General features: G+C 44.9%; 5 protein-coding genes across 13 annotated transcripts; 3 read left to right on the top strand and 2 right to left on the bottom strand.

The window, feature by feature from the left end:
• The first annotated feature begins 16,823 nt into the window (after positions 1-16,823).
• LOC120786240 (glyceraldehyde-3-phosphate dehydrogenase-like) lies at positions 16,824-26,968 on the top strand. 2 transcript variants are annotated; one of them, XM_040121546.1, is made up of 12 exons: positions 16,824-16,941; positions 17,338-17,385; positions 22,314-22,413; positions 22,787-22,896; positions 23,005-23,095; positions 23,315-23,430; positions 23,826-23,907; positions 24,605-24,756; positions 25,026-25,104; positions 25,497-25,580; positions 25,990-26,087; positions 26,542-26,968. In XM_040121546.1, exons 2-12 carry the CDS (start codon positions 17,363-17,365, stop codon positions 26,609-26,611), a joined length of 1,005 nt encoding a protein of 334 aa, XP_039977480.1. In that variant the 5' UTR covers positions 16,824-16,941; positions 17,338-17,362; the 3' UTR covers positions 26,612-26,968. The 2 variants fall into 2 exon arrangements, with proteins under 2 accessions (XP_039977480.1, XP_039977481.1); XM_040121547.1 differs by having other exon boundaries at positions 16,878-16,964.
• A 1,597-nt stretch (positions 26,969-28,565) lies between these two features.
• On the top strand, positions 28,566-51,019 carry iffo1a (intermediate filament family orphan 1a). 4 transcript variants are annotated; one of them, XM_040121873.1, is made up of 11 exons: positions 28,567-28,954; positions 29,079-30,211; positions 40,273-40,333; positions 40,963-41,058; positions 41,319-41,459; positions 41,537-41,724; positions 41,831-41,948; positions 44,392-44,487; positions 44,697-44,827; positions 47,716-47,881; positions 50,697-51,019. In XM_040121873.1, exons 2-10 carry the CDS (start codon positions 29,229-29,231, stop codon positions 47,867-47,869), a joined length of 1,968 nt encoding a protein of 655 aa, XP_039977807.1. In that variant the 5' UTR covers positions 28,567-28,954; positions 29,079-29,228; the 3' UTR covers positions 47,870-47,881; positions 50,697-51,019. The 4 variants fall into 4 exon arrangements, with proteins under 4 accessions (XP_039977809.1, XP_039977810.1, XP_039977807.1 ...); XM_040121875.1 differs by lacking the exon at positions 50,697-51,019 and having other exon boundaries at positions 28,566-28,954; positions 44,395-44,487; positions 47,716-50,355; XM_040121876.1 differs by lacking the exon at positions 50,697-51,019 and having other exon boundaries at positions 28,566-28,954; positions 41,540-41,724; positions 44,395-44,487; positions 47,716-50,355.
• A 1,964-nt stretch (positions 51,020-52,983) lies between these two features.
• Positions 52,984-66,167, top strand: LOC120786432 (vesicle-associated membrane protein 2-like). Its single transcript, XM_040121878.1, has 5 exons — positions 52,984-53,195; positions 58,458-58,587; positions 59,316-59,474; positions 64,087-64,138; positions 64,975-66,167. Exons 1-5 carry the CDS (start codon positions 53,002-53,004, stop codon positions 64,989-64,991), a joined length of 552 nt encoding a protein of 183 aa, XP_039977812.1. The 5' UTR covers positions 52,984-53,001; the 3' UTR covers positions 64,992-66,167.
• Positions 66,168-68,026: 1,859 nt separating this feature from the next.
• LOC120786246 (chromodomain-helicase-DNA-binding protein 4-like) lies at positions 68,027-70,000 on the bottom strand. Its single transcript, XM_040121561.1, has 4 exons — positions 69,874-70,000; positions 69,278-69,473; positions 68,363-68,538; positions 68,027-68,253 (listed from the first exon to the last, which is right to left on the bottom strand). Exons 1-4 carry the CDS (start codon positions 69,928-69,930, stop codon positions 68,239-68,241), a joined length of 444 nt encoding a protein of 147 aa, XP_039977495.1. The 5' UTR covers positions 69,931-70,000; the 3' UTR covers positions 68,027-68,238.
• Positions 70,001-70,069: 69 nt separating this feature from the next.
• On the bottom strand, positions 70,070-99,673 carry LOC120786244 (chromodomain-helicase-DNA-binding protein 4-like). Of its 5 annotated transcripts, none has more exons than XM_040121559.1 (35): positions 99,428-99,673; positions 98,773-98,935; positions 95,818-95,927; positions 94,700-94,942; positions 90,086-90,204; positions 89,417-89,682; positions 89,037-89,167; positions 88,767-88,905; positions 87,248-87,414; positions 85,940-86,173; positions 84,454-84,657; positions 84,097-84,305; positions 83,199-83,330; positions 82,991-83,090; positions 82,122-82,313; positions 80,411-80,611; positions 80,125-80,262; positions 79,305-79,426; positions 78,362-78,535; positions 78,074-78,215; positions 77,570-77,701; positions 76,967-77,084; positions 76,572-76,696; positions 76,335-76,427; positions 75,940-76,078; positions 75,687-75,856; positions 75,405-75,582; positions 73,513-73,602; positions 72,848-72,939; positions 72,552-72,685; positions 72,298-72,442; positions 71,455-71,608; positions 71,160-71,269; positions 70,793-71,048; positions 70,070-70,192 (listed from the first exon to the last, which is right to left on the bottom strand). In XM_040121559.1, the coding sequence occupies exons 2-35, from the start codon at positions 98,831-98,833 to the stop codon at positions 70,107-70,109; spliced, it is 5,106 nt and encodes a 1,701-aa protein (XP_039977493.1). In that variant the 5' UTR covers positions 98,834-98,935; positions 99,428-99,673; the 3' UTR covers positions 70,070-70,106. The 5 variants fall into 5 exon arrangements, with proteins under 5 accessions (XP_039977493.1, XP_039977490.1, XP_039977492.1 ...); XM_040121556.1 differs by having other exon boundaries at positions 87,248-87,417; XM_040121558.1 differs by having other exon boundaries at positions 87,248-87,417; positions 99,424-99,673.
• Between the last annotated feature and the right edge of the window lie 16,187 nt (positions 99,674-115,860).

Raw genomic sequence — 115,860 nt, forward strand, 5'->3', positions numbered from 1 at the left:
TGTTGACAGCGGCGCGCAGTAATGAATGCCAGCATCTCGGCCTCTGCGCGGGCTCTGTTTTTAGTATTGTTTCTCTCATCTGTTACAGCCAGATTTCCCGGGCGGATGCTCTGCGACGATGAGCACAGCAGTGACGCGGTTGTTCAACATCTCGGCCTTTTTTTTTTTTTTTTTTTTCTCCACAGGAAGTGGCAGACGTGTCACTGTACCGCCCACACGGTTTGACTGATAGGTGATGTCTGGGAAGTGCAGCGCGGAAACACCAGCCAAGCGCCGCCTGGCAACAAGGAAGAAGCCGGAGTCAACAGGAGGCGTGTGAGGTGCACAGTTTTGCTCTGTCTCAAAATTAAGATATTGAATTAAATATTTATGTCCACATACTTGTCTTCATATGGCACAAATGCTGTGAACTTATAAACTGTAATAGCGTAAAGCTTTTTCCGCTACCCATATGCAGTAAATCACAATATGGCAAATTTAGAACAGAATAGAACTTTATTGTTCCGCTATGGCAGGAAATCTGTCTTTTGTGTCAACGTTAGAAAACAACAACACAATAAAAAACAATGAAGATACACACACACATGCACACAAGGTCAAACGTCAGCAGTACAGCAACACGTGTGCAACAGTTAAACCAGTTATCCACTGCGATTTAAGGGGCTATTGATTGCATTTGGTACAAAGGATCCCTGACAGAGATCATATCACACCCATCGAGCAAATGCATACAATGATTAATGAATTAATAATTAATTAACAATAATCAAACAGAAGTTCACTGCAGTGAACCGGGTTCCAGTGTTATGCATTCAATCACAATAAACTTCTAATTTGTGTCATACAAAAAAACAGAAATGACAAATATCGTCAGTTTTTGATTAGAATTTGTTGTCGTTTTTTTTTTTTTTGGACGATAAAACTTTGTGAAATTATGACTTCATACGTTGGGGTGCAACTACAGTGGTTATTGATAATTCTGCCCAAGTCCGGCCCAAATACATTAGAACTGTCGGCCCTTCTACATCCGGACCGATGCTGGCGCACACACGCAGAAAAGTCTTCCTGGCCGGACGTGACGTGGACGTATGTCGGCCAGACTCCGGCCGGGGACCCGGGCATACGTGTGGGCCAGAGGCTTCATTTCTCCGCCTGGGGGGTTTATCAAGAACGGCAGACCCTAAAATGTTGCACGGGAGCTATAACAATACAGTATCCAGGTAAAAAGTCTGCAAACACACTTCAAATTCACACTCTGAGACAGACGTGACTGTGACCACAGAATGTCCTGCATACATGCACATGTACCGGGGCGCAGAGAACAGAGATCTTCCAGATTTCCTCTCCAAAACTAGTGCAAAGGCTGCAAAACGTTGACTCACGTTGACTGCAAAGAAAACAAAAATAAAGATGGAGGGGGATAAAGAAGAAAGAGGGATGGGAATTAGAGAGGAAGGAAGGAGGAGCGAGAGGGAGGTAAAAGGCGAGCAGCCGCGGATGATTTCTAAATAAAACTTGCCCGAGAGAGTGAAGAGATGAAGGGATGAAGAGGAGGAGAGGAGGGAGGGAGGGAGGGTGGAGGAGGGTAAAATCTATGAGTCATGCTGAGAGATGAGGACAAAGAATCCAAGCAGAGAGAATTTATGGGAAATATGAGCCTCGGTAGGAATAAAAAACTTGGGATGGAGAGGACAGAGGGATGAGGAGGAGAGAGGATTATTAGTAGAGAGAGGAGAAGGGAAGACGAGAGAGAGAAGGGGAGCTGGAGGAGGAGAGCTGAAGTGAGAGGAGGAGAGAGGAGAGATGGGTGAGGTAAGGTGAGAAATGGAGACAGAGGAAGGAGCTGTAAATTAGAGGGAGCTGCTTTTTCCGTGTGTGTGTGTGTTGTTAAATTGCCTTTCAGTTGCAAAACAAAAAGAAGAAAAACCACATGAAGAACGAGGATTTAGCCCCCGTGTTGAATCCGTGTCCCATCTTTGTCCTTTTGTCCCGCTGGAGGTCAGATGTCCTCACCAGGAGAGAAATATGAGGAAGATCGCCCATCATTCAGCCTGACGGGACCGAGGTAAGGCTGGTGGGTCCTGCATTTTTCTCATTTAGCAACAAATCCCGAGAGAAAGAGCCCCAAGCCAGCAGTGTGTTAGTCCATCTCTCAGTTCTCCCCATTGGTTCCCACTGAGGATATAAATCTTTAAAACACCTGACAGATATGGTTTCATTTTCAAACAGGGCAAAGTCATTTGTCGTTTCTAACAGAAGGAATCAGTGCATTTGTTGAGGGCAGCATTCAGACGGTCCCACGGGGAAGTCTCTTTTTTCTTTTTCATTGGTATTTACATTAAAAATAATAAAAAGTAACCTTTAACTCACCATGAATCCAAAAAACATCCACAGCTTGGGAGGAAAAAAAGTAAAGAGACTAAGAATAAATTTAAAAATGACTGTACGCACACGTGTGAGAGAGCAACTATTCAAAATAACCTGCTGATTCCATATAGTTTACATACATTCTTTTTTTTTAAAGGGTCAAGTTTGATTTGCACCACATGAAAATACCTAAACTTACAAAAATTAAAATACTTTACCTCCAAGGTTCCCCACTGTTAGATTTTTTTTCTCCCCCCTTTTTTTTTTTTCCTTTGGTCCCTTTGCTATAAATCTCCACCGACTGACACACTGACATCGGGATTCAAACAGGCGCCTCTCTCTGCCGTCTGGAGGCTTTGAGGTTAGCTTTAGGAGCAGCTCCGGGCTGGGCGTGGTTGGAGGAGAGCCGGCCGGGGGGGGGGGGGTCGGGACCAGGGGAAGGCAGCAGCGCGGTCGTCTGCTGGGTAATCCGGTCCTTGGCTGCTCACCCCGACTGCATGAAGATGCGTCCACACACACACACTCACAGGGTTTCCTCCGCAGGACGGGAGGGGCGGGGCAGGGAGAGAAAAGAGGGACGTGACATTATGCAATCCATATACTGTTACCTGCATCACAGGTACGTCTGATGATGGGAGTGATAACGTAGGATATAAATGAATAATGTTCACATTAAACGCTGTGAGTCATGTCTGCTGTGAACTGAATTTAGAGATACTGTAAACACAGAAGTGAGAGGATTTAGTCACTTAGCGCTGACTCCTAGCAGTTTTTTTGGGGGGGGGGCAGAGGCTGCCGCGTGCTGTACAGAATGTAAAGCCCCCGCAGGCGAGCTCCTGATTGGTGATATTGGGCTGTGTGAATACAGTTGACTCGTCTGGATTCAGGGAAATGTTTAATTCAGTTCTGACATTATTTTACATTAGTGCGTGGGTTTCCCCGGATCTGAACAAAAAAAAACGAGGCGCTCGGATTTAAAGAGAAAGAATCCGCCTCCGTCAATGGCAGACAGGAACTCAGCGTCAAACCAGCTGAATATCATAATTACGTTGGGAAAAAAAACTATTTACAGTACTTAGTATGAGTTAAAAGGTACTACATTCAATATAAAAGTAGTAAATGTCAAAAGTGTACTTTAATATTATCCAAAATAACATAGCCGAGGAGAGGAACCCCGTAAGAGGACGAGTAAACGCATCCCTGACACCTAACAAGCTTGTTGAATCCATTTCCTCTCTTATAAAACACTTGCAGATCTGGTTTTTGGAAGAGCTGGAAACCTCCACTGTCCATATCCAGACACCTCTTTGCCCCCCCCTCGTCTCCACTGACACATTTCCCGGCGCACGACCACCACAACTGCTGATCTGTGAAAACAGCATAAAAACACAAAGAGGACTGTGCACTGCTTCACCTACACAGGCATCCTTGTGTGTGTGTGTGTGTGTGTGTGTGTGTGTGTGTATACGTGATACAAGCAAAATGGAGACTCACTCTTAAAAGTCACAGACTACCACAGACTGACGTTAAGTAAAACTGCTAAAGAAGTGAGAGGGATTAAACCTAAAACAACGCAGGATCCGTTTCAGGCGGATCTGACGGAACAGACACTGTATCAGAGTCGACTCATGCTATAATAAAGTGACCGTACATGTAATTTCCTAACCTAGAAACAGGGATTTAGTGTTGAGTTACTCTGCAGTATTGTGAGCTGCAGACTTCTCTGTAATTAAACTTGTTGTGTTGCCTTAGTTCAACCTTCGCACGAACATGTGACACATCAGAACTGTGTTTTCTCACCACCAGTGACTGCAGCAGCGTCATGACAGGAATAACACAGTCACATACTAACACCCACACACGGAGGGAGAAAAACAACCAAAACGCACACACGCAGTTACGCAAACATGGAGACAGGAAGTCCAGCAGCAGCAGCTTATGTGGGATTCACAGAGCTCCCAGTAAATGCCATAACGATTGATCCCAGACTCGAGTCCGGCCCAATCGATACTCTTTGTCTTCCGCTCACGGCGTCGTCCTGCAGATCGGCTCCCCGCTGCTGCGAAAAAGCCTCCGCAGCCGCCCTTCAGGCCGCACGTCAGGCCTCCGAAAGCAAAACGATCGGCCCCTGAGGTTCGAGTTCACTGCCTCTGTGTAATGGAACCTCCGAGAGCGCCCGCCCGGTTTGAAAAACGGAGACGCGAGACCCCCTGTCCTCGGTTTCGATTGTTTCTCTCGCATTTTTCTCTCCGTCTCTCGCCACTCCGAATGAACGAGAACATCGCTCTGTAACAGCCGGAGGTGTAAATAATCGGCCGTTTGCTATCAAGTTCACCCACATGACATGACAGTGCTGTGTTCACAGCTTGTTCCTGCGAAAAAAAAAAAAAGATAAATACAGGCTGGAGAGCTCTTTGGATTGTTACGAGAGTGAAAAGACCAAGGTGACACGATGAGATGTTGACTCGGGACGTCGTGAAAGAGACGAGTTTTCAGTTTATGGAAGAAGGGAGTGACTCAGCTGTCCCGACAGGAAGTAGTCCGGGTTATAAACTTTTATGTCACCGACACTGGAAACCGTGTCTCCTGATGGCTGGCAGGCGTCCACTAAAATCACATATCATGGCGCCTCAAACAAGATCGCACGGTTTATTTAAGCGCAGGTGTCCCAGCAGCATGTGTATTTCATGCTGCACTGCGAACTGACAAGTCCATCCGAAACTGACCTGGTCATTAGTTATAAATACAATCTTTTAATTTGAAGACAGTCTAGGTTGTCTAACTTCTTTAGGGGGCCACGGCCCTCACATGAAAAAAACAACTTGTGTTTGCATCCCAGCTTCGCCTCTTCAACAATTTTTGTATAGGACCCGGACACTTTCGAAATTAATTTTGCCCCTGAAGTAATTGCAGATTTGGACGGGAGCATTGGCCAAAGGTCTAAAACGTAACCAATGTCTGGCGAACGTCTGGTTCCTGCTGGGTCTTGGCTTTTGCAACGTTGCCGAAGATGTCCGTGAATTCCCTTCTCTGATTGAAGTGCTTCCATCAGGATACGGCCCACTGCCACTTTCTCCCAGGGTTTATTTGTAAAAGCCTTGGCAGCACAGTGGGCCAATATTTAGAAAGGACATTTCTCAAAAAAGAATGGCGCAGATTCAATCTGACGACTGTCCATCACGCATCCTGGCACAGGGACTTCGGAGACGAGGCCGAATCCCTACCTGAGCCCCTGTTGACGCGTCGCCCTCGCCGGTCAGACTGATGCCTTAACGTCCGAGCCGAAGGCAGCTCAGGGCAGACATCGGGATTACGTTGGCCCTCGTGCCTCTGCACACTCCCTTCCTCACTTTCTTCCACACTTGGAGCTGCAGAAGCAGGAGAAAAGGTGAGGCAGCAGGAGCTGTCGGACTGTATGTGAAAGTCGGGGAGGATGTGGTTCACATTTTTTCAGCTCTGTCTCTAAACAGTACTCGGCTCATATTCAGCCTCATATTCACTTCGAATTCCCAGTACGAGGACTGCGGATTTCGTCCCCCCTCACTTAAAATGTCCAGGTCGGTAGGAGTAAAAACCACGTTCGTCTTTTCATAAACGGATGTGGAGAAGTCGAGTGTTAAGTAAGCGTCAGGGAGGGAATAAAATAATCCCAGCTCAAGGTCTACTCACTAGCTCTTTGACAGAGCTCGTATCACATGGCCTGTGTTGGTGCTGCGGATCACTTTTCCTCCACAAGTCATTACAGCATTGCTGTTGATGAAATGATTTTTTTAAGCATTCCTTTCTTTTTCTTGTTATCAGGTCATTTTGGTCTGTAATTTCACTAAAGTCCCTTTTTTACCTGTTAAACGTTAAGAAGCCTGCCAGTGCAGGGACCACGTTTTTAACCTGCTTTGAACGTGTTTACGCGGCTGCTACAGAGAAAGGACAACGCAGGCTGTGTTCCCGGCGTCATCCGCTCGGAGGCTGAAGGGGCGTGCTGAGCGACAGCGGCAGACCTCAGACCGGCCCTGGGTCTCAGACGCCGCAGGGAACAGCAGGAGGTGACGAGCTTGTCGGCGCCTCGGCATAAAACCCGGACAGAGCCGGAGAGACTGCACAAAGCCCAGGTGACACATGCAGAGTGGCAGCGTGTGTGTGTGCGTGTGTGGGCTTCAGCAGTGTGTGTAGTGTATTGTGTCTGACGGAGGTGAAGTGAGCGAGAGGCTCTGACTCCCTACATGTGGTGTGGAAGCCCATCTGTCATCCTGTCTGTCTGCAGCTGTCCGTCTGTCTGGAGGTCACGACGCCTCAGTCAGGTCTGCAGGAGCCACAAGTAGGAGGAAACGTTTCTGTGAATGCTTGAAGGGATGGATACAGTTGGGCCCTCAAGTATTTCCACGGTTCTCGTAACTCCGCCTCTGTGCGAAACGAAGCCATCACGATGATTGAAGTTTAGACTTTCAGCTTTAATTCAACGGGTTTCTGAAAAAATCACATCTTGGTGGCTTCGTTTCAAATCCATCACGGAGGAGTGCCGAGGCCAAGTTATGAAAAAAATTGAAAATTGTCACTGTCCAAATACTTATGGACATATCTGTATGTGAGGGTTTGTGGCTGGTGCAAAATCTTTATCTTATGAAGTAATTTCTGCCTATAACGGAGTCCTAAATCAAGTTACGTCCACTTCTTTTCACCAAGCTCCGATTTAAAAATGGGTCAACGCATTGTTGTGTTGACCACAGAGCTTTACAGAGACATTTTAGAAACATTCAAGATAAAATTAAAGCATTAACATCGAATTAAATATGTAAATAACTGTAACTGACAAAATTAAAGGAATCATAAAGTCATATTGATAATAATCTGTATTCAGATGCAGTTTTAAAAAGGGTCTCGATGACCTCTGTCCTACTCTTACTTTTGCTCATTCAGCATTGGACATCCTCGAGACAATTTAAAAGAGTTTGCTTTTTGGGGACAAATGACGACGCACCTTTGTTTTATTTCCCCAAAACAAAAATTTCTGCAGTGCCACTGCAGTGAAAACATTTCAACCTTTGTTCAGTGCGAATCAGCTGGTTTCACGGACTCGATGGAAATGAATTTCTGGTGAGGTTAATGCTCCAGAACTAAGAAAAACAAAACAGGGTTGAAATGTTCTCACCTGGTTAAAGACAGTTAGATTTTATAGATGAAATCACTGACTGAACTGACAAGATAAGAAGATAATAAGAGAATGATAAAAAAAAAATGTGAAAAAGTTACTCGAGTGCAGGGATGATTTACCAAGCGAGTGAAAGTAGTTAAGGCCTTCCAATGTAGAGAAATAAACCCTGACTCAGTCTGCTTATGGAGACCGTGTCACACGGTTTAAATCTCCGGAAAAAGCTAATAAGTGGACCTTGAGTTGGGATTATCTCGTCCCCTCTTTCACTCTTCCCCCAAACCCACGAGTTCTTCACATCTCTTCATTCCAGGGCCACTGACACTCCGGTCCAGTTTCGGTTGCACGTCCCCTCCGCTCCTCTCTCTTTTCCCCTGCAGCGGTCCCCCAGACCCGCAGCCTCACCACAGCTAACGCTGTCGCCTCCGCCCCCGGGGGCTATGCGTCTGTTGATTCGTCCACAGGATGACGCGGAAAGTACTGAGCCGATTCGCACCAAACGTGGTGGAGGGAAGAACCCCTTTAAATTCTGGGGGTGCACCCAGCTCATTTACTATGGATCAGAATTTCTTTCCTGGTGTACGTCGTTTGACATTGGCCCTGGCGGAGGTCTGCGCTCTACTGAGTGCCCCTCTAGTTCTAAAAGTCCTTACTTTGATTGGCCGATTCGGACATCTAGATTCCCGACAACATCAGACACATTTAAAATGCAATATGCGAGGTTCTCAAAGTGCAGCTGTTTATCTGTTTTTTTTCATGGGTCACACAAATAACCCTCTTCCTGCCTGCGGTTTAATGCCAGAGCATTCATTTAGAACTGCGACAAGCACCTGCGTCGTAGGCGTCCGTGTTTACTGTCCAGTCACTAACGTTTAATCCGGTGCTTCCAGGCAATCGGGGGTTGCGACATTTCAGTGGCCATCGTAAAAGAATTTTTAAAAAACCACACTTCGTGGATTCCGGGAGCTTTCGTTGCATTGATTCTCGAACAAAAGAACAGTATCAAATTGTTTGATGTACCCTCATGTGCCGTAACATAACCTTAAAAAGTGTCAGCCACCTACGTGTAGAAGCACAGCATTCGTGAATAAAAAGACGGATGTGTCGCTGAAAGAAGAAAGGAAGGTGAGTGAGTTCATGCAAAACTGCCCTAACAAAACAGGGAAGGAAATTATTAAAAACTCAAATGTATGTGAGGAAATGTTCAAAACAAGGACATCATTTGCCAGTGTAGTAGGATTTTCCTCTACCATAAGATTGCTTAACATATGCAAAATCACTTGTTTATCTGAGTAAAGCCTTATCTAAATGTCATTCTGTGTTTTTTTATCTATTTTTTTTTTTTTAAATGCCACATGATTCAGATTCGTTTTTGCAGTTTGAACAAACAACCGGGTGACTGAATGTGGAATTGAAACTCCCACACAGTCCACCTCAGCCCACCTCAGCAGCATCCATCCCATCTCATTTACCTCGCCTCACCTGGTTCCCTGCCAGTTATCCCCGCATCCTCTCTGCAGAGCTGATTAGAGGCCCCTTCCCGTAGCAGAGGACAAGACAAGGACGACACGCTCCCCATCTGCCAGGAGAACGCTCGGATCCAGCCGCCCTGGCCGAGGCAAAGGCTGCAGCTCAATGAAGACGGATGGTCTTACCCTGCGGGGGGAAAGGTGCGTTAGAATGGCCGCCCTGCGAGGTGGCAGCCACACAGGACTTCATGCGATGAGATAATCACAACCTGCTCTAGTTTCTAGTTATCATCTGCAAGTCAGCTGTTGTTTTCTTTCCCTCTGTGTTCACTCTAGAGTGCGACAGTGAGATTCAGGCTCCGTCGGCACCAAATAATGGCGGTGAAACCTGAACAGGAAGTCATTAGACTGATGTCCCCGAGTGAGCAAGTGTGCAATTTATTTGGAGTGAAAACAAGATCTAAATTTAGTCTGATTTTTTTTACCTGCAGGTAAATAAAAGTTTAAAATCCATCCATTCACAGGGGCCTATCTGTCTGTAAAGGTTTTAAATCTTTTTTTGAACAATATTTTTTATATTAACCTTTTATCACGTGGCTACTCCTGTGTGAAATGAGTTTCTATCACCAAAATCTCCAGCACCGCTCAGCTCCGTGGAGCTTTACAGCATCTTTCAGCTCATAGTTTTGGTACTTTACTGCTCTGGTTCACTTTCACCGCTCTCGTGGCGTCGTTTTTTGGCTGCAGCAGGCGGCTGTTTTCAGCAGACGAGATCTAATAATCCGCTGTACGCGGCAGCAGACAGCAGACAGACGCAGCCAGGGACCAGCTGCTGAACACGGCGGGGCATTTAGCAGCTAAAGAGCCAGATGTTTCCCTCAGGAGCAGGTGGAGACCAAAACCAGAGCTAAAGGAGAGGGAGTACTGGACTTAGAGTCATCAGGTGGTCAGAGGCACGACTCAAAAAGGTTGATAATGCTGCTCCCTATTTGCTGTATGTATAAATATGCAACTCGTTGCAAGCAAGTTCATTATTTCAACTAAAAAGTTGACATTACAGTATGTTGATGTTTTCGATTTCCCCAAGTGGTCAATAAACCAGTTAATGCGAGTTTAAATAATATGAACACAGGAGAGGGAAAAATTACGACAAAGCGCCTGAGACATTGTGTTAAAAAATATACAATGTCAAGTGATATCAAGTTACCAAAACTCAGGTGGTTGAAAGCTCCAGAAGAAAAGCTAGTAAGGGAACCTTGATTTTTTTTTTTGCCAAACTTCTCATTCCACAGTCGAGAATGAACTTTTCACTTAGTTAATGAAGTTTATTTTTGTCATTTTGTTGATGTGCAACAAAACAATTTTAAGCTTCACTGTCCACTTACTAACTTTTCTGTGATTTCAAACCTTATTTCATGGTTTTCATCAGTGAATGGCGCTGCCTCAGGTGTCATGATGTGACTGAAGTCCCACACTTTGGTCAGGTGATAACAGGTGGTTGAGTATGGGAGTAGATGTTCACTGTTGTCTCTGTTCAAAGACTGTCTTTGCTGTCAGATGTGACTGTCCTTGATCTGTCTCCAGCGGTCCACTGTCTCCCAGCTGCTGCGACTGGTTTTAGTCAAGCGTTTGATCTTATTCTCGATTCGTTATTCTTTCTTCGGATCCCTATTAGCTCCCACAGAGTGGTTTCCACACAGCAAAAATAACAATAATAACAAACATAGATTTGATGTCACACTGTATCGACAAAACAAGAAAGTACAAAACAAGCCGAATATAAGGATCAGAACGTAAGTGTGGCTCCACACGATAAATGAGAACGAAAACAAAAACAATAAAGAAAACTGTCACAAATAAGTAGCAACAAGGTTCGATTATGTTGTTGCACATCGTCTTCCCACAGGTCAAGAACTTAAAATGCTCAGGTTTTGTAGGTGGTTTGTCTCCTGGTGCCTCAGCAGGTTGTTAATATTTTCACTAGAGGGCACCACATAGCAGCGAAATGACTGTGTACCTGTGTTCATGTGGGGCTGTCGGAGAGCCGTCCTCTCCCTCCTCTCCTCCTCCTGTCTCGTCTCCGGAACTGCACACCTCCTCCGTCTTTTGCATCCGTCCCTGAACCGCCTCTGCCCTCTTTGTCTCTCCTTCTCCATGAGGTTGCGGGGCCAGATCAGTCCACGGCTTCTTTATCCGTTCGGTCCAGTTTGTCTGACAGACATTTAGCTAACGAAGAGGAAGTCCGGAACGGAGCCCTTAAATTATAAAACTTTATATTTCTTTTCACGCTCCGTTGTTATCATTGACCCAACTTTATCGACACATTCAGTCATATATTTTCTCATCAGCCCGGTTGATTAAAAAGAAGCCGCCCGGTGTCATAGTTCCTCAGTATCCTGTTGAGGTTCATGGTTCTCTCGGTGGCGCTGTTTTCTTTCTGTGTTCAAATTTGCTCATGGTAGCTACCCAGCTCTTCTTCTTACCGTTCCAGGAATGCACAGACACAGAGTAGTGAGGGTCATGACAGTCGCAGAATAAGGCATTTTTTTGAATACAAAATGTCACAGATCATTATATTCAACTAAAACATGGCTTATCACACGTAGGATAAAGCTTCTGAATCGCCTTTAAATTTAAACTGCAGATGCCAGAGGCCACGGAGGCTGTGCGTCCGCCGTCCCGGTGGCTCAGCAGGTTCCATCGCCCGCTCCCGCCGTCCAGACTCGGGTCTGCGTCGTGACCTTTGCGCCGCGTCTTTCTCTCTCTTTCTCCTGCACCCACTGTCACATTCACTCAGAGGAAACGCTACAAATGTCATCAGCTTGAAATGAAATTAGAAAAGGTCATCTCCATAAACAGTTTGAGCCTCCTGGGGCTGCTCGGATTTGATCATTTCATGAGGAAAAGAAGTAATATTAAGCAAAAACAGCACGGTTGTAAGTTGATTTCCTGCTTTCTTCTTCTTAGTGAACTGTTCTTACATTGGTATTTTCCACATTGCTTTTCAGGGAAACCTCCAGCCTCTGTGTGTCCTGTCGGCCGCCTCCGACCTGTCTGGATTTCCCGCCGCTGACGTCCTGCGTGTCCTGACGATTTTTGGAATGTGTTTGCCTGCTGTGATTGGCTACGAGCTGTCAGCCGTAAGCCTGTTTATTTGACCCCTGGTTCAGTGAACTGCCTTTTATACACCGGCTTCCTGATTTCTGCTTTCAAGTTACCAGTCCTGTTACCGCTGACCTGGACAGTTCGTTCTTGACCTTAAGAAACAGTAGTTTAGCAAAAGAAAACCAAAATCAGGACTAGAGGCCTTGAGTTTCAGTAGCTGTTCTGCATCTTCAGACCGCATGACTCGATCTTCCTCAGCAGATGGATTTTGCGTCGTCGTCTTGTCGACGCCAAGAACGAACTCTCCGTCTCAACTTTTAGGCTCTTAAAGTTCTCGGAGAGAAAAAACGAGAATCTGACCATCTACGATTCTGCGAGAAGAAGATCGGTCGATATGACGGAAAGCTCAAGAACAGCCGCTAAATGGATCTCCTGGCGAGGCTGTTCTGTCAACTACTGTTTGCGAGGCCAAGGATGAACCTTCAATCTCCATTTGACGGAGGTTTTCCCGCCAGAGAAGCCGGTCAGGGTTAGTGCGGGAGATTTCTGCGAGGGTAACCAGCCGAGAAACAGCTACGGCAACCGTAAGGTTATTTTTGTGCACCGAAAGTTCTAAATCCAAACCATATCATCTGGTCTTTAGTGTTGCTGAATGAAGACTAGAACGAAATTGTGGATATGTGCAATCCAAAAAATAAATGGCTGATATGGTGAATTGAGGCGCAATGGATATTACACAAAAATACAAAAGAACACAGTCATGATGTTTGCCTTTTGGACTTTCCTCAGAAACATTCGTAGACGTACAGTCTGCAGTGTAAATTCCAGCCTGAGACACAGAAGCTCTTGTTTACAGTGTGTACTTTAAGCAGACATGAGCACCGCCACAGTGACCACTGAGCTTCCCGAGGTCTGGACCCTTTTAGCCCAGACTGGAACTTTATCCAGACATCAGACCGTGTTTTTAGTGTGTGTGTGTGTGTGTTGTTGTTGTTGTGTTGTTTTTTCTCCAGTCAGCTGTGTTTGAAACAAAATAACGAGAAACTAATCAGATGGCTCAAGCACCTCAGTGATAACATCAAGCTCCCTGATTCTTATTAGTGTCATAACTTCAATACGTAAGATCACAGAGAGCATGGAATTCAAATTTAAAGGGGTTTGACCCCAAAAACACGACGTGACCCCTCCCAATACTGCAACTCTACTTATATCGTTATTAGAGATAGAAAGTATCATTGAAGTAGGTTAAAAATGTTTGAATCCAATGTAATAAATGTTAAACTGAACATATCTGTTAGAACTCATCGTTTGTTTTCGAAGCGTATGAGGGATTAGAACCAAAATAAAATCCCCTTCTCTTTCCCCGAAGAGCGTCAGTGTCGCAGAGTCATCTTAGACTGAGGGAAGCAGGAGGGGACGCGGTGACAGAAGATGAAGATACAGACGGCCGATCGGCGAACAGATTCCATTTGCATTTACGACCCAACCGAAGCACCTGCCGCGGACTGCAGGAAATAAAGATTAGCTCCAAAAGCCCCTTGGCTGCTGCTGAACCTCGGCAAAGAGTCCTCCCCCGTACGGGAGAAACAAACACATTTCAAGTTTGGGTTCTCAAGTGTCACAATAATTCAAAATGAACTGCAGGTACTTACATGTGTTTGCATCACACCTCAGTATCTAGTGTGGCTTATTAGTGCGGACAGGTTTGGACTTTGGTGGCCCTTTATCGGGTCATTTCATATCAGTATATGGCCGCCACAGCAATGCTGACAGTGAAGGGGGTCGTCGCTCCGAAGATGGACACGAAAATCCGAATGACGGAAGGCTGCGCATCGGAGCATTTTCACACTAACTGCGGAGTTCTCTGAGAATGAAGTGGTGTCTTTTTAGGCGGGGAAGTTGTCTGAGCAGCAGAATATATACATACATATATATAGAGAGAGAGAAACATGTTCGGGTGAAGTTGTTCAGCTCAGCTGCAGCAGACGTCCAGCTGGAAGGCAACAGCAACAAAAGGACTGAGAGAGAAAGAGAGTCACAAAACAGTCGCTGAATCTTGAACCAGGATCCGACACGTTTATCCAGTCTGAGAGGCGGAAAGACAAATATCGGGCGGGAGGGAGAGAGACTTGAATTATTAACCGGCTGTCTGACCACGAGTGTTGTCATGGCAACCCCCGGGTTTTTTTTTTTTTTGATAAGGCATGGTCTTGGCAGATCAGGGGAATTATCAGTGCAGCTGGAACGCACCACTGACCGGTGACAATGCCCGTCGGAAACCAGCTCTCGTGTAATCTGCGGGTAGGTACACTGTTACACCACAACCTGCGTGCGCACACACAAAAGAACCACCTCTCCCTTATCTCCCCTTTGTTTTATTTCACTCTCTCTGGGGGCTGTTAAGGTTCTCTTCAAACATCCAACCCAGCCCTTCAGTCCCTTTCTCTCTCGCCCCCGGCGGAGTCTGCGACCCCGTCCGGCGCTGCCCGGCTCAACGCGTCGCCCCCCCCCACCAAATGTCACAGCCTCTGACATATTGAGACTATATGAAGGCAGCTCGGGCTCGGAGCAGGAGAAGGTTGGATGTCATATTTATAGGCCGACCTTTACCGCACCCGGCGCTCACCGACTTAAAGAGCTGTATGTCCATCGGCCTGCGGGGTTAGAGGGATCCGGCGAAAGATGACACAGGTCTGGGTCCCGTGCAAGACTCCTACTGCCTTCTCACACACGGGAGGGCCTGATACGTAACTCTGGGATTCAAGTCTCATTTAAAACCTGGGTCTGACAGTCTCCTTGTCAGAAAAACAAAAACAAACAATGCGTGTGTCCCGCTAACAAGTGCTGTGTGTGTGTGTGTGTATCCAAAGCCTGATGAATCTCATCCCTCTGGGCCTCAGAGCTCCTTTGTTTCCGAAAACTATTAAAAACACGTCAGTGAGTCACACTGTCACACTGGGCGACATGTTCCTTCATCACCAAGACCGCGCACACACACACTGTGGTTTATTTAGTCCCACACACACACACACACACCGTCCTGCTGCCTGAAATATTCGCTGGATTAATCCGCTGCTGAAAATAGTTCCCATAAAATGCACTATTTCTTCCTATTTGAGAAAAGCTTCCTAAAACCCACAGTGCCCCGCTGTTTTACGGAATAGCTGAGCTTTTATTTTGAAGAAAAAGAAATTAAACCGTATATTTGTGAGCAGATTCGCGTCTTCTTCATCGGCCAGTTCACCTGGGGATGCGTTCCACGGACGGGACAGGGAATTCAGGAAGTATTTAGAGACCGACCGACGCGCTGTTTTGGCCTTTTCATGGGATCTGATGACGAATAATTCCAGCCTTATGTTTTAAGTCCCCAAAAATCAAAACTCCGTCCTTTAAATCAGCGTCTCGAGTTTTGACCTAAAATAAAATCTCAGTACAATAATAAAAAAATGGTCTTTCATAGCCACACAGCTTCAAAATGTGATTATTAGATCACAGCTATATAAATATAAACATTTATAACAGGAGAGGAAAACGTTCAGATGTTGCTTGACTCTTACAGTCTCCATTCAGAGAGCTGAAAAACTTGACAGACACAGGTGAGAGCACCGCAGCGATGTGAGGATATGATGGTGAAACGATGACATGACAGAGGAAATTAATAAGTTAAGTTAATAAGGATGGAGAGACAGATGGACAGACAGATGGATGGATGGACGGACAGACGGACAGGTTGTTCAGGCAGACACGACGTTACTGTGGTTACGTGAATCCCAGTAGAGACATTTTCACCAAAGCATAACTTTTTCCACCAGAGAGCACTGACAGGTTTGTTTTTTTAAATGTAAAAAAACAAAACAAAAACCGTCATATGGGCCCATTTTTGGCGTCTTCACCTCCCGGATCCGGCATTTGTCGGGTCCGTGATCGGTACATCTACCCCCGAGCGGTGTGCGGGCGACCTAGGGTCGGCTAATGTTGGCTACCAACCGGCCACCGTGACCCCACCGGTTGCGTCATCCACGGTGAGGCGGTCACTTCATACGAGGGAGAACTCTGAAGGCACCGCCCGCGGCAGGGGTCAGCGATCGGGGTCGGGTGTCCTTCCAACACCAACGCAGTTGTACAGTCGGGGTGATTTGAGGTTTTATTTCTTTTAAGAATGAACCGGATCTATAAAACTGGTTGTAACTGTCATGCCCCCCCCCTCCTTAAAGACAGCAGCTTGTGTTAATACTCACTGGGCGAAAAATGACACATGGAGGCGAAAGTGTGTTTTGTGTTGAAACCGTGAGACTGGTTGTTGCTGCTTCAGCCTCATTTTCTTCATTCCTTTGTTTTTAGACTGACTCCTCTTTGTTTGAGACGCAAATCCTTGATAATAATTAGATGTCACGGGGTCATGTCTCTTGGGACCCTTGTATTTGCATTACAGGGGTCGGGGGGGGGGGGCAGATTTTTTTTGGCCCACCATCGGCGGTGTCACGTTGCGACCAGTGTTCATCCTCTGCCCGGGGACTACTTTGCATGGCGGAGGAACGGGATTTAATAGAAACACGGACATTTGCGAATCGCGCGCTGTCGACATAAATCAAACGAGGCGATCAGAGCGAGGCTACCGGACGTCCAGGTGAGTCTAAGGCTTCTGTATTACCCCCCCCCCCCGCAGGTGCAAAGTCCCACGTAGACCCCGTCGGCTGGTGGTTTGCATAAGCTCCGGCGGACGGCGACCTTGACATTCTGGCGGGGGCGTGTCCGGCGGCGCGCCGCGGGGATAAATGGCGGTGGCACGGCTGCTCGTTCCCCCGCTCGCGCTTCTTCCCCGGAGGACCGGCTGACCGAGGTGCCTTCTCAACGGTACAGTTGAACCTCCTCTCGTCGTGAGTGAGACCGAAATGGTCCGGAGCAGCGCAGTGGGAGGATTTCGAGAGTTTGGTTCTGGTTTTTACGCGCTGCCCCGAGCAACAGGTGGAAGTGGGGGGTGGGGGGGTCACCTGGTTTTTGTGGTGCTGTGGTCGTTGCTCAGTCAGCTCTCTCTTGATTTCCCCTCATCTGTGCTTCAGCTGTTCTCAGAACTTAAAAGTTGTGCAGAACGCTGATTCGCTCTCTCCTCTTGGTTTAATCTCAGTATTTCTGCAGCTCCCATTTTGTTTTGTTTTAGTCATGAACTCATGGGAACTTTGCTGCAGCTTCCCAGCTTTGCTTGTCTTGTGTTGGGTGATCAATTTGGTGTCCATGCTTTTTCTCTTCCAGTGAGGACCAGACCACATCAGACAACATGGTGAAGATTGGAATCAACGGGTGAGTTGATGCTCTGTTCTTCTTTTCAAAGTCTGCTCCGTGTCTCTGGTTCTGTCCCTCGGTGCGGCTCGGGGGCCCGTATCCGATTAATCACGTCAGAAAGTTAGTGAAAGACTCGCGTCGCCACTTACCTGAGCCCAGAGTGGCGCCTTCAAAATTGCTTGTTTTGTCTGACAAACCGTCCAGAGCCCAAAGATTTTTCATTCACTTTCATACTGTGTTTTTAAAAGAGGAAAAAATCAGCAAATCCAAACATTTGAGAGGCTGGAATAGGAAAACCTCTGGCATTTTTGCATTAAAAAGTGACTTAAATGATTAATTGATTGATCAGAATAGTTGTTCATTCATTTTTGTTTGTTTGTTTTGACTAATCAATTAATCAACCTAATTGTTGCAGCTCAACTAGTCATCAGGTATTCGGACTCCTAATCCTTATAAATTATTTAAGGGCAAAGGCAAAAACCCTGCAGGCTGCTGAAATATCATCTTTCAATCGTTGGTCGTCTGGTTACTGCTCTCGTGAGAATCGAGGTACAGGTCACGCAGAATGGGGGGGGAAGCCGCACAGGCAGATTTCCAAATCCCCCGACAGACTCAAACGTCGTCTTCACGTGTTGGCCAAAGACGGGCTGTGATTTCGTCCCCCGGTTGCCATTCGCAACCTCGGACATTTCCCAGCTTGACTAACATTTACTTAGAAATGGATTGGGTGGTGACAGTGATTACGAGAGGCGCAAGCTGAACGAACCGAAAGGGCCAGCGTCCAAAAATCCTTAAGTCCTTAAATCCTCCTCTGGTTTCGTGTCTGAAACGTGACACGTTGGCATCCTGCATTTCGGGCATCTTGCGACCGGAGTGTGGAAGGGCCGCAGCAGATGCACAAGGTCTCTGGTTTACTGGACCTCTTTTAAATATTCGGGGGTTTTCAGCTGCTGCTCTGATCCAGGTCGACACGACGCGAGGGCAACAGTAGAAAAGCCTTTAATTTCCTAAGTCACTGATGTTACAAGCACCTAACGGTCGAGAGTGCAGAGGTCCTCTAACCACGGGACCCCAACGATGTTCCCGTCACCTCCCCAGTGTTTATCTGCGAGAGGATTTCGATCATTTAACCTCAAGACAAGAGCGAGATGGAGTCGGTTGAAGGAAAGGAAATTTTAAGAGGAGGATGTGACTCAGTGTGGAGACAGTATTTATTTATTTTTTTCTCTGAAGCAGATAAAGTGATGCTGTAGGTTTCTTGTAGAACCGAACAAGCCAAAGAATCAAAAAGCAGAGGAGTTTCTCCATATCTTGGATTAAATGCTCCGTGTCTCTGTCTGAACTTCAGAGATCAGTTAACTTTACAGCAGAGCTGAAACAGTTAATCGATTTTTAATTGACAACCACTTTGATAATTGATTAAATTGTTAAAGTAACTTTTCATGCAATAATCTCAAACATGACCTGGTTCCAGCTTCTCACTTGTGAGGATTTGCTGCTTTTCTTCGTCTAATGTGACGGTAAACTGAATTATAAATTATTTTTTGACTGTTAGTTGGACAACAGGATCATTCTGAAGACGTCACCATGGGATCTAGAAAATTATGGGCAGTTTCTAGTGTCTTCCATCATTTCGTGGACTAAGGAAGAAGAGAAGCTCACTAAAATAAGTTTTTAGTAAAATACAAACATTAGAAATGTTAATAAATAAAGGTGTGTGTGTGTGTGTGTGTGTGTGTGTGTGTGTGTGTGTGTGTAGAATGTAATTCAACAGTCTGTCTAAATACCCGAGTTTCCTTGAGCAAGACACTGAACCGCATTAAGAGGTCACTTTGGAAGTGAAAGTGACAAATGAATATAAAAGTTATTTTGCAAACTTATCCTCAACATTCCTTTTTAAATGAAGGTGTCTTGTTTTGTAATTCAACACTAAAATAAATCTGAGCTACTCAGTGACAGTTTTACAGAAGAAATGACTTTGAAAACTAGAACACTACATTAGTGCAGGACATAGAACCAAATATTAAAGATCTTTAGCTGAGCCTGTATTTGCATACTGGGCATGAAACGCTACACATGTAAAGGAATCACACAGATTCCCATTTTCCTGCTGAAGGAAAAACTGCAGCTCTACCTGAGCAACTGTGTGAGACTCTCTGTCCAAATGCTGGACAGTGACAGTGACAGGGCTCTGGACCGGACCCGTCTGTTCTTGGGTTATTTATAGTCCGGCGGTGTCACGGTTGGCGTGACACCGCCGGAAGAAGACTTCCACACCCTTCAGGACCCCTCCGATCCCCTCTCCGTCGCTATCGCTGCTCTCCTCAGCTGTCACATTCCTTTTATTCTCCCCTCGTCTATTTTTAACCCTCTAACCTTTCCGCTGAAGTTCAGAGACCATCCGGTCCGAGGTTTATGGACGCTGCTCGGGCACGGAGATCACCAGCGAAACCTTTTTTTTTCCTCTCCTCCTCCTCCTCCGTGAAGCAGCTGCTGTCGTGCTGCAGAGACGATTTAGCTCCTCGATCCTGGCGCCGTCCCAACGGCAACACTGAGCCTCAGAAACAGGAGACGGGCACTCGTCCATTTTGGCCTTCTGGCTGCTTGGTGGCTTCCCAAAACTAACCCGAGGAAAACTGCATGTCCACTAAACTGGCTCTCAGTTTTGGCTCTGGACCTTTTCTACGAGGAGCTGAATGTTCTCCCGGTGACTGCGCGGGTTTTCCTCCCAACCCAAAAACGTGAAAGTTGATTAGAAATGCTCCTGCTCCTGAGGCCTGGCACTGCAATGTGGCTGCCCACTGCTCCCTTAATAAATATTATTATTATTATTATTATTATTATTATTATTATTTAGTAGTAGTTTGGTTCAAATACAGAGGGAATGAATTAAAGTAAAAAGCCCTGCAGCCGTAAATAACCTCTTATTGACACTGACTTTTTGCCAGATTATTGTTTTTTTTCCTTTGTGACACCCGTCAGTCTTGACACTAGTGTAGAAACTGCTGCGAAAACCGTTCCCCAGACAATTTTCCATATACACACACACACACCATTCTCGGGCCGTCACTTCGGTTTAAGTTAGATGCTTTTTAATCTGAAACCATCTGTTTCCCTTTGCACTCAAATCTGCCTCAGCTAGTTTGATTAGACAGTTGTGTAAATCATTCTCGGCCTGAGGTTGATCCAGCACATTTGATCAAAGGGTTCTCACATACTGTGGGACTCTAGACAAGGGAAAAACGTCCTTATGTGCAGTCACGTAAACTGTGTGTGTGTGTGTGTGTGTGTGTGTGTGTGTGTGTCACGTGACTCCTCAATGCTGGAGACATCCAACGTTACATGACAGGACTCAGTCAGTGCTGAACATGTGAAGTATAAATAGTGTGGTTACAGTAACAGGATAACGGTGTGAAGTCTTCTCCTTTTTTATTCTCCCCCCTCATCCAAAACAAACTTTTTTTTTTTTTAAACGTGTCAGATTTTTTTTTTTCCCTCGCAGTTCAACGTCCTTTACATAACACGCTGTAAAATTTTATTTCCTCACTTTTTTTATTTTTTATTTTTATAAAGCTCTAACTTTACTTTAGAAAGTCGTCATGCACCAGAATCGTCAGCGACCAAGACTGACGTAGTGACGGTTTGTGCCTCCGCATTTCTAGTACTAATAGTTAACAACTGACACAGGGCCAGCGAGATGGTGATTGAACTCTGTCGTACGGATTGCATTACTTAGTGAGATGTTTACCATACATCACATGTAGATGGGGGTGAACAAAATATTAGAAACGCCGTTCAGAACAACGCCATTTTAAATGCAAACTCAGAACAAACCAACACGTGGTCCATACAGAAACGACTGACGCAGAAGTGGCCACTCACTTTAGCTCCTTTTTTTTTTTTGTAGCGCCATCAACATCTGGATGGTCACGTCATCCACAGGTGTGCGTCCTCCTTTTCTCACGCTGTCATCTAAAGCTAAATTGAGCGAGAAGAGCTCCTCTCCTCCATCCCTCCTTTTTACCTCCATTGCTGTTTCTCACACGTCTCCCAGATGATGACACACCATTAAAGCCCTACAGCTCTGACTGCTCTTTATTATATTTTATTTTTTTCCTTTGTGGTTGAAGCTGTCATGTAAATGGTTAATAGGTAAAATGAAAAAGCCGATTCGCCCCTGACTGAACATCTCTGCCCTCCGCTTGCTCCCCTCTCCAGTTTCAGGCCCCTCGCTGTGTGACCTGCTGTGATGGCAGCCATATTGGGCATAAACCGGCTGCCGGTGCCAACTATTGTTATCTTCAGTCAAGGTTGGCAGGCCTTGTATGGCCCATCTGTCCTCTGCAGTGACTCCCGTTGTCGTTTTGAGTTTCAGTGTCGCCTGCCGGTCAGGGGGGGGGGGAATGCGGGAGGTGCGTGCGGCGCCACGCGCGGTTTTTGCAGACAAGGCTGCTCAGGAGGAAAATGAAAACGGGTTTTTGGGTCAAAACTGATCAGTCTGGACAACTTGAGGGCTTCGAGCCAGAGTTGCTTTTGCCCAACTCTATTGAACAGACAAAAGTAAAAGACGATTATACTAAAAACAGACACTTTGACTATTAAATCTTTTGTCCCAAGACGCACACATTTCTTTCAAAGCTCAAACTGATACATATTTCTTCTCGCTACCCTTCAGTCCGTCAGACTTTTGTTCATGCTTTCTGAGGCTGGCATAAGAATTAGTTTCCTGAAAGTATCCAGAGTGGTCGAGATGATCTCATTTAGCCCCAGTTAAACTTTCAAAACGTCATCTTTTAAAGCTCTTATCCGTGTTCATGCCTGGTTTCCCTCTGAATTTTCTGACCTGTCGGGGGGAAATTGCGTCTTCACAGCGTTATCGGTGTCCAATGCGTAATGTTGCTGGGTTTTCCTCGTCCATGCTAACCGTGTCCTCCTGTGATTTTCAGATTCGGACGCATCGGCCGTCTGGTGACCCGTGCCGCCGCCAAGGGCGGCAAGGTCGAGGTGGCGGCCATCAACGACCCCTTCATCGACCTGGACTACATGGTGAGAGGACTGGCTGATGTTCGTTCTGGATCAAATGTTTTTAGCCGTTGTTCGGCTGTCTGTGTGGAGCCCCTGTAGTGATTTTATATGGACGTGCATGATCCTGTAAGCTGATAGCGAAGTGTAAAACGAGGAGAAGTTTAGTACCGGTGAAAATAATTTGACATTAAGGTGAAGAAGATAACTGGAGGCAGAGAGCTAATAAGAAGCTACCAGCGGAGATTTTGATGCTACATGGTGCAGCTGCACCGTGATCAGACCTCATTTTTTGATCAATTTATTCAATCGGGTCTTTTCCCTTAAGAGTCAGGGATTAATGCTTGTTTTTGAAAGCTGTTTTAAATGTGGTCCTCAACCCCCCCCCCTGCTGCAGGTCTACATGTTCAAGTACGACTCCACTCACGGTGTGTGGAAGCACGGAGAGGTGAAGGCCGAGGGCGGCAAGCTGGTCATCGGCAACATGCACATCACGGTCTTCCACGAGTACGTACCGCGTAATTTCTGCGCTGTTCTTTAGCAGCGTTTGCCCTGCGAGTCCGTTTCCAGCGCGGTCCGCGCATCTTAACCCCTCCCGTCTGTGATTAAATGCAGGAGGGACCCCGCCAACATCAAGTGGAGCGATGCTGGCGTCGACTACGTCGTGGAGTCCACCGGTGTGTTCACCACCATCGAGAAGGCCTCCGTAAGTTCAGCAGCTGCTGCCAGGCTGATTTCACTGGAAGACGATAAGTGTGGCTGGTGCCAACAGAGAACTTATCTGATTGATTGATTGATTGATTGATTGATTGATTGGCTGTAAGAGGATTATTCAGAAGGGAGCTCCTTGCTCATTTGCTGAGCACAATTTCTCAACACACGTGTCCTCACCTGACCTTGATCCTCTTGTTTCTTCCTTCCTTAGGCTCACCTGAAGGGCGGAGCTAAGAGGGTGGTGATCTCTGCTCCCAGTGCTGACGCTCCCATGTTTGTCATGGGCGTCAACCACGACAAGTACGACAACTCCATGAAGGTCGTCAGGTGAGTCTCTGAACCTGGACCTGCAGGACTCAGGCTTGGACTCTTCACCGTTACAGATGTTCAGATCAAGTATTGTTTGTTTTTTTTGCAGCAGACGGTTTAATACGAATGTAGATAGTTTTATTCTGTCTTTTTACAAATAGCTGTTGATTTTTAGCTCAGGACAAGGAGTTTAAAATCCCCTCTAGTTTTCATCTTAGTTGTTGTTGTTGATAATGACCCCTAGATTGGACAGATGGTCAGTTTTTTTCCAGACCTGCTGAGAACAGATGTGAACATCTGGATGCTTTGACATGTCAAAAATGCCAAAAAAAAAAAAACCAAATGTTAAACCAAGATCACCTCTTAAAATATACTCTAGTGTTTGACTCGTATTCCCTTTCTTGTCTCCATAGCAACGCCTCCTGCACAACCAACTGCCTGGCTCCCCTCGCCAAGGTCATCAACGATAACTTTGGCATCGTTGAGGGTCTCATGGTAAAGACCCCAGACACTTCACTGATACCGCTGCCGCTTCGATTTCATTTTACGTCCTGTGAATTCACACCAACGGCTGTTTAACGCAGGGGACACAAAGAAGGCAGAGTTGGCCTTTACTTGCTAGTCCGCTGCTCTCAGTTCAGCGGCCTGGTCTCAACTAGTGCCGTTTTATTCACTATCAAATTTCGATTTGATTTGATTTCACATTTTATAGGCCACATTAACAAATGCTAATTACAAGTAATCGTACAAAGTTATTAAGTGCCGGTATCAGATCCCACAGTGATGCCCACATGTTGTTTACTTCGTTTGACCAGCAGCCAAAAAAACGTGTTTATCAAACTAACCAGCACATGTTTGGTATATTCATTTGAAGTAACAGAGTTAAAGTTATAAAAGAATTAGCGTCACTGCTGTTTGTTTCACTCATTTGTCAGATGAATAATGTTTTTAGCGTTTTTAAGAAGAAACAAATTTGCCATCTACATACCTCCTGTAGCCAAAGTTCCCCGACAACGTGATGGTTTGACGGCTGATCACCCAGCAGCAGCAGACTGTTCGTTGTATTTAGAGTAGCTGTGCAGAACACTCAAACTAACGCAATGGTTTATTGCTAATTAGATTTAAATGTGATGGGCAACCAAAAAACGCCAGGTCACGGATGTGTCTCCACCTTACTGTCTGCTCCCTCCAGAGCACAGTCCACGCTGTCACCGCCACACAGAAGACCGTTGATGGCCCCTCTGGCAAGCTGTGGAGGGATGGACGTGGTGCCTCCCAGAACATCATCCCCGCCTCCACCGGAGCCGCCAAGGCCGTGGGCAAGGTCGTCCCCGAGCTGAACGGGTACGCAGTTCCTTACTTTGGTGGCGTGGGCGCCGTCGCCAGAGCAGTTACTAGAAATATGTCTCCCCTAGTAGGCACGTAGACGTGGAGACTGCGCCGTTGGACGCACCCAAAGTTTAGTGGAGCTGTTGTGTAGCTACTAAGCCTGACCTCTGCAGCTAGTTTCAGTCTTGGGACCCTTCTTTTCTAAAGGGAACAAAAGCATTAGTAAGTGCGACGTGTCCTGAGCTCTTACTCTGGATCTGACTCTGACTGTCTTGTTGTGACAGCAAACTGACCGGCATGGCTTTCCGTGTCCCCACCCCTAACGTGTCTGTGGTTGACCTGACCGTCCGCCTGGAGAAGCCCGTAAGTATCTCTAACCTTTATATGACCTCACAATGGGGGAGGCTGCTTTACTTGGGACCAATGTACAGCCGATGGTTACCTTCTCTCCCTTTTTGTCTAGAGTTCTTGTGTTTGACTTTAAATATGGGGTCCAGTGCGGAAGAGAATCGGAGCCTGGCCTTCCTTATTCCGATAGATATAGACATTGTTTGTATTAGTAGAGTCTCCATTGTTCTGAGACATTACTCTCTTTTAGACTTTGACATGTGTTTTTAAGAAACACCTGAAATCAAGTTTGTTATGAAAATGGCTTCTCTGATGCTGCCGTTTTTTGAAACCCAGACCTCAGATTCGTGTGTCTGATGTATTTCCTCCCCTTTTTTGCTTTTAATTAAAAATGTCCCCTCCTTCAGGCCAAGTATGATGACATCAAGAAGGTCGTCAAGGCCGCCGCCGAGGGACCCATGAAGGGAATTCTGGGATACACAGAGGACCAGGTACACAAAGAGTCACATTGCTACAAGATACCCATTTGTTGTTGTTGTTGTTGTTGTTGTTTTTATTTTTTTTAGACTTAAATAAAAAGACCAGAAGAAGTAATAGACATTTGATGTTAATGATAGCGTGTAGTGTCATACAGAAGCCACTAGATGGCAGCACGCTTCTAAATAACTTGGTAGTTAAAGATTTCTTAATCCTACTGTTCAGCTGGATTCATTTACCGTGGGATGTGCCGATTTAATGTATTCAGGGCCGGACAAGAAGTAAAGCAGGGTTGCTCTAAACCCATCAGTGTCCTTTTTATACGGTTTCACACCGACAATCTACACACACACTGTAGACGTTTTTTTAATATGCAGCTCTCTCAGCGAGCACAAACACCGGCGTTCATCTCTTTCCGCTCAGGTGGTGTCCTCAGACTTCAACAGCGACCCTCACTCCTCCATCTTTGATGCCGGCGCTGGAATCGCACTCAACGAGAACTTTGTCAAGCTGGTTTCATGGTGAGTGAACGGCGTGCGGTGTCGCGAGGTCCTTCGGGTCTCTGAATCGGTGTAAACGTCGCCAACCACGGCCGACACCGACGTCCGCTGAGCAAAGCGTACATATCGTTAAGGAGGATGAGGTACCTTATCCTCACCTGAAGGGAAATTCGCCTTAAGCTCTGTGTCCCTACAAAAGAATCTTAAAAACTCTGAAAAACCCCATCTATCATACCAAAACAACAATTTAATCTTTTTACATTTCTGGACTTTTTTTTTTTTAAACTGTTAACTTTGACAAGTACGATACAAAAACCACGGCATATGACTGAAATGGATGATCGGAAATAGGGGATTGAATAGAATTTCTAATGAGCTTGTTTTTTGGTATCTCCCCAACCCAAAACAAGGGCTACAAGCCGAACTGCACTGACTTGAATCTTGAACCTTTTTTTTTTTTTTTTCCCCACTGCAGGTACGACAACGAGTTCGGCTACAGCAACCGCGTGTGCGACCTGGTCCAGCACATGTTCTCCAAGGAGTAAAGTCTCCTGTCGGGACTCATGGTTCCCTCCCACGATTCCCTCTTCCTACACCTGTAACGGGATGCCGTGCCATGCCACCCGTCCCGGGAGCCAACTCTTCTGTGACAAACGTCCAGCTGATGATGATGATGATGATGATGATAATGATAATACCTTTTTATATCATAGTCACGTCTGTTCAGTAGTGAGGACCCCACCACGCAGTGTTTGTACGGATTATTTTTTTTCATTTTTTTCCCCCCCCATCACTGAAACTGTATTGACCTGAATGGTCTTGTTTCACTGAACATGCATAGTGGCTCCTTTTCTAAGCACCTAACGTGATAATAAAGTCCTCAGTTTGTGGAAAGGCTTGAAGTTGTATATTGTCTTTGCTGTACAAAAATTAGTGTGAATGCCTCTCTCTAGGCAGTAGGTCTCTCTATCTCACACACACAGCTCCCTTAAGCCTTGAAATATGTGACAAGTGTAAGAAAACAAACTAACATTATATATTAATACTCCTTGTCAAAAATCCTGCAAGTTGGTGGCCCCCTACCAAGAGGATGAAGACAACTTTCAAAAGCTCTCATTGGGTGCTTGACGAGGGTGGAGAGCGCTAATTATTCAGGTTTTTTTTTATTTCCTTTTTATCACGTGTCTATTTAAGTTTAAACAAACAGACTGTTGGAGTCCTAAAACTGGTCTATTAGTCCTGCCCAGACAAGTGACTTGAGTTTGGTGCAGAATATTTAATTTATTTCTGGGATAAAGGCCAAAATGTAATTAGGCGACATCAGACTGAAGCCCAGAGAGGAGGCGGCAGGATGTTAGTTTGTTTTGTTTTGTTTTTTTTCTCTGGGGAGGCATGTGGCTCCTGACGATTTCTTCCAAATCGTTTGTCTCACTCATTGGCCTTCAACGGCTGACCATGAAAGTCCGCTTCTCCTAGTATCGGGGGGTTCCCATGTCACTTCATTCAGAGACCACTAGGCTCATAAGGGGGTCTGGGGGGGACTTTCGCACCCTCGTCCTGTCACCTGAGCTGCTGAAACATTCAGCAGCTACTGGCTCTATGTCCACATCATCCAGGACCCACGTAAACTCCGTTCACCTTGATCCGTCGTGCAGCAAACAACAACCTAAGGGAGCAAGCTAGAACTTTTAATGGGCAACTCAGTGGGTAAGATGTTCACCGGTGTAGCACAGACGCTTCAAATTGCGTGTTTGTGAGGACAAACGGGCCTTTTTCACTGCAGACGTTTTCAGAATACATGGTTTAAACAGGGGCCCTGCTGCATTTTACAGCCAGAGTCCTGAAGCTGTTTCATTTGTCCTGGGGGGGGGCAGAATATAATCCAGGCAGGACTGGATTATATTCTGGGTCGACGGGGGAGACTTCAACAACCAAAAACCCTGACCCCTCTCAAACAAAAAAACCCAAGTCACTTGAAACTAAAAACGTTAAGTTCAGCTTTATGGTTAACAGCAGTCAGCGGGGCTCTCTGATGGAGGAGGCGGGTAGAGGAGGCCCCGGTGCTCCGGCCCATAGGAGGAGGAGGAGGAGGCGGGCGGGGGTCCGCCACGCTGCCGACAGGTGTGTTTGTATAGACTTGAGGGGGGGGGATTTGTTTTCACTGTCAGATATCTGCGGTTCAAACCTTTTCACAGACGTGGCGCCGTTTGAGTCCGACTCGCTGAAACCGTCTCTCGTCAGTTAAACTGGGTCGAGTAAGAGCAGCTAAAGTTAGCTAACGTTAACCTAGTTAACGTTAGCTAAGTCACTGCAGCGAACGTCAGTTTCGGGCTGCTAACTAACTAACTAACCAACTAACTAACTAAACTAGAGTTAATTGTAACGGGCCTCTTGTAGTTTACAGCAGAACAACGAGGAACTGTGTGTGTGTGTGTGTGTGTGCGCGCATCTTTTCAAAACGACGGTTTAATCCCCCCCCATTCGGACAGGGGCGCCTCTACTACGGTCATTACGGTAGCGAAAGCCGCCCGGTGCTCGTCTCTCAGAATCAGTACGGTAACCTGCAGCCGCAGTCGTTCACTGGCGTTTATCCCCGAGCCCCTGCTGCACCTCCGCTCGGCACTCGGCTCGGGCTGACTTCACCTCATCATCATCATCATCATCATCATCATCTGGTGCCCAAACTGCGCGTTCCTCCTCCGCTGACGGCCGGGCGCGTCGCTCACACTTCACTGAAGCTGCAGATCTTCACCGTGGGCCGCTTTATTCCGAGGCTTAGGATACGCAGTCTTATGGCCGTCGCCGCGCGGTCGCCCAGAAACCGGTCCTGCGTAAAAGTAAACTCAGGAATCTAATTTTGCTTCAGGGACCGGCGGCGTAGCTGCGAGGTAAGAGGCGCCCCGACACTCTGCTGTTATTATTCCGTTTGCCGCAATATTGTCTTGCTGTGGTGCCATTTTTAGGCCCATTAGTCATCCCTTGTAACCGCATCATCTGACTGTTGGCCCACAGCTGCTCTGCGTAAAGGTGAAATCAGGAGAAGGACCCCCCCACCCTAAAAACAAAAAATCAAAAAAAAAAAGGGCTGCTGGGCCTGATTCTGGTTTGGGACAGTACTCAGATTTCATACCTGCAGGGGTAAATCTATAGAAGTCTGGGTTCATGCCGGATTTCGAGCACTTCAGATTTTCCTACTCAAGAATGAATCCGGTCCTGGGGGAGAGCGGCTTTCTGGCACCACAGCAGCACCACAACCAGATGACAGGCCAGACCGACTCTGCCGTCCTGGAGCCTGGTTATTTCCTCGGGGACCACGCCGGGTTCGGTTCTGATGGGATTCCTGGGCTGGACCTGGGCGCCCTGCCACCATCGGGCCTCGCCTACCTGCACCTGAGCAGCCCCCTGCACCGCGTGCCCCCGGCGGCCACTGCACTGCGCAACGACCTGGGATCCAACATCAGCGTGCTGAAGACCCTGAACCTGCGCTTCCGCTGCTTTCTGGCCAAAGTGCATGAGCTGGAGCGCAGGAACAAGGTGCTGGAGAAGCAGCTGCAGCAGGCTCTGGAGGATAACAGTGGAGCGGATGGACACCAGAAGCCACTGACCAAAGACATGGGGGTCCAGACTGGATTTATCGGGTCCATTCCAGCCAGACCGGGCCTGATCCCGCTCCACAATGCCAACAACGCAGCCTACCTGCCGGGCGGTCTCCTCTCTCCAACCCTGAACCCTCCTCCTCTCTTTGACAACAAACACATGCTGGAGACCAACCTCAACCCAATCCCATTCTCCACGGATTCAAACTCCAACCTCACCACTTACGGGTTCTCCATCAGCCCAGCTCTGAGTCCCAGCGACCCGTCCGAAACCATCACCAACATCAACGAGAAATACGCTGCTCACAACGAGACAAACACCTACGACGTCCCCCCTCCTCCGCCACGTTTCCTCCCCGGGACGATCTGGTCCTTCAACCACACCCGCCGTTTTGGCCACGGGAGAGAGCCGTGCGTTACGGGGCCCGGGGTCTCCTGGACGCACCCGGACGGTGTCGGCGTCCAGATCGACACCATCACACCGGAGATCAGGGCCCTGTACAATGTGCTGGCCAAGGTGAAGAGAGAGAGAGACGAGTACAAGAGAAGGTAAGGACTGCTAAAACACATTTTTATCAGCAGGTTATAGGTTGTTTTTAGTTATCTTTCATGGCTCGAGTCCTGGATGATGTACGGTTCTGTGAATACTTAAGCAGACATTTTGGCACTCAAGTTGCTGATGGCTGATGTTTTGTGACATTAGAGAGCGGTAATTTGGTGATTTCTGCAGAGAGTTTACTCAGAATGGTGCCAAAAACAGGATGAAAAATACAGTGAGCAGGAGTTCTGCAGACGGAAACGCCCAGTTGACGAGAGACTGGGGCAACCTTTTGAGACAACGAATAGCAACCTATGGCTTTCCTTTGAGATTCTGGTCCATGTTGACATGATGGCATCGCATCATTTCTGCAGATTTGTCCGTTGCACATTCATGCTGCCAATCTCCTGTTCCACCACATCCCAAAAGGTGTTCTACTGGATTCAGATCTGGAGACTGAAGACGTCACTGAAGTCCAGCGAACTCACTGTCATGTTCATGAAACCAGTTTGAGACGACTTTTGCTTTGTGACATGGAGCATTATCCTGCTGGAAGTAGCCATTAGGGGGATGGTAAACTGTGGCCATAAAGGGATGCACATGGTCAGCAGCTATACTCTGATAGGCTGTGGTGTTCAAATGATCATTGATTGATTGATATTAAGAGGCCCAAAGTGTGGCAAGAAAACATTCCCCACACCATTACACCACCACCACCACCAGTCTGGACTGTTGACACAAAGCAGTTGGGTCCATGGATTCATGCTGTTGACACCAAATTCTGACCCTACCATCCGCTGCCTCAGCAGAAATCCAGATTCATCAGACGCGGCTACGTTTTTCCAGTCTTCAGCTGTCCAACTCTCGCGAGCCTCTGCCCACTGCAGCCTCAGATTCCTGTCCTTGGCTGAAAGGGAGTGGAATTTGACGTGGTCTCCTGCTGTTGTAGCTGATCCGCCTCAAGGTTGGACGTGTTGTTCGTCCTGAGATGCTTTTGTGCTCACCGCAGTTGTAAAGAGCGGTTATCGTGAGTTATCGTGGCCTTTCTGCCAGCTGAATACAGTCTGGCCATTCTCCTCTGACCTCTGACAAACTGGGCGTTTCCGTCTGCAGAACTGCTGCTCACTGGATGTTTTTTCTTGTTTTTGGCACCATTCTGAGTAAAAGACTCTAGAGACTGTTGTGTGAGGAAAATCCCAGGAGATCAGCAGTTTCACAAATAATCAAACCAACCCGTCTGGCACCACCAATCATGCCGCAGTCAGAATCACTGAGATCACACTAACTTTCATTATTGATTAATCTGCGATTATTTCCTCGAATAATTTAAAGGTCTATTGATTAAAACATTAGAAAACAGGGGAAAATGCCAGTCACGATTCCCTATAGCAAAAGGTGACTTACTAAATGTCTTGTTTTGTCCAAATAATAGCCTCAAACCCCAAAATATTCAATTTAAGAAGAGGAAAATCAGCAAATTCTAACACTTGGGAACCCGGAACAATCAAATTTCTGTCTTTTTTGCATAGTTGGTGGTTAACTTTTAATTAGTCAGTTAATTGTTCTAGCTCCACATGCAGCCACTGACATTTAATAAGGTCAGTACTTAAAAGGCAGCTGGTATCTTGGTCACCTACTTTTTGTTGGTGCTGTGCCAAAGAGGTGTGAGGACTGAGTTTTCCACAGGGAAAAACAACGAACCAAAGTGTCAGACTGCATTATGATGGCCATTGTTTGAAGGTCACCATATTAATCTGGATGATCTGTTGTACCGAGGAAAGAAGACTGGAGATGGGCAGCGTTAAGGGAGGGGGTTGTAAAAGATAAAAGCATCACGCAGCATATGTTCAGGCCGACTCAGCTCCTTTACTGGGAATGATAAACCACCAGTCAGTCCAAGAAGTATTGACTGGTGGATGGCGGCATCAGGCAGGGAGTGTACTGTCACTCTCAGGGCACAGCTACTGTACGTTCCCTTCCAGACTAACAACACACCAGTTCTGCTGATGTCCTCATTATAAAGTAAAGGCTGCATCATTCGGATAAGTTATGCACTTCACGTTCTTTATTGATGAGCTAAATACATAATAATAATTTATGGTGAATGCAATGATAGTCTGTAAGATTAAATGAAATTTTTGATCCCAGGCCAGAAATATAAATGGTAGAGCAGCAAAAGAAAGTACAAAAAACTGGTGCGTAATATAAATAAGTACCAAAAAACCTAGAATACTATACATTAATTGTTGCTATGAACACGTGTTATTCAGTGAGCAAATGTCCCTTCCCAGGACTAAGCTAGCTTCTCTACCACCGCGTATTTTGGCACAGACAGTTGTATTCGTTGATCCCTCTAAAAAGCTCGAACATGATACCGAGTGGGGTCGGCTGACGTGGTGATAGGAATTTGTCACACATGTCGTACATTTTATGCCAAAGGAAGCTCTCCCTTAGTCTCCAGTGTCTCAGTCCCTGCTTATGGCCCCTTTTGGGTCATTGAGGGCATGGTTGCAAATCAATGAGCGGGACTGCTTTACGGCAGTCCAAAGGGACTCGCAATAAGCGCGTTCAAATGCCATAGGAACGAGCGCATCTGGTTTTCACCATTATTATTATTATTTTTTTGTATCAGTGTGATGAAGTACTTTGATATGTTAGGTGGTTTAACCATAACAGACATTCTCCCCATGTTATTTTATCTGTCAACATTTTCTCAATTTAATTACGGGGTACACAGTAAGTATTGACACGGCGATATAAACTTACATAGACAGCGATATTTTATCCAAATATCTGTTAATTCTGCTCATAATTTGAGCTAAACGGTTATCTTACTGTACTTGCTAAAATACTGGAACTTGTTTATTTCCACAAATGACGTGACAATTATGAAAATCAAGCCTTGCACTGTTACAGCTTTCGCGGATAAATACGACCCGCTAAAAATAAATTGCAGTTGTTTAGATCCGCAGTGATTAGTCCATTAATTGATTAGCCGACTGACAGAAAATTAATCAGCGAATATTTTGATAATTGAATAATCGTTTTAGTCAAATATTTGCTGGCTCCGGCTTCTTAAATGCGAGTATTTCAGGCTTTTCTTTGTCATATATGATAGTAAACTGAATATTTTTGGTTGGACAAAACACAACATTTAAAGATGTCACCTGATGGAAATTATAGAGAGCATTTTACACTATTTTCTGAAATTTTATAGACTATAGAAATGATAAATAGAATTTATCAAGAAAATAGGCCACAGATTAATTGATAATGAAAATACCTGTCAGTAGAAGAGCCCTAAACCTGTAGTCACTGGATTCATTTTAGGACCTCGGCCACTTGTCACCTTCTAATTTTACTGTTGTTTTAAAGCAGGATCTTACATGATAGGTTAAAAGGAACAAAGGCATTTGGATTCAGGACATATAATTATTTGCACAGGGGAGGTGGCTTCAAATGAAAACTACAAACAAAAAGGTTTCTGTTCATTCGCAGCAATTATGATGCTTTTATGCAGTGAAATTACTCCAGTGCTGTGTAATGCTGAAAAGCACTGAGCTCACTACTTTGTGCTTCAGCCTGCTGAGGCAGGATGCCACAGCAAGACAAAGCTTCAGTCACATCGATTTAAAAACCAGCAGGATGTTTTACTGAACAGCAACAACTGAAACTCTGACCGGTATGTTGTTTGCAAACTGCTTATCGGTTAAATTCTACTGCTGCGCTAAACTACGCCCAGGTTTTACATATCTGAGAGCTACCAAAGTGAGCTTGAAATTGATAGACATGGTTGAAATATTTTCTCCAATTGAACAGTAGTTAGAGAGCATCCTGCTTCCTCAACGTGACTTCATCACAGGGCAGAAAGATTCACAAGTGTAAAACAAAGGAAGAGACAGACCGTTTGATTTGATTTGAAGTGAGGAGGGATCACACTTCAAAAACCTGTGACCATGATTTTAATGGTTGTAGTTTTTATTTTGCTTTTCTGAGACTCGCAGCACCGTAGATTGTTCCCTTTGGAAATTGTCCGTTTCATTTCCTATAACCCTGCACCTGATGAGGAGCCAATCTGGACTCGAAACATCCTTTTTCTAAATGCGACAAAGCAATCAAAATTTAAAGGGAGCTTTCTGTGAAATCACTGCAATTGTTGGACTCAGCACCTGGTAAGGAAGGACGTGTGTGTGTTGTGCACGCTGGTTGCTGTAGTTTTCATTTCACAACATGAGGTCGCCATAGAGTTGTGAAGTGGGAGGTTAATTTGGGGCGTCCAGGTTTGCATAACTAAAAGTCCCGCTCATTTTTCCTCAGTCGGTGTTAAGCAACTGATGACATACAGCTCTCCCGACTGAATCATCAGTACAGAAAATGAACGACTGTGTTAGAGAACATGAGGTTTCTTGGATAAAAAGGTACAAGCTTTTTGGAAATAAAAACGTATGCAGAGAACTCAGCTACAGATCCCAAGGTGCCGTCCGGTGAGAAACGTCCGGTCACACAGCTCTGTTGCATGCTCTGCTAGCGGCCTGCTGAAGTTAAAGTTTACATTTATAGAAACCTGATGAAAAGTTAAACAGCAGTATAAATCAGTTCACTTTGAGGTCCGGGTCCATGTTGGAAGACGTGGACGACTGTGTTGAACTGTTTAGCTCCCAGTTGCAACGGTGCGGCGTTTTGAATCAGCACCAGCTCTGATTTATGCCTCTGACCGACTTTTTCTCCAGAGCAATGGTAGCTAAGACGCGTTGTAGTATTTAGAGATGTCCACTGCACGACACTGATGGGGAAAAAAACTGGATTTCTCATGAACAAAGATGGAATATTTAAGACTGATGGCAGTAAAATAAACGTGGTATCCTACGCAAAGCAATAGCCAGAATTTTAGTAATACTAAGGACATGAGTTCACCAACACGCCCAAGCACCACCACCATTTTGACCAGAAAAGAAAAGAAAACCAAAAGCTTATTTTATTTTTTTTATTTTTATTTTTTAAATGCTTTACTTCCCAACATGAAAGTCTAAAAGCTGCTTCAAAGCCTTCGCTAAATTCAGTTTAAGTAGAGAAATGCCGAAGTCTTCTGTTTATTTTTCACTAACAAAAAGTTGTCAAATTTAACTTATCATACCTAAAGATGCTGGAATCAGCTTTTATGTATAACCACCAGTTTTTATTTGTAATGTTTAAAGCCTCCAAAACCTAGAGAGTATCACCCCAGCGTCCTCAGTGGTAGCTTGGGGCCCTGTGTCCACGTCGAGGCATATTGGGGACATCATTAAAAGAAGACGTGAATTTACAGAACAAACGACTTCTCCCGCGTCGCAGCTCTACTGTAGCGACATGTTTTCCGGTAAGGTGAAGGGAGTAACGCTCTTAATTTTTGCTGCGACTGCCGGTGCTTGTCTGCAGGGAGGAGGAACTGTCTGGGGACAGCTTCAGCATGAGCTGTTGTTTTTCTCTCACACCGTCTCCCTCACACTGTGTCCCCCATCCTCCCCTCCTCTCTGTCTTTCCTCCCTTCTCTCGTTCTTCCCGGTCCTCTTCTTTCCGTCCGTCCCTCCTCCCCCTCTTTTCTTCCTCCTCCGCGCTGGGTTTTGTCCTGGTACCTGCAATGCAGCACTGGCCTGTGACCGCCAACAGTGATGTCACCCAGTCTGCCATCTCTCCCTCAGTCTCCTCTCCATTTTATCTTTTACCCTCTGCCTCCCTCAGTGATTCTCTTGTGTTCTCTCCTTATTATCTGTCTCTCTAGACATTTCTCCCTCTGCATTTACGGTCTCTCTCCTTCTCCTCTTGTCTTGTTCTCTAAATTACTTTCTCTACTTCTCTCTCCGTCTTTCTCTCTTTTCCGTTAAATCGTTTGCTGCTGCCTCCTCAACCATTTCGGCCATTCTGCCTGTACATACCTTGTTCTACCCCCCCACCCCCCCACTCCGTCCCGTGTGGCCCTCTGCGTCAGACAGGCGCTGACATCGTCAATAACATCATCACTATCACCTTCATCCCCAAACCGCACAACCACAGCAACAGTCAGCATTTCTTTTTTCCTCTCCTGCTCTCTCGGCTCAGTTCGTTTCAGTTCAATGCCGCTTTGTCGTCCAGATATTTTGTCGTCCAGAAAACGCGTTGCCACACCATGTGGCTGAAAGTATGTGGACAACCAAACGTTATTCCTCTACATGTGGTGGTTGATCATATGATTGTAAAACCACAGGCATCAATCTGCTGCTACAATAACATCCACTCTGCTGTGAAGGTTTCCCATCAGATGTTGGCTGGCTGCAGAGATTTGCTCTAATTCAGCCTCTGGCTGGCAGTCAGCGTTCCAGTTCATTGCTGAGATGTTGAATGGGGTTGCAGGCCAGTCGAGAGCTTCCACACCAAACTGGGGAAAAACCATTTCTTTATGGAGCTGGCTTTGTGCACGGGGGCACTGTCATGTTAAAACAGGCAACCGTTACCAAGCTGGAAGCGTATTATTGTCTAAAATAAAATTGGATGGTCGTAGCATTAAAATTTCACTTCATCGGATGTAAAGGGTCCAGCTCTAACTATGGAGCCCCAGGCCAAAGGTGTGTCGAAATAGTTCTGGCCACATAGTGTACATAAACACACACACACACACACACACACACACACACACACACACACACCTTTGTGTTGTCTCCAAAGGCTTTGAACGCTGACTCCACCACTAACAGAGAACAGGCAAATGTCAGCTCTCTCATCTTTCCATTATCATCTCCTATGATAGATGTCCTGTGAGGGTGAAAAGAGTGTGTGTGTGTGTGTGTGTGTGTGTGTGTGTGTGTGTGTGTGTGTGTGTGTGTGTGTGTGTGTGTGAGTGAGAGAGATAAAACTAGAAAGCAACAGTATCACCTTGTATATAGATACAAAGAGGCCACCTATGCCGCTTGTTAGCAGTGCTGTTAGCTAGTTGATGCTCCTCACCTCCCAGTTACTTTTGTCTTAAAGGGAACAGTTATAATGATGGATTTCCAGGTTTCAGCCAGTTAATTGAATTTTCATTACACTGTTTTTCGTAACATACCAGAATTTTGACATGGATTTTCTTAATTGGTTTCAGTTCATTTCTGTACACTACAAAAATCGATTTGTGAAGTTTTTGTCATGCCCCTGCAGGACAATCCAAGCCATTTTTATTTTAAGGTCAGAGTTGTTATTTGTGTGATGCTGCACGTGCCAGCAGGGTTGTATTTTTGGGAGTTATTCTATTATTTTTGGTGCATTCATATTCAAAAGTCTGCTACTTAACAGCAACCTTTTTAATGCATGAATTCCTAAATTCACCCAAAAAGTCCTCATACCAAAATAAAATGAAAAAGAAACATACCAACAATACACAGTATGCATTTTTCTGATACACCGGCCTTATGATTAAAGGAATAGTTTGACATTTTTGGACATGTTTATGTTTATTTGCATTCTTGCTAAGAGTGCGATGAAAAGATCGGTACCACTCGTGTTTGCCAGGAGGTGATTAGCTTAGCTTAGCATAAAGAGTGAAAGCATGGGTGAACAGCTAGCCTGGCTCTCTCCTAAGTTTAAAAATACACCTACCAACACCTCTAAATTAACACCTTTTAAGCTCCTTCCTAAAGAAAATGACATGTCATAGTTTTAACTGTGCTGTAACTACAGCCCATAACTCCAGTCACTCATACAACAATAAGCACATATTAAGAATAACTAAATTCACTCAACTGATCCTCACCTAAATGACAACTGTTCATTTGGAAGTGGTCTCCCAGATGACACACAAACCGTATCATTTTCTGATCAACTGCACTTCGTGATTAAGGTCTGGTCAAGGTTAAGCAACTCAAACCTCTTGGTTTAGATTTAGCTCACGAGTGCAGTGCAGCAGCCTGGTCTCGCACTAGAGGCGGCGCTATTCTCGAATAAAACGGGCAGTGTAACGATGTGAGTGACACTTTTCACATTTTAACAAGCGTTTGCATCATCCAGCAGTCACGACATCTTGACCTCTACGGATAAACCAGCCGCTGTGTATCCACTCAAACATAATGACAGCCAGCAGCCTCACTGCAGAGCCACATGTTGAGACTGACAAACCGATAAGAGCTACAAGGACATCAGCTCTCTCCCACTGTGACACCCTCTCTCTCTGGCTGTCACATCTGTGTCCGAGTGTGTCTTTCTCTCTGGCTCTGGTCACACAGCGGCTGGTGTTACACCACTTCCAGTTAAACACTCCTAATTACGACACGTCCACTGCTTTTTTTTCTAATCTCTATAACCAGCAAAAATCTGTCGCGTTTGACTGAATGCGTGTAACCCACAAATGACTTGCACTTTCAAATTAGAAAATTGTCTCTGTCGACGTGAAGATAATTTGATCTGAGGTCCTCCAGCAGAGACATGATGTCATAATTCGGTGCTAGGGCAAGGGGAGCTGGGTAGTGTCAGTGTGAAGGACAAAAAAAAGACGCAGAAATGGGAAGAAGCCAGAACAGCTGAGAGGATTGATGATGGTATTTAAAGGGGAACTCCAGCTATTTTTACATATCCAAGTCTGTTAGCAGGGATTGGGAAAGTACGATTGCCTATGTGGGGTGGGGGCAAATAAAGCCTCTTGTGGCCCCAAAGGAAGCGGAATGAAGTCTGACAAACGTCCTCATGTCACTTGAGTCATTGTCGGCTGGGTTTAAAGACTACAAGTTTGTAAATGAACGAAAATCTGACGGCGTAGAGTTATTGGAAGTGAGCTCCCCAGAACCCTGTAGCCGGCTCCTCAGCGATGCTGCAGGCTACAGGCCCCTCGCTACATTAGCTGCTACTAGCATAACGCAGCCCAGTCTCTGGCTGAACTGTCGGCAGTCAAGTTGCATTGTGGGCAACGTAGTAGCCAGGTGTTGACAAGGAAGAAAGTTTTTGATCTTTTATCAGTTTTTATCACTATCAGTCTGACAGTGTCATAGGAGTGCAGTGCTGAATCGGCGGAGCACTGTTTTGATCAAATGCATCCATTCGGACTAAAGCCACATGCAGCAGCTGCTCAAAAACATTCGAAACGTGTAGGTGAAGCAGCAGGAAACTGAACAGCTGGATCGGTCAAACACAGTGTCGTTCTTAGATCCTCAGCACTAGCGCGGCATAAGCCTGGCCTGAGGGTGTTGTTACTGTGGTCAAGGGGGATTTGCTTGTACACTGGCCGTTTCTTAATTTTGCTGTGAGTTCGTATCTGTATTAGATTAGATTAGACATTAGATTTATCACAACACAATGAAGAGAAAATCCCCAAAAATCAGATGCAGTTCCATGTTACTGTTGTAGTCCTCAAGTGCAACTGCAGCCTCTCTGCCTCTCCGCTCCTTTTTGTTTATTTATGTCTTCTCCATAGTGACGGACTGAGTGGTGCTGCGTGCTCTCCGTGCTCTTCGTGCTGTGCATGCTCTGCCCTCATGTAACACAAGCTGAGTGATACCGGTGGTGGTAGGAGGGGCCTTCATGCGCCACGGCGTAGGTCGGTCGGTGGGATTTGACTCAAAGTTGCAGAGGGGAAGATTGTGAAGCTGGGACCAATCACAGGCTGCCAGTGTTCACCCCTTTCATCCCATCTGAAGATCGAGTCGTGTTCACATGATTGTAATTGTCTCACAGCCAAATTATAGTCGCAGCTCCAACCAGAGTCACGTCAGATGAAAAATAAAAAAAATACTCTTGCTAAAACAAATGGGGGGAAAAAAAAAAAAAACGCATGGACCAGCCCATAAAGAAACATCAGTCAAGAGTCATATGTGATGATAAATAATACAAAGTTGAGGGGAATAGAAGGTTTATGCCAAAGAGTTCAAAATCTTGACTTTAAAGTGACAGGAGACACTTGACTGGCCTAGTGTAAACTACGAGTGCTCACCTGTAGGAGACTGAGGTGGTAGTTGAAACATGGATGACTGTGGCAAACCTCTCCTTGATTGATAAATGTAAAACATATGGATGCAAGTCTTTGTGAAGCTCTGCACGACTCTGCTCCGAACTTGGGGAAAAGGTCATGAATTCTTATACTTGTGTGTGTTTCTAGATGGGAGGAAGAGTACACGGCCAGAATGGACCTGCAGGAGAAGGTGGCGGAACTGGAGGAGGTAAAGGGATATTACTACAACATACATAAACACTACACACGTGATCTTATCTTGGTTTAACTGTTCAGTGAACAGACTAAAACAGTACCAGTCAGTTCCAGATGATTTTAATCAGCTTTTCCCACCTACATCTAGTTCCTCTTCCTCGCTCCTTCCCCTTTAACACAACAAATAATGTGGGGAATGAAGCACCGGGAGCCACATCCTGTGTCTCCCACAGTGTTTATAGCACATGTGGTCTTTTTGGCATCTCACTGCCACTTTAATAGAAAATTATTTCCAGGTTTTACTTTGCTATACACAAGAATATAATAAGATTTATTACCATTTATCAACAAATGTTAAGTGTCTACTCAGTGTACTTCCATGTGAATCCAGCCTTAGTGTGAAGTCCTAAACATCCGTACCAAACTCCATCGGCATTACCTTTGAATTTTATAGGTGAAGCAGAACATGATATTGTCTGGAGGCCGAGATTAATTTATGAACCTTCTGGTGGTAAAACTGGCTGGACAGTTACATTAATTTGTAGACAGCTGTAGTATTTGTTGTCAGAAACACCAGTCTTAACGGTTTAAGGCATAGCTTCCTACTGTGTGTGTGTGTGTGTGTGTGTGTGTGTTCTGCAGGACCTGCAGGAGAGTGAGGTGTGTCAGGATGAGTTGGCTCTTCGGGTCAAACAGCTGAAGGCCGAGCTCGTTCTCTTCAAAGGACTCGTCAGCAACGTAAGTCTTTTTTTTTTTTAATATAACCAAGTATTTAAAAGGTTGGAAACTGGCAGAAAAAAATTTCCCCACCTGAACACAAGCTAATCAATGGTAATGATTTTACTGGTTATTTATGGTTTCCCGTCATCGCTCGACCAGCAAACTGTAACAACAGAGAATAGTTATGATAAATCTAGTGCACGGCGACCCCCTCAAAAAAGGTTCAGATTGTTTTAATGAAGGGAAAAGAGGAACAATCTTTTCTCCCTCTACGCCAGAACCTGTCAGATCTGGACAGTAAGATCCAGGAAAAGGCCATGAAGGTGGACATGGATATCTGCCGGCGCATTGACATCACCGCCCGCCTCTGTGACGTCGCCCAGCAGAGGAACTGCGAGGACATGATTCACGTCATCCCGGTACGTCTGTGACGATGAATGTCTTCAAAGAAATCACCCGCCCTCGCTTCAAATAAACCTGCAACCCCTCCCCCCAGCAGGTGGCCACGCCCCCCTCCACTCTGAACCGCCGGGCCAGGAAACAGAACGGGCAGTCGGCGAAGGGCGGGGACGGAGACGAACCGAACACGTCCGAGAGCGAGGGGGGCGGCGGCAGGGACGAGGAGTTGTGCAGCACCTCGGCCAATCAGATCAACGAGCAGATGCAGAAGATGCTGAATCAGCTGTAGGTGATTTTTAGCCAAAGATGTTTAAACACACTGACACTAAAACATCCTGACGTGTGTGTGTGTGTGTGTGTGTGTCTGTTTGCGCGTGTGTGTGTTATCCAGTAGGGAGTGTGAGTTCGATGATGACTGTGACAGTCTGGCCTGGGAGGAAACAGAAGAAACTCTTTTGCTGTGGGAAGATTTTTCTGGATACACACTGGGAGTTGAAACACAGGGAGAGGTACACACACACACACACACACACACACACACACATTCTCACACATAGGTTCGTTCATATAGATATTAGACGTGTATGCAGGCGTCTAGTAGTAGACGCCTGCTCATTTTAATCTTCTCATGAGGAGCAAAAACTAAGATTTAAGAAGTACGTGTTGAGCTGCCACTAGTAATTATTTTCATCAGCAGGTCATCTATAGATTTTTCAATAGTTTAATCAGCACAATGTCAAAGAATAATGAAAAATGTCCATCAAATGGTCTGTGAGTCCAAAGGGTCATCTTTAAATCGTTTCTTTTCTGACAGAGATTTTCAAGTCGCAATAATATAACACGGTTTTTCTCTTTAAACATCTGAGCACAGATTTAAAGTTTCACAGTTTTCTGCTTTGAATCTGCGCTTCGGTGTTCGTGAAAGCCCTTCCTCTTTTCTCAGTCTTTGCATAACGTCGCCTCACCAAATTTGTGTAGTCGTTCTCAGAATTTCTCCACATCTGAAGATCTTTTCCACACATTCACAAACGTCACTAAGCTTTTTTTAAAAACAAATCAAATCAAAGGTTGACTTACAACCACAGGCTTTAAGATTATTTCTAAACATCGTTTCACAAGCCCACAATCTTACCGTTCCTTATTTGAGCGCATACAACTTCACTATACAACATTCAGTTGTACTCAGACTGACTCGTTGGTTCATGTGCACTGCACAGCTGCATACAGTAGCTTTCTGGCTGCCTCCTGTTGCAGTGTGAGTTACAGCACTCTAATGTTTGATCAAACTGCGATAGAACGTTTTAAAACAGACAGTTAAAAATAGGAAACTGTAAGTTGTTACTCCAAAGATCTGAACTTGCATCAGTGTTCCTCATCCAGCTCCGTACAGATCTATTCTCCCGCCGCCAGGGAAGCCACCGGCGTTTCCTGTTTTACTTTGTCCCACTTGGCTGACCTGACCTGGTGGACAAGCTGTTTTTAGTCCGTTATAACAGTAAACTACGGCCGGTTGACGCCTCCGTTGTTGAGTTCGGTCTGATGACGCAGATGGCTCGAGTCTATCCCGGTGACCTGTGAGCTGTTTTTAACCAGATAAGCCAGAAGAGGCTAACGACCTGCTTTAGGAAGAGCTGAAAGACGCCGCACAGACACCAAAACAGATCAACAGACTTCTAATCACACAAGGGTTTTCTCTTATTTTGGCGGATTAAGCTCAACCTTTTTTTTTTTTTTTTTTAAACTTTGCGGACACGTACTAACTCTGCTGGACAGACACGTATGTCCCTAAATCCTAATTCTTTTATTTGCTCTGCATGCATGCATCCAATGTCAACAACTGTGTCATTCTTCTAATTGTTATAATAATTATTATTATTATTATATTATTTGTGCCAAAATGATTCGTTGATTTATTGTAAATTAATCTTCAATTTTGAAAACTTGTCTGTCATTAAGTTGAGTCATTAATCAAGGACAAATGGTTCCAGCTTCTCAAATGTAAGGACTTGTTTCTTTTCTATATTATACGATTGTACATTCAACATTTTTGGGTCTTGGTTGAACAAAACAAACAAATGACAAACAAGCAATTTAAGGTGTCACTGTGGGAAATTGTGTGGGCCATTTTTCAACCATTCTGGCATTTGAAAGACAAAATTATTCTGTCAGTTAATTTTTACAGTTAAAAGACAATGGAAATAATCAGTGGTTGCAGCTGTAACAAGTATTACTATTTATGGATTCATCTAGGGTGATGTTCTAACATCTGTCCATGGATTTTGGATGCAAAATAGCATTTTTGCCAAATTTTGGACATTTATAGTTATGTTTAAATGCAGTAAATTGATAAATAGTTATGTTTAAATGCAGTAAATTGATAATTAAACTTTTGAGAGGTTGGGATACTTTTACAACTTTATGATAGTGTAAATTACACAAGTACATTGTGTTTGGTAGCTCACAGCTACAGCTCTACCAGAATTCACCGTGTGCAGAGGTCCAATCAGCCAGAATAACTGAGAACACGTGTGTGGAAATGATATAGTTATATATAGGAGATTGATGACTGACCAGAATAGTCTGTATTTTACATTAATTACATTTTTGACACTTAGGCTCATTTCCAGAACGACTTTAATGTAGAGTCACCACAGCAGATTAGGATGCTTCACATTTTAGTGATTGAAAAACTTTCCTTAAGACAGAAACAATCCCATACGTTGTGACAAACATCATGGTCACCACCATAATATACCTGGTGTCAGCCAGCGTTCACCGTGTGGTTCTTCGGCTCCGCTCACTGAGCTTTAACTCAACCGCTTACTCTCAGCGCAGCCCTGTCCCTGAAAAATGTCCATGGCTGATTATCGCTGCAACTTGAATTGACAGCGTTTTATTGTCTGTCCTCCTCCTTTTTCCCGCCCGACGGACACTCGCTGGATCCGGCTGCAGCAGCAGGAGGAGTCCATCGAGAAGGTGATTAACGACACCGAGTCTCTGTTCAAATCCAGAGAGAAGGAATACCAGGACACCATCGACCAGATAGAGGTGAGACAGTCGTTTGTGTGCATCGTGTTTATTGTGCTGCTGGGACAAATGTGTGTTCACAGTCACATTGGTATGAAATACTTATAGTTGTACAAGCAGTTACAGTTATTGTTGGAACAGTGTCAGCAGTAAATATCATTAATACAGTTTTCTTAATACTAATAGTAGTAACAACGTGTTCATGGATTTGTGTTTCCCGTCTCCGTCAGCTGGAACTGGCCACAGCGAAGAGCGACATGAACCGCCACCTGCACGAGTACATGGAGATGTGTTCGATGAAGAGAGGGCTGGACGTCCAGATGGAGACCTGCAGGAGACTCATCACACAGAGCGGAGACAGGTAACACACACGCACGCACGCAAAGCAACATGATAAACAGCCTCAGCGACACTGGAAGCGTGAATACAAATAACCTCTGTCGTCTGTCGTTACCCCAACTGTGTGTTCTGGGACGGAAATCCAAACGTAGCCATGAGAGACGATCACAAACTGGAAGGATTCGTGGTTTGAAAGAGGTAGACTTTGGCCTACAGGGGGTGCTATGATATACTGTCCCCACTTCATTGGTACAGCCTGCTAAAACGAATGCAGTCTAATACAGCAGCCCTTCAGTCATGTCTGTCTTCATGAAGGTTATAATCTTCGGTTTTTGTTAAAACTGTCTTATGTCTCTGTCACTTTGGAGGCTGCAGTTTGTGGTTCTGATTGACTGTATGGCATTATACTGACAGGTGATCCTAATACTTGGTCTCCCCTCTACCCCTGATACCAATAAGGCTGATTAAATATCAGATATACGTTTGAGTTTAACACAATGCAAATCAACAGTTCCTCAAAATACAGACTTGAAAAATGACTAAAGTTGAAACCACAGCTTAAAGATTTTAAGGTAAAGGTATTTGTTGCATTACTTTCAGTTAGGTGTGCCTAATAAACTGGCGACTTTACATTATACACATCATAATGTGCATTATGTAAATATAAAGTACAATATAGTTTTACTAGAATAAAAGGAATTAAGTTAAAGGATGGACTACAACACTCACATCCCATATGTACTGTATGTTGAAGGAGAGATTAGCGGCTGTGATCCCTGCTCCTCTGTGTACTGGTCCTGAAGCTGTTCCCTGGACAACCGTCACAGCCCTCTCTCCGTACGAAACGTACCGTAAAGCTCAACCAAAGCTAATCAGTGGCTTCAGCGGTCTTAGAGAAACTGCGTGGGCATCTTCGTGCTGGTAGTCGCGTGTAGGTTTATCTCCCTGGCCTTGTGCTTGGAAGTCTGTTCCCCGTTGCGCTCCCGTCGTGTCTGGGGTCAGGATACGGAAAGGGGGAAGCAGACTCTGACACAAAAACCAGCAATGCAGCCACCAGGACGTGTCCCTTTGTTGTGACTCAGAAAGGAAACACTCTCCGGGGATACAAAAGAAGAGGGAAATTCACACTTAAAAAGCCTCAGATTAGCTTTGGATCGATTTAAAAATAGATTTCTGCGCAGAATGACGCCTGTGGATTTTGTTCCCTCATCTCTTACAGTTCAGTCTAAGAGCTGCCACGGAATCGCTCCAGGGGCGTATGGACAGGAGGAAGGATTACAGCCACCGATAGCTCTTATCGTGCACTCAACCGCCAGTTGGTTAGATCTACCTAGCAGAAACAAATGCAGTCTGTGACAGCAGGCCTGCAGTAGATCCTCCCTTCACGTGGTTTATATCGCTCAGTTTATGTTGAAACTGTGTCCGGTTATACTGACGGGTGTTTCTCTATTATTTTGTCGACCCCATTTATATCAGTGAGGAGGGTAAGACAGTTTAACGGCACCACAAACTGAAGCCTCGTACAGTTGAATCAGCACCTCTTTAACACAGTTTTAACCTTCGTGGAGGAGGATTTATTACAGTTGTGTTAGACTGCATTACGTTTAGCTAGGTGTACCTAATAAAGTGGCAGTTGAGTGCACACGTGACACGGGTATTCGTCAAAATAGACTTGAGAAAGTACGAACCCTTCCTTTTAAAAGCCAATTTGAAACAAAGAAAAGTCTTGGAAAGAGTGTCAATAGAGGACACAGAGGTTTTTCTCACCTGATTTCCGACAGAAAGTTGTTCCAGAGATCTGGAGCGGCGGCAGCAAATTTCCCTCCACCGTCTGTCTCCGGTCTGACCCCGGAGAGATCGGGCAGCAACTAGTCAGCGCAACACAAACAGCAGTGTACAGAGAAGGACAATACCGTAGGGTGGAGTAAAGGCTAACCCCCAGTTTGTGCCTCACGTATTATTACAGCCACAGAGCCACAGGTCTGGGCCTCGTTGAACAAAAGTCACCGCTCCCTTTAAGGGATTTTCAGAACCCTCAAGGACTCTTCTGACCATCTGGATTGGACAAAATTCTGTCTATTTCTATTCTATTTCCCAAGTGGCAGCTGTCGTTCCTTACCCCAACACAAGAAAATACTCACTTATGGAACGTAATTCATGCTTCAGTATAGATTTGACTGATAAATACTTTCCAGCTACCATCTTTGTTTGGATCAGGAAATACAGTTATAGCTTGGTTAACGGGATGAAAGTCTCTTTTCCTGTGAAGTGGACACTTTTTTTTTTTCTTTCTTTTTATGCAGATGTTCAGAAGAATCTTTTAGGGTTTTCAAAATACCTTCAACAGACGTGTTGAGATGGACACTTGAGTTTGAAAAAGCAGCAGGAAATAAAAACCATCTCACCACACGACCTTCCTCAGCAGATGGAGTCACCCAGTTGTCACGGAAACGCAGCTGTTCAGATTTCTGCTCATGTGTTCACACTTTCACGGCTTTTTCATCCACGGTGGCTTTTAAAAAAAAAAAAAATTTAACAAAAACTGCAGAGGAAGATCGTGTGATACGATCGAAAGCTCCAGAGCAGCCACCGAAGGGAGCTTTTGATGAGACGATTTAGCCAAGAGAGTTAAGTGTTGAACCCAAGATCAAAAAAAACAACTGCTGCTTAGCTGTGTGATCCAATGTAATGATAGATAGGGGAGGGACATAATCCGGGGCTAAGGTAAGGCCCCGCCTGGGTCTTAAAACATCCACAAATACACCAATAAATAGACTGTAACGTGTTTGAACCCACACACAACAGCACGGCTTTCTGTCGTTCCAGGTTTAGTGCGGGTGAAAACATTCAAGCAGCAGCGGAGGTGACAGCCACGTTAACCCTGCTCTTCTTCTCTCTCCCCGCTGACAGGAAGTCCACCTCTCTCATCACGCTGACGGTCGACGACCCTGACGGCGAGGAGAAGGAGAGGAAGAAGTCGGCTCTCCCTGCCGACCCGGAGAGCGGCGGCTCTTACGGCGACGCCGACGCCGCCATCCCTGCTATGGCCTGGAGGAAACCCTAACACACACCGCTGGTACTCCGAAATAATGTCACACCGATGCTCTCTCTCTTCCTCCAGTGCCGTTTGTGAGCCTGAATTTGTGGAAAACCGTGAAACTTCAACGTGTCTGCAATACGTCTGAGTGGTTTTTGTTGACATAAGGTAGAATTTATTTTAAAATCATCAGATGTAAAAGGTACTTTTCTTGATCCTGCCTATCCGACGATGATCGGTCACTTTTACTGGTCACAAACTCAGTCGACGTGACAGAAGATTTAGAGCAAAAAGGTGGATTTATGTTCCCTGCAGGTGGCAGGAAACTTACGCCCACGTCCTTACACATAATAACATCATTTGCTTAGAACAAGAGGGAAAAGAATTCACTGATTTTGCTTCTGTTTTCCTGCGCGACGCGATGAACAGGACGCGTCTTCTTTTAGTTTGCACACGGATGTTGCCGTTTAGTGCAGGAGCCAATTATTTGCACAGTTTCTGTAAAATGATGCCTTTCGAGTGTGAGCACAGAGAGGAAGCAGCGCACTAGGAATTAGTTTGCACATGATAACCTGTTGGTTACAAGAGTTAAGAGCTGTTATTATAATGAAATGTTTGGTTTTTTTATCTTATTCGTAATCTTGTGATGTGCAGCAGGTTTCACATGTTGCACGTGTGACAGAAGCGCTGTTCCCCATTTCCTGGGACTATACTGTAGGTGCAGTAACTATAAGGGGAAAAGTTAATTTCGCAAAGAAATCTCCACTTATCAAAGCCCAACTTGCCTTAAATAGATATTGGAGAAATATGACAAAGTTACACGTATGTTTAGCGTGTTTCTTATTCAGATAATATCCTGAAAAATCATTTTTAAAAAAGGTGTAATCCTCCTGTTTTCTATTTAATGTCACAGTACGCAATAGAAACTGCATTATTAATCAAACAAAATGACGTTAAAGAATATTCTAAAAGTTGACTTTTGGGAACTCGACCTCGGATTTCTGAATCTGAACGACCAAACAACACTCGGAACGTCCTCGGTATCGTGTTAGAGGCTGATTCTGATCATCTTTGGAGTCAGAATCATTCAATACGACTATTTTTAGGTTAAACAATAAATCAACTTACAATGAGATAAAAGGGACTCAGCATTTCGCCGCCACATTTATATTCCTGGCAACGCGGAAAATTCTTTCAAACAGCATTTAGACCATGGCGAACGGAGATACGGGTGACAGAAAACAAAACAAAAAATAAAATCTAGTATACATTCTTTTCGGTTTCTAGCCAAACATCTCTCACAGAGGTGGGGTTGCACTGCGGGAATGTGGACTGTTTCTAAAATCCTGACCCCACCGTCCGTGTGATTCTGTATTAATCCACTGTGGTTGAGTTCAACAGTCACAGGTAAAAGAGAGCTGCCAACCCTTCTTTTTTCTGAGAAGGGTTGGCAGAAGGACCATGTCACCTCGAATCTGTACCACATACTGCTGCAGCGAAACGTTAGGCCTGTTGGAAAGACGAATCAAACCCACAGAACCGACGTTAAAGCCTATGATTTTAGTCTTTTTGTTGGTAAAATGGAGAAAAAAAAACAACTATTCAGTGGAGTTAGTTCTGAAAATTTGAAGAACCCGTGTCACAGCTGAGATGGATTTTCCCTCTACATTTAAAGAGAAGGTGTCACATTTTTTAGACAGAAGCCAACCTCCATGTTAGGATTTCCTATCAAATGTATCAATCCATTATCCATTGCCCTCAAAATCACAGTCTGTTATGTGTCTGTGATTTTGAGAAATTCATTTTTATTTTTTATTTTTTCCTCGAGCAAGAGTGAAAACCTATTTATAGAAGTCTCTGTCCTCAGAAATGTACAGTTTGTAAAGGCTAAATACTGTATGTAATGTACCTAGCGAGGCTGTGTGTAAAAGCCTAACTAATAATGCTGTAAGCTCCGTGTTCTTACCATGTACATTTAGCTAAGGCTGGAGCAGTTTAAGAGTTCATTTACACCATTGCTGTTGCTGTTGATTGATCCATTAGTAATATCACGGCAGTAGAAGTGGCATCAGTGTAGTTTAAAAGGGGCTTTCTGTCTTCAGTTGTCGTTTCAGGGCAAATGATGCACCTCCAGAAATGATTAAACTTGAAGTGACTTTCTTTGAGTTAACTTTTTAGTTTCCGGTTTGAGGACTTGTACATATTGTATTTGTGTGCGTGTGTGTGTGGGGGGGGGGGCGAAACACTCAAAAAGCCTAAAAATCCTGGTTTTAAAATAAGTTTGTGCCCGTTTTTGTCTTACTCACCGTTGACATGCCGCAGTGAATGTTCTGGAGTTAACGGTTCACCTCTTCAACCGCTGCCACGTCTCTGATTAAATGAATGTCTGCTTATTCAGTAACCTGCCATGTTGACCACAGAAAACACAGATCCATCAGAGGAACACGTTTAGTTTTAGTCCTGAAGCTTTCTTCCCCGAGAACGTTTCCAATTGTGTCGATACCAAAAAAAAACCAAACCTCAAAATGCTTGTCTCCATAAACTACATTATTATTTCACTCTCTTCACAGATAGTTCCCCAGTGAAGAAATCTACGGACTAAAATTCAAAATGTCATATTGTTCCTCTGGTGTCAGAGAGAATCAAAGCAACTGCAAGTGCACAATATACTTCAGAGCAAAATAGAGGAAACTGTACAGAAGCTGCTTTAACCGAACCGTTCACATCTATGTTATCAGAGTGTAAATAGCGTCTGTGGAGAGCGCAGAAGACAGAAAGACATACAATGTGTCACGGAGCAGAAATGGGAGCTCAGGAAGCGACAAGTGTGTGTGTGTGTGTGTGTGTGTCTCAGGCGAACAGCTGATTAATCAGGAGGAGATGCACAAGTTGGACAAAAGGAGCCAGAATGAATGAATAAAGAAGCCGATGCCCGTTAGCCCGTAGCCACGAGACAGCTTCGGGTCTCTGTCAGCATGCCCTTGAGCCAGGCACCGAACCCCACTTTCCCTGTAACAACTAAACGCATGAGTGAAACGCTGTGGCGGGTTCGGCGCAGATAGTAATAAGTCCTGCCTGTTTTCGTGGGGCCTGTAACTTGTTCTTTTTTCTCTGTCACCGTGCAGAGCTCTGGTCAGTCTACTGATCCAAGCAAGACGAAGAGCCGCACAAAATAAATGACACTGAAAGAGTTTCTGTTGTCTGAGTTTTGTTGTTCACAAAAGGTTCAAAGTTTACATTTACTCAAAGATGGAACATTTGACACTACATTTCCACTGGACTGGACACTTCACAAAAATACTCCGGCACGTGTTACGCGTCCTGCCTCGTGTCCCAAGTAAAAGTGCAGTTTGTAAGTATTGTTGGTAAAATGTGCTTAAAGTATGAAGGTACTCCGTGACGCAGTGGCCTGCGAGGATTGTAACTAAGTACGTTACTCAAGCACTGTACTTCAAGGTAGCTGTTTTATTTTTACTGGACTATTTCCATGTCACTGACACTCTCTCTTCTGCTCCACTATGTTGACGACAGCCGCAGTTACTACGCGAAGATTTTACATTGAAACGTGCGAAGATCTTAACAGAACGCGAATTCTTGTCAAAAGGTTGAACGGCGGCTCACAGGCTTTTTGGCTCGGGAGGGAAAACTCGGCGTGTGTTCGCGTCTCCTTGTCGTGTTTCAGACGTCTACGCGTTGCAGGCCCAGAGGTTTCTAATAAATGCAAAGATTAGACAAAACAAAAAAACCATTTGTTTATTATTTTGTTTTTTTTCCCCTCCTGTCCCAGTGATCATCTCACGACCCCTCAGCTGAGCACCACTGGACTAAACTACTACCCAGCCTGTATAAAGCAGATGAAACCAGCACCATCAGTGTGTGTGAGCAGCTAGCTGCTCACACACACACACACACACACACACACACACTGATGTGATGCAGTCGTAACAATCTGCTGCTGCCATACACAGTGAAATATCAGTCACGGGAGGCCTTTTGCTGCACCGGCGCTTTTACCTCTGATACTTTAACTACATTCTGCTGATGATAATAGTTCTGTACTTTTGCTTCAGTGGGATTTTGAATGCAGGACTTTTAATGGAGTATTTTTACACTGTGGTACTTTTGACTCAGGTAAAGGATCTGAGTGCTTCTTCAGCTCCAATCTATTAAATAGATTTCTATACTATTACTGTTTAATGTGTAGCTGGTTTGGATGGAGCAAACTTTAACCATTGTATCTAATGTTTTATATACAGGCAGTTTAACCTATAAAACTGCATCATATTCCAGTGTCTTCGCTCATGTTTTTTTTTTGTGTAACATCTGTGAAATAGCCAGTAACTAAAGTTATCAAATGTAAAGGGGGAAAGAAAAAGAAAATCTTTACTTCCCGAACTGAACCAGAGTGGAGGCGTAAAGTGGCAGAAAATGGAAACACTGAGGTGCAGGTACAAAAAAACGATAGGGACGATTGTTACCTGTACGTTACACCGCTGCTTCCCCACCTGGGGGCCGGGGCCCTCCATGTGGTCACAGGGTAAATCTGAGGGGTCGCACAAGGTGATTAGCGAGTCGGGAAAAAGATGAGAAACATTTAACTGCTTTTCAAAACAAATAAAAAAAAGAAATCAGTCTTTGATTCAGATGCCCGGAGCTCGTAAAAACCCGTGAACTTCTGACGAAGGCTTATGACTTGACGCCGCTTTGCTTTATGGGACCGGAGCCGCTGCCGACCGGGGACTCGGAGGTGCACCCCGCGGCAGGAGGCAGCGTGGCCGTTCGCACAGCCACCGGACATGGCCGCGCCAGGACCGGCTACGCCGCCAGCGTGCTGCCTACGGGGTCAGCTGACACCCGGACAACACGAAGAAGGCTTCTGCTTTTGAAATCCCGCTCCAGGTCCAGGTCCAGGTCCAGGTCCGTGCCAACAGTGTCACGCTTGTCCCTCAGAAAGCTCCCGGATCCAGCTGCTGCTGCCGCCGCAGGCTCCAAACGCTCCTCCGGGTCCTGGGGGTCCAGTTCCAATACCGCTCGAAACCCATTGGTTCAACAGCGACGCGGGTTTTTTACTGACGACGGGCACCGGTCGCCACGTATCCTGCTGGAAAACCGTCAGTTTCACTGGCTCGAGCTTCAAGTTTCCTCCCCGGGATGAGTCGATGCGAGTCGCCTCCGGCTCAGAGCGACTGACCGGTGGGTCCGGGGCAGCAAAACAAACTCCGCAACCCCACAGACGACATCGATGCGGAGCAAGAAAGAGCAGCCGGGGTGGTGGGGGGGGGGCAGCCGCACCGACGAGCCCACATTCAGCGCCGGGCGCTGGGAGAAGCTCGGCTGCTTGTGTTCACTCACTGTAATTTAGCACCATTTTTTTTTTTTTTTACTTTACTTGACCGTTTTAATTTGAAGTGTTGAGTCCATCCTTCAAAACATCAGGACTCGCGCATTCGTTTAGTGAAGTATGCAAAGTTAATGTCCCTCGGTCGGACGTTTCACTCTGGACATGCTTGACTCTCCCCATTTACCGGCTTATCTGTAGAAAAGGACGAGACACGGGACCCGAGGACGGTTTCTCAGACTGTCCTGCCGCCTCCATCTAAGGGGTCGTTTGTCACAGATAGACAACCATATGTCTTTGGGTTCATTCCTCTTGGAATAACACATCGGTTCAGGACCAGCACCTGAGTGTAATAAGCTCCACGGATCCTCTTTCGCACCACGGACGCGTAATCCGCGTAACTCCGACCACAGCGTGGGCGAGATGCGTTTTTCTGGACCATTCAAATGAGAAACTGTCGGTGGGAAGGTCGATCCGGTTGACCGACAACACACCTGTCGGACCCAAGTACCCAATCGCATTGTCGCTGCCTCTGGCGCGGTGGCCGGCGGGGAAGGGGGGGTCCTTGACAGGGCGGTCGTTTCGGCCGGGTGTTCCTAATAAACTGACCACTGAGTCTACACCACAGCATGTTTGCGATATTTTGCTTTTGGCACAATGTAAAACCACAGTACCGCCCGAGAATCCGGACACAGAAAGAAAGTAATGACAGAAAAAACCCAAAGAAAATAAATAAAAACTGACCCGAGTCGTAAATAAGCAGGAAGAACCAACTGTAGGAGAGAAGAAACCTTAGAGGGAGTAAAATGAAGACGACCAGGTGGAAGAGGAATGGAGAGGTGACCCGACTCACCGGGAGGCCGAGAGGCGCCGGCACCCTCCCGGGGGCCACCGGGAGGGCGCGCTCGGTTTTTTTCCCCTCTCCCCGGACTGCGTCCCGGTCGGGCGACGCATCGCGCACCGCCGCCTGTGGTCGGGGCAGAAAATCACCTTACACCGGCGTCTAAATGTCCCCGCTTAAAGTAAAACGTGACCTTGTCTCCGGATTCGGCCTCAGGCTCCAACGGCCTGAGTGTGTTATGACTTAGACGCCGTCACCCAGGATAATGTAACGGTTCCGCCGGGCTACGCGTCCTGTCACTTGAGTCCCGGGTCAGGGACAGGCGGCCCACGAGTGGCTGTGGGCCAGTTCCCGCAAGCCGCTCTCCCTGAAGTCAAGCTCGGGCTCTGCTGCGGCGTCAGGTCTTCATCTGCAACGGAACAAGTACCCGCGAGACGCACACGGAGCCATTTGGCAGAATAACCTTTTATGCGGGAACGTACGTTTCAATGTGACAGATTGAAATACCCAACAATATACACAGTACTGTATACTAGTTACAAGTTACAGTAGAGTAGTTTGAGTATGAGTACTTTTTTGATACTTCAAGTACATTCTGCTGATAATACTTCTGTACTTTTATTTAAGTACATTTTTAATGAAGAACTTTTACTTGTAATGGAGTATTTTTACTTTGTGAGCTTTGTACTTTTACTCAAGTATATGATAAGGGTACTTTTTCCACTACTATACTATGTTATGCTATACTATTATATACTATACTACTATTATAATGTACTATGCTATACTATACTAGGCTATACCATGCCATGCTATGCTATAATATCTTATAATGTACTATGCTATGTTATGCTATCCTATGCTATAGTATACTTTACCATACTATGTTATGCTATGCTATGCTATGCTATACTATACTAGGCTATATCACACCATGCTATGCTATAATATCTTATAATGTACTATGCTATGCTATGCTATCCTATGCTATAGTATACTTTACTATACTATGCTATGCTATGCTATACTATACTAGGCTATACTATGCCATGCTATGCTATAATATCTTATACTGTACTATGCTATGCTATGCTATCCTATGCTATAGTATACTTTACTATACTATACCATGCTATATTATGCTATGCTATACTATACTACTATTATAATATACTACGCTATGCTATGCTAAAATATCCTATACTGTACTATGCTATGCTATGCTATGCTATCCTATGCTATAGTATATTTTACTATACTATGCTATGCTATACTATGCTATGCTATGCTACGCTATGCTACGCTCCTCTACATACAGTGTGTGTCAGAGAGGTTCTGAACTGCAGATTCTTCGCGGTACACAAGAACTGTTTAAAGGGACAATCTGTAGAGTTAATATTGGACGGCAAATAATAATTTCCCTTAAGGGCATTACAGCCTCTGACTGGGACAAATGTGTGTGTGTGTGTGTGTGTGTCTGGGTGTCATAAACTTCTTTTGGGGACAAAATTCCAGTTAATTAAGGGCAGCTTGTCCACTTGGGGACAAAAGCTGTGTCTCCATTTGGGAAAAAGCTGATTTTGGGTCAGTGGTTATAGTTGGGATTATGGTTAATCTCCAGGAAATGAATGCAAGTCTATGTAATGTCCCCAAAAGTGACCAAGGTCAATCTGTGTGTGTGTGTGTGTGTGTGTGTGTGTGTGTGTGTGTGTGTGTGTGTGTGTGTGTGTGAGACCCGGATATTTTTTTTAATCTGTGCAGTTGCTTCAATTGTAGGGTTTCTTGTTTTGTTTTTTTGGGGGGTTTAAAATAAAAAGTGAATCAAGTTCAGGCAGAGAGAAGAAGACCCGAGTCATCCTCCTTCATTTATATTCAACCAGAGTCTCTCTCTCCGTCTCTCTCTGTCTCTCTGTCTCTCTCCCTCTCTCTCTCCCTCCCTCCCTTTATATCTCCCTCACACTCTCCCTCTCTCTCTCTCTGTCTCTCTGTCTCTCTCTCCCTCTCTCTCTCTCTCCCTCCTCTCTCTCTCCCTCTCTCTCTCTCTCTCTCTCTGTCTCTCTGTCTCTCTCTCCCTCTCTCTCTCCCTCCCTCCCTTTATATCTCCCTCACACTCTCCCTCTCTCCCTCTCTGTCCCTCTCTCTCCCACTCTCTCGCCCTCTCTCTCTCTCCCTCTCTCCCTCTCTCTCCCTCCCTCCCTCCCTTTATATCTCCCTCACACTCTCCCTCTCTCCCTCTCTCTCTCTCTCCCTCCCTCTCTCTCTCCCTCTCTCTCTCCCTCTCTCCCTCTCCCTCCCTCCCTCTCTCCCTCCCTCTCTCCCTCTCTCCCTCTCTCTCTCTCTCTCCCTCTCTCTCTCTCTCTCTCCCTCCCTCCCTCCCTCCCTCTCTCTCTCTCTCTCTCCCTCCCTTTATATCTCCTCACACTCTCTCCCTCTCTCTATCTCTCTCTCCCTCTCTCTCTCTCCCTCTCCCTCTCTCTCCCTCCCTCTCCCTCTCTCTCTCCCTCTCTCTCTCTCTCTCTCCCTCCCTCCCTTTATATCTCCCTCACACTCTCTCTCTCCCTCTCCCTCTCTCTCCCTCTCTCTCTCTCTCCCTCCCTCTCTCTCTCTCTCTCTCGCCCTCCCTCCCTCTCTCCCTTTATATCTCCCTCACACTCTCTCTCTCTCCCTCTCCCTCTCTCTCCCGCTCTCTCGCCCTCCCTCCCTCCCTCCCTTTATATCTCCCTCACACTCTCTCCCTCTCTCTCTCTCTGTCCCTCTCTGCCTCTCTCGCCCTCCCTCCCTCCCTCCCTTTATATCTCCCTCACACTCTCCCTGTCTCTCGGACTCAGATTATCTCCACCATCCTGCCGCTGAGATGTGAGTACTTCATTCATTTTTTAAATTATTGACAAGCCTCTAAAGCCTGTTAATATGTTTGCACTGTCCTAAATTTAAGTTTAATCAATCCCGCTCCGAACAGCAGCTCGTTTGCAGGGTAGTTCCCGCTCGCGTTTAGACTGTATTTCCATTTCAGTTCATAATTTTGATCAGCTGTTTTGTTCCTTTTGTTCGGCAAAAGATGAAACTTGTGAGTAGTCTGGAAATTTCTTGGGCTGCAGCTGTTACCAACCATGACTCACCGGCTGGTTCTCGCACAGAACTATCCATCACTACTGTGATCGGCTCAAGTGGTTTTCTATACTTTGCACCAGCTACTTTCTTTTTTCCACCGAAAATACCGGCAGTGAGTCTGCAAAATACAGACACAGGATCATTTAAAATGTCACACGAAACTTGCTGGAAATTTTCAGAGAAAACAAAACCATGTTATGGCAGATTTTATCATTGCATTTGATTTATTTCTTCTGGTGGGGGAGGGGTGGGGAATTATTGCGTGCATGTTTATCTCCATCAGTCAAATCCAGCCCTCTCTGTTGGGATCCTGTCTGGCTGCTGCTGCTGCTGCCGCCGCCGCCGCCGCTGCTGCTGCTGCACTAATCTCTCTCCATTTTACCTCCGGAAAACAAGCCTGTGTGTTACACGGCAGAGGCAGGAAAACTGAGCTGCTGTTCGGTGTAATCGTGCATCGAACCACCTGCTGTGTTGCAGCCTGTGTGTGTGTGTGTGTGTGCGAAGAAAAAACATCACTGTCTGCACAGTGGGGTTTTTTTGTTGTTTGTTTTTGTTTTTAATGTTGTTGGGTTTTGTCGCCGTGTTCCTCTGACCTGCTGAGCCTTTACAGTTCCTCTCTGATACTTTGATCATATGGGTGGAGGCCAACGTGAGATGAGTCACGTTTCTATTACTGAATTAGAGTTTGGCTTTTTACAGTTCACGACGTTTCTATTTCAAAGTGCCCAGACATTTTACTTAAGCAGGGGCAGCAACACCACAGCGTACAAGTATAGTAAAAGTAGCAATACCACGATGTAAAAAACCCTCTATTACAAGGCGAAGTCCTGCATTTAAAATTGAAATAAAAAATTACAAATAAAAAGTTGAATTCATCAGCAATAAAACGCAGCTTTGGTCGATTCACCGGGGTCAACACACTCCGCTGCTACTGTTGCTACAGCCTCACGTTGCCTGTCAGGACCAGCAGCTTATGCTGAGCTAACGTTAGTGAACTTTAAATTCGACTCCAAGTCTAATTAACTCTAGTCTTAGGATTCTGCTCGGCTTGTGCTACAGTCACACCACGTTTTACCATCTATCAGTGTCCTGTAATTGTCACTTAGGGCCAAAGCGTACGGAGTCTCCTCTTCACAACGTAGTTACACAGTCTGAATCATAACTGTAATGATATGAAGTGATGGGGTTCAAGTGGAGACTGAATTTCACCAACAGACGTCTACGTACGTGCCGAACTCTTCTGTACCTTTGAAGTTTCGTGTGACGGAATGTCATCGCTTCGTCCCCCTTCCTCTTTCTTTCGGACGCACGCTCTTGTCCCGCAGGTCGACTCCGGAAGCAGCAGGTACCCCAGGAGCTCCCGGGGCCCCGGACGGCGAGGGGGGCGGTCCGGCTCCGGCCCCGAACCTGACGAGCAACAGGCGACTGCAGCAGACGCAGGCGCAGGTGGACGAGGTGAGGGCACTGCTCCGAGCGTTCGCGCACGTTTCCTTGTGGCGACGCAGACCCGTCGTGTTGTGGCAGGTCTAGACTGCAGGTCTGGTCAGGGACAGGGCGGAGACAGAGAATCACACTTTTGTGGAGTTCAAGTTCCCCACAAACTGGGTCAACGGCAACAAAGTCGTGGAGGACAATTTCACCCTGAGATAAGATTAAAGGGGAAAATGAATAACGGTAAATCTTTTTCTAAAAATTCCAATCAAAAAATACAGGAAACATGGACTACGAGGGTCTGACAGAGGGAATCTGTAGACGAGTAGAACAAAAATGAACAAAATTTACACAGATACGTGTTTTTTTCCCCTTTACTATCAAGAATAATCAGACCATAGTTAAATGTTTAAAGGAAAAAAAGGGAAACTCAAAAAGGAAAATGGATACTAGAATGAGAAATTAATAAAGATAGGTAGGTAGGTACAGGGTACAGACAAGTAGAAAAAAATATAGAAATGACAAATAAATCCTATTAAGAAAACTATATAGAGTAAAGAAAATGGAATAATAAAAATACAGAGTAGAAGCTGCTTGAGGCTCGGAAGCTTCAAAATTAGTTTGGCAATGATTTGATGAAGTGAATAGAATAAACATAAAAAACAAACGTGTCCACGTGGACAGCTTTGAAAAGACGGGTTGGATTTTTCTTAACCTCTAACAGTGTGGCTGTCGGCGTTCTCCTCCCTCAGGTGGTGGACATCATGCGTGTAAACGTGGACAAAGTCCTGGAGAGAGACCAGAAGCTGTCGGAGCTGGACGACCGGGCCGACGCCCTGCAGGCCGGAGCCTCGCAGTTCGAGAGCAGCGCGGCCAAACTCAAGAACAAGTACTGGTGGAAAAACTGCAAGGTGGGCAAGGTTCAGTGTGCGTTGCCGTGTGTGTGTCGGGGCGATTTCCCACCGTGCCTCAGTCCCACTCAGTCTTACTACAAAAAGACCTCCCCACAGCAACATCCATCCCTCAGTGTAACTCTATCACTTCTCTCTTAGCAATGATTCAATTAGCAGGTATCGTGCTCTGTAATCGCTGCCAATTTTTCAAGTTTTGTTCGTTATTGTTCGCGTCTACGCTCAGATGTCTCTCATATCTGACACCAACGTGAGCTGCCACGACGTCTGTGCAGAGGAACAGTATCAAAATGGGTCACATCACTTCCTATGCCCACAGCCCCCCTGCTTGTTTCAACAGATTTCAGTAAAGTCCTTGGACAGTACATTCGCCGAGCACTTTATGGTGAACACCTGCGCGCCGGCTCACTCACGATAACCGCTCTTTACAACTGTGGTGAGCACAAAAGCATCTCAGGGTGAACAACACGTCCAACCTTGAGGCGGATGAGCTACAACAGCAGGAGACCACGTCGGGTTCCACTCCTGTCAGCCAAGGACAAGAATCTGATGCTGCAGTGGGCAGAGGCTCGCCAGAGTTGGACAGCTGAAGACTGGAAAAACGTAGCCTGGTCTGATGAATCTGGATTTCTGCTGAGGCAGCGGATGGTAGGGTCAGAATTTGGCGTCAACGGCATGAATCCATGGACCCAACCTGTCTTGTGTCAACAGTCCAGACTGGTGGTGGTGGTGGTGTAATGGTGTGGGGAATGTTTTCTTGCCACACTTTGGGCCTGTTAATATCAATCAATCAATGATCATTTGAACACCACAGCCTATCGGAGTATAGCTGCTGACCATGTGCATCCCTTTATGGCCACAGTTTACCATCCCCCTAATGGCTACTTCCAGCAGGATAATGCTCCATGTCACAAAGCAAAAGTCGTCTCAAACTGGTTTCATGAACATGACAGTGAGTTCACTGGACTTCAGTGGCGTCAGCAGTCTCCAGATCTGGATCCAGTAGAACACCTCTTGGGATGAGGTGGAACAGGAGATTGGCAGCATGAATGTGCAACGGACAAATCTGCAGAAATGATGCGATGCAATCATGTCAACATGGACCAGAATCTCAAAGGAAAGTTTGCGACATCATGTGGAATCCAGGCCACGAAGACCTGAGGCTGTTTGAGGGCAAAGGGAGGATCTACCCAGAATGAGTATGCTGTTCCTAATAAAGTGCTCGGTGACTGTAAATATCTCGGCAGCATAAATCCCTTAGTTTGCCATTGAATCACCAGAGAGCAGAGAGCTGGTAGCTGTGTGTTCAGACTGGCTCAGCTTTTTGGAGAAAATAACGTCTTTACGAACACAGGCAGGAGGTTGGCTTCATGGCTCGTCTCCTCATCCAAAGCTCCCAGGGTTCTCGGGTGACTCCACGTGAAATTAGCGCCACAAAGGAGAAGAGACGCAGTTCTTACGTCACTGTTCCTGCAAGTCAGCCAAGTGCACAGTGACAGAGGAAAAACCTTTGGAGAACCGAATAATAGAGTAATATGAAAACAACAGAAGAGATAGTGATGAAGAATGTAAAAAGAAATAAGGCTGTAAGAAACGGCAGAGATGTTTTGCAAAAAACTGTAGTGAGATTGTAAAAGCATTCATTTCAATTTTCCTTCATCTGATTTTCTAACTGTATTTTTCTCGTTTAATTCGAGAACCTGGTTCATTTGGGTTCCACCTACAATTTAATAACACAAAATCTGGCTCATCCGTTTAACAGAGTTTCAGGCAACATCACATTTTTTCCAGGTTACAGAGACTTCGGTCAAGATCAGTCTATCTGAGTCTAGCCCCACTAATGTGATGGGCTTATCTGCACTCTCACGAACGCACAAGTAGCTAAAATTTATCAGCGGCGCTGGTTTCAGTTTGGCCACAAGTGCACGAGAGAACCCCTGGTTTGGTAAGCAAGCGCAACAACTCTCAAAACCTTCACAGAACGTCTCTCATTTCAAGGATGAAGGTTCACTCTCGGTCGCGGAAACAGCAGTTTGATAAAATGAAACTCCCAACTCAAGGTCCGCTTGCTAGCATTTAGAATAAACTCAGATGCTTACGTTCACGCCAACACTGAGGAGAAGTCCCAAAAGTTCCATGGACGAAATCGTAGCAGCCGCCGAGGTTGCGCGTCCACGGATCCGTTTTCCAACTGAGCAAACTCTATGTGGTGATGAAGACCGTGGGATATGATTGAAAGCCTGAGAAAAAGCAAATAAGCGGACCATGAGTTGGGATTCAATTCAACTCAGTTTCAATTCTGTTTAATTTACATAGCACCAAATCATAGCAGAGGTTCTCTCAGGGCACTTTTCATATAGAGCAGGTCTAGACCAGGACTCTTTATAGTTACATTTACAGGGACCCAACATTCCCACATGAGCGAGAACTTGGCAACAGCGGCGAAGAAAAGCTGCCTTTTGACAGGTAGAAACCTTGAACAGGACCAGTCTCATGGTGGGGTTGGGGGGTCTGCCCCGACCGGCTGGGTTGAGGGGGGGGGGCATAGCACAGTAGACGCATGACATAAAGATGTGTGACAATAATGAGACTAATAATAAAACTAATAATTATAATAATAGGGTGAATAATAATACTAATAAAACTAAATCTAATAAAAGTAATGATGATAATATTTATTTGAAGCAGTGGGTGTTGAGCAGGATCATGGGGCCAGTAGGTGGTTTACAGTCACAGGTCCGGACTCTGCAGCACCAGGGGCACAATCGTTCCCATTGAAATGAGGCTCGTGGAAGTCCCCAAAAATGAACTTAAAACCGTGTCAAAGAACACAGACATTTTCAAACGTTATCTACTTTGTGCTTTAGTTGTAACTGCATCACCCGAAGGAGACCGAAACCGCGTTCGGTCCGACACGGCTCGCTCCTGGATCTTCCCACCGGCCGCCATCTTTATCCCGCCGTCCCCCGTTCATCCGTTTAACCATCCACCCGTCATCAGCTGGCAATCCATTTGTCTTCATCCCAGCATCGGTTCGCCAAACCCCCCACCCCCGCCCCCCCTCCCGGCCTCTGACGGGCAACCAGAGCAGTTTCCTGTCGTCCAATCGGGAGCTGCCGTCCAGAGAGCTGGGGGAGGATCACATTGGAGGAGAGTTTGACTGACAGCAACCAGGAAGTCAGAGACGGAGAGAGAAGCGAGGGAGGGAAAAATCCCAATCCGGATTACGGTGACGGTCGGGGATTAAAGAGCCAGCTGTGATTTGTGATGCAACTCCACCCACTCCCAATATACACAAAGACACACACCGGGCTTGTACTTCTATACTTGCGAGGACCCTGACTGACATAACGCGTTCCCAGGCCCCTACCCTAAACCCTGACAACGTCAAGGTCCAGCAACGTCAAGGGTGGGTTTTTTTTTTAGAGGCCAAATCTGGTGATGATCTGCATTTTCCATGTCGTCGACAAGTCCCAGGGGAAGACCAAAAGCGGCAGTGACCATAAATCGCAACCACAGTGAGATAAACGCATTGTTGGTTTTGGCCTTTTCATGGGAAGAACACCAGCCTTGTGATTCTGATGTTTTTCGGCCCACTCCCCTTAATGCGGACTGTTTTTAGGCCCCTGACATTAGCGATTCTTAATCCCTGGCTGCAGCCCTGCCTCCACGTGTCTGAGCACCTTAATCTAAACCTGGGTCTAACTTTAGCCTTCGAACCAAGTCTTAACCCTCTTAACGTGTCCGCGCGTGGAGGCGAGGAGGTGAGGACCGGCTAAAATGTCAGAAAATAAGACAGAGGGACAACAGCACTCGTACACAAAACACACTTCCATTCATTTTCACACACCAACACGCTCACAACTGATCCACTAACATCTGGTTTCTCTCTCGCCCCCCCCCGTCAGAGGTGATGTGATTTCCTGTCTGTCAGCAGGTCGTGCCACTCATGTCATCATGTGGATTTATTTATGGAGTACTTAGGAACACACACACACACACACACACACACACACACACACACACACACACACACACACACACACACACACACACACACACACACACACACACACACTCCCTGGAGGTGTTCGTGTTGTGCAACCGTGCATGTTGTAATTGTGCGATTACATAAATATGTAATTTTTGCAAATCTCCAGTGGAAAGAATTTGGGATCCCTCAATATTTCAGTGAAGAAAGTGAGAAAAACTGGATTCTATCCGGAGAAAATCCGGAGCTGAACAAACAAATTAAAAACCGAAGGCAAAAAAACACAAAGACCAACATTACGTTGGGTCCAAATCAATTAAAAAGACTGACACGTGTTGACCCGACGGTCTCCGGTATAACGGCAACACTGACGCAGAAAACCTTGTTAACACTGTGGTTCACTTTCGTTTGGTTTATCCTGGAAACGTTCTCGTTTGAAGCTCATTAAAAAATGATGTTTTCCTCATCAGGTGTAGAAAAACAAATAAAAGGAGACCATTGCTCCTCTTGTCTGGGATTATTATTATTAATATTTTTCTTATTATAGTTATTTCACCTGAGCGGTTCACACAGCTGAGACTAATGTTGGACCTAATCTTCTACCGTTTGTTTTTCTTCCAGATGATGATCATCATGGCGGTTGTAGGTGTCATATGTGTCGGAGTCATCTTCTGTAAGTATCACGATACTGCAATCGAACATTCTGCGACCTGTTCAAAGGGATCCATTTCTCTTCTCGTAGACCGGGACGGGGGCTGCAAAATGTTTGTGGTCTGGTCTTTCACAGAAAACGGAGGCTGTGGAGGTTTTATTTCCTCCTTTTTATTTTACGTGTAATGAAGGTTTAGGTTTTTACAGACTGTGTTAAGTTTTGAGTTGCGTTACAACTACGTTATAGCGAGTTGCAAAGCTTTTACCACACGTTTACATTCTGCTTATAAAATGCTAAATATGGGGGCGACGCAATGTAAAGTGTTGCCGCCACCATCGGGCCAAAGTGTCGCTTTCACCACCGCTTTGATCCACGGCTCCAGTCAAACGCCGGGACGTCCTTGGAATCGGCCGTCAGCGTTCGTAGTCCCTTGAGGATGAGTCCTAATCATTATATCGAAACCCTGACATTTCCTCTGACGCCATCTTCAGGCCAAAACGGTCTCGTGACCTAATTGGCAGGTTCCTGCTGAACACCATCACACTCGCGAAGAGACGTTTCTTTTTTTTCGTTTTTTATTTTTAATGGCCCAGTGGCCTTTCCTCCAGCATCGTCCTCAGAGCAGCACAAGAGCCGCTGCTGGCTGGTTTCGGGTTTTTAGCCGTTTTAAAGTAAGACGTCGGCCAGGAAAACACCTGGTTTGTAAGAATCTTTACTGCCTCGCAATATATTGTAAAAATGTTGAACCTGTGTGGGTCCACTGAGGAAGATGACTCCTGAACTCAGGGAGCAGAAGGTCTGTGAAAAAGTTCTCGTTAAGGTTGTTTTCTAAATGCGACTGTGGTCTCCCTCCTCAGTGTATTTCTTCTACTGAGCTGGTTCTTCAGGGAGCGGACACGCAAGTCACGGGACGGGTCTGCAGCGACACCACCAAGCCAAACCCAGCCTTTCCTCAGCGCCCCGCCTGCTCTTCGTCCTCCCCTTCCTCACCGATGCCTTCCTCAGACACCCTCATGCATGGTCTGTAATGTGCTCCAGTGCCTCCCGTTTTCTCTTCTCCCAGCGCAGAAGGTCTCTCCAGGCAGGTGGACGTAATCATTTTGTGTTCCTTTTGCCTCACTGGGCGTACCCGGGTGGGTGGAGTTTACCGCGTCAGGACAGTTTAAATAGTGAGCTAAACTAAAACGACTTCTTGTCTCTCTCGGCCACTTGAAGCGTTGTCCCCAGTAACCAACATCACCCCTCTCGATGGCCGAGCAAATAAAAAAATAAAAAACGTTTTTGGTTTTTTTGTTTCCCCGCCCCCCTCCCCAGCAGATCTAAAATCCACTGACCCAGGTTTGTTCATCGAACACCAGGTTTGGCATGAAACCGGAAGCGGCTCACATAATCTAACAGGAACACGATTCCTGGTTAACGTTAGTTCATCTTTAGTTCAAATATACTGTCCGTGCACGGGGGAGAAAAAGATTTCACCTCTGCGAAAAAAGGAAAAGGAATTTAGGAGGTAATCTGTATTTGACACAAGCCACATTTATACAAAACTATGGAGAAACCGGCGCCTCAACACAAATGTCTCAAGGAAAGTTTTTGGTCGAAAAAACGACTTTTTTCTTCTTTTTTTTTTTGCTGCTCGGGTTTTGAAACAAGGTTTTTGCTGGTGATGAGTTAGTGCGAGTGTGTGTGTGTGTGTGTGTGTGTGTGTGTGTGTGTGACACCACCGGCCAGTTTCTGGGCCCAGAAATCCCAACGGCTGGTGAAGTCATCAGCCAATTTCCGAGCTCCACGTTTATCTTGTGGCAGGCGGCAGCAGCAGCACGAACCCCGCGTTTGCTTTCTCACAACAGCTGTAGCGAGGAGACAAAAGGAAAATCTCCTCATCAGAAACGTATGGCGTAGAAAACGCGACACGCCGGGCGCGTCGAGCCGCGGGGGATCGTGAGCCGAGCGCGACTTCTGTGGAAGCCTGGATGAGGCCGACAGTTTCAGACGGGGTTCGCGCTTCGCAGTAACCACATTTCAGCAAAGAGTAATCGGCGTTAGGAGCTGATAAACGACAGTTTGCAACAATCAGACTTTGTTAATCTGGTTCTAAATGGATTGACACAGCGAACTTGTTTGCTGTAGAGCATCACACCACCCAACAGTATTTTGAAAAACCTGGGTTAATGGATTCCTGCTCTGGTTCCCTCTCTGTATTGTACTTGTACAGTATTTGTTCAGGAAAGCTGCCCCCTTGCTGTCAGTATTGGAACTGCTGCTGATGTATTTCCACTTGGAGCAGAAATCAGTGTTTTACCACTACCTCCTGTTGAAACACTACAGGAACTGTGTCCATTTTTTTCTCCGTTTGTCTGTCCAGCCTCTTTTTTTTTTTTTTTTTTTAAACGTACTGTGACGTTTATGCTGCTGCAACGGTCCTAACTTTTATTTTTATTGTCTCGTGAACCAACCTGACTTGTGTTTTTTTTGTGGTTTGAATGTGAAACATGTTTCTTTCTTCTGAACTTGCTTGAATGTGATTCCTCTGTATAAAAGATTTCTGAGGCATTTTTCTTATTTGAAAACCCTCCGAGCGGTGGTGGGTGTGGGCTGTCTACAATGGGACTGTCGATTCTAAAGGGACTGATTGTGTGGAGAGAAATTTAAAACTGTAACTGGGTGAAGCCGAGTGTTATACCCACTGCATTTTGGTGGAAAATCGGGATCAGTGCTACTTCAGTGCTGCTGGATATTATTTGACAGGCTAAAGGGGAGAGGCACTGATGTTCTGATTATGGCCTGGGATTCCTGGGATCAAATAAATGAATGTTTGCAACAGAGATGTGGTCTTTGTGTCCTGATTTACTAATTTTCTGATCCTGCTATCAGAAAATGACAATTGTTGCTATAAAACATGTCAAAAAAATGTCAATGTTTACTGACGTGTTATATGATGAAGTCTTGTATTAAATTCTGGAATAAAAACTTGTCTGTTTAAAAGCTGGGAGAGAATAGGAGAATGCTACACGTTCCGCTAAGCACATTTTATATCAGTTTCTCAATCTCTAGCGCTGCGTCAACCGATGAATCTAAGTCCAGTACTCCCTCCGTTTTGGCTCTGGTTTTGGTCTCCACCAGCTCCTTAGGGAAACCCCTGGCTCTTTAGCCGCTAAAGGCTCCGCTATGTTCAGCAGCTGGTCTCTGGAATGAACCGGAACAGTCTGCCTGTGGTCCAGGCAGATAAAAACAATGAGCTGAAACTCACCACAAAGCCCCGTGGAGCCGAGGGGAGCTGCAGATTCAGCTGACGATTCTCCCTTGATCATCCACGTTTGTTAGCTTGCAGTCCTCTCCACCGCCGCCGGGTGCTTGTTTTTTGGCGCGATGCCGGCACCACCCGCCAGTCGGCGGGTCTACGCTGTCTACGCTCGCACGCAGTCCTGTGTGCACGATACAGACGACAACCCGCTCATGAAAACACTGGACCTTAGCGCTGCTAGTTTTCAGAAACTCCACTGGGCACTTTTAAAAATGTTTCGGTCAAGATTTTAGTTTCAATTCGACAGTTTAGTGTTAACTCCTGTAAATTACAAGTAAATTATACCTAAAGTTAAAATCAAAGGGTTTAGGTAACAGGTTAGATGAGCTCCGTCCTCAGAAAACCACTGTTGGTAATCTGATCTGTTACGGTTTTCATTTCTAATGACAAGCTTAGCTTTATTTGACGTATACAAGTAAAACTGTGTCAATCTGTATTTTTTAAAGACCACATAAGCGCTTTTTAGCCCCACCCCACCCCCAGCTGACCAAACCAAGAAATTCTTTATTACATTTTTTTATTTAGGTCCCAAAAAAACCATCATAATAACATTATATCAATAATATTAATACAGAAATTGAAAAAAAAAAAAAAAAAAAAAAAAGGGAAAAAAAAATAAAATAGCTTTTCTGTCCACAGCCTCAAACTTGGGGGTTGGAAAGGGGTCGATCCTCCAGAAAAAAATCTGTAAAGTCTGTTGGGGGGGGGGGGGGGCGTGGCTTCAAGCTTGGGCGCGCTGTCCGTCATTCTGCTGTGCACCAATCAGGAATGTCGAGGTGAGGCAGGGGGTGGTTTTCGAGGTAAAGAGCCGAGTTTCAGTCTACTGCTGTGACATCTGAAGAGGCAAAAACAGAAACAAGAAACAACGTCAGCGTCGAACAAATCACAAGTCTCGTTTCAGCCCGGTGGGTGATCAACACTGTGTGTGTGTGTGTGTTAGTTACCTGTTGCGTCTGTGCCTGCGTCTGTGTCTCCGGCCCTCGGCTCGCCAGCCGACTCAGGATGTTCCTCTCGGACATCTGGAGTCGCACGGCAACCGGCGGTATCCGGGCGATGGTTGCTGGGAGGCGGGTGACATCTGCCTTCATGTCACTCAGCAGCTCCTCCAACTGCTTCAGCACTGACGGGGAGGGAGAGAGAGAGAGAGGGGAGAGAGAGAGAGAGAGAAAAAATAAGGAACTGTAGTCTCTCGTTCACTGTAGAGTTTGTTTAACACATTTATGATGGTGTATATTAAAATCAGGGTTATTTTATGCCTCACTTTATCTCCAAAAATACTTTTATTCCCTTCCTTTACTTCACAATTTCCCTCTGCTCCAGGTTCTCACGTTCACCTCTATGTTTTTAGTCAACTTCACTTCATTGTACTTGCAGCAGCGGTGGTGGTGACAATAAAAACAACTTTGGCTATTTTTTTTTTTGTTTTGTTTACGGAGCAGTCAAGAAATTAAAACTAGACGAGAAAAATCAGTCTTTGAATAACGATTATAAGGGTTGTAATAAATGAAGAGCAGCACCAGTGAAACAAAAGTAGGAAAGTGAAGTGGAAAACGACTCATCACACTTAGAGACTTAACTTGCTGCTGACATTTTGTGCTGTTCAGCAACTTATCTTCCAAAAAAACGACCAAAAAAAACCCCAGTTATTTTAATTTTGAGGAGAGCAAAGCATCTATAAAAGCTTTTAAAAACATCATAGAGGTTTTAGTTTAAATTATGCTCTATCACATTGACCAAGTTGGTTCATGTGTATATTTAAGAAGTGGAAAATACTGGTGTGACTCGGTTTATTTAATGTGAGAGTATGAAAGGCCACTTTCTCTCTTGATCTTCCCCCGCTCGTTGCACACTGCCTTTACCTTTGTGCAGGACGGCGTTGGCCGGCTTGTTCCCGGACATGGACTCTTTGCTGAGGTGCTGGTGGGACTCCGCCAGGCACTCCACCTCACTGAAGCGGGTGTTGAGGGCCATGGAGGGGTGGGAGGGGTCCTCCGACATGTTGAGGTAGGCGGCGCGTCGCAGCTGCTCCTCGATCACCAGCGCCTGCTCCAACAACTGGAGGAGGGGGAACGAGGGTCGATGTTAAATGTCCGTAAAATCAACACGACTGGGGCGACTCCTTTTTCATTTTTAGAAAAGCTGTAAAAAGTGTGGACTGACATTTAGACTGAATTTATCGACTCTGATAACGACGGGTGGATTGTAAAGTATCTAAAGAATTGTTTTCACTCAAGTAGGAGCTACACTGATTCATTTTTGCGCTCCATTTTTATTCTTGTGTTTGTGCTGCAGCTGGCAAATTTTTGGATTTTTTAAAAAAAAATTAGGTTCTCTCCCACATGAAATCCCAAAATAAATAAACGAATGAATAATTGATTAATATCCTGGATTACAACCAAACTCATTTATTCAGAAACCGTAGCATTTCTCCATCTACAAACGATTTCATTCCCACCTTGAACCTTCTGGCGAGGAACTTGTTCTTGATTTCCAGGAAATTCCCTCTGTTCATCTCTCCTTTAAAAGGCTCGTTGAGGATGGCGAACTTCACGTCGTTCTGGATGTCCTGCCAGCGGGCGTAGCCGTGTCTGCAGGGAGTCGCGGTCAAGGAGAAAAAAAAAAACAAGAAATAATTCAAAGAGAGTGAATCTCACCACCAGCAAACCTCTGCTTACGGATGGACGTTATTTAAGTGCAGGCTTCCGTACCTTTCTTTTCATCGGCCGGAGGAGTGGTGTCCATCTTTTCTGTCTTTTCTTCTTTCTTTTCTTCTGCTGCAAAGCCAAAGACATAAAGACATTTTTTTAAAAATAATAATTACTTTTGCAGACTGCAATCATGAGACAAAACAACGTCAGTTATCGGCTCAAGCTACCGGATCACGTCAAGATGTTCCACGTCCTAGTTAAGACAATTCAAGCCCAGCTGGGGCTCGGTCGCTTTACAAAGTAAACGTTCAGACAAACACAAAAATGTATCACAAAGTAATAAAGTTCGGTTTGATTGGGATTTTTCAAAGACACCATTTACATGAGGGGTCAGATGTTTGAGCTCACACCTTTGGTCCTTGCTGCAGCCGTTCTGACCTGATAATTTGAAGGTGTGTGAGAACTTATTTTTCACATATACGTAAACCACACTCCACTGAAACACCGTTCTTTCTCCTGTGCGCCTGTGACTTTTGGTGTCTCTGTGTATTTTTGTTTTTATTCTTTTATGACCGAAAATAAAACCAAAACGAATCACGTATTTTTTCTCAGACAAAACAAAACGAAAGTTGATTAACTTGGTTGTTGTGACATAAAACTCTCAAACACAAATTGAACAGTGATGAATAAAAACCTCAGAGGAGCACGTTGGGGAACCAGTTTTACCTTTGACCTCAGAGTCCTCAGGTTTGACCTCCGACCCGTCCGTCTTCGCCTCTGAAGGCGACTTTGTTTCCTCGCCTCCCTCTGGACTCTTCTTCTCGCTCTCTCCCTCCTTTTCTTTCTCACCGTCCTTCTCTTTCGCGCTCTCCATCTCTCCGTTGCTCGGTTTGTCCGTTTCCATCGGCTCCTCCCCGTTCTTCTTCTTCTTCTCCTGCTCCGCCGACGGACTCTTCTCGTCGTCGTCTGGGATGGCGATCACCTGGAGGACACGCGGGGGGGGGAGCGGATTTTGTGACACCTGTCATTTCTGACTGTGGATATTCCAGGGACCGTACTTTTATCCACATCTCAAAGCTCATCATGTCTTTACCTCGTTGGCAGCCTTTCCGGGCTCTTTGCCGTTCTTCTCTGCCTCGCCCTCTTTCTTCACCTCCTTCTCGCCGTCCTTCGCCGCCTCGTCATTCTTCGAGGAGTCATCAACTACAAAGTCAAACAGGTTCAATAATTAGATTGTTTTTGATGCATTCTGTAACAGGACAGGAAGATATTCTGTCTACAGCTGCGAAAGGTTTGTGTAATGCATTGTAACTTGAGTTGAGTTGAGTGTGTGTGAGTTGCTTCAGCTCTACCAAGTCGAATTGTGTGTGTGTGTGTGTGAGAGTTACCTGGAGCAGGAGTGTTGGGCTGTGTGTCAGCGGGGGTGCCAGTGGACGGGGTTTTTCCAGGGGAGTCGGGCTGAGCTGCAGCCCTCTTGTTCTCCTCCAGCTCGGCCATCCACGGCATCGACCACTGACCGTTCACATGTTCAAACTCCTGGACCTGGAAATCATGCAGAGAATATTGACTCAGTCCGAGGCCAGTTTCTTTCCTTTAAACACAGTAATACAAAAAAAAAAATCTGAAGTGCCAAACCAAGGTGATTAACTTCCTAAAAGGGCAATTTGGAGAGCAGGATTTATGTCACCAGACTAGGGCTGTCAGAAAATACTGAAAAACTGCCGATCAATATTTCTGTGTCTGCAGCCTCAGATTATACTCATATTGATAACTTTGCCCAATTCTTGAAAATAATTGCTTCTGTTGTCCGAGCAACAACAAACAACAACGAAGAAACCGAGAAAAGCAGCAAATCGTCACATTAGGCGCTTGAATCAGGAAGTTTTGACATTTTTATACCTCAACAATTAACCGAGCATCAAAATTGGAGCAGAAAAATTTTATTAGTAAATCAACCGATCGATGAATCCACTAAGTGTTTTTCGGCACCACGTGACGCCATTGTCCCCAAGCACCAAACTGGAGGAAGAAGGAGACACTAAACTCCGGCTTAACACGTGGCAACAAATCAATTTACTCCGTGTCAACTGTTTAAAGGATGTTCTGTTCTTTACTTCTGTGATTCTGAACTCAGATGATGCCAAATGACCAAAAATAAATAAATAAATAAAAACCACAAGCTGATTTGTTTTTTTCCACGATGTCACTCTCGCTGGCTTGGTGTTTGTTACCTTTTTGCGAATAAGTGACATGACGCCGATACGGGTGAGGACGTGCTGACGTGACAACCCTTCCCTGGGGACGCCGTCCGCGAAGGTCTCGGCGCCGTCAGCTCCGGGCTCACAGAGGTGACGCATAAACAGAGAGACGTAGGCCCTGAGAGAGGGACGGGGGGCGTTAGTGAAAGAAACACGAAGAGAGAGGGAAAGGTGCCAGTGCCTCTCCCAGTAAATACAAATTCACGCATTTAGTCGGCGCTTTTTACTTGAACTCCTTCTCAGACTTCCCTCGCAGGTCTCGGACCAGCCACTGGGTGGTGAAGGCATCTTGGGGAGGCATCCCATAACGCATCACTGCGTTCAGGAAGGCCTTCCTTTGCCGAGAGTTGAAACCCAACACCTGGAAAACAGCAGAGGATAAAACCTGGTGAGATCTGAAAAAGCCCGTTGTGTTGCTTTATCAATACCATTTGGCATGACGTCGCTATAAACCGTGGATAACCGGTGCAGCTGTTTGAAAGAGGGATGCCAAATGGTCCCAGACTAGAGCTGAGCTGCTCACCTCGATGTTGCCTCCCACCCTGGCCAGCAGGGGGGGCAGCGGTTTGTCCTTGTCGTTCCTCAGGCCCTTCCTGTTCGGCCTGCGAGAGTTGGCTGCAGAGGGGAACAAGCCGAGGTGATTAATCCAGTAACAACTGACGTTTTGCGTCGAGGCAGGCGCTGCCGCATCATTTAACGTTTTTATTTTATGTAGATGATTCTCCTCAGTGCAACTGCTTCTATATCTTTTACTGGACCTGTAACATGTTTTTTTTTAATCTTATTTTATTTGCATTTGCCGTTTATTGGGTGTTTTGATGGTTTAGGACTAACAAAAGAAAATTTTCCATCCAGGTCCTGTCCTGCATATACACAGATCTGCTTAACCGTCGACATTGCTGTCACTATAATACATTCTGACACATGGCTCATACACAGACTTTTACAAAAACAAACATCAGAATGTGAACTCATTTATGGTTGACATGAGGTTGGAGCTACTTAATGAAATCAGAGGCTGCTAATTAAACCTCTGGCACGGAAATGCATTTCTGTTTTGATAAATTAAATCCAACCGCACGGAAAACGTCAGATTTACGCAGCACGTTTTCACCATCAATCCCAACACCAATGTTGTTCAGTGCTCTATGGACAAACATAGAGCACTCTATGCTCTATGGTTCTTACCTTCCGTTCGCTCGTCAAAGTCCTCGTCTCCCTCCTCAGACGCCACAGAGTAATCTGATTGGCCGTCAGACTGGTCATCCTGCCAGTCAGCTGTGAGATGAAAAAAAAATAAAAAATAAGAAAGAAGAAGAAGAGAGAGTCCAATAAGACTTCAACACCACAACTTGGGCCACTGAATTATTCCCATGAAGCTCATTGTATTGAAGAGAGTTGCAGGTTTCATGGATAAATGAACTCCACGATCCAGACTAAATAATACTCCTAACAGAAGGAAAGACAGAGAGAGACTTCTGAAACTTCTGGTGTCGTAAAGTGGCGCTGTAAAACTGACCATGTTGTGTATAAATGTACACACACGGATCTCGGCTGTAGTTTCCCAAATCGTCTCCTTTTTCTCACAACTGTCCATTATTATGTGACCTACAGTGTGTGTGTGTGTGTGTGTGTGTGTGTGTAGGTGGCCCGGGCATTTCCCTCCTGCTGCTGAACAGACTAAGATGTCGGCAGTTTGTGCTGAGCGTTATTGGTAACGCTCGTTGTCTGAGGATGTGGGAGGTCACACCCACTGGACTCTCTCGGTGTTTAGAAAAATATTCAAATGTCAGACTGTAATTTTCACCCACTGGCACACAAGAGTCACATATTTGTGTTTACTCGTCTTAGTTCAGGTTTGTTGCCCTTGTTTTCGCTGGATGTCCATGCACGTTTTCTCAGACATTATTATTGGTACTCTCTGTAAGGACACAGAGCCACTAGAGACCGGAGTCAAATTCCTTGTATGCACAAACATATTTGGCCATTGAAGCTGACTCTGATCTTGGACGTTTAACTGCTAATGTGACTGTAGCTTAGTGTGATCAAAGGATCCCCCCCGTGTCATGTGCCTGTTATGCACAAAGCCCCTAAAAAGTGAAATACGTACGAATGTGCGTGAGATGAATTAACATTTCACGTTAATTCATATCAAATGTTCGAAGACAACTACAGAAAAAGTTCGGTATAAACAGATAATTATTTCAACAGGCCACCGACACTCACAACACGAATTTTCCAGTATATCGTGGCCAACAAGTGAATGTAGACGAAAGGAGAAAAGATCATACCCTACGCACAGTATGTGATACTTCTACGAGAATATTTATTGTATCCTCGGCAGGAAGAAGTGAGCTCTGAAACTTAGAGTTCCCCCCATGTTGAGGTCAACTCCGCTGAGCTGCTGTGAGAAAAACTCTTCCCACAAACCTCTCAACTGAAAGTCGACTATTTTTACCTCCTGTTGTCCAAGCCGGACTTGGTATTAAACCTCAAACATTTTGAGTATTTATAACTCTCATTCACTGAAAGCTGGTCAAATTCTTTGTTTAAACTTCTGTCTTCACTTATTCTTTGACTGGATATTTTTTGATTCAAGTTTACACTTTTTTTATTTAGGCAGTTGTTGTAGAGCTACTTGTGTTTTTTTAGACTGTAAAGACAATGGAGATTAAGAAGTTCTGCTCAAAGAATTAAATATAAAAGTTTTTCATAGATAATGATGTTAAGAAACAGTATTTTGAGCATTTTACTAAAACTTGTGTATTGTATTAGTACCAGTATTGAGAGTTTTAAAAACATACCCAGTACAAGTGCAGCGTGATGTAGTGCTGTCTGTAGTTCAGACAAAAGGTGAAAAATCTAAAAGGTGCCTACCACTAACACGCCGGGTCGATACGTCCCTGAAAGTTTACATACAGAGTTTCGGCTTTTCCCTTGTAGGATAAGAAAGGTGGCTAAAATGCAAGTGTCCTGAAATACTGCCCTTTCTTGTGACAAAGCATTTTCAACCCACTTTAAAAACCGACTTCTGGTTGCTACTACTGATAAAGCCGTAATAACGTCTCGCCTGCTCTCACCTCTGTCTTCTTGTGAGCCGTCGTTGTAGTTGACCTGCTTGCGGATACGTTTGCCTTTGCCCAGGTTGCGGGCCAGGTCCTCCTGCTGCTGCTCGTAATGGTGACGCAGCAGCTTCTCCCAGTAGTCCGGATCCACGCTCTCCTCCTGCTTGATGATCTCCCGCTGCACCTCCTCCTCCTGGGCGATTGGGGAAAAGATGAAGACACAGGACATGAGACAGGGAGGAAGGGGCAGGGAAGTAAGGTGAGAACACGCGACCTCGACCAGCTACAGGTGCTCACCTCCTCCTCCTCGTCTTTGACCACATACTGAGCCACCTTGAAGGAGCTCAGATACTCGTTCATGCTCTGCAGCTCTGTGTCGTCTGTGGCGTCCTGGTTTCTGTCCAGCAGACGGTCGATGGCCTTGTCGTCGTAGTGAATGATGCTGCTGTCCTCCTCCTTGTTTTCACCTAAAAGACACACAAATATCAGCTACGTCTTCATAAACAGACAGATCTGTCCCACTGGGGCTCTCATTTGCATCTTTCCTCACCTTCTCCCTCGTCCTTGAAGAGCTCCTCTGTGCCAAACTTGAGGATGTCGTCCAGTTCTTGTTTGGACATGGAGCCAGTCTTGGATCCGAGACCGGGTCGGACCACCAGGTGAGTCAGCATCATCTTCTTCTTGGCAACCTGGACGGAGGGAGGAAAGATGAAGGCTGGTCACAATTAGAAGTATAACATGTTTCCGTCTCAAATTTTCATCAAATACCTGTTTTACTTTTGAACTAACTATACAAATTGGTTTTTACATGCAGTTAAATTTGATGTAAAATGTCAAATATAATTTTTTGGTACTCGCTTACAAGCAAAAGCGGCCCATGACAGTGGGTGACAGAAGCCACTGTTAAATCACTGACTTTGTGCGTTTTGAACCCATCCCGTTTACCTGAGTAATCCTCTCCTCCACGGAGGCCTTGGTAACAAAGCGGTAGATCATCACCTTCTTGTTCTGGCCGATACGATGAGCTCTGCTGAAGGCCTGGACACGGAGGAGGGGGGCAGACGCGTCGGTAAGAACGAAACAAAACAACGAAGCTGCATATTTTAAGGAGATAAAATAAGGCGTTTCTAGGACTTTTTTAACGCAGGATAAAAGGATGGAGTAGCAGTACTCATGCTGTACCTGGATGTCGTTGTGAGGGTTCCAGTCGGAGTCGTAGATGATGACGGTGTCGGCGGTGGCCAAGTTGATACCCAGACCTCCAGCTCTCGTTGACAGGAGGAAGGCAAACTGCTGAGCACCAGGAGCTGAGGGAAAAAAAGGTCACTTTATATATTTTCTACAAGCATGCTTCACTTATCAGCTTCCGTGTTTGTGCCCTAAAACTTTATTAACAACTGATCAGGTTTCGTAACCATTTAGATTCACACTGTGAAGTTAAGAGTTATGGTTTTAATTTGGGTGAGTGGTGGTGAAACTAATGACAAAAGTAGGAGTCAAAGCAAAGATGAAGCAAAGGTAAATCGCAGGATTGTCAAAGAAGGAAAGTAAAAAGGTGTGACTAGTGTTTGTCTCACCGTTGAAGCGGTCGATAGCTTCCTGTCTCATTCCTCCAGTGATTCCTCCGTCAATCCTCTCGTACTTGTAGCCCTCGTTCTCCAGGAAGTCTTCCAGCAGGTCCAACATCTTGGTCATCTGCAGGAAAACACAGAGGAGGTGGTTGGTTCGGAAAAGTTGGTGAGATTTTTTTTTGGCTTTTAAAGCTCAAGTTTTCAGTTGAGTGCATCTTGTTGCAGTTCCAAGGGGAAATACTAAAAGGCATTTGTAAGTTGCGGGGAGAGTCTGTGCAGTACACAACATTTTCTCTTTCCTCTAGTCTACTCTACGCACATAAATGAGCTTATGTTTGTCAATGATATTTTAGTTTTTTGACTTTGAGCTGATACTTTTACACAAATAGTGACCAGAGGATCAACATTGATAGAAAACATTTATCTGACTGAGACTGATCACTTCAAAAGAGAAAAATCAGGACCACAAGAAAAAAGAAACCTATCTAAATGGATCATAGGGATGATTTTGGCATTATATTAGTATTTTGGAGTTAAGACTGAGAACATAGAGCATGAGAGCAGTTTTTATGAGGAAACTACAGTCAAGTCATCTCTCTGGTGTCTTACCTGAGAGAAAATAAGCACTCTGTGTCCTCCCTCCTTCAGCTTCCTCATCATCTTCTGCAGTAACAGCAGTTTCCCAGCAGCCTTTGTTAGAGCGTTGCCGTCGTACATCCCATTAGGCATCTTTGGAGCTTCCTGTTCGGAGTAACCAACCAAACATTATGGCTTTGTGAAACGTCTGCAGAGAAAGTTGGGCTTAGGCTGGATTCAGAAAGCGAAAAGCTAAAACGACAGTCTACCCTCAGCTGAATCCCTCAAGTACAAATCTACAAATTCTGAAATATTGAGTTGAAAATATGAAATTAACGTATCTATTAAAAAAATAGAATAGAAAAGAATAAATAAAAAACACACACACATTCATTTCATCTTTTTTTATCCCCAGGGATTTGTTTTTCTGTGACACAGCTCTTCAGTGGGCTGCCCTGAAATATTATCTAAACTTCTTGACATTTCATTCCTCTCAAAAATAAAAGGAGGCTGGGCGCGCTGACGTTTGGGTCGTACCATAGCAGCTGCAGGGAAGAGGTAGGGGTGGTTGCAGCATTTCTTGAGGTCCATGACGACGTTGAGCAGCGAAACCTGGTTCCCTCCTCCTTTGGTGTTCAGTGCCTCGAAGTTTTTCGTCAGGATGAATTTGTAGTACTTCCTGCAAACAGAGAATAGCCTGGTTTTCAAACTTTCATCTCCATTTGTACATAATTCTTATGTCCTTATCGTTGTGACCGTCTCAAAACTTGAAAAAGCACGACCCCAGTCAGTCGCTGTAACTCTCACTCCGTCCGCCTGACTCACTTCTGCATGGGGCTGAGCTCCACTCTGACGATGAGCTCGGTCTTGGAGGGCATGTGCTTGAACACGTCAGCCTTCAGCCTCCTGAGCATGTGCGGACCCAGCATGTCGTGCAGCTTCTTGATCTGGTCCTCCTTAGCGATGTCGGCGAACTCCTCCAGGAAGCCTTCCAGGTTACTGCAGACGGAGAGGGGGACACAGGTGTGTGAGTTACTGCGAGACCTTCTCCTGCTCAGTTCAAGTCTACAGTCAAACTGCTGACAACAACCATAGAAGTCAGCAGCTGTGAACTTGCCAGCTCTCGCTTTTTTTTTTTTTTTAAACAGCGTTACTCATCAACATTAGATCTCTTTGGAATGGTGTTTCATTAACCAGTATGCTTTCTGAAATTTCATGACAGTCTAAGTGTTTTTTTTTTTTTCATCTTGTCTTTGAGGATTTAACTAAAAAAAAGCACATTACTGTTTTCACCCAAGTTGCCTTAAAGAAAAAGGTCTGCCATTTGGGATAATACAGTTAAGATCCTGTATATATAATGCGACAGTGTACACTGCCACACAATCAGTTATTTCTACACTGTTAATATGTGGCTGCACACAAGTGCTTTATCTACTTTAAGACAAAGGAGTTGGTTAAATCTCAGTATCGTAAAGCTGGTGAATCTTTATAAAAGAGATTGTGAATTACAATGTTACGACTGTAATTCGCTTCCCCTCTGATGCAGAGGATCTGAAAAGCTTTAGAATAACACGGACTTAATCTATTAGCGTTTATTATGATTTAAAAACATTCAGGTAAGAGGCTTGCTGAATGCAAAACCTCACCCCTCACTAACTCCCAGGCTTGTTTCACACATCTCCACCTTATGGCAAAAAAGACGAGCCCCAGAAATCCTCACTGTCGTAAGGGTGAAGGAATATTTCATACGACAGAATCCGGAGCCTACCTGAACCTCTCGGGTGTGAGGAAGTTGAGCAGGTGGAAAAGCTCCTCCAGGTTGTTCTGCAGCGGAGTTCCAGTCAGCAGCAGTTTGTGCTGCAGAGGGTAGTTGTTCAACACCCGGAAAAACTACGGCAGAGGAAAGGAAGAACATGTTTAAAAACAGTTTCAGGTTGAGTGAGACTTCAGCTAAAGCTGTCGGCACACGCATTCGAGTCATGTTTATAACTGTTTGATTCCAGAGGTTTACAAGAAATAACTTTGTAGAAAAAACATACAGCGATGATTCAGATAGTAGAGCTTTGAAATCAAATTCTGGACAGAGCACTTGAAAAAATAATCTTGCCACCAGGTCTGTTGTGGTGAAGATAGGTGTGATTAATTCATCTTGTGGTGAACTGCTGATTCCAAGGACAAGAATGAGCCCTTGAGCCAACATGGATAACTTGGCAGATGAAGATCATATGATTTGATCCAAAAGCTCCTAAACTGCAACCAAATGGACCCCGTGGTGAGATTATTCTTTCAAACATGAGTAGCTTTGGCATGAGAAACAATCCGTCTACGGAGGAATTAGTGATTCACCAATCATGAGAACATATGCAAATTCACTGTTGCGCGTATGTACATTTTTCTGAAAAACGACAGACAGGTAATAAAAAAACCTATTATCAAAATTATAGAGGTAGTAAAACCTGTATCTTGCTTGGAAATATGGTGAAGCATATTACAACAACTCAACTGCAGTGTTTGAGCTCTTTATTCTCTCTCTTACTGACGATCAAACAAAAACAAGCCCAAACACCGATGAACCTGTGTGTCTGTACCTTGGACTGGTTGTTCTTCAGCCGGTGGGCCTCATCCACCACCAGGCAGGCCCAGTCTATGGAGCCCAGGATGGCCATGTCGATGGTGATCAGCTCGTAGGACGTCAGCAGGACATGGAACTTAATGGATGAGTCTTTCTGTTGAGGGAAATCAACACATAATGTGTCAAACTGAGAGATTTAAAAAGTGAGAGTTTTAACCCCATTCCCAACTGTTCGGATTTATGCAGGTGTTCCTCTTGTCTGATTTCCAATCCCGCCTTCATTCACCGCCTACGCCTCTCACCTTCATCCTGGAGGCCTTCTTTCCTCCTCGGATGGCGTTGTCCTCAAAGGAGAACTCGTTCTCCCTGATGACGGCCCTGCTGTCTTTGTCTCCGACGTAGGTCACTACGTACATGTCGGGTGCCCACATCTCGAACTCGCGCTCCCAGTTGATGATGGTAGAGAGCGGGGCGCTGACCAGGAATGGCCCCTTGGAGTGGCCCTGTCGGGTGGACAGAAGAAGTCGCCTCAACATGTCGTACAAAACAATGGTCACGTGTTTTAATCAGTAAACTGGATATTTTAAACTCAAGGCAACTGTCTGTCTGTAGGGTGCCTGTATGCAATGATGCCCGAATTAGCCGCCTGAATTATTGTCACAACAAACATGACAGTGCCTCTGTTCTTTGTTAGTTCTGTGATCTGTCATTTTGCAGCTGACTCAGACCCTCGAAGCACCAAAATAATGATCCCAGAAGACACTGTTCAAAATACAGCTGTCATTTCAGAAATATGGAAACCAGCTCTGTGCTCGTTTGTTGTGTTTTCTAACTGATGTGGACTGGAAGCATGAGAGCAGAACTTTACAGTATTATCAGCATTTGCACATTTGCGATCCAAAACGAGATGTAAGCCTTCTGGCCAAAATGACACCTACTTCTGAGAAGACTGAGGGTTTAGGGAATAAACAAACAAACAAACAAACAATACAAAACTTAGTATCAAGAACCACTTGACATTATTGCTAATTTATGTAATAAAAAGGATTCTTAATCAAAATAAACTATTAGTTGTAGCCCCATTAAAAATCATAACCTAACTGATTATTTTCATAATCAATTAAAGTAATCTGGATTACCATCCCAATTGATTGATTAATCCTTTGGTCTATAAAATGTCAAAATGGGGAAAAAAAACCCCAATAAAGTTGATGTATAAAAATCAATTATTTTGTCCTTCCAGAAATGTACTATCATAGAAGACCAAATAAACTAGCAAACATTCAAATTTGAGAGCTAAATTCTAGAGTCTAATCGACTAATTGATCAACTCACTCATTGTTTTAGTTCTAATTTTTTTTTTTAAAATCCTGATAGTTTTTCATGAATAAGAGTCATTTTAGTGCAACATCTGCCCCATTTCTGACCATCACTACATTTAAAAAAAATGTATATAAAACAAAATGTATGGAAGTGAGAAACTGGGCAATTCGGTGTGAAAAACAAACACACTTGGTTTAAAAAGTTTAAAAATCATCAAATTAAGTTCAAAACCGGTACAAGATCCCCTGCTGCTCTGACAGGAAGTGCATTCTGGCCTCCCTCCCTTAGGTGGCAGTAGCCACACACATGATCAGTGCCTGTGAACGTTTACTGTTGGAGATCCAACTTAATGTCGTCAGATTTCACCTGAGTTATACAAAATGGCTGGATGGTCCCCAGCCAATAGGACGACAGCTACTTATAGATGGCTTAACTTTCAGACAGACAATCAGTTTTAAGCTAAATATTTAAAAAAAAAAAAAAAAAAAAACTGAATTAAGATCATGGAGAAGAAAACCTTAAAATCAAAACTTACTTCAACTTCATGTGCTGAGCTCATATAGCAGCTAATGTTTCCAACAAAACGCTTGAAGAGAATAGCGTAACCAAACCATTTAACCACAAAACCAGTGTGTACAGTTTCAGTGTGTGTTTACGACAAACAGAACCCAGTATCTCACAGGCACCCACCTCTTTATAGAGCGAGTAGAGGAAGACGGCGGTCTGGACCGTCTTTCCCAAACCCATCTCGTCGGCCAGGATGGTGTCTGTGCCCTGAGCCCAGGAGAACCGCAGCCAGTTCAGGCCCTCCAGCTGGTAGGGGTGTAGCGTCCCGCCCGTGCTGTCCAGGTACTCTGGCTGACGCTCAAACTTTATAGTCGGCTGGGAACAGAAACCACAACAGGTTTAAAAACAAAGGACTGTCACGGATTTAAATGAAGACAGACCCTCAAGATCCTGGACGAAAATGGATATAACTCGTTGCAAATCTTCACACCCACCAATTTAGTCTTTTATTCATTCAGGTTTTAATACATTGGCAATGAACATCAGCAAGGAATTCAAAGGCCAAAATAAGCAAGAGGCAACAATAAGAGGCAAAATACTGCCATTAAAAAAAATGTTTCGTCGAGTCATGTGGTCGATTCTTCATATACTGATCATTCTCCCCTGACCACATCTGCAGAGTATCAGCAGTAAAAATTGATTTCACTAAACTCAGTGGATTCAGTATGTAAACGAATCAATCTCTATTTTCTGGCGCTGAGCAGGTGTTGTGGGAAAGCTTGCATTTAAAAACTGAAAAACACTGCAGGTATGTCTTTAGGTTGGGTTTAATGAAAGATTTCAAGTGTCTAGTCTACTCTAACACTGATTCAGAGGATGTCCCACCTTGAAAAATCCAGTTCTGGGCTGAATGCTGAATTGTCAAAATCCTTGTTAAATGGTTGTGAGTTTACACGGTGTCACAAAATAACAGCTGATGGTGACTCCAGAGTAAAAAAAAAAATCACATTCGTATTTCATACCAAAATGAACCATCCATAGTGTTGACTTACATCTATGACAGGGTTCTCAGGAGGCCTGTCCGGCCGCTTTACCCTGCCTTTCACCTTGATCTTCTTCCCAGGTCTCCCCTCCTCTCCCATCATCAGCTCTCTGCAACAAACGCACGCAGTTAGGAAACCAGTACGTGCTGTTCGAGGTTGCATGTAGATTAGTGTCTGCATAACCCCGAAGTCTGACAGCGTGCTGACTGTGCCTTACCTGTGGTTCCAATACTGCAGCTTGTAGGTGTCAAACTCGGGGACATCCATGTCCTCCGCCTCCCAGGTCGCCTGGTCGTACGGCAGCTCCCTCCACTTGATCAGGTAATGAACATTATTCTTCCTGTCCACACTGAAAAACACAGCAGAGAGAAGAAAAACTTCACTATAGTTTTAGTTACTTTCATGTTTTGCAGGTGATGCACTCCAGAAAAGTAAGCATGACATAAGCGTTTTAAATGTTAAGACTTCCAAGCGGACATTTGTAGTATTGTAAGGAGTTCTGGATAAATGCCTGCACTAAATTTCATGTGAGTGTGTTCAATACATGCAACATTCCTGTAAAGTAGTAAATCATAATGCAAGCACTTCATGTCAGATGCCACAAGTGATATGCAACATATCGCATAATCACGGCCGGGATTCCTGGGAAAGACGAACCATTCAAAAAAATGGCCACTGGTAAAGAGCCCTTGTAAATTCTGGCCGGGACGCTTAAAAAAAATATAAGATTAAATAAACAGTAGCATTCAAGAAGGGACATACAAATGAGATGGAGTGGTGCACCTTCTCAAGGGAACATCCTACAAGCAGGAAGAGTTATGATATGAAAATAAGTTATTGAGACAAAATTTTATGAAAAGGTTTTTAACAACTCCTTTAAAGATAAGATATTTTATTCTGATGAAGATCCCAAAGTAGTTTTATTCTGAGTGGGCTGTTACTTTATTTTTAGTAAAATAAAAGGCTTTATATAAATGGAAGCAATGTAGGTTTTTTTTTTTTTTAAACAAAGTAATGCTATTAAGAAATGTATCTTCCAACAAACAAAGTTGCAGCATCAAAGCTTGTCTGTGAAGAGCTATGCCTTGTATTTCTAAGTCTACGTGTTTGCTTACCTGTGGTTGAGGATGCGGTGGATCATCAGCCACTCCATCTTGATTCCAAAGCGGAGGTATTTCTCCTCCAGCTGTGCGTACATGGGGTCCTTGTTCTTCCTCTTAACGCTCTTGTCCTCCTCTCCATCGCCAAAGTCGATGGGCGGCGGCTCATCCATGTCGTTCTTCCTCTGGTAGTTCCTGAACATCACCTGGCAATGGAGCTCCAGCTGGTGGGGGAAGGAGGAGTGAGAAAGTCAGCGAGAAAATCTAAAATCCTTCATATAAAAACAGGATCATATTCAGTTTATAACGTGTGTGTGAGAGATTGATTGATTGATTGATTGATTGATTGATTTACGTGTATTCGACACACACCTGGAGCTCTGTGACCCAGGAGCAGTGCCAGTACGACATGTTGGACCATTTGGCGAAGAACTCCCTCTCCGGCCGCCCTGCCAGCGGGGCGGGGTCAGGGGCATCAGCAGGAAGGTCCGGAGGTCGAGGGACTGGTGTGGGAGGAGGGGGGTCACCCCACCGCCAGGTCAGGATCTTCTGGACCTTCCCTTTCATGGGTGGACACTGGAAGGGGAGAGGCAAGTTATTCGTTGTTTATCTTTTTCTTCTTACCCCATATTTTCTAAAAACCTACTAAAGGCTTCTAAAATAAACAGTTTAGTTTATTTAATCAAAGACAACGAGGAAGAAGTGTTATGGTAATGTCTGTGAGACATCAGAGAAGTCCCACATCATGGAAAGTGCAATAACTTCTCTTTGACTTTCCAGAGATGAGTCAGAGCATTTCATTGTGGAGCTGAAATGGTTAATCAATCAATGGAAAATCTTTTTTGACAATCCACTGTTCTTCCTGTTTTAAGCAAAAATGCTAAACATCATCTGGTTCCATCCAATGAAATGTGAGGATTTGCTGCTTTGTTCTGTTTAATAACATTGCAAGTTGAATATCTTTGAGTTTTGTACTATTAGTTGGACAAAACAAGACAACTGAAGACGTCACTTGGAAATTGTGATGGACTTTTTCACTTTTTAAAAATTTGACAAAACCATTACTTGAAGAAATACTCTCTGATTATAACCAGGATTGCAAGTAACAGTTATTTTCACTGTCAATTAATCTTCCAATCATTTTATCAATTAATGGTTTTATCTATAAAAATGGGAAGAAAAAAAAAATAGTGAAAATGCCCATCATAATTTCCCAGAGCCCAACGTGCTGCCCTCAGACATCTTTGTCTAAACAACAGTCCAAAACCCAAAGACATCCAAGTTACAATTTTTATATAAAACACACAGAAGAAGAAGAAGGACAAAAAAGGCAAATCTTCACATCTGAAAACTGGCACCAAGGAAAGCTTAACATTTTTGCTTGACAAAAACTGAAATGATTAACTGAATCAATAGAATGAAAAATTCTCAAAATCCTAGGATTATTCTAGGATTTCTCTCGCTGTGAAGTAGAAAACATGGCAACACGTGATCAGTGATTCATCAAAGACATTCAGCTGCCGCCAGAGATCTGGTAAAAGATGCAGTAGAGGCAACTGAATGTGGCTGAATCTCTTAATGTGCCTCTGCTTTGGTCTCGAGTCGGTTGTAGAAGGAAACCACGGCTGTTTTTTAAACCACTAATCAAGCCACGCTGACCTAAACTCACACACAAATACCTACTGGGTCAATAAAAACCCTTTCCGATCAAGAAACAGGGAGCAAAAAAGAGCAGAAATAGCCACCGGATTGATGTATAAACATTGTCAGGTTTAGCAGATTTTCTCAGCTCTCGTGACTGTGACAGGTCAAACCTCTGATCAAGCACCTCATTTGAGTCTGACTGTGGGCGACTCACCGTGCAGCGGGGGCAGATCCACTCTCCGTTGGGGATCTCCGGGAGCGGCGGGTTGAGGCAGTGGATATGGTACGACGAGGGGCACGAGTCGCAACAGAGGAGCTCTCCTCCGTCTTTACAGACCCTGCAGAACTCCATGTGGTGGTCATCCTCCTCCATTTCTCCTGTCTCACCGTTGTCCTCCTCGCCCTCTGAGCCCTCCTCCCTGGCCTCCCACTGGATGCCCTCCTTCTCCTGGGATTCAGGGAGTCAGAAATGAAAATTAGAATGTTTTATATTTCACACTTTTAAATCTTAACGGTCCTGTTCTGTTTAATTTTAAAAAAAAACTTGATTTGCAGGTTTCGATCTGTGATTAACGAGATAAAAACCAAATAAGTAGTGTTAGAACTTCTTGTAAGATGTTCCTTTTGAGACTCCTGGACAAACTGTCTGCTGAACTGCTCGCAGTATCGGCAATTTCTGCACGGGGGGTTTTTTCTGGTCTTGTACTTCCTTTAAAGCACTGGTCCACTGAAAATTAACTTCTGAGTATCAGACACCTAGAGCTGGTTTATGGGCGACCCGAAGCCCCAAAAGCAAAGTTTGCAGCTCACTCCTTTAAAGAGGACCACAGCTGGATTCAAGCAGTTACGGTTACAAGTGATTCACACGGTGACCTGTGGAAGTTTTATGGGGAAAGAAAAAAAAAAAAAAAGCATCAAATTGTCCCCTGAAGCTTCTTAAACCACTCCTGTAGACTTCTCTGCTGTTAATCAGTATGCTCACCGCGTTCAAATCAACACAAGACAACACAGAGAACATAAGTGGTACTACAATAATCAGTACAATCATAATGACTGAACAGCAACAGCTGCTTAACTTACGTCTTTGCAGAGGATATAAATAAAGTCAATGATACTTTAGAACCAAGTACACTACCTTCTTGAGTTACTTTTTTGACGGAGTGAATACCAGTCATTTTGCTCAGTATAAGATGGTGTGTTGAGCTGAGTGTGTTGTAGCTGGGTAGTTGGAGAAACTCTGAGTGTTCTGAACCTGCTGAACATACATGTACGCATGAATAGCAGAAAGTGGCTTATACTACAGATGATGTTGGAGAAGTCTCAATGGACCTCGTGATGCTTTTACTTTGCTGTGACTTTGGTTTCATTAATTGAAACCATCGTGGCTCTTGTGAGTCCGAGCTGTCAGCAGCCTATGGCAGTTTCTTGATCGTAAAAAGACTTTAATTGGAGTATCCCTTTAAGTGGTTAGGAATAAGTCAGCAATGTGGTTAAAACCTAAGAGTTAAAACATGTTGCTTACACAGTGTGGGCAGCTCCAGGTGCCCTCAGGTGCTTTCTCCATGTCTGGGTCCAGGCAGACCATGTGGTATGCTCTGGGACAGGTGTCACACAGGATGATCTCTCCACCCTGCTGGCAAACCTCGCAGTAGTCCTGGTGGTCCGTCTCATAGCCGTCACCATCCTCTGCTTCTGATGAGAAAAGAAAAACACTTTAATACAAACGCCTCCTAACAACTGACATTTAACGGAGAAACAGGATGTGATGTGCGCTGTAAGCAAGGCTCTGCATTTATATCATTTCGCTGTGTGTTTGTTATTGTCAGAGGAAAACCCACTCAATGAGTCATTTTTTCCCCCTCAAGAACACATTTCCTCAACAACCAACAGACTGAAACTGAAAGGTTTAACTGCAAAATCAGAAATGTCCATTTTCAGAAGTTAAAACTGATCCTTAATGCTCGTTCCTCAACATTTGCTAGAACTTCACAGCTCGGCTGTGGCTCGGGAGGTAGATCGGGTCGTCCACGAAGCGCAAGTTCGCAGGTTCGATCCCTGGCTCCTCCAGTCCGCAAGCCGAAGTGGCTTTGGGCAAGATACTGAACCCAAAATTGCCGTCCTGGAATCACTGGGGTGTGTCGATGTATAGAATGCACTGTGCTGCGTGTGAGAAGTAGTGTAAAGGGATTCGAGTGGTCGATAAGACTAGAAAAAGAGCTACATAAGTGCAGTCCATTTACCATCTACACGCAAGGCTTTATTTCGCCTTGCGTGTAGATAAATAAAATAAAGCACCGACGAGTTTTACATTTTGTCAGAGTGCAATTTGCGTGTGCAATTTCTTACTGATGCGTTTGATCCATTTTGAACATTCTGGAAGATTACAGGGGCAACAAACCCTAACTTTTCACCTAATCTCCTCACAGACTAAACAAAAACTCCAGAACTACAGTTTAAAGGATTTCCACACTGAATCCGTCACGTCTCGCTAAGGACCTCCTTCAGTTGCCAATCTGAATTCATCCGTTATGTGGTCTGAGTGGAGCTTTGGTCTTGTGACAGCAGCTACAGAGGATGCGTTGGCAGGCAACTACCCAGACCGAGATGTCATCCTTCTAAATATACCAAACTCCGCTGACTCAGTCACAGTGACGAATGTGTGTGTTTGCGTGTGCATACACCTCCTCGTGTTTTTGTGCATTCCTTGTAATGCTGTGCCCCGCCCGCAGCCGTTACCATTCACCACCACTGTGCACTTAACCTGCAATTTTCAATCTGTAGGCTCTACCTGCAGCCGCTCACGGCTCCACAGTTGGAGCTCTGACTGAGTCACCAGGTAAAGCGTGAAACAACCATTGTAAGGGTTTCAGCTCCAACAGATTACACAAAACTGAAAGTATATCCAATTTAAGGCAATTAGTAATAAAAGGAGGAAGGAAAAAAAGCAGGGAAACACAGAGTGACTAAGGAGTACGCTAAATCTTTAGTTCAGAAGCTACATTTTGAGCCCGGTGTCACACAGCCAGAACACGCAGACGTACCTTTCTTCTTCTTGGGTTTGCTCTTGGATGGCTTCTTTTTGCTGCGGCTGCTGCGACTGTTCGATCCCTCCGAGACAGAGACGCTGTTCATGCTGCCGTCCTCAAAATCGCTGTCCACGTCGGGCTCATCCTCCTCGCTCTGAGCACATACGACAAAAAACACACACAGAATTTCCAGCTATGTTCAAAACACCTTCCTGTACATGTACTGTATGTAGGCACAAATGTGGATGCAACGAACAAGAGACAGAGAGGGGAAACGGTTCGTACTGATGATCGTTTCCTCTTGCTGTTGAAGCCTCCAAGTTTGATTTTGAGAGGAGCCACTTTCTTGGTCTTGGCATTATTCTTTTTCTCTTGTGGTTTCGGTGCAGGTTTTGACTTCTTGCGTGCGTTGGGACCTACAGAGCAAAATGCACTGGTCACTCACACATTCATTCTAAAGAAAATAAGAACAGAGAGCAGCCTGATATCCAGGCAGGGAAAACTATTTGGCCTGTTGTTAGTTATGTGGGAAAGGTGTATTCCCTGCTAAACATTGTTCTTCATGATTTCCTTTATTTAGTTTTAAAAATCAAGCGATATCTGGTGATAACCAAACCCTACTTTGACCGCTCAGGTTCTGTTCTGACTCCTAACGCCTACTGTACCTTTGCCTTCCTTGGTCTTGGCTTTGCGTAGCGGTGGTGCAGGGGGCTGCTGAGGCTCCGCTGGGGCTGGAGGCGCAGCGGCACCCGGGGCGACCTCTGCCACCATGGTGTCAACAGCGGCAGGTACGTTGGCGGTGGCCAGCGCGGCATTGGCAGCAGCTGCTCCCCTCAGTGGGTTGTTGGTGCTGAACTCGCGCCACTTGGCGCCCAGAACCATCATCATCTTGGACACGGCGATCTTGGGGTTCTTGGCTGCGATGAGGGGCCTGGAGACAAACGAATTAGAAAATTAAAAATGGAGCAGACTTAAGCTTTTTAAACATTAAGAGCATCAAACAGAAATGGCTCCAGTGAATATTTGACACATTCAGAGCGCCTGCAAGGTGTCTTTAAAGATTGTTTATTGCCACCTCATAAAATTTCTGCTACATTTTACTTTTGCTATTAGAGTAGGGAAAAAAAAAAGAAGCAGTAACTGAAAACCGGCAACAACCTGTGATTTTCTCCCGGGAAAATGAGGCTATTGAGCAATAAAAAGAAAAAAAAAAAGACTAAATTTAATTAAACTTCTTAATCGCCCTGGTACATTAGCCTGTGTTTCTGTTAAATACTTTGGATTCTTCCGGGACATTATCAGCTTTGTGTGTGTGTGCAAATGCGTGCATCTACCTGACAAACTGGCTAAAGGCCTTGTAGTTGGTCAGAGAGCGGTAGTCTTCCTCACTGAAGATGTGGTCGATGTCCTCCATGCCCCAGTCATCGAGCAGCTGGGATGAAGACTTTGGCTCCTACAGGAAACAAAACAATACCCTTTACTGATATCATGCACAACTGATGTAATGTACAATTGAAGTTTAGTATAAAAACATTACTAAAATGGGAAGTAGCCCATTAAAAAAACAAACAAACAAAAAAAACGCTAAAGGATAGTAGTAATTTTACATTGTAAGTTTCTCTGTGTTTTTACAAATCACATCAGCAGGTAAATAATCATCATATGCAGCTGAACGATTGTGAAAACTGGAAAATTTTCCAGTCTAGAGCCTAGCCTCCTTCCTGTGTCTGCTCAGCTGACACCGAGCTGCTCTTCATCTTAAAAAAGGGGCAGTCTAAAAGGTTTATGGGCCAGTCATTCTAAAATAAAACTAAAAACACATACATAACATACACAAATTTAGACCCTTGGGTCAAAGGCAAGCCGTCCAGTCTTTTCTGAAACTTTCTGAAATTGCTGAAAAAAAAGATTCACATGGGTAAAAACTTTCACATAACATTACACAGTCCTTCGTGCCAAATACAGAATATAGACAGTGGCAAGAAAAAGTGTGTGAACCCTTTGAAATTACCTGGTTTTCTGTATTAAATTGGTCAGAAAATGTGATCTGATCGTCATCTAAGTCTCAAGTACAGACGGACACAATGCACGGAACCTAATAACACAAACAACTAGAATCTTTTGTGACTTTATTGAACGCACTGATTAAACATTTGCAGTCCTGGTGGAACAAGTAAGTGAATCCTTGGATTTAATGACTAGTTTAACCTCCTTTGGGAGCAATAACCTCAAACAAGCACGTCCAGTAGCTTCGGCGTCGTTTTTACCTCACTGATCATTCTGCGTTGTGCCTCTGGAGTCATCTTAGCTGGGCGCCCACTTCTAGGGAGAGTAGCCACAGAACTAAATTGTCTCCACTTATAGACAATTTGTCTGACTGTGGACTGATGAATATCTAAACTCTTTGAGATGACTTTGTAACCCTTTCCAGCTTTATGCAGATCAACGATTCTTGATCGTAAGTCTTCTGGGATATCTTTTTTGCGAGGCATGGTTCACTTCAGCAGTTCCTTTTTTGTGAACTGCAAACTCTAAACATTTGAGTGGTCTTTTTTTGTTTTTTTTTCAGAGTCAAAGTAGCTCTAAACCACACCCCAAATCTGGTTTCACTGACTGGACTCCGAGTTTACCAACTCCTGACTCAAATTAGCTTCTGTTGATGTCATTAGCCGAGGGGTTCACATACTTTTTCCAAACCACACTGCGAATGTTTGAATGATGTATTCAATATGGACAAGAACAATGCTCATTAATGTAACTCAGACGAAGATCTGACCATATTTTAAGACAGATGTTTACATAAATGCAGATAATTCCAAAGGGTTCACTTACTTTTCCTTGTACCTGACAACACTGCATGGCCTGTTTCCTCAAGACCACTTTAACTCTGTAAGTGAGGAGCAATCAATACTAATCTGATCAACTGATTAGATGACCAGAGTGTGGTGGACAAGCTGGTTTAGCAGACGAGTCCTAACATGTGCAAAGCTGTGCTGCCATAATTCAATATGGGCCAAAGAGACAGCATGACTGGTGCGAAGTTTATTTCTGAACATTATTCTTCACAACGAACGAATTTTATGTAACAAGCTCCTGCTGGATGATTAGAGCTTCGACTAATCACGCACAAACCAAGTGACCAAAGTGTGGGACCGGCCGTGACTTTCAGTGTGAATCTGTGGCATAATAATACTAAACTACACGGTTTCATGTAGAGGCTTTAAAAAGCACTGTTGTGTCCTAGTGCATCACAAAAGCCAAAATCTCCACCTCTTAGCAACAGACTTCTTTTCTCAAGCGTCCATGGCAGTATTTTACCCTTAAATATACAAGATTATTAGGCCACAGATATTTACGTTATCTGCAGCATAATAGTCTTTCCACAACAATTGAATTTCATTTGAAATAACTAGAGATTTTTTTGCATTTTTTTAAATGAAAAAAAAAGAAAATTATTAACTAGTTATTGTCATACGTTGTTCTCTAACCTTTGTTCCTGCTGTCCAACTTCCACCCTCTCTTTTCTGATTGTCAGTTAATTAAATCAAAGCAAATAAAGGCTCAAACTTAGGCTGCAATAACAGTTATTTCATTGTAGAGTCATCTGCCAATTACTTTCGACAGATCTTTAAAAAACAAAAACAAAAAAACCCAACAAAGTCAGAAAATCCCAACTTTTCAGAATCATAATTCACCAGAGCTCAAAGTATTGCCCTCAGACGTCTTGCTTTATGTGACCCACGGTCCAAAACCCAAACATATTCAGTTTAATATCACATAAGACAAAGAAAAGCAGAGGATCGTCACAACGGAGAAGCTGGAACAACTAAATGTTTGTAACTTTTGCTTGAAAAATAACTTACAGAAATGTTGCTGATAAATTTTCAGTCAAAACAGCAAATTGTTTCACCTCTGCATTTCTCTCAACTGGTTTCCTGTAAATACACTGGCCAACAAAACCAATTTCATTTAAATGTGGACCTTTTCCCTAAATTTTAAAAAAGGCCCTGAGCAGGTGAGCACAGAGGTTGATTTCAGCCGCTGCCAGTTTGATGTAGGCCCTTGGTTTCCTGCACTGTTGAGGCCCTGCACAGCACCAACCTGAACCTTCCTCCTCCAGCCTTTCACCAAAGCTGCTTCCCATTTCTTCCTTTTACAGAATGGGCTGCAGGCTGGACTGAGGGGTTGGCTCGGCCAATGAATCAAAATGTGTTTATCTAACCAAAAAGAAAAAGGGTCAAGAGCGCAGTGCACTGCGGCACTAGGCAGGGTTGCCCCGGTAACAGCATATACGCCTTACACACCCGCCCCAGACACACACTTACACACCCCACCCCTTGCATAAGTGTCATTAACTACAAGGCCCCCTATTGGCCGCCGGGCTCCGAGTCCACCAGACACGGCTCTTTGTTTAACCATCTCTCATATCACATCTCTGTTTGTCAAACCATGACCGACTCCATTACAAGTACACAGTCAATAGATGCTCATCGTGGACCAAAGAAAGGGCTGTTATAAAAGTTATTTTCCAACCGGAGCACCTTTAGAAATTGGACCACACTGCGGATGATTAACATTTTAACCAAAAAAAAGGTCAAATTAAAACAACCTCTAGCTGCATCAGTGGCACACCAACAACTGAAAGCTCAATTTGATGTTATTTCATTATATCTGTGAATATATAATGAAATATACGTATTTCATTATACATCTGTGCGGTCTGGCAGTCAAACAGCACTTTAAAAGAAATTTACCAGTGGTTTTGCATGTTTCAGCCCATTTACTTCGATTGACATACACTTCAGCCAAATTATTTTGAAAATGATGCTGTTTTAGACATCTGAATGTACTTTTTTTTTTTTTTTAAAAACCTTTCTAGGCGGCATAGTAGTGTCCATTTAAAACTTTTCATTATGAAAATTAGCAGAACCTGAAAACCCGCACTAGTGGTATAATTCAACACAGTGAACATTACGTCAAGATTATTATTTTGAATTTTTAATGGAGGTAATGTAGGGCAGTTCTTTCAATTCAACCTGTGCCAGAACTGCAATACAGCCCTTTGATGGTTTAACATTAATGTATGTTGATGCTCACTGGGATGGATTACACAGCTCAGTGGCTAATTGGAACGATAGGAAAAACCACCAAAATTCAAGGCACCCATTCAGCAAAGATGTAAGCATACTTGATTGTAATCAAGGGTCTAAAACATGCACATTGGCTATGGTCCTTTAAGAGTGATGTCCAACATCACACAGAACCAAACCTGTGCAGTAATCCAAAATTAAACAAGCCAACCACTCCATATTTATTCATAAAATTATCTATCTATAAACTCCTTGACATCTCTGCATATTGTCAACTATGAAATTCACCAACTATTCTTTTACAGTGCACCAAAAAACGAGTTTTAATTTCATTTTATTTCTCCTAACTTGATGATTTATACCTCATTTTGGAATAAAACAACTTCTTGTACACTTTTTAACACATCTCTAATTTACATTTGCTAGTCATCGTCAACCATCTGACACGATCCCATTAGACTGACTGAATATTTATCGTGGAATATTCCTCAAGCTATTTAGGGGACGCACTCGGCTTGAACTGATTTTAATGCGATGTTCTAACAGCTTTCCATACAAATGTGTAAAAACGTACGCAGTAGTATTACCATGACTATCATTACAGCTCTCGAGTTTTCTGCGGCTCGGTGAAGAGTTTGTCTGTCTATTTATGGTGTAAATGCTTTGTTTGGAGGCTTTCCAACTCAGGCAAGAGATAAATACTTCCTGCCGGATTGCTTAACAGGAAAATGGCCAATGTTTTCAGAAATTGATTATCAGCGTGGACGTATGTGTTGAGGAACTCCACTAAAACATAACACTATTGTCCCCAAAACACCCTGACACACTTATATTCATCGTCTGCTTGGCTTTTCTTACCGAGCTGTCGTCGTCGTCGTCATCCTCATCTTCCTCGGGCTCTGGGTCTTTCTTCTTGGCGGCGCTCCGGTCGGCCCCGGCACTGCTCCTCTTCTTCTCCTTGCCACTGCTGGCTCTCTTCTTCTTCTTGCGTCCTGGAGTGTAGTCGCTGCCCTCACTGTCTGAGCGCTGGGCTGGGCCGCCATCTTCCGCCTCTTCCACCCCGCCGATGTCCATGGGCTCTGGGGAGCTGATGGGTAGCTCCTGGAACAAGAGTAGAGTGAAGACGGTAGTCAGCAAACTGAGACTAAAATGGTCGAAAAACAGTAAGAAAGGCACAGTGAAAGTGATCTCCCACTGGACTTCAACTACACTCTTGGCATCACAACGTTAATTACCACAAGATAAAGTGTATTCCTTAATGGAAACAGGTTAGAATTTATTTATTGCAAGGAAATCAATGGCTGACAATTGGAAATTTAAAACAAAAACCCCCATAAATTTTCAACATGTGTTTTTTCTTGATTTACTTTCAGTATTGACAAGTGTTGTTAGATTTTCTAAAATCATAGAGGAAAAACGTTCTAACTGTACTTCTTAGACCCCTTAGTACCCACTGACATTTCTGATGGTATCAAAGACATAATACAGAAAAAGTAACTGAAGTAGGAAAACCATCTCTATAATTTGAGAAAAGTTCGAGGGAAAAAAAAAAAAGATTCCAAGAAACCAGTAAATTAGACGGGTCTGAAGTGCCAGATTGCAAAAAACACGTCAAGTGCACAGTAATGAAATATATGTCTTGCTTATTAAATTTTCTCATGTGATAGCAGGAAGAGAGCCACGGCAACCTTTTCACTGTTCAAAGCATCAAGTATTTTACTACTTCCCAGCAAATTTGACTTTGTTGGCTGTTTTGCCTACATGAGAAGGTTATCGGAGCTTGCACACAGTCATTCTTTTTATTGTGTGTGAAGCTAATCGTGTCTGGGTTTTAATCGTTTGTTCCTGGTCTCCATTTAACTGAGCACCTGAACTGCACATGTCATATTCTTTAGATATTGTTCTTACTTTCAGGGTGTAGCTTTAGTAAGTGACCACACAAATACACACACACACACACACACACACACACATACCTCTCTGCGCGACCGCCTTTTGCTGCCCTTACTCTCTCTGCTCTTCTTGGCCTTTTTCTTCTTCTTCACCTTCGGAGTCTCGTTCTCTGAGATCTCCTCCTCATCGTCATCTACAAATCAGGCCAAAGGAGACATTTCATGGTTAAGAAACACAGAGGAGTGATTCCGTGACAGTGTATTTAGGCCGTGCAATAAAATTACTGAACAGAGAGCCGTGAAGATGGCACGCATATCAGCAGACACTTCCATATCTTGGACAAATTTTTGCTGTGGTTCAGTTTTTTTTGTTTGTTTTTTTTTTAAACTCGATTTGCCAATTTGGCAGGTAAACAAAATTTGATAATTTTGATAATTTTTAAAAATTTGATTCTGTTTTGCTTCCTAAGATTTTTGGTAAAGTATTTTTTGCAAAACGTACAGAGTAACCTAATATTATACCATTACGGCTCAATCAGGAGGATTTTCCCTTTAAGACTGCGCTCACAGACGATCATCACTTCTTGCAGCGTCTATGAATATGCAAAGTATTGATTTGTCATCCTGATTCCCTATCAGGATGACACATTCCCACTTTTGCAGTGAACAACTAACTGGTACTTTTTTGTTTTTTTAACTCACCCAGGAAACATAGTTTCTACTTGAACAGGACAAACATTCACCTGATGTCAAAAGACTTAAAATACCCCGATTAGATGGCTGGAATAATTCAAATAAATTTTTGCTGCAGTGGTTAAAACAAATGTACAACTAATTATGATCTACCACGTTCCCGCAGGCCCTGTAACAGAGGACTTTAGTCCAGTATCTGGCACGACCTAAGTGGCTCCAAGTGACGTGGTATGGCACTCAGAGCCTATTAATTTAATTGACTATGGTAAAAAGTAAATGGCAAGCTGCCATCAAGATGGACCTGGTAAGCTTTAATGTGATGTGCTTTTTAGGTCATATAAAGGAGACCAAGCTTTGTGTACGTGGGCGCGTGCACAACTGTAAATGAAACTAACAAAAAATCTGAATCTAATTTAAACCACGGTAAAATAAATCCCGAGCTCACGCTGAGCTTCCTTGTAGACACTGTGGTAGCATTTTCCACTTGATGTATGTTTTGACAATTGTTTGTTAAAAATGTTCCAAAAGCATCTTAGTCCACACACTCACAGTTGGAGTAGTCATCATCTAGCTTTCAAATGTGCTTGGTGCCCAGAGCTGTGGGTTGAAGACTTTGACTCAAGTCAGACCCACAGTGAATCACCGTATCACATAAACAGGTACTTGTGACATGACTCGGATGTGACGTACTCGAGACGCGAGTGTTTGAAGAGCTGACATGACACTCGATTGCAAAAGGTCGATTTTAATATCTGTCGCTTTGGGCTATGAGCCATTGTGATGGGCGTTTCTCTGTGTTTTCAGGATGTTTACAAACCAAACAATAAATCAGTTAGTCGAGAAAATAATCAGGAGATTAATCCATACTGACAGTCTAAATAGTTGTGCCTCTACAGTACAGTAGCGTGTTTAATAATAACCTAATGATATAATATACAACAGTATATATGTAACACTCACAGGGGACATTTTTCAGCATTGTGTACTAGGGCTGCGATTAATGAATCAACCTATTAGTCCACTGACAAAATAATCTGCAAACATTTTGATAATTAAATAATTGTTTAAATAACTTATTTAGATAAAAGAATCAAATATTTGCTGTTTCCAAGTTCTCAAATATGATGATTTGATGCGCTCCATTGCCACAAATGATAGTAAATTGAATCTCTTTTGATTTTGGTCGGACAAGACAAGTGTCACCTTGGTCTTGGGGAAATGATAATGGGTATTTTATTTTTAACTACTTTCTGGCATTTTGTAAAGGAAGCGATATATCAAAAAAAAAAAAAAAAAAAAAACAATTGGTAGATTAACCGACAATGAAAACATTCTTTTTTGCAGCCCTCGATAATACTTACATACTGTTACTTAAATAACCATTTCAATGCAGGACTTTAGCTTGTGATGGGACCATTTCTACAGTGTGGTATCAGTATTTTTACTTAAGTAATTCCTCCACCGCTGCAGGGTGCATATGTATTTCTAGTTGACGTGTCCAACAAAACTCTGAATTCTCATTAATTTGCCAATTAAAATGAAAAAATAAATAAATAATAACAACTTCATTTTATTGGAGGGTCATAATTTTTTATACATACTATTTAGTCAAAACAGCAGGACATGTCAGATTTATAATCGGTTAGGGTTATTTGATAAGTCAAAATGCAGTATTTGAGTCCGTTTGAGCACCTGAATCTAACTTGCAGGACTATTTGTTCTCAATGCTTCCACCGTGTGCGCCGCGCGTCCTCGCCTGAATAATACGAACTGTAAACAATGCAAACTTCGGCTACGCAAGAGTGTGAAGGCTAATGTGTATTTGAGAAGCTAAAACGGTTAGGTGAGATGTTATTTATCTTTTTACTACACCTGATTATTTTTGACTTTTCACCCCCGTACTTAATCCGAAGGCGCCGGCCATGAGGAGGGGAATGCTACAGAACGTCATCCGCCAGCTTCCAAGCTAACTGGCTGCCTCCATCTTGTCATCGACACGTAAAAAAATACCGGTAGCTGGCTAACGGTAGGCCCCGGGAACATGCCGGTTAGTCGGCGTGACTTCACGACAATGCAGCTATCGGCCAATCCGTCTGTGGTTGCGGTTTCGGGGCAAAACAGTGAGTTTTGTTAGGTGTTCAGCAGCAGCGCAGCCTCAAAAATATCGAGTTTGCTAATGTTGCCGCTAACGTTGGCTAACCAGTAGTTAGCAGCATTGACTGGCTAGTAGTTAGCGCTTTGCTAATGAAACATGATTGATATGAATGTCAAAAAACATCTGCTCATGCTAGCCTGCATCCAGGGTGAACATTAGCAATTTCAGCTAACAAATGAGCTTTGTCTTACCGTGCATTAACCGGTCCTCGGGGGCTCCGTAATCATCTCTGTCATCCTCGCTTCCAGACATAGCGGTCAGCAGAAAACTTTCTATTTAGTTAGCTAACAGTTTAGCTAACTAAATAAAGTTATTTTTTTGTAGGATAATCCAGAGTTGTGACCCAGCCAGAGTCTGCCCAGGTCGTGGTGTGTGTTGTGTAGTTAAGAGAGGGCAGCCGGCCAGGGAAATAAGAACAAAAAGAGAAAACGGAAGTGAATATTGAGCACTAAAGAACATTCAAAAACACAAGACCCGGTAAAACACCGAACAACACAAACACCCACCGCATGGGCTCCTTCTCGGACAATAAATCTAACTTTATCTGGCTATCAAGCTGGGCAGCAAACAAAGATTAGCACCCTCACTCATCTCTGCCTTCAGCTGACATGCCATCTTGCCACTATCGTTAGTTTCCGTCCCATTAGCATGCGTGCTAACCGAGCATGACCGGCGGCCAGGTTCAGATTTGAGAAAGGAAAAAACGAGCCGCTCACACACAAATATTATCTGCCCGTAAAATATCTCAGTGTGCCGGCACCGGCATCCGAGGCTATCTCACCCGGACCACCTCATCCTGACTCAAGTAGACCCACAAACAATAAAACCAAAAACTGACATACTCACAACTTGATTCCACGCAGCTTCCAAAAACAGTAACTCCGGACTCAGCTTGTGTCTCAGTCAACACTTGGAAGCTCTTTTTTTTTTGTTAAGGTAACGGTATACATACAATTTAAATATATTTCCGTGTTTTTGTGTGGCAGCGTGTGCGCACGACGCCGTCTCCTCTTTCTCTCCCTCGCACACTACACACACCCCGCGCGCGCGCGCACACACACAAAGAGATCAGGGGGCAGGCATCCCATAATATTCCCCCCTCCACTCTCTCTCACACACACACACACACACACACACACATATACACACACTCCAGTCACCCCTCCCCCACGCTGCATCGTTACCTTGCAACGTACAGACCATAATAGTCAACTCACCCCCTCCCTCTCCTACAGTCTCTTCCCCATTCCTCCATGCATGCACCCCCCCCCCACACCCCACCACACACACCTCCACCCCCCCCTCCCTTAGCAACCACGGTTACCATGGATACGCCCCCCCCCCACCCCCGTGCGGCATCCCATAATAGTAATGAGTGCAGTCACTGACATCCCACAATAAGCATAACTCCAAAAAGAGAAAGATAGGAGAAAGGAGGGGGGGGGAGCCGTCACATGGCAACTGTGTGTGCCACATGACTGCTTAACTTGAGTGTGCATGTTTGCATGTATGCGCAGGCACTGTACTGTATATGAGTCTGGCTGCTAAAGACTGTGCACAGGATGTAGATGCAATGCATGGCTGACAGGCACCTTTAAAGCACCCTGGGGTCACCAAAAGTGGGGTGATCCAGATGTTACCCCCACATGAGGCATTATGAGCTGAAATACACAACTTCTTTACATACGTAACTCACCTTCAGGGTGATTTCTGCATCAGCACATGGAGAGCAAGAAGATTAAAAAAAAAAAAAAAGTCCTGTGAGCAGGTCAGCGTGAGGTTAAAAAGTCAGGTTGCGTGCTTAACCGTCCAGTGAGGACCACGGACGGGGGTCACGGGGGTCAAACTGTAGTCAAAGCCTTCAAGTCCGCAGCCCTCAGAACTCAAAACAGGGAGCCCAGAAGTGCAAGAGCCAAGCCAACAGCTGAGCTAAGCTGTCTACACACACGCAGACAAACACACACTGGCTTGCTCCACGGGCTGCTTGGAAATGCATTGCAGTCAATGGTGGGAAAATCGTCTGGGTCCTAGACAGTTTTTTTCCCACCATTGACTGTCTGTAGTACATTTAGACTGTGGGGCAAAAATGCAGATCTGTTTGTGCTTAGTGTGGCAGAGAGGCTTCTGAATGACGTTCTACCACACGGGAAATAAACATTGTACGTGTCAGCTAATGGGGAGTTCTGTTTTAGGGGGCCTGTGAAGCATCAGAACGAGTAATGCCCTGTTACTGTAGCGCTGCAGGCTGAATTACCCTCAAACCTGCAAAAAAAACCAAAAAAAAACCAACCCCAATTCAGGAGTCATTTTACCAGGCATAATACAACATGCGGGCAAAAGTATGTGGACGCTCGAACTTTACATCAGATTCCAAATATTCAAGAGGCAGACTCTCCGAATCCGACCCTCAACAAAGTTTCAATGCAAACTGACTCAGACGTCTGCCTTTGAATGACGCGTTGCTATCGCGTTATCTCACAGAGCTGCAACCAGCGATTCAGTTTGTTATAGATTAAAGGGACCACGTGGAGCTTACTTGTAAACAAAAGTTGTGTTAACATTCAGCGTTGGACACAAAAAAACCCATTGTGTGCATCTCCGAGGTTACGCTTCGATTAAGCGATTAGTCATTTGGTCAAAAAAATATGTCAGAAAATTGGGAAAAGTATCCATCCCAGTTTCCGAAAGCCAAAAGTGACGTGCCCAGTAAACAGTCCCAAACCCAAACAAATTCCATTAGAGGACTGAAGAAACCCAGAAAATATTCACATCTGAGAAGCTGAAATCAGAGAATTATGACACATTTTCTCAAATCACTCAGAATTATTATTTTACAGTCAAAGTAGTTGCTGCTTAAATTGGCTTGAAATCGTCATCTTACCAGCAGAATAATTCTAAAATCAGTCGGACAACAGGACTGGAAAATGGATCAGCATTTTCTAGAATCAATACAGTAGAAAGAAATCATTAACACTTACATCAGTTTGTCCGATGGTGACGACAGCTTTTGTACCCGGGTTTATGGACTTGGTTACGCAAGAAAGGTGTCACTCCCCCCCAATAATACAGAAATATTTTTACACATTTCTGGAGTTTTTAGAACCTATATGACTTGTGTTAATTAAACCTCCCTGGACCGGGGACGCAGTGTGCAAGTGGGCCTCTACTCGACTCGTATTTAGGTACCCTTCCATTAGAGGGAGCCCATCGCTCGTAGGTGTGAGGCTGTCGGGAAACTGCGTCGATGAAAGGAGTAGCGCCTGCACGCGCACTCCATTTACACATAAGATGATAGCATAACCATCCAACCATGTCGAAATAATAAAAAAAATATCAAGGAGTATATCATTAAAAACTCAGTCCCAAACGGTGGGAGCAAAAAGACATAAATACATCAATACATCTTTCGTTGACATTTTTTGATATGTTTGAGGTATTTTGGATATACCTGATAACGGGGCTGATAGGGCCTGGCTTGCAGTTGGTGCTCCAGTTCGTCCCAAAGGTGTTGGCGTTGAGATCAGGGGTCTCTGCAGACCGGTCTAGATCTTCCACGTCAAACTGATAAAACGGTTACTTTATTGACCTGGCTTTGTGCGTCATGTTGATACAGGGCAGGGCCTTTTCTATACTGTTCCTAGAAAGTTAGACGACACCATTGTCTGAAATCTGATTGTATGATTGATCTCGACTAGAACCGAGCTGCCAAGCAGGAACAACCCTGTGCGGCGATGTCCACATACTTTTGACCATATACTGTGTGTTGTAGAATACAAATAAGAAAAACTGGTTTGGAGGGAAACTTGCAAGCAAGCAAAGCCGACAGCTGGTGGTGATTTCCCAAGGTGGGTGTGCATTATTCGCTCATTATGAATGAGTTAATGTGCCGAAAAATGCCAGTTTCTTGTGCGGCAGTGATACTAAACTGCTCTTTGAAGGATCGGTCGCGACGCTGCAGTGCACACAAGAGAACGCGATTGCGTCATTTCTGTTGCGAAGGTGGAAAATTTGCACCATTATGAGATTGTATCAGTCTATGAAGGATTTATGAATCATCTGACAAATTATTCATGTCAGCATATTGTTGCACTGCCCTGACACTTTGGCTTTTAACTCAGATCAAGCTGTCCCTCTCTCCCTCTCTCTCTCTCTCTCTCTCTCTCTCTCTCTCTTGGCCCTAGGTAAAGGCCTCTCTCCACTGGTCTCTTTATTTAGAGTGGATCTACAGTCACCTCTGACTCAGCACACCTTCATTTTTACTTTGTCTTTCGCTTCTGGCCTTTCCTTTGTGCCGCTGCGGCTTCCCTCGCTTTATCCCTCTCACACCGTCCGACACAAAGAACGACTTAAAAAACAAGTTCCCTGTCTCCCTTTTCTCTCCGTTTCTTCCTCATTTTCTTTCTCTCCCTTGGTTTGCATCTTTTCCCCTTCCCCCACGCGCTTCGCCTTTCCTTGACTATGGACACAGCGTTCATGTGTGCATATGGGGAGGGGAGGTGTAGGATGGGGGTTGGTGGGGGGGGGGGGGGTAACATCCCATAATCACCAATCAGAGGGATACTGGGGGCAGTTGTCATAGAAACCTTGTGAACGGCGCTCAACGCCCCTCCCAACACCACCAAAATCACAGAATTGCGCATCGCATAATGATAATAATATCATTTCTGAGGCAAAAAAGGAAAAAGGAGGAGGTGGTGGGGAGCAAGGGGGCACAGACCATAATAGTGCTCCTGTGCTTTGGTCGCCATGGAGATAAGCAGAGGGGTGGTGGTAGTGCTGGTGGCAGAGGGAGGAGGGTTACAGGCGGGGTCAAATTACCATGTAAGTCAAAATGCATACCATAATGCTTCTTGACTGCTCCGCCTCCTGAGACACCGTCTCCGCTCCACCTATCCGGCCCTACGGCACACGCTCTGAGGCTGCACCAGATAACAGAGTGCGAACGGATTTGATCGGGCCCAGCGTGCCTGCCGCACGAGATAACACACCACAGTGGCCGACAGAGGGAGAAAACAAAAAAAGAAGGAAAAATTAGATTGGTACATCGGGATTGTCCGGATGACCCAGAGGAGTCTGAATCTGCCCCGGGGCCCCTTCATCATCCTTAAACCGTGTCGTCTTTCCAGTCTCACCCTGCATGAAGTGCTCAAACAAGAAGCCATTTGACAGAAAACTAATGGAAAATTTTGAAAATTGTTTAGTTTTTTAAGACTGAAGGGGCAGGTACACTCCATTGGCATTGCTTGCCGGAGGGTTGAATAGCATCTGAAACCCCGTCTCCCCACACTTTTCCGACACCAGAATTCAGGATCCAACAATTTCTACGAGGGGGGTATTGATAAGTTTGTGGCCTAAGATAGAAGGAATAGATTTAAGAAAACCCAGCACATTCATTTTACAACATGGTCCCCTCCTACGTTTACACACTTAGTCCAGCGGTCGTGGAGCATACGGATGCCCCTGTCTCCTGTGTGGTGACGGTGACCGGGCTTCCAGGACGGGGGTCATCTTCCAGGCTCTCCCTGCCATGTTTGAAGCCCATTTCCTCACCATGCCATATTAAGGGGCACCCTCCCCTAGTGTGGCCACCGTGTCCTCGCGGACCTCCTCGGGTGTTAAGCCCTTGAGGCCGAGGTAGCGGACGACTGCAAGAAGGCCGGTGTTTGTCCATTTTCTTTGACAGTGCCGACTTGCAGTCTTCCGTTGCCCCAAAACATGAATCCCACAAAAGTTATTAACTTCCGCATAATCACTCAAAGACTTGAACAGCAAGTGCATCTCAGTTTAGTGTTTTAGCATACTAACACTTGCTAATTAGCACTAAACCTCTCTAAAGTACAGCCGAGGTTGATGGGAATATCTTTAGTTTTGCAGGCATTTGGTCATATAAAAAGTACCGGACAGATTACCGTTTTGGGCTGACTTAGGGGGTCACCCAAAATGTCAACATTTATCCTGAGGGCGACATGAATGCGTGTGCCAAATTTCATGGCAATCCATCCAGTAGTCGCCGAGGCATTTCACTCAGAACCAAAGTGCTGTCAACCTCATGGTGACGCTAGAGGAAAAGGCAGAGGGTCTTCAAATTCAGTATGTAAATTCATGGCAGGCCGCCCGAAAGCCGCTGAGACCCTGCCATTCGTGGAGCAGCAGCGCTAGCTCGGCTAAGTGAAAATGGTCGCACAGCCCGCCCGATTCGCACATCGGAAAGGTGAGGGGAGAGCGGTTTTCTGAAGCTATGAGACCATCTGTGTGAAAAGCCGTTCCGATGGTGTGTACTGCCGCCTTAAGAAAGGAAGACACTCAATCCAGCTTCTCAAATTTGAGGATTTGCCGCTTTTCTGTTCTACTTGATTATAGACGGAAAATCTGCAGATTGCGACTCTAGGAATTTTTTGCGTAACTGTGCAGAGACGGAAATCTTCCCATTCACCAGTCTGTTGTAATATTTTTCTGTCACAGCTGTCCCGTTTTTGTCTTCCTAGTCACAATCTGACTGGTGCCAGCGTAGATGTTGCAGTCAGCCGGGTCGAAAGCCAAAACCCGGTTGTGACACTTACTGGAACAATGATTTCACTTTGTTTTTGTGCAGTTTTGAGTCGGGGCTGATCAAGACAGTCATCAGATTCCATTCCAGGTTACGTAAAATCTCCCCACTGTATAACCCGAATTGGTCTGACAGCCAACTGCAGCGGATATAATGATTCTCAAGAAGAGCTGACATTTTTACCCGCAATAAAAGGACGGCGTAAACGATCTCGTCTGGGCAGCCACCAAGGCAAACCGCCGCACATGAATACGCTCATTGCTCCGTTGCCGCCTCAGTAATTTACATCACAGGGGACAGGGAGTGTATTGTGCTCGGTGTGCTGCTCAGATAGTTTGCCAGTGAAGTTTTTCTGATGAATTCCCAGCTGCCACTCTGCCTCCCTGCCTTCGTGCTGCCTCCTCTCTCGGGCCTTGATACCTTCTTGTATGTGAGTCACTCGGCACCTGAAGATAGATACCGTTTTCCTGACATACATACAGTAGACTCTGCATGTTGAGCCGTGACGTCGATGCGAGCGCGCGCACACACACAATCTCACACACACACACACACACACACACACACACACACACATATACACACTGTTGGGGAAGGGGGGCACTGCACACAAAAACAGGCCTAGGCCAGACCATAATCCTCACCCCCCCCCTTACTTCGGTGCCCCTCCTCCTGCCTGACAACACAAACATCCTATAATATGCATTTGCCTGCCCCTCCCCACCCCCTCACCCCCCCACCACCACCATTTCCTCCTCCTCCTTTCTTCACTGCGTGGCCTGCCACTCCACAGCAATCACACTACTAATTCGCCCCCTCTCTGTCTTTCTCTTTCAACCCCCAAAAAAAAAACCCTCCACCCCCCCTTCCGCCACCACCGCCATTATCATTTCCTGTCTTATAGGTTCCTGAAGTGCACAGTACAGTATGTCTCTCCAAACAGCAGCCACTTAAAGAGGCTCAAAATACCCAGCGTTCCTATCTGTGACGTATTCATCGCACTTCATCAACCCGGGGTTCCTCCCTCTCTCTCTCTCTCTCTCTCTCTCCAACAGCTGCACAGTACTACAGATCATCGCAGATACAAAGAGATATGAGATACAGCCCGCTGAATTTGTCTGTTCCACAGAGGACAAGTTCAGTAGGTTGTATTTTTCGTGGCTTCATTATTACAAAATCAAGCCCGGAGTAACCCGGATCTGTTTTTGGTAGTTCTGCCGTCGTGTAATGTGACATACAAGGACAGACCTGAACATGAGCGTCATGTTGGGCCTTTATTTTGTTAGGCAAGCGGTTCCCAACCTGGTGATCGAGACCTCCCACCTGACCTGAGCGGTCACAAGATAAGAAAGGGAGGAGGGGGGGGTTTACAACATAATGTTTAGTTGAGGTTAAAAGTTCATTCTTGCCCATGGAAGGAACAGTTGAGAAAACAATCTCCCCACAAGGTCCATTTGATAGCTTTTCCGGAGCTTGCGATCGCATCGCGTGGTGTTAATCGGCAGATGGGGTTTGCCCAGCTGTTTAAATGTCCATTTTTCTGAGCACTTCAGGTGTCAAAACCTCAAGCTAAAACTTACCTACAGTGCGCTGAAAAAAAAACCGGAGTTTGAATTTCTACAACTGGGCAAACTCTGTTGTCTGATAAAGATCATGTGATATGATCAAAAGCACCAGAAAAGCTATAAAATGGACCTCGCAGTGAAATTATTTTTGTCAGTAACTTTCCCTAATTTTTCAGTTTTTTCCATGGGAAATTCCAAATCTTTTCATCTTTTCTTCCAATAACAATCTGAGGAGGAGAAATTGCTTTTCTATGTGATGTGTTGTGATGGTCCTGCTCTGATATAAGCAACCCTGTCTCCTAGAAATGATGTTTCTATGCAACTGAACCGAACAGCATATACGTTTTGTAGGAAACGTAATCTTGCAGAGCACGCATCGGTATGTACGCTCTGTATGTGCACAAAGCACACGATTGTCACACCGGCGTCCTCACTTCTATCAGCACTTCGGTTCAAGGTTCGGGAAAGATGCTGGTTTTGGTCCAGTGTCAACAAACACCCTGCGTCCGAAGTCACTGTGAACTTCTTTCTGTGTGAAACCGGACCTGGATCTTTCCCGAACCTGAACCAGGTGCTGTGAGAGTCTAAACAGAACCAGAAAACAGATTAATAATGCTGGAGTCACCACAAGTGGATATTTTAATGCAAGTTTGGATATTTTGGCAGAAATCAAATACATTCTCTGTGAACATTTTACTCTTACATACAGTGTCAAAATATTGGCGACTTGCCGAATGTGTAAATTAACAACACTTCCTCAGTATGTTAGTAGAGAACATAATCCCGCCAGCAAAAACGTATTCGCCGTTGCAGTTTATTTTTACAGAGACGTCACTTTTAGGAGACGCGATCGATATAAAATTTGCTGAACTTTAACCCGAACTGCGCTGACCTTTGTGGGTGCAGCCAGTGGCTGGACGCCACTGCTTGTCCCGTGATTAAAGATAAAATAAATAAAGAAGTGTTTCTGAATGTAACTATACAGTTTCCTCTTATGGCCGTCTGAGTCATCTGAGAACCAACTGCAGATGATAGAGCCGAGGGCATTGGGTTTCACACAGCAACCTACTGCACCTATGGTTTCAATCCGAGCCGCAACTACGCTGAAGGTTTAGTTTACATATGACAGTTACACATGAAACTGTACGTGTAACTTTGCAAACAGGTCCAACTGTAGATCACAAAACATACTGTATTTACATTCATGAGGTGTTTGTGCTGCGCCGTTGCTGGTTGAGGTCATTTTTTGACAACAACAGGCGGTTCCAGTATCACGGAACAGCCCGATACTGAATCACGTATCGTAGGCAGACCTGCGTGCTTTCCTCCCGGTTGCAGTCGCCGTGTATTAATCACGTGTTCGCAGCCGCATCCGAAATGCCAAAGTCACGGCGCAAGGACACACAGAGCCGTACATACTGATCACTGAAAAAAAAAATCAATGACAGACCGGCCGATGGGAAGTCTTTTGGATATGGAGCGGCGATGCTGTACAACAGCTGAGAGAGAAGCTGGCGTTCCCTCTCGATCTGTGAGGTTGAGCGTGTCAAGCGTGTTGTCTTCCATGGTTGTTATAGAGTAATATCTGTGCACAGTTTCAGCCAAATTGGATGTTAGTCCCATCGGTGGGTCCCGGCAGCTTATCCCTACCAACCTGCGGTGTTTTATGTACAACAGCCTGTCATCTGTGAGGCATCGTACTGTATATCTTATGTAATGTCATTCAGGCACCATATTTTCAATTTTTCCTTCCCTTGCGGGCTTTCCTGGGCCTCGTCTACGTTGTTAATCCCGACTTTCACCTCATGTCATGTTACTCAAAGGTGATTTTACATACTTTTGGACAGAGCACTCATCAGAACTCATCAGTGATCGGATTTCTGATTGATTTGATTGGTTGAGCATGGTCCGTTACGTGTATAAAATTCCACACTTGACATACTTAACGTATTCTCTGCTTGAATCCTATCATGCTGTTCCAAGAAAGTCACATTTTTGTCCAGTTTGTCCGTCTGTTAGCAGGCAACGGATTTCTATTTCGGTTGCTGGACAGATGTGTCTTGGCTTAAGTAGCAAGGACCGTTATGTAAAACACCACAGACGAGTTCAGGAACGGACCGTATGCGGGCGCCTCTGCACACATCCGACAGCAGGGGGGCCAGCACACACTTTTTTCTTTTTCATTTTTATCCCCCCACCAGCACCATCTTTCCTTCTGTCTTCCAGCAGGGGGGACCCAAAAATGTAAAGACATTTCTTCAAATTTGGTGGCCAGATGAGCCTTCGGGCAAGGAGCCAACTCTAAATTTGGTGCAGATTTTCACCAGTACATGACTGCTTTTTAGTTGGAACTACAAAAAAAAAGAAAAAAGAAGAAAGACAGATAAAAGCCCTAAAAGACCATACTATATTTTTTGAAGGGTTTATCTCCATAACACTGACTGTCAGATCTGTAGATATACTGCCTCTACTTCAGACAGCAGTCGCCTTCCGTTCATTTCTGTACAGTATAAAAATAACTTAGAAGCCTCTTGAAACTACCTTGAGTTGTGTAATCCATCGCGGTGAACGTCAGCTTGGTATTATTTTTGTGCGGTTCCACAACTGTTGCGCGGCAGTGCAGTTGAAGCACGGGACGACATGAAAAGCCGGCACACCGGTAACCGAGACGGCGCAGCAGACGAACGTGTGTGACGGACTCCCATCGGTTACGCGACTCGACCATGGGCCAGCAGTCTGTGAGACGACTTTTTGACGCTATACAGAAGTGAAGGGAGAGTGGATGCTCGGAAGGAAGGATGCGATACATTAAAACAACCTAGAACACCACAGCGGTGGTTGCAAAACAGCCACCATCACAGTCGCCGCCATGGTCCCTCCGAACGCTGGACGCGAGGAGTCGCTTTCTCCCCAGACGGAAGTTATAGCAAGCGACGTGCTCAGGTGTGAGCCGAGGGCCCGAAGGGTCGGCAGTTTTCTTTGCTCTCCTCAGCTTGTGGCGCTGCGTTGCCGTGATTATCGCCGTTCATTCCTCATCACGCGTTCCCCTGGACGTGGCCACGTCACAGTGAGGAATAAACATGTCGCGCGTATTTAAATACACGCTGATTAAAGAGACGAGGATTTGAGCGAAAGTAGAGAAGGACTGATTTTTTAATTTACATTTTTTCAGCTTAGAGGCCTGTACGCACATGCGCACACACACACACACACACACGTACGCGCAAGCCGCCATTTTATCTTACCTTCTCAAAAACTCATGCACTCACTCTCTCTCATGCACACGATATGCTGGCACGTCCGCAGACACGCACACCCAACCCCCACCCAACCCTCTGCTCGACGCACACATGCAAATACATACACACTCCCTTTCCCTACTTCACCCCCCTTCCACACTCACACACACACACACACACACACACCAAAACACACATATACCTCCCCCTCACGCTCGTATGCACCCCCCCGCGCACACATTTGTGCGCGCTAGCACACACACACACACACACACACACACACACACACACACACACACTCACACACACCCTGTTCCCCTCCCCCCTCCCATTTCATACCAGGGCACGTCGTGACAAAACAAAGAACACCCCATAATAGTCAGAGTCACACAGTATGCATGGTAACCAGTTATGTCAGAGATGAAGGCACTGTGTGTGTGTGCGTGTGTGTGTGTTCATCTATACAGTTAAAGACACACACACACACACACACAGTCACACACATACATACAGCTGTGTGTCTACAGATAATGCTCAGTTCATACATAAATTAATACACTCACATACTCACGGACGATACACAAGATTAGACACAAACATTCCACAAACCCACATTCATCCCCGCCCCCGCACACACAAACACAGACACACAAAATTACACGCTAACCTGTATTCATCCACACATACACACGCACACACACACAAGATTGCATGCAGCCACATGTACTACCCTGAAAAACACACATAAAACTATACAACCGCATAAATAATGACATACGTGAACAAGAAAAATGAGGCAGAGGAAAGTACACAACTCACACGCAAAGCTAAACACATGGACACAAAGAGACAAAAATTATAAGGGAGCACACAAACAAGATTTAGCGTGTGAACAAGAAACAGATGAAAAAACACGCAAAATTAAACAAAGACACTTGAAAGATACGAACACGACACATAGACACAAAAGAAAACACTCAAAAACAGACATGAAAAAACCCTGAACACAGACACACAAAGGAGGTTATAATGTATACAAGCTATTCCATGTGTGGACACAAACACAGACAGGTGGACGCACAAAACCCACCCAGAATGACAGATAGCAAATACACCACATAGGACACTGAAACACACGGCAAATGAAACGCACACATGCACAAGTTATATACATTACACACACTAATACACAGAAATCACAACTCTAAATTCAACATAAACACGGACACAAAAAATTACACACACACACATAAATTCATCTACCGTGTGACCACAAAGACAGACGACCACACATAGACACAACAGACACAAACTTCTGACTTCAACATATTAACCACATTAATACACAGATAACACAAAAAACACACACACAATTCATCACACCAACACTACACCCGACATAACAAACACGCAAAATGACATACAGGGACTGCGCTACTACGAAAGCCGAGGCACACACAAAGAATTCAGAATTCCCCGTAACCTTGTACAGGGAATTCCCAACACAAACGCAGCCCCGCGGAATACACAGTGTGAACACAGACGCACAACTACCAGAAACACACACGGACGCACACGCAGAATTAAATGTGCTGCATCACTGCAAAGACAAACGCACGCAGAAGTAAAAGTAAGGACACGATAAAACAAAATTCATGATACGCAGACGCGAACTGAACACAGTTCCTAACTTTGAGAACACACACACACACACACACACAGCTTCAATACAAGTCCATCAGAATTAAAAGACGTCGCACAACTCTCCTCCAGTAACCTCCAGGAGCGTCGTACACACAACGGCGGATACGATGCTGCGCACATTCAGGCCCAATACGACTGCAGAGACGCTGAGATCATTGTATGAACGGAACCACCGATACAAGAGAAAGTGACTTCACTGTTACACTGAAGTATTTTTGCCAATAGAAGTTCATGTTTGTTTGTAAATCCGGGCAACTGTCTCCATGTGCTTCGTTGGAACGCGCTCGTACGTTTGATTCCGCTCAGATTCGGCCGCTGTGCTTGGTGAACTTCAGTGTTCTGCTGGAGGCTTTGTCGGCTTCTAAACTCGGATCCCGAAGGAACTCTTATTTCACCCGAGCTGCGTCTCCCACGGACAAAAAGACGGGTAAAACTACGCGGACAGACGCATCAGAACCCGCAAACACTGGTACACGCGGGGTTTTTTTTCTTTAGCAGCGCTGACCAGGGTGCGCCGTGCCCCTTTTTTTTTCTCCTTTACATTCAGCCATAAACAAATGTTGTATTGTTGTTCAGACTCAGAATGAAAGAGGCTCGACGCACCGGCTCTCCTCCTCAACCAATGTATCTTTGTTTAGGCAAACTGTGAGCGCTTTCGCGTGGCTGCGGCTGCACGGGCTGCGTGTGCGCACGTGTACACATGTGCATTTTCGCACGTGTGCGTCCTCTGAGAGACGAGAGAGAGAGAGAGAAAAAAAAAGGAAGAAAAAAAAAAACCGAGAGAGGGGTCTGGTTTCTGTCCCATGATGCAACTCTCCCCCCCCACCACCACTCCCCTCCCTCTTCTCCAGGCTGGTTGCCCGTGGCAACGCACTTATAATGAGGTCAGATGGACATCCAATAATATTCACCAGCCAAACCAGCAAGCAGCAGAGAGCGAGGGCGCGCTGGGAGAGACGGCAGTCAAAGTGTCACGGGCTGAATCAGCAACAAGACAAGATGGCTGCCACACGAACGGGATGATAAGTTGGCACTGATTCATCAAGTCACACAAAGCAAAAGTGAAACGGGCTTCGGTTGATTCACCGTAGTTCTCACTTTCATTTAACCTGCTAGTTTAGTAGGCTGGAAGATGCAAGAGACTCGACTCGGTCGGTTTAGTTGCTGTGTTGAAACCTTGAGAGAAAAAGTTCAAACAATTTCAGAAATCGCTGTTTTGTTTTGTTTTGACCTGCAGTTACAATTCACGGGAGCTAGAATTGAATCCAAAACGCCTGATGTACGCAGTTGAAAGTCACTACGAGCAATCGCTGCCTCCTTTTCAGACCCACTGTCAAGACTCGGTCAAGTTATTTAACTGAAATCAAGGGAAATGATTGTTTGCACATCAGAAAACAGAATTTTGCCTGTTGCTGCGGCAGAAGAAGTATTTACACCCATTACTTACGTATTAGTACCAAAACAGCCATATAAAAATACTCCGCATTATTACTCCAAAAGTAGAAGTACTTATTATACAAACTGGTCGCTATATTGCAATGCTAGGTTATAAATACTGAGGCACGGATGTGTCGGCAGCATGTTAAGGTTGCTGATTGGAGCTAGCATTTATACTGACGGGCTCATATTTGATTAGATTATCAAATGGTTTGAGATGAACGAGTTCGGCTGAAAAGTGCTGACGATTTAAATAAAAGCAGCGCAGGGAAAAGTACAAACTTTCCCTCTGAAATCCAGTGGAGCAGAAGTAGCATTCAAGTGGAAATAATTACGCACGAGTATCTTGGAAGTGTTTTTAGTGCAGTACTACCTTTAGTGGTAGAGTAAATGTACTTAGTTACTTTCAATCACTGGCCACCTGATACGAGAAACGACCATAGAACGATAAGTGTGACGTTGAAAAAGTGAGGTGTTGCTTCAGGGACCGTTTCCGCCGCTTGAAATGGGAAACATGAGATTTTTGACACGGAGCAGGTGAAGAGAGGAGGACCGACGCCGCAGCAGGAAAACAAGCCACCGGTGAGGACTTGGTGTCGACTTTGACGAATCAAAGGGCTCGACCAAGTTCCCGGAGTCTCTCCGCCTGGAGAGGAGGAAAACGAGATTCAAAAGTCAAGCCCCCAAACTTAACAGAGTACGTGTCCTGGCCAAAAAAGGCAGGAACTGGTCTTTTATCAGGGTTTCAGCCTGGAACCCAAACACCACGTTCCGTTTTTCATCGCATAAAACGGTCGCACAAACTCAATCTTATCCGAAGTCTCATCAAGCTCAAGATCTTTTTAAAAAAGGGATTTACAGTCAGATGAGGGTCGTGGCTGCAGCTGAGTCTGGGACGCGTTAATGAGGCCGAAGAGACCGGTTTTCAGACTAGACGTCTTAAAATCGGACTGGTTTGAGGCAGACAACGAAATACGCCGGTACTACATCAGAAATGAGAGGGGTTTAGTGTTCCCCGACACAATGCTTGACAATATAGAAAAGCCTTTAAGACAACATTTAGGCCCCGGTGTAGGGAGATCAAAGTCATCGTTAGCAAGTTAAATGGATAAAGGAAACAGTTCCTGGCTGGATGATGTTGTGCTTCAAGTAAAAGTACAGATGGTTTTTACATGAAAATGCACCTCAAGTATGAATTTCTGCAGAACGGTTCCCGTTTCCTCCTCAGTGTTATATTACTGTACCATTGGCTGATTATGATCGATGCCTTAACACGTGAGTGGTAATTTAACGTCGTGGTCGTTGGAGGTGCTGGCGGTTTTTCCAGGGTTTCGTGCAGTTCACCGGGCGCTTTGATCCGTGACAGCGTTTCGAATTTCGTCGGCTCGCCGTGTTTTCCGTTTTTTTTGGCGTGAAATCGTAACCCGAGCGGCGGCCCCGTCTGTGGCTGTAAAAATGGAGAATGTTTACCTCTGATATTTAGTGGAAATGTTTAAGTGAAGTGCAAGCGCAGGAACCTAAGAACTGTACGTTAGTTGAAGCACTTGAGTAAACCTCCTTAAAAACAGGGAAGCCAGACGCTGTATGAAGTGACTTTTCTTTCCAAACACCACCGTAAACCAGCTCCTGCTGAATGGACCAGAAGCTCTTAGAATGGTTTCATGTTTTGAGCGTCGGGGCCCCGGGCGCGCGGGCAACCTGGCCCATTATTTGCTATTTTAATATGACAACAGAGCCACGGTCGTGTTCCCAAATTAACGCGCAAGCCTGGGAGGAGCGCAAATCGAAATTCCTGCAAACAGCGTGTGTCGCAACTCTGAGAATGACGCTCCGCATAAGTAAGCGCTGCGGTCAGAAGCCGTTGTGAAATGGAGGTGACGCAAGTTTTTTTGGGCGAAGCCGTGAGGATTCAGACCTCGAACAAAAGACGGGGGAGATGAAGGAGGAAAGAGAGGGGCGATGGGAAAAAGGGGGCCGAGGAGGAGGAGGAGGAGGAGGAGGATGGGCGGGAAGATCAGACTGTGGTGTGAATGAAGTGTTTTCTTTCACGTTTCCTTTCAGTCTCACTCAGGCTCGGTCGCTGCCGTCCGACAGACAAAGGATCCAGTGGCTCGGGTCCCCCACGCCGTGGCGGTCTGAAGGATCCATTTTGGACTGCCAATCAAAATGAACCCAGGTCATTTACAGACTGCATCCACCGGGGCCCCTTTCAAAACCAGTGGAACACCTCCCCCTAGCGTCCACTGCGGGGTACTGCATTAACCCGCTGGCCACCAGCCATGTGTGCAGACCCTGCGGAGTCTGAAAGGCGCCACTGAAATAATGATGCACTTTAAAATAACTGGCTATGATCGGGGCGTTAATGGATTTAGTTTACACACATAGTCCTTGAGTTTCCACACAAGGAAGACTTCCGTGCCTTGAATGTGAGTTTGGGGGGGTTTTGAGAGAGAATACAAATGTCTGCCAGCTACGGCTGCGTTTCCGCCAGGTTTAAAAAATCCCATTTCCTCGGTTCACCAAAAGACACGACATCCCGCGCGTGAGTTGCAGCGCCGACGACGACTGAAGGCGACAACAAATGGGGGACATCACGTCTACGTTAAAAGGTCCAAATGGCAGGAAAGAAATGCACCCGCTCACCCTTTTCCTCGGTGAGCCGACGCTTTGTTGAGCCACAGTGCGAACCGAGGTTTTTATTACGTCACTCATACAAAACATAGGGTTCCTTGCGACTGTAAACGTACATATACAGCCACTTTCTAGCAACATATGATGGTGTATTTT

This window comes from Xiphias gladius, chromosome 24, assembly GCF_016859285.1.
Source record: "Xiphias gladius isolate SHS-SW01 ecotype Sanya breed wild chromosome 24, ASM1685928v1, whole genome shotgun sequence".
Taxonomy (NCBI): Eukaryota; Metazoa; Chordata; class Actinopteri; order Istiophoriformes; family Xiphiidae; genus Xiphias; species Xiphias gladius.

What these genes read in the sequence shown, in the direction of transcription:
- LOC120786240 (XM_040121546.1), top strand. Translation starts at nt 17,363, where the DNA reads ATGGTGAAGATTGGAATCAACGG. An exon ending in CCGTCCGCCTGGAGAAGCCC is followed by an intron (nt 25,105 to 25,496) that starts GTAAGTATCTCT and finishes CCCCTCCTTCAG; the next exon opens with GCCAAGTATGATGACATCAA. An exon ending in TGGGATACACAGAGGACCAG is followed by an intron (nt 25,581 to 25,989) that starts GTACACAAAGAG and finishes CTTTCCGCTCAG; the next exon opens with GTGGTGTCCTCAGACTTCAA.
- iffo1a (XM_040121873.1), top strand. Translation starts at nt 29,229, where the DNA reads ATGCCGGATTTCGAGCACTTCAGATTTTCCTACTCAAGAATGAATCCG. An exon ending in CAGAAGATGCTGAATCAGCT is followed by an intron (nt 41,725 to 41,830) that starts GTAGGTGATTTT and finishes TGTGTTATCCAG; the next exon opens with TAGGGAGTGTGAGTTCGATG. An exon ending in GAGTTGAAACACAGGGAGAG is followed by an intron (nt 41,949 to 44,391) that starts GTACACACACAC and finishes ATCCGGCTGCAG; the next exon opens with CAGCAGGAGGAGTCCATCGA.
- LOC120786432 (XM_040121878.1), top strand. Translation starts at nt 53,002, where the DNA reads ATGCGAGTCGCCTCCGGCTCAGAGCGACTGACCGGTGGGTCCGGGGCA. An exon ending in GCTGCTTGTGTTCACTCACT is followed by an intron (nt 53,196 to 58,457) that starts GTAATTTAGCAC and finishes CTTGTCCCGCAG; the next exon opens with GTCGACTCCGGAAGCAGCAG. An exon ending in CGCAGGCGCAGGTGGACGAG is followed by an intron (nt 58,588 to 59,315) that starts GTGAGGGCACTG and finishes CTCCTCCCTCAG; the next exon opens with GTGGTGGACATCATGCGTGT.
- LOC120786246 (XM_040121561.1), bottom strand. Translation starts at nt 69,930, where the DNA reads ATGAACAGAGGGAATTTCCTGGAAATCAAGAACAAGTTCCTCGCCAGA. An exon ending in TCCTCGCCAGAAGGTTCAAG is followed by an intron (nt 69,474 to 69,873) that starts GTGGGAATGAAA and finishes CCCCTCCTCCAG; the next exon opens with TTGTTGGAGCAGGCGCTGGT. An exon ending in CAACGCCGTCCTGCACAAAG is followed by an intron (nt 68,539 to 69,277) that starts GTAAAGGCAGTG and finishes CCTCCCCGTCAG; the next exon opens with TGCTGAAGCAGTTGGAGGAG.
- LOC120786244 (XM_040121556.1), bottom strand. Translation starts at nt 98,833, where the DNA reads ATGTCTGGAAGCGAGGATGACAGAGATGATTACGGAGCCCCCGAGGAC. An exon ending in TCTACTCGCTCTATAAAGAG is followed by an intron (nt 80,612 to 82,121) that starts GTGGGTGCCTGT and finishes TCCACCCGACAG; the next exon opens with GGCCACTCCAAGGGGCCATT. An exon ending in GCCCAACACTCCTGCTCCAG is followed by an intron (nt 71,270 to 71,454) that starts GTAACTCTCACA and finishes TTGACTTTGTAG; the next exon opens with TTGATGACTCCTCGAAGAAT.